General features: G+C 36.2%; 2 protein-coding genes and 1 long non-coding RNA gene across 4 annotated transcripts in view; 1 reads left to right on the plus strand and 2 right to left on the minus strand.

Moving 5' to 3' along the window:
• Nucleotides 1-931, minus strand: part of LOC127795597 (uncharacterized) — a 2726-nt gene extending 1795 nt beyond the window's left edge. Inside the window, exon 1 of the long non-coding RNA XR_008021835.1 lies at nucleotides 379-931. This is a non-coding gene — a long non-coding RNA (uncharacterized LOC127795597). The remainder of the gene's footprint in view (nucleotides 1-378) is intronic.
• A 1348-nt stretch (nucleotides 932-2279) lies between these two features.
• LOC127794702 (uncharacterized) lies at nucleotides 2280-6938 on the minus strand. Its single transcript, XM_052325949.1, has 6 exons — nucleotides 6849-6938; nucleotides 6356-6558; nucleotides 5642-5864; nucleotides 3362-3490; nucleotides 2479-2605; nucleotides 2280-2434 (listed from the first exon to the last, which is right to left on the minus strand). The coding sequence occupies exons 1-6, from the start codon at nucleotides 6936-6938 to the stop codon at nucleotides 2280-2282; spliced, it is 927 nt and encodes a 308-aa protein (XP_052181909.1).
• Nucleotides 6939-52650: 45712 nt separating this feature from the next.
• On the plus strand, nucleotides 52651-118148 carry LOC127795855 (polyphenol oxidase, chloroplastic-like). Of its 2 annotated transcripts, XM_052327785.1 has the most exons (3): nucleotides 52651-52973; nucleotides 115926-116800; nucleotides 117363-118148. In XM_052327785.1, exons 1-3 carry the CDS (start codon nucleotides 52744-52746, stop codon nucleotides 118004-118006), a joined length of 1749 nt encoding a protein of 582 aa, XP_052183745.1. In that variant the 5' UTR covers nucleotides 52651-52743; the 3' UTR covers nucleotides 118007-118148. The 2 variants fall into 2 exon arrangements, with proteins under 2 accessions (XP_052183745.1, XP_052183744.1); XM_052327784.1 differs by lacking the exons at nucleotides 115926-116800; nucleotides 117363-118148 and adding an exon at nucleotides 54414-55227 and having other exon boundaries at nucleotides 52697-53848.
• Nucleotides 118149-144179: the final 26031 nt, after the last annotated feature.

A 144179-nucleotide genomic window follows, 5' to 3' on the forward strand; every position in this document is an offset into this window, starting at 1 on the left:
TTTTATTTAAATTTTCCACATTTTTCTCCTATTTTCTCAAATTTCCATAATTACTTTTCCTTGAGAAAATTTATTTATCATCGATTTAATTCGAATATACTTCAAGAAAAATATCCAAAACTCATAAAATAAATTCCTTATACTTATGGAATTTTTTCAGAATTTTATAAAAATTCCTCCTATTTATTTCTATTTACATTTCCTTTCAAAAATCAAAAATAATTATTTTCTCAAGCAATTTCCAAGATAAAAATTCACCAAATTAAACTATTCATCTTTATTGAATTTATGGATATTTTTCCAGAATTTTAATTCCTTTAATTCTATTTTTTATCGAATTTTCTATATTTTCAGTATTTAAAAAAATATAAAAAATACCTCCGGTCATCTTCTCCGGCGACGGTACACCGGAAAATTGAAGCGACGACACCAGGCTGATCCTCTCCCTTAGTCGATCCCAATGGTACCAATCTTGCTCGGAAAAGACCACCGGAAGCCTTCCGATTTGGCCAAAAACTGTCGGCCGAAGCTATCCCGCCACCGAACTCCGGCCAATCAAATTGACCCTGGATTCGAACTCCGATTGGCACGAAAATTTCCAGATCAGTTACCCATCACCTTTCGAACAAAAGCCCCTTATTAGATCGCTCGATCGATCGCTCTACAACCCGATTTGGTATTTCACGCAAAATATATATATATATATATACGGCCGAATGTATATATATGCGAAAACACCCTCTATACTACCCCAAAAATTCCCAAAATCTCCAGAAATGATCCCCTTCCCTCAAGGATCAAAAGCCCCTTATTGGTTTCCCTCGATTTACTCTCAAAATCGAGCAATTTGATGCTTCATTTTCGGCCGAAACCCTTGGCTATTTATAGCCAAATTCGACCCCCACGTGGCCGATTTCCGGCCAAGACTTCTTCCCCACGCTTCCTAGACCACCCTAGGCCACTCCTTGATGACCCTAGGCTGCCTAAATAGCCGGAAAATCAGGCCAAAATCTCGGCCAAATCTGCCATGCTTTGGCAGATTTTCAAAAATTGCGATTTGGCCCCCTTTGAATTTCCTTTTACATTTTGGCCCTTATTCTCAAGCCTCTTAATTATCCAACTATACCACTAAGACCCACAAGTTTATAACTTCTCATTTCTGCCTTGAAATTTTCAAAAATTTACCGTTTTGACCTCCCTCGGGCATTTTTAGAAAATTACACTTAGGCCCGACTGATTTATTTGACCTCAAATCCACTCAATTCAACCTGAAACCTCTTAAGGGTTGTTCTATACATCGAATAATAGTCCTTGATACCCTCTTTTAACTTTTTGGACATCGTTTATAACAATTCGGTAATACGACCTAATTGGCAGCTGTATTTTTGCTATACCGAAAACTGTTCCCGATCTCATTTCTTTTATCACTAAAAATCATAATTTTAATTGCTCGTCGATACTATACCATTTTCCTTGGCTATCTAGGGTCCGAGGTACTCCCTCTGATTAATTCGATCGTCCAAAGCTGTGTTAGTGTGCCCTATAGTCTTATTTTTTCCAAAAATTCCAATTATGCCCTTTATCAAACATCATTTTTATCCTCAAAATTATTCTCGGGTGTTACACCCTTCCTTTCTCGACTCCTCCGCTTCAGTCTTTGCCTTTGCCATCTCAGACTGAGCAACAGCCACCTCGGCCCTCGCTCTTATCCCTGTCGCCGTCACCTTAGATTTGGCTAACGCTACCTTCGCCTCCAACTTTTTCAACTCCTCCTCGACAGCATCCAGCTGAAATTGAAGAACGCCGACTGCACGACCGGCCTCATCGACCTGCTTCTTCACCCTTACAGTAGCCGTCTCCATAGCCTTCTTAACTTCTCCAGTTATCAACTCTCGAGCCCGGCGCAACTCCTCTTCGTGATCTGTCTTCATCTAGGAAAGACGAGTCACCATATCGACCTGGAGCAAGTGGCAGTCCGTGGCAAGTTGGAGCACCTGGTGTTTAACCTCATGAAATGCGGTCGACAAGCCAACAACTAGTAACCCTCTTCGATTTGATGATGGATCAAGATAAGCGTCAATGAAGAGGTCACTTCGAAACTCTGGGTCCTGAAACGAAACCAAGCGTCCACCATTCTCGATAAGACTCGAACCACAGGGTGATTGAACCTCCCCATCAGGACCCTTCTGATGCTTTTTATGCCGGGCCAGCTCTTCAGAAATTGTAAGCTCCCCAGGGCCAGTGCCCGGAGTCGTGGTCTCAGCAACCATAGTAGCAGGTTACGCGGTAGGAGCAGTAAGTACCAGCGCAACAAAAGCCCTCCCAGCTGCCTTATCTGCCGGAATGGAGCCTAACGCAGCTTTACCTCTCTCCTTGCGAAACATGTCCATCTCTTCCTTGATATCTTTCTTACCATATGCGGAAGCCATTCCTCCTACAAAGCACACAAGCGTGAAGAGCAATCGAATAAGTTGTCACTCGCAAGGTTCACAGAAACCCCTACACCTACCTCATTCTTCCTGTTACTGACAAAGCGAGGAAACCTTGGCCCAAAGGGGATCTTTATAAAGATCGTTGAAGAACACCTACGACACATCCCACATATCTACCATCACCAAATCGCCACTTGTCATGCATCTAAGGGATCACCAGTTACCATCTAAATAGCACCCTCATCTTCCAGGAAAAACGTCTCAAATCCCGAGGCCACGCGTATCGTGGGTCGGCGCATAGAAAATACTACTTTGCTTTCAAGGTCAGGCCGACCTCGAAATGACTCTAAGATTGCCATTCAAGCAATGCCGAAATCAGCTCGACTGACCGCCTCGGTCACACTTAATTCGACCCTCCAAAACTAGCACATGCAGTAAAAACTGCCCAGGCTTCATCTTTTTAGCTCTAATGCTCGTTACTCGAGCATCCGACCTTGAGGGCTGTGGACCGTCCGGGCCCAATCTCGGCCCTCTTCTTAAGGCCAATCTCGGCCATCTTCTTAGGCCCAATCTCTACCCTTTCTTTAGGCCCAATCTCAACCCAATCTTGATCCTCTCTCTGGACCTAGCCTTGGCCCGGCGCCAGCCTGTATCATTGCGACTCCCACTAAGTATCCGCGCGGCTGCCTCAGATCCTGTCCTTATTAATGGCGGATCCCGTCCACATTAATGAGGGTTCTGTCGCCACCATGCTACCATATGGGAACCTCCATCGACGCCGGATAGTCAGTCCCATCACCTGTAAACACACGACGCATGTATGTAGGAGGACATCTCCTCTTCCTATATCAACCAACTCTCTTAAAAGCCAAGGTATGTTCTAACCTTTGACTTACTGATATACTGTTTCTCTTTACTCTTTTACTTACTTGAGTGTCAGAGTGCTTGCAGGTGTCAGCCGCCCTCCGGACGGACTCGTCGCCGAAGCCCGGGCCTTGCCGCTGCGATCCCGCTTCCAATCGCCCTCTTTTGATCAGGAAGGAACATAGTGTATTCTCCTGAAAATTGAAAATAGCACATCTCTAAGTTTTATTAATTAAGAAAATTATTTTATTAATTTAATAATTTTCTTTAATTAACACTTTTGAAGGAGATTGCTGTTAGTTTATGTACTTATGTAAGTTGTGATGATCCACCTTGCTGATTTTCACTTCCCTTCGATGGATTCATCCGAGTCCATGTGCTCGCTTTTAGCCCGAATTGAAAAAATATTTAATGCATCCATGATAGCATGATATATATATATATATATAGTTAATATGGTATTATACTTCAATAATTAGTTCTATTTAGATTTGGAATGTATGACACTTAACAAACTTTAATATGTTTAAAATAGAATCTATCTTTTAAATTAGCATACAAGTTATTTATTATGATCATATTACTTTATGAGTCTTTCTACTTTACCCGAGAGTCTCACAGAGTAGCTTACTAAGAGAGGCTAAAAAGATAAAAATACTCCTCAACCAAATACAAATTTACCCCATTCCTTATTACAACCTCCCCTCTCATTTCTCTCATTCCCATGGAAGTCACCTCTAGCAAGCTCCAGCATCTACTGTTGCCTTGCTGCCTCGCTTTGCGTATCCGATTGTCGACGCGAGGCGGCATGAAGAAGAAAGCGAGGCAGCATTGGGAGCTGAAGCTTGTTGGGAAGGACGACCATGGAAATGGGAGAGAGGAGATGGGAGGTTGTAGCAAGAAATGAGTAAATTTGCATTTGGGTGAGGGATATTTTTGTCTTTTTGACCCCTCTTGATAAACCTAGAGTTAGGCTGTCGAGCAAAATAGCATTACCCTTACTTTATTAACACACTTCAACTCAGAAGTATCAAACTACATTTATATCACATTGTGATTGATCCCCTCTTCAGCGGTCGTAGTTGAATGATCGAACAGATGGTGGGCAGACCCCGACACCTTTTCTTGGAGAGTCCCATCCCCAAGCAGGCTGAGTCGTCGGACTCAAAGTCGTCGATTTTGGCCTTGGAGTAGCAGATGTAGTAGAGCTTAAAGGCTCTGGCAGTGAAGAGAATGAAGGTAGCACTCGTCGCGAAGATGCCCTCCTTTAACCTCTTGCATAGAGGATGCCTTATCTTGGTGTGGTGGTAGTTTAAAATTATGAAAATTATTTAGCAACGGGCATATATATCCATCGCTAAATATTAAAAAAAAATAGCCATAAAAAGACCAGTCGCTAATTCTATCGCTATATTAAAAAAATTTAACTACGAAATATTCATCACTAACCTGTTCGTCGTTAAAAAGTATTTTTCTTGTAATGTTAATATCTTGAAAATCCTCTAAACAACGCAGAGTGGGCCGTTCTTCAACTGAGGCGGAGTATCGTTCTCTTGCTAATTCTTCTGCAAAAATCAGGTGGTTGCATTCTCTTCTCTAGGAACCGGGTATACCTGTACGGCATATCCCAATAATTTTTTGCGACAACTTAAGTGCAACCTATCTCACGCACAATCCTGTCATGCATAGCAAAATGAAGCACATAAACACTGATGTTCACTTTGTGTAGGACCACGTGCAGCAAGGGCGACTTAAAGTTCACCATGTCTCCAAGAAAGATCAATTAGCAGATTGTCTCACCAAGCCTCTACCCAAGCGACGTCATCTTTTGCTTCGTTCCAAGATTGGCGTAGGGTACCCCAATCTTGCGGGGGCGTGTAATGGAGCATATTTGATTCGAACTTAGATGCTCCAATATGTTCCAATCCTCAAGGCCATTATCCCAGCCATTCAAACTTAGCTAAAGATAAGAATGGTCGTATTTTAAATTCAAAACTCCCAAATGTATTTTTGCTGGTGTATATATTTACCTGTATCTTGTACATCATTAGGGGGGTTGAATAGAATCAAAACAAAAACCTGTTGGCAGAATTCTATGATTATACTTCAAAAATTAATTCTATTTAGATTTGGAATGTTTGACACTTTAACAAACTTTAATATGTTTAAAATAGAATTTACCTTTTAAATTAGCATGTATGTTATTTATTAACACACTTCAACTCAAAAGTATCAAACTACATTTATATCACACTGTGGTTGATCCCTTATTACTTCAGCGGCCGCAGTCGGATGATCGAACAGATGGTGGGCAGACCCCGACACCTTTACTTGGAGAGTCCCACCCCCAAGCCGGCGGAGTTGTCGGACTCAAAGCCGTCGATTTTGGCCTTGGAGTAGCAGACGTAGTAGAGCTTAGAGGCTGTGGTGGAGAAGAGAATGAAGGCAGCACCCGCGGCGAAGATGCCCCCCTTCAACCTCTCGCATGGAGGATGCCTTATCTTGGTGTGGTGGTAGTTTCCGGCTGCTCCCGCCAGCAAGCATGCTCCAGCTATCAAAAACGTCACCCTGCACATACGATCCACCATATATATATGCAAATTGATTCAAACGTTATGGCACACCGACAATGTGCTACTTAGGTTTGGATGAGCTCAAGGATTAAGCTGAATCAAAGGTGACTCGGTCACTTTAAATTATTATTATTTTTTTCCTAAGATTTCAAACTCTTAACCTTACGAGCCAGATCCAAATCAATCACTCATATAAAAATTTTTAAAAAATAATTTTTGGGGTAACTATACAAGTCTTCAAATCAATACTAAACTATGATAATTAATGATTTTAATTCGATCTGAGTGATTCAATTTTAATATATGTTAGATATCTGTTTTTGGGTCTAAGGCAATAGACTTGATCATAATTAAGTTGGTTTCGATCGAGTTTATATAAAACTTAAACCAACCCAAACTCGTAAACACCTCTATTAAGAAATAAACTATACATAAAGCAAGATTAATAGTTTAAAGAAATATATTTCGTAAAGTGATCATACATACCAGGAGCTGATGAAAAGCACAATAGCCCAAGTCCTGGAGGCGCCTTGTCTGAGGGCCTTGCCACAGCACAAGCAGCCACTTGCTACCATTATAAGGATTTGAGTAGCCACAAGAGACAGGAAAGATCCCACTCCCAAGCCGGTTGCAATATCTGTATCATAGATGCAATGGGTGCCGGTTTGATCTTCATAATATGTCAGCATCTGTCACAATAAATTAATTAATTATATGGCAATAACATTACATAGACAAATTAATCAAATTGGCAGCATATGTACAATTGATGCTGTCGAAAATATGATGGGTCTTTCTTTTCGAAACGAAATTTTGCGCTTATGCTCGTGTGCTTGCTTCTGAGCCAAATGGATAACATTCAAGTTGTATGAGACGCAAACAACTTTTGATCGCATTGAAAACAAACAACGGAAGAAGAGCAACGCGAGGAGGAAGATTAGCGAGGGAGGAGCAGAAATGATGATGATGATGAGCTCACTTTAGTCCTCTTCTGCTCGGCAGCAACAGCAAGTGCAGAAGCAGCAACATCCAGTACAAAAGCAACCGCAAGGACCCCTTTTGAAGCCATGTTCCACTGCACCCATAAAAGCATCAAACATATATATATATATATATATTTATAGAGAGAGAGAGAGAGAGAGAGAGAGAGAGAGAGAGAGAGAGAGAGAGAGGCCTCAATACCAGATTGAGAAAAACTTCTGGGTTGGTGTGACAGATCAATAACAAGCTTAATTTGACCTCTTCGATCTTGTAACATGCATGGGCATTTATACATATACAGATGTGGATGCCGGATAAACCCAAGCTTATTTAGTTACGTTGAAGCTCTGGCAAATTGATAAGGTTAAATTTCGGAAAGCGATGTGTTCGTCCAGCAGCTACAGTCTTCCAATTAAAACCTTTCCATAATTCATCACAAGAATAATAATGTAATTATTATATTGATAGCATTTTTGTTTGTTTACGAACTGAAAACATGATCATTCAAATCAAACACCAATGAAGTTAAACAAAATTCAAATCCAGCCGCAGCATAAATGCTACCAATGTCTTATGAATTTGAACTTTGGAAATTAATTAATTAACAATGCGTTGTTGCGAGACGGATAGGAGACAGCCGTTGTCCTAAGCATGGATGTGAACGATACGGGCGAGGTTGTCGGAGCATGGAATTTTTTATAAGAAGATAAATAAATATATATAGCACATAGGACATATAACGGCAGAATGAATATTGAGCAGAAAGACAAGTACGTACGCATGCTGTTGTGTGAAATTGATGCTCAATTTGTTTGTCGGACTTTGATGAACGTCCGACTTGAGGTGGAATATCCGGCCGGACGACCGGCCGCCGTCGGCACGTTTCTTAGAGACCTTCGTTGTCTGCTCGTTGGGTTTGATGAGCAACTGGGTCGTGCTGTCTGCCACCATGCATGGCATAATTAACAAAGAAATAATAAATAACCTTAATTTGTATTCATTAATGTATCATTTTCAACATTGATGTTCAGTCAGCAATTAATATTGGTTTGGGATCCTAAATATAATATATAAATACATTACAAGAAATGCGGTATTTAGTGACGGAAAAAACTATCACTTTTTAGCGACAGATTAATGACGAATTTTCATTGTTGAAGTTTTTAAATAATTTTTTATTTAGTGATGGAATTAGCGAATCAATCTAGTGGCTAAAAAAAAGAAAAAAATAAATTAAAAATTAAAAATTTGGTGACGGACATACCCGTCTCTAAAAAGGAAAAGAAAAAATTTTAAATACAAAAGCCGCTAAAAAAAGAAATAAAATAATTAAAAAATAAAAACTTTAGCGATGGAATTCGTTCGTCGCTAAAACATGGGAAAAAAATAATATAAAAATTAAAAATTTAGCCATGGGTGCTGCCCGTCGCTAAAAAATGAGAAAAAAATAATTTTAAAATTAAAAGTTTAGCGACGGTTGGACCGTTACAGAAAAAGGGAAAAATAAATTAAAATACAAAATTTAGTTACGGGACTTGTTAAAAGAAATTAAATTTAAATTCAGCGACAGGCGTGTCAGTCGCTAAAAAATAACAAAAAAACTATATGTAAAATACAACAGCAGCTAAAAAAAAATAAATTATATAAAAATAAAAAACCTTAGCGACGAGGTTTACCTTTCACCAAAACATGGGAAAAAATAATGTAAACATTAAAAATTTAGCGACTAGTGTTTCCCGTAGCTAAAAAATGAGAAAAAAAATTAAAATTAAAAGTTTAACGACGGGTAGACCCCTCGCAAAAAGGGGAAAAAATAAATTAAAATACAAAATTTAGCAACTGTATACACCCGTTGCTAAAAGAAATTAAATTTAAATTCAGCGACGGGTGCATCCGTCACAAAAGAACAAAAAAAATAAATTTAAAATACCAAATCTGATTAAAAAAAGAAATGAAATAAAAAAATAAAAAAAATAATTTTAAAATTAGAAGTTTAGCAATGGGATATACCCGTCAATAAAGAAATTTACATTTAAATGTAGCGACGGGAAAAAACCATTGCTAAAGACAAAAAATTAAATTAAAACTTTAATGTAAAGTTAAAATTATTGTTCATTAATTCACAAAAATTATTAAAATATGACATTAAAAATTAATTTCAAAATAAGAACAAAATTTTTCGTTGCTAATATAATAATTTATAAATTTTTATTTAAATTAGTAATGAAATAAAATTAATAAATATTAATATTAATATTAAAATTAAAATTAAAATTAAAATTTATTTCCATGTACTAACATTAATATTAAAATTAATATTCATTAAATAAGTTTTGAAAATTTTGAAGTGTAAATATAATTTTTGAAAATTTGGAAGAAAATATGATAAATATATATAATTTATGCACTTTAATAATTAAAGAGACTTTTAGATCGGCTGATTTGCGTGCTTGTATAAAGATTCTTAGTGTTTGGAGGTTGGCGGTTCGATTCCAAGATGCAACATTTGAAATTATTGTTGGGATTAATATCCCAGCGCTGCCACTCGACGTGCGCACGAGGGGAGGATGGTGGCTGGTGCGCGTTCAATTTTGGGGAATGCATTGAATTAATTATATATTTTTTAATTGTGATAATTCAAAACTTTCGTTATTTTGATTACATTTATGTACTTGTATTTATCTTTTTCTTTTGCACGTTAAAGTAAAATGGTTAAATTAAATTAAAAATAAAGACATAAAATAAATTTAATTTAAAAATATAAATAAATAAGTGTAATTAAAAAATAAGAATTTCAAATGAATGTACAAAAAAAAAATTGTAATAGTACATAAATAAAAATAGTATATGTGCCCCATATATGTATACATTTATTAAAGATATTGATCTTCTTTATTGAGTAATATGTTATCCTTTAACGAATACTCATCTTTTTAAATTAATAATATGCAAATAAAATAAAAATAATATCCACGATATTCGGATGATACGTTTCACTTATTTTTAATTTCATCATTAACTATATGATATCATGCTATATAATTCATAAACTTAGTAATGTTGCTAAAATTAACCTTTAACAAAACATTAATCAAAATTTAATGTGAAATTCATAAAATATTTAAATTAATTTTAAAATTTGAATTGAACATGAATAAATAAGACATTCAGATCAGCTCATGCACGAATGACTCGCTTGCTAGGAAAAGGCATGAATGACTCGCTTGCTAGGAAAATAATAATTCCCAGAAATAAGTGTATATTTTTATTAATAGTGGAGTAAGAAGTACACATTAACGGATACATAATTTTAATTGTAATATCATATATATTAAAAATTTATGTTTAATTAGGTAACTATATTTTTGAGTATGCTACACTCTAATTAATTGTATAATTGAGATGAATAATAATTTTTGATAATATTTTAAGTATTTTTATTGAAAAATATAAAAGTAAGACTACAAAGTCTTTTTTGCTACTATATTATATCTATATATATTATTTTACTCATTTGAACAATAATATAAATTTTTTTTTTAATCAATGAAATGATATTCAACTTCATTTCAAAGAGAGCACTTTTAAATAGATGATTATTTATTTTGTTTTTCTCTTAAGAGACTTATCTTATCCAGAAAATAGGTTTTCTAGCAATAATGCTAGATGATACAGCCTCCTACAATATTTGTATGGCATATATATATATATATATAACACTTGCTATTGCTAAGTAATACAAAAAAAATTGCTTCATTCAAAAGAGATAATATGAGAATTCAACTTCTCAGTTACAATATTTCTCGATTGATACAAGACTTAGAAAATAAATAATAATAATGAATGCAACAATAACATGAGAAAAATTATATCAATTTAAAGCATGAGAGATAAAATATAAGAACTCGTAATTTATAACACTTGAACACTTGTAATGAATGTTCTCTAACTCTATAATTAATGCTGCACTATCCAAGTATTTATAGTTGACGGTTGAGTTGCATTAAATGCACTTGTTAAAAATAATTTTTAGTTTAAATAATATATATAATTTAAAACTAAAAATTAATTAGTCAAATAATTTATGTAATTATTATTATTTATAAGATAAAACTATTGAACATTTAAAAATAAAAATTAATCTTCACCTCCCATTTTAAAATTAAGAATAAACTTGCATACTATTGAAAAATATTTTAATTAAAAAATAATTTGTTTCCTTCTTCAATCATTGTACTTCAAGTACTCTTTAGTGTTTTATCGCTATTTTTTTTTATTTATCTCTTATACTTATTTTTTTAATTAATGTGAAATCGTAAAATCAAATTAATATCTATAAAAGAATTGTCGACGTTCGGAATTGGTCAACAGAGATTTGTAGGCCCATATCGATATGGTAGATCCGAGAGAGGAACAGTGAGGTATCCGGTCCGATTTGCTGAGCAGCCAGCCCGTCCCTGCAAGGTATTCCGAAGCTCAAGTTAGTGAGCGAGTAAGCAAGTGTATCGGGTGTTTGTAAGTTCGCGGAAAAGAGTACATACCTCAGCCCTCAAGAGGGCTGGTCGATATATATATGAGCAGAAACTTCTTTGCATGCTCCGTACTTGTACAGGCGATGGGATGGAATAGCCGGCGGGGGCGTCCCTACTGCGGCGAGGTGTCGACGAGATCTTCATTAATGAGGATGAGATCTTCCATTAATGGGGATAGGATCTGAGGTGTATGTCCAGAAATCCATACGTGGCTATAATGATGTTAACGCCAGAAGGCCAGGATGGGATTGGCATGGGTCGGCCAAATGGGCGGAGAGAATAGGCCTGAAGGGTCCAGTCAGGGCGGCCCTTGGCCTGCCGATATGCCGCGACACACGCCCTTTCTACAATGCGAGTTGACGGGTGATTAGTGGTTAATTTTGTAAAAATTTTGTTATAATTATACCCTTCTTTTGATCTTAAAAATGGCTTAAATTAGATATTAATATATATTTTATGGTTATATGCAACTTTAAATTGAAAGATGAATGAAATGAAGTTCTAAAGTAAATAATAATAATATATAAAATTATATATAATACATATACATCCTTATATGTATGCATATAATATATATATATATAATATATAATTAATAACATTAAATTATTTTTAGGCATGAAGAATTCAAGCCCATGAAGACTTAAAGTCCATGAAGAATTCAAGTCCATGAAGAAATCAAGCCCATGAAAAAATCAAGCCCATGAAAAATTAAAGTCCATGAAGAATTAAAGCCCAATTTGAGCAACCCATGGAAGATATTATTTGGAGAAAGTCCAAGAATTATTTTTAATCCTAATGAAGATTAAAAAATCAATTTATAGAAATCTATTTTTATTTTTTATGTGAGAGCTTTATTAGATGTGTTTTTTAACTAAAATCCATTTAACTATTAGGTGGATATTATAGCTAAAATCCATTTAACTTTATGAGTGCTTTATTAGGTATGTATTTTAGCTAAAATCCATTTAATATTAGGTGTGTATTATAGCTAAAATCCATTTAACTTTAAGTGTGTGAGTGCCCATTAGATATAATTATGTCTAATTGAATAATTGAAATTGTGTGGTTTGTATTGCAACTTGTGGCCTATAAATAGCTCAATTGATTGCATTTGTAAGTGTGATTATTATTCTTGAATCAAAGTTTAGTTGTTTCCTTATAATTCTCTCTTTGAGAATTGTTCTTGTTCTTTCCCCTTTTCTTTAGTATTCTCTCTTGTGATCTTACTTCATTCCTTTCTTCTTTTAAATTCTTATGTCATTTATTATTACTTTATTATTCACCGCCTAAATGGCCGGTTAATTTGTGCCTTTAAATTTCTGCAATTTTAATTCTTGTTATTTAATTATTCACCGCCTAAATTGACGGTTAGTTTATGCCTTTAAATTTCTGCAATTTTAATTCTTGTTATTTAATTATCCACCGCCTAAATGGCCGGTTAGTTTATGCCTTTAAAATTTCTTGTCATTTAAATTCTGTTATTTAAATTACGTCGTTTAAATTCATGTCAATTAACTTTTAAATGGAAATGAGTAGCTAAATCTAATCTTGGGTTAAGGCAATGACAGTGTCCAACGCCAATGATTCCCAAAGAAAGCTGCGCTTTAAATAAGTAACATTAATTTAAATTTCAGTATGAGTGTATCTTAATTATTGAGAAATCACTAGGTTTGGATTGGAGCGTAAGCCTAACTTAGAGCTTTCATGCCATGTATGAGAGTTACTAGAACTGGAAACGCTATCATACCCAAACCCGGATGATTAATTTAGTTGTTTTGTGTATTAATTGCAATTGAATTTATGGTGGTTGCTTAAATTATATCCCGCATATCATATATGGGGATTGCTTAACCTAGAACTATCATCATCTCTAATTACATTTAATAACAAACCCTCATATCTGAAATTAAATTAATGTTGCTAATCTTTTATGCTAAAATTTGGGAATCAACGGGTTGGCACTGAAATTGTCTTAACTCAAGTACTATCCAATTTTATATTCTCACTTAAAGTATTTATTTCAATTACTGCCTTAATTTATTTCCTAGTATCTGTTGTTTGAAAAACCATAAAAAACCTTGTTGCCAATTTGTCCAAATGCGTGTGTGCTTGTGTGACATTCTTTTTATTTTGCCATAAATAAATCTCTCAGTGGACGACCTGGACTCATTCAGAAAATATAAATTTAAGTTTGGACTACAACTGCACTCGTACACTGACGAGTATAAACCTCTCACCTAAATAAAGAAAAAAATATAAAATTTTTATTGTGTTTTGTTTTGTGTTTTAATTGCAGGGTGGGAGTGCAGCCAAATTTTGGCGCCGTTGCCGGGGAGATTGAGGCAAAAACAAAAAGGAAAAAAAAAAAATATAAGAAGAAGCATCTCCTGATAAATTCGGTAACTCTGTTTCTTTTTACTTTATTTTTGCATAGTGTATGATACTTAGGTCAGGTAAAATTGTAGAAAATCAGTCACTCATGTCTCAACACAATGAGAACATGCCACTTCCACAGAACATGTCTGCACGTGGTAGTGACCACGGTGACCCTGATCCCATTGATCAGGAGATGATCAGACCCCTTAGGGAGTATCTTCATCCTCCTAGGCAGACAACCCCTTCATGCATTATTCTTCCCATCAATCATCATAGGTTTAACTTCAAACCTGGCACAATCCAATTGTTGCCAACTTTTCATAGCATGGATTCTGAAAATCCATATACTCATATGAAAGAATTTGAGGAAGTATGTAGCACTTGCATGGACCATACAGTAAATGAGGATATCATAAGATTAAAACTCTTTCCATTCTCACTGAAAGATAAGGCAAAAATATGGTTAAGCACTCTCCCACCTAGATCTATAGGAACTTGGAGAGAAATGCAAACAACTTTCTTAAAAAAATACTTCCCTGCCAACAGAACTGCTACTCTTCAAAGACAAATCATGAACTTTGCCTGTAAACCAAATGAGAATTTTGCTCAAGCGTGGGAAAGGTTTAAAGACCTTCTTCACACTTGTCCACACCATGCTTTTGAGCAATGGAGAGTGGTTAGTTTCTTTCATGATTCACTCACTCCCCAATTGAAAATGCTAGTTTCTACAATGTGCAATGGAGAATTCTATGAGAAGACTCCAGAAGAAGCTTTCCACTTCTTTGACACATTGGCTGAGAATACAAGGAACTGGGAAGTTGGTCCAACATCTGCTCTTGATTCAAGAGAAAATCCACAACCTAGAGGGAGATACCAACTGAGTGAGAGTGACGATTTAAATGCAAGACTAACTGCTTTAACAAAGAAAGTTGAAAACATGCAACCCAAAAATGTGCAATCTGTTAATCAAGTGGAAGTAAAGTGTGCTGTGTGTGGTGTAACAGATCATCCAACTGAAGAATGTCCTACCCTACCTGCTTTCAAGGAGGTATTGTATGGGCAGACTAATAACAATCATTCACACAACTTTGAGGGGAGACAAAATCAAAATCAGAGTGGAGTCTATTATGGGAATAATCAGAACTACAATTCATACCATCCCAATAATAGAAATCACCCCAATTTTTCTTGGAGAAATGATTCTGGAAATCATTCTCAACCTCCCTTCCCTACACAACAACATACCTTCCAACAAAATCAAGGTTCTTCATCCAATACTTACCAACCTCCTCATAGGAGATCTTTGGAAGATACCTTGCACCAGTTCATCCAAAGTCAAACAGGTATCAACAATCAGGTTGCTCAGCTTGTCAAAAATCAAGACCAAACAAATAGAGCCATAGAAGACATTAGGAGCCAGTTGACCAAGATAACACAAACATTGAGTGTGAGAGAACCTGGAAGGTTTCCATCCCAAACTAATCCTAATCCAATTAGGCAAACCAACCAGGTAGAAGCTTCAAATAGTGAAACCAACACTCATGAACAAGTGCAAGCAGTGACTGCCCTAAGAAGTGGAAGAATAATTGAGAAACCAACTGATGCTAGGATAAACCAACATGTTGATGAAGAAAAAGAACCAAAAGATCATGAATCCACCGTGGAAAAAAATGAGAAAAATGAAAAACAAAAAGAAGATGAGAAAGAAATTCAATACAGGCCCAAACCACATTTTCCACAAAGGTTGAATCATTTGAAAAAAGAGCAACAAAATGCAGATATATATGAAGTGTTTAAGCAACTGAGAATCAACATCCCGCTGTTGGATGCAATCAAACAAACACCTTCATATGCAAAGTTTTTGAAAGATCTGTGCACTGTCAAAAGGAAAACAAATGTGCATGAAAAGGCATTCTTGACTGAACAAGTCAGCGCCATTCTCCAATTGAAAACTCCTCCCAAATACAAAGATCCAGGCTGTCCAACCATTACATGCATCATAGGAAGTCTAAAGGTTGATCGGGCACTCTTGGATTTAGGAGCTAGTGTCAATTTGTTGCCATACAGTGTGTATCAACAGTTGGGATTAGGTGAGCTTAAACCCACTAGAGTGACCCTTCAGCTGGCTGATCGATCAGTCAAAGTTCCACGAGGAATTGTGGAGGATGTTCTGGTACAAATCGATAAGTTTTACTTTCCAGTGGACTTCATCGTTTTGGACACCCAGCTGCATCAGGGGCCTCAACCTCCTGTGCCAGTCATCTTAGGTAGACCATTCCTTGCCACATCAAATGCCATCATCAACTGTAGGAATGGTGTGTTAAAGCTATCTTTTGGGAACATGACTGTAGAAATGAATATCTTCAGGGTAGCCAAACATCAGGACACTGAGAGTGAAATGGAGGAGGTAGACTTGATCCAAACACTGACCAATGACTGTTTTGAAGAGTTCATGAGAAGACCCAAAGAAGGAAATCAAGATCTTGAAGAAATAAAAGAAGTGGAAGTCATAAGTAAAGAAAGTGAGAAGCCTACATGGATGCCTGGTTTAGAGCCATTAAGGAACTTGGACAGTAAGCTCATGGCTCCTGATAGCCATCAGTCCATGCCTGAGAGAAAGCCATTGCCTAGTGATTTGAAGTATGTCTTTCTAGGAGAAGGGGAAGCATTCCCAGTGGTGATCTCTTCAAGTTTGACACCTCAGCAAGAGCAACAACTGATAGAAGTTCTAAAAGCACACAGGAAGTCATTAGGATGGACCATTTCAGATTTGCAAGGTATTAGCCCTTTGATCTGTACTCATAAGATATTTTTGGAAGAATGAGCAAAACTAGTTAGGCAAATGCAAAGGAGATTAAATCCCAACATGAAAGAAGTTGTCAGAAAAGAAGTGCTTAAGCTATTGGATGCTGAAATAATTTACCCAATCTCTGATTCTAAGTGGGTAAGTCCAACACAGGTAGTACCCAAAGAGTCTGGAGTCACTGTTGTAAAAAATAAGAACAATGAACTGATTCCCACGCGCATCCAGACAGGATGGCGTATGTGCATTGATTATAGAAAGCTCAATTCTGTGACAAGGAAATATCATTTTCCTTTGCCTTTCTTGGATCAAGTTCTGGAGAGAATAGCAGGCCAAGCCTACTATTGTTTCTTAGATGGCTACTCAGGGTACAATCAGATAGAAATTGCACTAGAAGATCAAGAGAAGACAACTTTCACATGTCTATTTGGGACATTTGCATACAGGCGCATGCCATTTGGGTTATGCAATGCTCCAGCCACCTTTCAAAGGTGTATGATGAGCATTTTCAGTGAAATGGTTGAGCAGATTGTTGAAGTATTTATGGATGACTTTTCTGTTTATGGAAGTAACTTTGAGGCCTGTTTGGAGAATCTGAAAAAGGTTTTAGCAAGATGTGAGGAAACAAATCTGATACTCAATTGGGAAAAATGTCACTTCATGGTGAAACAGGGCATAGTCTTGGGGCACATCGTTTCATCTAGGGGGATGGAGGTAGACAGGTCAAAAATTGAAACAATTCAAAAACTCCCCATCCCTAGGAATGTGAAAGACATCAGAAGTTTTTTGGGACATGCAGGGTTTTATAGGAGATTCATTGCTTCCTTTAGCACCATAACAAGACCCTTGTGCCATTTGTTGTCTCAAGATGTTCCGTTTGAATGGAGTCCTGCCTGTCAAAATGCTTTTGATAAATTAAAAGATGCACTCATTTCAGCACCTATCATTCAGTCCCCTGATTGGTCCCTCCCGTTTGAACTTATGTGCGATGCTAGTGATTACGCGGTAGGAGCTGTGTTAGGGTAGAGGAAGGATAAGAAACCTCATGTGATATATTATGTTAGCAAAACTCTTAATGAGGCACAAAAGAATTACACCACTACAGAGAAAGAGTTACTAGCAGTTGTCTTTGCCCTGGACAAGTTTCGATCTTACCTCGTAGGGTCACTAGTGATCATTTTTACTGATCACGCTGCTTTGAAGTATTTGTTCACAAAGCAAGATGCAAAACCCCGTCTGCTCCGATGGATCTTACTCCTGCAAGAGTTCAACATTGAAATCAGAGACAAGAAGGGAGTAGAAAATGTGGTGGCTGACCATTTGTCAAGGATTCCAAGTCAAGATCTCACACAATTTGATGAACCAATTCATGACAATTTCCCTGATGAGCAACTGTTTGAAGTGAATGTTATTCGTGCATCATCTGTTGTCCCTTGGTATGCCGACATTGCGAACTACCTGGCAACTGGTCTGATCCCAGACCATTGGAGTAAGCAAGATAGGAATAAATTCTTCAGAAAAGTCAGAACCTTCTTTTGGGATGAGCCCTACCTCTTCAAGTATTGTCTTGACAAAATCATCCGTAGATGCATACCCGATCATGAGCAACAAAGTGTCATCAATTTCAGTCATACTCTTGCATGTGGAGGCCATTTTTCTGTCAAGAAAACAGTTGCAAGAATTTTTCAGAGTGGATTTTATTGGCCGACACTGTTCAAGGATGTGTACAAGTTCTGTTCAAATTGCGATCGATGTCAAAGGTTAGGAAGTCTGTCAAGGAGAAATATGATGCCATTACATCCGATCCAAGTGTTAGAAGTTTTTGACTGTTGGGGTATGGATTTTATGGGTCCATTTGTCAATTCATTTGGTCATGAATATATCTTACTTGTTGTTGACTATGTGTCCAAATGGGTAGAAGCTGTTGAGTTACATAGATCTTATCATATGCGCAGCGGAAATTAAAATTTAATTTGGAGGTATCCCGTTTTTCAGAAATTATGGTTTAATAAAACGAAGGCATAAACGAAAAAATACCTCTTTGATGAAATCTTATTTCACCGTTAGATTTCCCGCCGTATAATCCTCCAAGTGTAGGATGCCGAGTCGGTCCACCCGAAATCACTTCTATTCAAGAATATCAAAGAGAGAAGATAAGTAGAAGAAATTTTTCACAAAAATTTCTAACTTACCTCTTGGATTCAAGAACACTTCTCCAAAATTCTCTCTACATTCAAGTGAATCAAGAAGACACTTATAAGAGAAAATAAGAGTTTGGAGCTATTTATAGTTCCAATTAAAAACTATTCTTCATTAAATGGGTTGGGCTTCTCAAGCCCATTCCATTTAATGCAATTGGACCAAGCCCAATCCAATGGAATTTATTTGAATCCAATAGTGCCATTGGGCCAAGCCTAATGTACTAGCAAAAGGCCTAACCCAATCTATGATTAAATAATTACATTCATAATATAATTATTTAATTATTCTTATTTATCCAATAAATAAATGCACTATAATTAGTAATTATAAAATTACTAATTTATTTATTTTTCTCTTTGAAAGTAATTTCTTTTTGGGTGGGACTTTCTGGGTCCACAAATAAATTGGCAACAAGAATAATCAACAATTAATTCTCGTAAATCATGAGTGACATCTAGCAATATATCATGATTACCCAATTTATTGTGAAGCGGGTATTGTGAACCTTTTACTACGTTACCATACAATACGGTCCTTCTATCATCCTATATCCCGACAAGATATGAGATTATGGTCAGTAGGTCGAATCTCTTAATCTTGTCATATGACCAAATCCAAAATCAATCTTGACAAATTATGACACAACCCGTATGGAACAAATTCCATCATCATATTACCTCGGCCAAGGATTTATCGTCAAGTGATTACTGGATCGCATAGGATATCTTCCTCATAAATCTCGAGGTGATAGATTCCATGTCTAATGCACACATACCTCATGTATCACTGAATCAGGCACATAGATACGTATGATTATCCTTGATTAGAACAACCACATGATATCGTTGATATCCTAATCCACCAATACACAGATATCCATGTCATCTCAGGTCTAAGGACTAGTTGTAAAATCGTAGCTAACATTAAATCATTGACCCGTGAGAAATAACCCATGTGATTTAATGTTAACAGTCCCGTTCAGTGAACTCGTTCTTGTAACGAGCACCCACTTATCTTCCTTCTATAGCTCATACAGAATGGCACGAGACTCACCAACCTTATCTTTCAGTATCTCATACTGAAACAAGGAGGAAGACAATGTGCTGGCCTTTACGAGTTGCTATCATCCATGATAGGAATTCTATGGCTAGGAACATGTTTATAGTATAACAAATTGTGGATTATCCGTAACTTGTATTCTTAACACTTAAGAATGGTATCCACTTCTTATTATACTAATGGATATATGTTTTATAATTTAAACCATATTGCAATTTAAATAAAAACATAAACTTGCCATTTAAATAATATTTAAAGAATTACAAGATCGAGTCCCTTTGTGTCATTGGAACTGGTCTTTAGGGCTCATATCTAACAGAAGCAATCCCGGCCAGAACAAATGACCATAGGACTGTCGTGAAATTTTTGAAAGAAAACATATTCAGTTGATTTGGGATGCCACGAGCAATCATCAGTGATGGGGGTTCTCATTTTTGTAATAAAGTTGTGGCAGGATTAATGAAGAAATATGGTGTACTGCATAAGGTTGCAACACCATACCATCCCCAAACCAATGGTCAAGCCGAGCTAGCCAATAGGGAGATTAAGCGCATATTGGAAAAGACTGTTGCTGCTAATCGTAAGGATTGGTCCTTAAGACTAGTAGACGCTCCTTGGGCGTACAGGACAGCTTACAAAACAATTTTGGGAATGTCTCCCTATAGGCTAGTATACGGTAAATCTTGTCATCTACCGGTGAAAATTGAGCATAAAACATATTGGGCAATTCATAAGGTCAACAAGAGTCTAACTGAAGCAGGCTTATCCAGGAAGCTCCAATTGAATGAACTTGAGGAAGTTCGGAATGAAGCATTTGAAAATGCACGATTGGCCAAGGTTCGCATGAAAGAGTTACATGATCGGCACATCATTCGAAAAAGCTTTCAGGTAGGGCAACGGGTACTCTTGTATGATTCTCGATTGCATCTATTCCCAGGAAAATTGAAGTCTCGATGGGTCGGCCCCTTTGTAATCAAGTCCATCTCAGGATATGGGGCATTTGAGATAGAAAATCCGGAGTCAGGACAACTTCTAACAGTCAATGGTCATAGGTTGAAACCATACCAGGGTAGTGTTGAGTAGAATGAAGGAGTTGTGGATTTGGATGATCCATCATCATCTAATGAGTAGGGAAAGTTTCCTATCGTTTGGGAATCTGACGTTAAAAGACCACCTTTCCATTTAGGTTAAATGGATGTTTATAGATCTGAAAAAAAAAATAATAAAAAAATTAAATAAAAAAAGAAAAAATTAAATAAAATAAAAATAAAATAAAATAATAAAGAAGTATATATATAAGTTGTTCATTTTCTGCATTACTTAATTAACTTTGATTCAAATAGTGTTTCTCTGTGTGCAGTCTAAATAAAATTTTTTTGCATACGAGTTCATGCATTGAAGACCACCAGGTATGCCTATCTTCTATCCTTTTATTGTCGATTGAGGACAATGCACAATTAAAGTTGGGGGGTAAGGTGTACTTGATTTTATTGGTGTTTGAAATTGATCCATTGTGCAAATAATTTTGTTAGACTCGATAATATTGTCTTGTGTGGTATGTATGATTTTATTGGGCCCCTAAAAGATTTTATTGGGCCCCTAAAACAAAACATTTATTAAAAAAAAAAATCAAAAAAAAAATTAATTAATAATAATAATAAGAATAAGAATAAAAAAATTAAAAAAAAACAATAAAATAATAATAAAAAAAAAAATTTGAATTGAGAGAGACAGAATTGACGCTGGTGGTAGCTATCTTTTCTTGGGCAGTGCAATCACACTGCCCTATAAAGGATAAGGTACACTGCCAAATGTTGAAAAATGAGGCACCAAGCATTGAAAAAGAGACGCCAAGCCTGACCCTGTAATTATGGCATGCCTCGAGCCGAGTGTAAAATAGTGATGGTCATTGCTCTATAAGAGACTCCATATCTGTATAAGGCAAGCCACCCTTCTTGAGCTCAGTCTTCTGTCATTTGTGTTATTCTCCAATCAGGTACTCTCATCCCTTTTGTAAAGTTTATAGTTCTTTACTTTCTTCTTAGTATAGTTAAAAAAAAAAAAAAAGGATCTTTATCTCTCAAAAATTCATAAGTACTATCCATCTCTCCCGCAGAATGATTTGAAAAAAATTTATGTTGCTAGGTGTGAAAGACTTAGGTTGTTGATGCTTAATAACATCCCTGAAGATATTCGTTGGCTGATCGAAGCAAAAGTTCGATTAGCTGGTGAAACTTCACCTAGTTTTAAGCATTTTCCAGGCTTAGGGAAGAGTAGTTTTGCGAAGAAAAGAAGAGCGAAAAGAGTGAATGGTTGTTACAAATGTGCTCGATGGACCTGTAACACACGATGCAAATCTGTGGGGTTTACGTCCATAAATCGAGAAGATAAAATTAGTTTCATAAAGGTTGGACTGAGTAAGGAGTCTCTGGATGATATCCGATTGACTCTTGAGACGCATCCATGTGGAATAGTGCAAAGAGAACTTCTTGCTTTATGGACCCAGTTCAGAAGTGACCACCAACGCTATAGTCTTGAGAATCTGACTAAAAACGACCCTGTTTACCAATCTATAAGAAAATTGGATGGGAAGCTTATCCCCGCTTCATAGAAAGTGTTTAAGCCGTTTCTGGACGTAAAACCAGAGTAAGATGTGAGCCACAATCACAACTACTTATACATACGCATGATTTTTGTTTGTATTTATTTCTTGTTGAATTGTTGTATAGCTACTTTTGATCGCTAAACTTTTTTTCAGGACATACAAAAGGAACAAACATGGAAGGCCAGTTAGTTCGTCGAATCAATACCATATGTGTACTTTGTGGCTCTCAACTTGGGAGCGATATTTGTTACGCACTTGCAGCGAGCGAACTTGGTAAAAAATTAGGAGAGAAAAAAATTAATTTGGTATATAGAGGGGGAAGTCGTGGATTGAATGGTTATGTTTCACAAGCTGTACATCTTGAAAATTCATCTGTGGTAGGTATAATGCCAATCCCTTTAGCTGAACCACATATTTTCGGGATTACACGTGGTCAACTTATAGAAACGACTTCTATGTCTGAGCGCATGGCTTGTAAGATTTATCAGTCAGATGCCTTCATTGCTTTACCAGGAGGTTTTGGAACACTTGAAGAAATCTTTTCTATAATCTCCTGGGCCAAGAGTAATCTCCATACCAAACCCATTGGACTTTTAAATGTTAACCATTTTTTCGATGGGTTACTCTCTTTTCTTGATCAGGCTGTGGACCAACAGTTCATTTCTCGTTCAGCAAGAAAGATTCTCATTTCTGCATCCACCATTGATAAGCTGCTAGAGAAATTACATGCTTATATTCCACAGTACGATCCTCATGAGCCTCGGATAGACTGGTCTAAGGCAATTAGTAACAAGCGCCAAAGAGGTCCGATTAATTTAGATTTATCACTGTGAGAAATGCTCTTTATTAAGGTGGCTGAGTTAGGAGTACTTTTTGTACTTTTGAGACGCATCTAGTTATTGTACAACTTGTAGGATTTTTCTTGGTTGTGTTCTTAAAAAAAAAAAAAAAAAAAAAAAACTGTGGAATGTTGTTAGCAAAGTCTTTGATAAGATGGCTGAGTAAGGAGTACTTTTTGTACTCTTGAGACGCATTTTACTTATCTTATGACTTGCATGAAATTTTTATTTTGGTGTGAAAATATAAATATATATATATATATGGTGTGCTCATTTGTTGTTTAAGTTTTAGCAGTTCACAGCAAATCTATGGACTTGTGGAGTTACAGGTATTCCTAACAACCCTGATTTATTACTGCAATTCAAGTTGGGGGGTGTAAGGTCTAGTCATGAATCATCTGGTTTATATTTAACTGTGAGTTTGTAATTACTAGTTTGTAGTCTTGTGGGAATTGATTATCTTTATCTGCTCTTATAAAAAAAAAATTATTATGTGTTTTAAATAATGCTATTCCTAAAGCTTTAAAGTTATGCACTGATAGCCGGTTAAGTTTGCAATACGAAACATGAACGCATTGATTTCTCATTTGAAAATGTTTATGCATGAGAATAAGTAATTTACATTCATCAGGGATTCAAAATTTAGAAATTGGTTATCGGTCATAAAGTCAAAGGTAACAGTAATTAGCTGATTAGTACACTGTATGATCCCTCAACAGAAGTGGAGACTATTACCCAAGTGAGTGTTTGAGCCTAATAACCGTTAATTCTAAGTGAAATAACACTTACTCTAAATATGCTTCATTGTTTATCTTATCTTTTCAATGGCTTCAAAACATCAATTTGCTTTGAATGTCTAGTATGATAGCGGATAAGTTTAACTGGTTTCAAACTCTGAATTAGATGACTGAGTAACATCGTTTTGTAGAAGTATGATAGAGGGATCAATTTCTTTCATTTTGGGCCTACTAACTTTTTTTTTTCTTTCTTTACATTAATCTCATTTGCTATCCCATTTGAGCCATTTGTAGTACAATTTCTTTCATTACCCTCGTTTAACCCATAACCATATGATTTTTATCCAACCTGGTGTGATTTTGGGAATTAGTCTGTTTATCTATTTTCATATTTAAAAAGAAAAAGAAAAAAAAAAGAAGAAAAAAAAAGAGAAAAAAAAAAGAAAAAAAAAGTGAAAAAAAGGGGGCAAATTTTCTTAGTTATTCAGCATAACTGTTTCAAAATGAATGCTAAAAAAAAAAAAAAATCCCAACACACCCTTTGCACACTCTACCTTTTCTTTGACAACCCGTATTAACCTTATAGCCCCATTACAACCCAGTCTGGTCCCTTTTGATGCTATAAATCATGTGATCTCAGAATTCGAGTTTGGAGTAGGGAATCATGTTTAAATTCAGAAGTTACTCATCTAGAGCATTATTTCAATCATGAAGCTATGTCAATTTCCTTGTTCTTTCATGAAAATACGTTCCTTGTATTTGGGATGGCACCGAGTTTTGAACTTGTTCTGCATTTACTCTTATAATGGTGCACCCCCTTGTGTGTACACCTGAGGAATCCTTTTTATTGGAGAGAAAATCCATAGTGAGATTTGAAGTCAAAACTTCGAGGGAGTAAGTCTGTGTGTTGGTTATCCTAATTTCCATTCCTGAGATTGTATGACCTTTAACCAAAAATCTGATTTAGAATGCTAAATTATTTATTCAATTTTATGCATTTCGGTTTCGAATTTGAAATTTTTACATTCATACAGTTATTAAAGCTTGGCATGTATATAGTCTAATTGCTAAGGGACTAGCAATGTTTAAGTTGGGGGTATGATTAGTGGTTAATTTTGTAAAAATTTTGTTATAATTATACCCTTCTTTTGATCTTAAAAATGGCTTAAATTAGATATTAATATATATTTTATGGTTATATGCAACTTTAAATTGAAAGATGAATGAAATGAAGTTCTAAAGTAAATAATAATAATATATAAAATTATATATAATACATATACATCATTATATGCATGCATGTAATATATATATATAATATATAATTAATAACATTAAATTATTTTTAGGCATGAAGAATTCAAGCCCATGAAGACTTAAAGTCCATGAAGAATTCAAGTCCATGAAGAAATCAAACCCATGAAGAAATCAAGCCCATGAAAAATTAAAGTCCATGAAGAATTAAAGCCCAATTTGAGCAACCCATGGAAGATATTATTTGGAGAAAGCCCAAGAATTATTTTTAATCCTAATGAAGATTAAAAAATCAATTTATAGAAATCTATTTTTATTTTTTATGTGAGAGCTTTATTAGATGTGTTTTTTAACTAAAATCCATTTAACTATTAGGTGGATATTATAGTTAAAATCCATTTAACTTTATGAGTGCTTTATTAGGTATGTATTTTAGCTAAAATCCATTTAATATTAGGTGTGTATTATAGCTAAAATCCATTTAACTTTAAGTGTGTGAGTGCCCATTAGATATAATTATGTCTAATTGAATAATTGAAATTGTGTGGTTTGTATTGCAACTTGTGGCCTATAAATAGCTCAATTGATTGCATTTGTAAGTGTGATTATTATTCTTGAATCAAAGTTTAGTTGTTTCCTTATAATTCTCTCTTTGAGAATTGTTCTTGTTCTTTCCCCTTTTCTTTAGTATTCTCTCTTGTGATCTTACTTCATTCCTTTCTTCTTTTAAATTCTTATGTCATTTATTATTACTTTATTATTTACCGCCTAAATGGCCGGTTAATTTGTGCCTTTAAATTTCTGCAATTTTAATTCTTGTTATTTAATTATTCACCGCCTAAATTGACGGTTAGTTTATGCCTTTAAATTTCTGCAATTTTAATTCTTGTTATTTAATTATCCACCGCCTAAATGGCCGGTTAGTTTATGCCTTTAAAATTTCTTGTCATTTAAATTCTGTTATTTAAATTACGTCGTTTAAATTCATGTCAATTAACTTTTAAATGGAAATGAGTAGCTAAATCTAATCTTGGGTTAAGGCAATGACAGTGTCCAACGCTAATGATTCCCAAAGAAAGCTGCGCTTTAAATAAGTAACATTAATTTAAATTTCAGTATGAGTGTATCTTAATTATTGAGAAATCACTAGGTTTGGATTGGAGCGTAAGCCTAACTTAGAGCTTTCATGCCATGTATGAGAGTTACTAGAACTGGAAACGCTATCATACCCAAACCCGGATGATTAATTTAGTTGTTTTGTGTATTAATTGCAATTGGATTTATGGTGGTTGCTTAAATTAGAATCCCGCATATCATGTATGGGGATTGCTTAACCTAGAACTATCATCATCTCTAATTACATTTAATAACAAACCCTCATATCTGAAATTAAATTAATGTTGCTAATCTTTTATGCTAAAATTTGGGAATCAACGGGTTGGCACTAAAATTGTCTTAACTCAAGTACTATCCAATTTTATATTCTCACTTAAAGTATTTATTTCAATTACTGCCTTAATTTATTTCCTAGTATCTGTTGTTTGAAAAACCATAAAAAACCTTGTTGCCAATTTGTCCAAATGCGTGTGTGCTTGTGTGACATTCTTTTTATTTTGCCATAAACAAATCTCTTAGTGGACGACCTGGACTCATTCAGAAAATATAAATTTAAGTTTGGACTACAACTGCACTCGTACACTAACGAGTATAAACCTCTCACCTAAATAAAGAAAAAAATATAAAATTTTTATTGTGTTTTGTTTTATGTTTTAATTGCAGGGTGGGAGTGCAGCCAACGAGGTAAGCCGACGAGCTATGGAGATCATTGGGAACTTGCTCAGAACATAGTTGGGGGCCTACCCGAATACGCCGACGAGTTAGAGGTGCTACCGGGAGCTCGCTTGGTCCCGACATTTGATCCTGGGCTTCAGCATTATCTGAGCTTGCTTTGACGAGCTCAGTTCAATATTTACTAGGGCCTTGAGCAGTTGGGCTGAATCACTACATTAAGTCCAGCCCACACAGAGTAGAGTGAAAAATACCCGTAACAAGAACTATATTAATTTTATTATCATTTTTAGTTTCCTGTCAAAAGACTTATCATTTTTAGTTTACAAAATATATGTAATTTAAAATTATAAATTAATTAGTAAAATATTTTATAAAATTATTATTATTTAAACATAAACATTATTAATCATTTAAAAAATATAAAATATATTTTTATCTCTTCTTCTAGAATTAATAATAAATTTACTAATTATTAAAAAATATTTATTTATTTTTCAATAATTGTTCTTTATATATTTTTAATGATTTATTTTTTTTTAATTTTTCTTCTCTCTTGATTGTAATTTTTTTTCTGATTACTTTAATGTTGTAAAATTAAATATCTATAAATCAATTATATTTTAAAGTAGTTAAAAAAATATATATATTTTAAAAATAATATATTAATTTAAATTAATTAATTCAATTCATTTTAGTTTAATGTTGTAAAATTAATATAATATTTTACTTTAGTATATATTTAAATAATATATTATTATTATTCAGCGATGGGCATGACTCCCGTCGTCGATGACTCCCGTCGTCGATTTCGTCCAAAACTTTTCTTGGCGCTATCCCCGTTGTTAATATTTGGCGACGATAGATTTTTATGTTTTAACGATGAAAATTTTTGTCGCTAAAACTCTGATTTTTTGTAGTATTTATTAAGAGGATCCCATTCTCAAGACTCTTGTAAAGGATCGATGTGATCATATGAGGGGTGATTTGTGTATATTTACCTCTGTACACACATAACACATTCATTGCACACATTCTTCTTTAAAAAGATGATCATTTTGATAACTCACAACTACTTCTAAATAAATGAAATTCTAAATGCATCAGTTCCGCCTAATTAGAATTTTAATTTTTTTTAATGCAACTTACATACCAATTATATAGTGAAAAGATATCGTACCCACAAATCTATAGAAAGTGTTTTTTAATTTGGGATGTAAATTTAATAATTGTACAGTTTGACATATTTGTTTAATGTAGTTCAGTTTGAAATATATGTTACCGGTTAAGTAAGATAAAATAAAAATATTATAATAAAATAAGGTTTACAATAAATAAATTTTCTTAGCCCAAATCCTATCACCGATTTTTATCAAGAAAAAAAAAAAAAAATCCATTCTGTAATTATCACAAAAATCAAAATGATTGCTCACTCTTCACCTATCAAATACTGAGATTAATTTAACATTATTTTTCTTTTTTAAAATAGTATTATTATATACTATTGTTAATAATCATGTCCTATTCTTCCTAAAAATATCAAGACAATTCGATCAAAAATAACAATTATCTAAAAGTGATTGTTTTGTACGTATAATTACCAAAAAAATGCAGTCTTACGAGTCTCGCTCTCCTTATTTATGTTAATTCGTGTCCCATTTAACCCTTTATGGTCTAATTAACATTTATTGAAAAAAAAAATGCCTTGCATCATCTGGCCAGCCACATCTCTTCAAAGATAATTGGATTTCCTCTTTCTTTCTGTTTTTTCAATTTTCCTCGTGAATTGTCTTAGATGGTTTGTTGAAACTATGGGATGATAGAATATAGATCTTAATATGGGTATGTTGAATAGTTTATATTGAATCAATTAATTGCTAGGCTCTACATCTGAGAGCAGGTCTTACTATGCCAAACAATAATGTTGTTGTGGCAAATGGAATTTAATTATTTCATATACATACTGCGCCATTATGCCTTATGAGGTATTAATTTTAATTAGTTGAATTGAAATGGGAATGATATTATAGACTCTTTACCTACCCAAAGTGCACTTAAATGTAAATAAATCACTTCTACAAAGCTTAATTGCACTTTTATCCAATCAAGTGAATAAGTTTTCAAAAAAGGTTATATATGAGTACACCTTAGGCAAAAAAAAAAATAAAATGAAATAAGGTTATTAAAATAAAAAACAAAAAATAACTATGTTAATAAAATTTAAACTTATAACCTCTTTAAATTAGAATATATTTGTAAACAATTTTATCATTATACAAAAACTTATTTTACTTAAAAATTTGCATAAAAATAAAAATTAAATTACAACTATCAAACATTACCTAATAAATTTTCATTTGAAAATTTTATTTTTTTTATTTGCACATAAATAGCACGGACCACACCGTTAGTATATACATATATCTATGTATTTATTATTTTATATTTCACAATTTCAATTTTCGATACTCCAGTTACATAAATGTGTTACTAAATATATATATTTTATTTAATAGAATACTGGGTGGTTTATAATTATAGATATACTACTATTAATGTTAGTAGTATAAGTATTGCGATATAAACATTGTAAAGAGATGAATACAATTAATGTTAGTCAAAATAAAGAATTGTGACAAGAGCATGTCGACAATAATAATAGAATTCTAAATGGCTTAGTTTGGTTCAATTGGAATTTCAAATGCATTGAAAACATTATACAAGCAAACTACTCCTACTTCTCCAATTATCAATACTTTATGTGCACATGGTGTGCTACAATACTCAGCATGGAATGACCTTGGAGGGCCCTTGCCAGTATCGCGATAGGCACGTTGCAAAAAGATCACCACAATTAATGTTGGTCAAAATACAAAGTTACAATGATACTTGACGTAGATGAAATGGTTTTAGTATTTTAAGAAAAATGCGATTTAAATGATTTTAGAGACTAATTTTAATAGAATCAGGTTAAGGATTTAAAGTCACCAGCTTTATTGGTAAGGTCTGTGCTTTTTCGAACAAATTCCTTTATTTAGTCTCAAAATTAGCGTTTTTATTATTTTAAGAAATAATTGATTTGAAAATAACTTCCATTAAGAAGTAAATTTTAATATATGATTTTGGGAGATTTTCTTTATTTCTATCTAATTTTTTGATCTTATAATGAAAACTCAATCTTGCCTTTTTCTAGTAAGATTTGGGTTCTAGAGTTTTGGGGTGTTTTTCAATTTCCTGATCGTATTGTGAGTTGTAGTCTATAAATACTATGTTTTTAGGATATTTTTGACAATTGATTTCAGAATTTCAATCTTCATAATTCTCTTTGATTTTTCGGTATTCTTTAGAATCAATGAATCATTGATTGAGTCCTATAATTCGGCATTTATAAGTGAATCAACGGGTTATTAGAAGGCTTTCACTACATCAATAGTTCTCGACATTAATGGAATTCTAAAGGCTTTAGGCTCATTTAATTGGAATTCCGAATGCATTGAAAACATTACAAAAACAAACTACTCCTCCCGCAGCTGTTATCACTATTTTATAATGTGCACAAGTCGTGTGTCACAATACTCAGCTTGGCATAGCTTTGAAGCCATTAACAGTATCATCATATATATAAATATACATTACAAAGAGATAACCACAATTAATGTTGGTCGGAGTAGAAAATTGTGACGAGGGTATCTCGACATTAAAGGAATTCTAAATGCATCAAGATCGCTCGATTAGCTTTGAAACCCTTGAAGGCATCACAGTATACATTGCAAAGAGGTAGCCACAATTAATCTTAGTCGAAATAGAAAATTGTGACGAGAGTATCTGGACATTAATAGAATTCGAAATGCATCAAGATCGCTCGATTGGAATTTACGAATGCACAGAAAACACATTATAAAAGCAATTTACTCCTATTCTTCCTATTATCAGTACGTATTTTATGTGCACATAGTGTGCTATAATGCTCAACATGGAATGGCTCTGGAGACTTTGATAGTATCACGATATACACATGGCAAAGAGATAGCCACAATTAATGTTGGTCAAAATAGAAAATTGTGACGAGAGCATATCAACAACATTAATTAATGGAATGCCAAATGTTTTAGGTTAGCTCAGTTTGAATTCCAGATACATTAAAAATATTATAAAAGAAAACTACTACTGCTCATCTTATCATCAATGAAAACTAAAGAATAGTGGGAGAAAAGCAAGATGTGAAGCAACGACTCCTTTTGTGACCAAATAATGCCATGGTTTTGGTTCTCTAGCAATTTTGTAGCATTCCTCAACTCCTTCCCACCCCTACCCTCGACAGTTATATTGGTCTTGATGGTTGGTTTTGGTGCTTTTGAGCTCCTACAGTACTACAAAAAAGCAACGCTTAAGGCGACATAAAATTTCGTTACTAAAATATCAAAATTTGTCATTAAAAAGAGTGTCGTTGAAATTTAACGACGGGTCAGTGATGGATTTTTTTTAACGATGGAATCTGCAACAGGCCCGTCGCTGATTAGTGACGAAAAACAATTCCTTCGCTAAATTTAGCGCATACCCACAAAATCAACGTGCACTCACCCTCCTTTCCCCTTGTGCGTGCGTCACGTGGCTATGCTAGGATAATAATCACATCAATAATGTAACACCTCATTTTTCGAGTGCGTTAAAATTCAGGATAATTTTGGAATAATATTTTTTTTTCTAAATCTATTATTAAACCATATCGTTCTTCATATCCATCTCAAAATTTTCATACATCTATCTCGAAAGAGTGAACACTAAATTTTCATACATTTATTACTGCATCAAGGTTCTGCACTAAGTCCATACTTATTTGCCCGAGTAATGGATGAACTCACTAAAGATATTCAGACAGATGTGCCATGGTGTATGCTATTTGCAGACGACATAGTGTTGGTGGATGAAACAAAAGAAGGAGTGAACACTAAGCTTGAGTTGTGGAGAAACAATTTAGAATCTAAGGGATTTAAATTAAGTAGAAAGAAAACAGAATATATGGAATGCAAATTTAGTAAAAATGCAAGAGTGGATGATGTTATAATAAAATTAGAAGACCAAATCTTACAAAGAAAAGACCATTTTCGATATTTGGGATCAGTGATTCAAAAAGATGGAGAAATCTACGAGGATGTCGCACATAGAATTAAGGCAGGTTGGCTAAAATGGAGAAATGCATCGGGGGTGTTATGTGATGGTAAAATCCCATTAAAATTGAAAGAAAAATTTTATAGAACAGCTATAAGACCAGTCTTGCTGTATGGCTTAGAATGTTGGGCAGTCAAATACCAGCATGAGCAAAAGACGAGTGTAGCGGAGATGAGAATGTTAAGATGGATGTGCGGACATACAAGAAATGATAAAATTAGAAATGAAGTTATTTGTAATAAGGTAGGAGTAGTGCATGCCAATCGAGGAGAAGATGAGAGAAACTAGACTAAGATGGTTTGGTCATGTGAGAAGGAGACTAAGAGACGCTCCTGTGAGGAGAGTTGATGAAATGGAACAATTAGTCACAAAAAGAGGTAGAGGTAGACCCAAGAAGACTTTGGGAGAGACATTAAAATTTTATATGAAATATATGGATCTAAATGAGGATATGACAAAAGATAGAAATACATGGAAGTCTAGAATTCGTGTAGCCGACCCCACATAGTGGGATAAAGGCTGGAATGTTGTTGTTGTTGTTATCTCGAAAGAGAATCATCATAGACATTAAATGTGGAAGTTACAATCGAACCTAACATCTTAACATTAATTATAAGTCAATTCTTACATTCTCATTAATCATAATTAATGTTATACATCATCATTAACTATAAATGAAACTGTACATTATCATTCCTCAAAACGTTCAGAATTCAAAGTAGCAGAACTTAAATACATGAGTTACATAACATACATTCAACTCATCATACAATTCATCATGCACTTTGCTAAGTGTCATTTTATGCCTTATTTATCCTCATTTCTACTATAATCTCCATTTGAAACATTTGAATATTCTAGAGGCAAAACTCAAGTTAGATGATGAATTATCTAAGCAAGAGAGCAAAACATTTAATGCTCATGTATGTATGCAATGCACATAACATCATAACTCTCATGTGTGGGTCGACTGCACCATAAGATTTCTTGCCATTTTTACAATCTCCCTGCCAGACCGAGGTATATGGTGGGTACACCATTAGCAAAGTAACAGAGTTAGTACCCAATCCCAAACTCATGCAACGTATGACCGTGAATCTCATCATACTCATATGCATATTTCATAAATCAAGACATGTAAATGCAATCTACATGGCATATTCACATCAAGGCATGACAACATGATAAAATCATTTACATAAAATCTGATTTTGGGGTCGAACAACTTACAAATCAAACATTTTCATAAAACTAAATCCATTTGGGAAGTACCACTTACCTTCTCAAGCTTATCGAGTTACCTCGATATTCGTGTCTTACCTCGAAATACGTGCATCATCTCGATTTGCGTGCCAACATTAAAATTCACAGAAGTCATTTCAACTTAAGATTCAAATCACCCTAATTATTATATTTATTTAAATAAGTATTAAAACTTATTTTTTCATAATTTATTGCATTGTCTTTATTTTTCTCTGTATTTCTTCCTATTTTTTTCTTTAATAAATCTAACTAAATAATTTTGAAATATTTCACTATAAGAATTTATAAAATAACATTCTTGAATTTCTAAAATTTTCAAAGAATTTTTACTCACCTTAACTTAGCCTCTCAAGCTTTCTCGGTATGCATATTTTGACCTCAAAACGCGTGCTCGATCAATTTCCTAACTCTGGGCATACTCCTCAAGTACCAAATTAATTTCTAGAATTATTTTGGCATTTTTTGAGATATTTTTCCATTTTTCTTTTCTTCCTTTTTCTTTTCTTTTCTTTTTTTTTTCTTTTTTTTTTCTTCTTTTTATTCACTTCATCTTCTCCAACACATCTCCCCTGCAACGCAAACCGCCCCTGCGCCATGCCCAATAGCCGTCTTGCGCCATCGCCGAGACTCCGCCGACCGCCATCGACCTCGCCGGTCGTTGTCGCACGCCCCCAGCAGCTCCATGGTTGCTGCTTCTGTCGCTGAGCTTGCTTCCATGACCAAGCTTTGCTCGGCTGCCATGGTAGCGGCTTGCGGCCATGGTCAGTTGCACCAATACCAGCCGCCTTCAGCTTCTGCTTCGCCTTGCCGGCCTCGCGCTCGCCACCACTCTCGGCCCCTTGCTCAGCTGCCATGCTTGATCACGGTTGTAGTTTAGAGGTGTCAAAAGGGCCGGGCGGCCTGTGGGCCGCCCGGCCAGGCCCAGCCCAGCTTGTGATGGGCCGGGCTTTGGCCCGGCTCGTTACTGTTCAAACGGGCTGGGCCAAAGAAATTAGGCCCACGGCCCGGCCCATCTAAAGGCCCGACTCGTGGCCCGTTGGGCTCTTATGGGCCAGTAAGGTCCTTACTCATTTTTTTTTAATTTTGTTATTCTTTAGTAATTATTGATATTGGATACTAAAAAATTTAATTTCGCAATATATATAAATAATAACCATCAATTTATTTAAAATTTTTAAGTTAAATTTTTTATATATTTAAATTATAAATAAATATTATCCTTTTTATATGTACATTATTTTTCATATCAATTCACAAGAAAAATTATAAGGCATATAGAATTTTGAAATATAAAATAATGAAATAATATTTAAAACTTAAGAATTAAGATAGAAAATATTTTAAAAAGAAAAAAATTAATTTTTATATATGTATTATTTTGATATTTATATATGTATATATTATATGTATTATTTTTAAAAAAATTATTTAAAAAAAAGAAAAAAAAAGGGGCCGGGCCCAACCCGCTAGGCCCTGTGGGCTAAGGGCCCGGTCCGGCCCTTTTGTAGGGGGGCTGTGGGCCGGGCCGGGCCCTATCCATGGCAAAGGGCCCGAGCCCGGCCCGGCCCTTTTAGTAAAAGGGCCGGCCCGACCCGTTGAAAAGGCCCGTGGGCCGACTCAGGCTGGACCGGGCCGGGCTGGGCCGGTCCTTTTGACACCTATATTATGGTTGCTGCCTGCGGCCATGGCCGCACTTGGAGCTAGAGGCTATGGCCGTTTGCGGCTACAACCGGCACCATCCCCCGCCCAAAACGGCCTCGCCGCGACCCTATCGATCACCTCTATCTCTCTCAATCTTTCAAGCTGCTCTTGATCTCCCTTTTCTCATTTGGCCACTCACTACGTTAAACCTCTCAGCCATTTGCTTCTTTATACACACACAACATAGATATGTATATATATATATTTATATCACATAATTAGATAATTCTCTTCTCAAATCATGCAACCAATCTCTCATCCCAATGCCTTAATTGGTGGTAATTTGTCTCTCAATCATACATATTTATCCCCCGTGTCCCACACGAAAAGCCACTTTTATATAACAATATATATATACACTAATTGCACATCTATCCTCACTAATTCTCTTTAATTGTATTTAGGAATTTTCATAATTGCACTAAAAATTTGATAATAGCTTTTGGACCCTCGAAGACTTTAAAACAATTACCCTCAAGCCACAAAATATCTTGATTTATCAAAATTAATAATCGACATTTTCTCGATAAAGACCAATTTCATCTCTACGCCCTCACAGAACCTTTGTTTCATCCTAAAGCCACCGTAGGGTTGATCGTTATGGAAAATTGGAGCCCCCTCAGGGTTCTGTTGACTTTCTGGAAGTCTCCTACAATCATTCAATTTTTTAGTCAAAATCGAAACTGTATTTTAGCTGTACCGAAAATCGTCACAATTCTGATTTCTTTTAGCATCATAAGTTCTACTTCAGGACGCTCATTAAAATCATATCATTTTCCTTAGACAATTACATTCTGGGGCATTCTCTTCAGTTGATTCGACACTTATAATTATAAGAAATTACACTTAAATCCTTAATCTTTTGATAATTGCACATATGCCCCACATTAAAATTACTTTTGAGCCCTTTAAAAAATTTGGGATATTACAAATAATCCCAAGCATTGTACCTTGGAATCGAACCCCCAACCTCCAAGGATCAAGCACCTATATGTGCGCACGCGAGCCAGCTAATTTGGAAACCTCCTTAACTATTAATGTGCATAAATTATATTTATAATATTTTCTTCCAAATTTTCTAGAATTATATTTACACTCCAAAAATTTTCAAACTTATTTAATGAATATTAATTTTAATATCAATATTAGTAGAGAAAAATGAATATTAATTTTAATTTTCATATTTATTAATTTTATTTCATTACTAATTCAAATAGAAGTTTATAAATTTTATTTCATTACCAATTTTAATATTTACTAATTTTTTTTCTTTTTTAGCGATAGGAATAACCCTATCGCTAAATTTTGAATTTTTTATTTAATTTTTTTTCTTTTTTAGCGATGGGTATAACCCTCACTAAATTTTGAATTCTTTTATTTAATTTTTTTTCTTTTTTAGCCACGAATATAACCCTTGTGGCTAAAGTTTTATATTATTTATTTATTTTTTTATTTTTTAGCGACAAATTTGTTCTATCGCTAAATTTTTAATTTTGAATTTAATTTTCTTTCTTTTTTAGCGACGGATTTGTTCTGTCACTAAAGTTTTAAATTTTTAATTTATTTTTTTTATTTTTTAGCAACAAATTTGTTCTGTCGCTAAAGTTTAAATTTTTAATTAATTAATTTATTTTTTTTAGTGACAAGATTTCCGTCGCTAAATTTAGTGATGGATCTTTCCATGACTAATTTCATTGTTAAATTAAAAAAATATTTAAAAATATTAAAGAAGGAATATCCGTCCCTAATTAGTGACAGAATAATTCCATCCCTAAAAATTGTTTTTCTTATAGTGTTAAACTTTATCATGCGATTAGAACTATTTCATGTGTGAATTTGAGTTTTTACGTACTAAATAGCAGTCCTCCAATCCCCAAATTTCATCATGTCATATTTAATTATCTTTCCCTTTGGTTGATAATCTCTTATGTTTTGATTTTTGTTTTCAAATCTCTAGCTGTATACTTAACCTTGGCGACAAAGTTATGAATTGCCCTCCAACATTTCCAATGTACCAATTTGGCATAAGTCCTCAAGTTGTACATGCCATCAAGGATATGATAATTTAAGTTTCTTGACCTCATATATACCAGTCATATACTTTTTTTTTATTATTATTTTTCTAGTTTTTCAAACAAGCAATGATTTATGCCAATCACGACAAATCCAAACTACTCATGAAAAAAGAGATCGTAAACTCTTAACCTGAAGTTTCTTATCTCACTTATGTGTAGCTTTTCTTGTTACCTTTTTTGTTCTCCAAAAGAAAAGTCTGCATGCTTCTTGTTATTCTTGTTGCTATCAACCATCACTGATTCCCGGACCACCATCACTAAGGCCACTGGCTATGGAAAAAAGGAAGGCAAATGGTAGTCAAATTTGGAGTTGTGGGAAGAGCAATGCCTCCCACCACTAATTTATGAACAAGCCTAGGTCACAAAAGTTGTAAAGAAATTTGGTCACTTTTGCTATTGTTTGGTCACCATTGATTAGATCTAAGAAGGAAAGAGACCACCATAATTTTAGATCAGGTCACCATCATAAAAAAATGTTTCCATTTGTGATGCACAGAAACGACTCGAAGATGCCATTTCAGCGTTTCTAAAATATTTCATGTTTTTGAAACTCCACAAAATGAAAAAAAATGTTTTGGGTCATTTTCTAATTTTGAAAACATTTTGGGGTCATTTTGTAATAAGTTGAAAATATTAAAAATGTATTTTTGATTTAAAAACGTGTTTCCATTCACAAATAAGGCTAGAGATGGACGAAATTCCATCTCTAAACAACACATATTAATGCTTATTCAAGGTTTGATTGCCTTAGTCTTTGCTTTGAGTTCTCTTTTATCTCTTGTATCATCATTTCCCCTTGTCACCTGATTGCTCGATGCTTGGTGCTTAGTGTTATCATTAATTCATAACTATGATTGCTCAGTGCCATCATCGATTCACAAATATGAATCGACATTTTTGTGCTCTCTTGCTTAGTGTCGTTTTCGTCTAAAGATGAATCGATGCACAAATTAAATTGGGTTGAGTTGCCATTGATTCAAAAATACGAATCGACATTTCCATTGTTGATGCTACCATTTTTGTGAAACAATACTCGGTCATAGCTCCAATAAATCGATGTAGCCATTAAATCCATGCAACATGAATCTTCTTCTGTTTGTTTCTTGGTTTTGTTTTTGGTGTGGTGATTCTCGTTGTTGTTTTTAAACTACAACAATTGAATTTGTATGTAGGGAAAGCTTAGAAAACAATTGATAGGACCAAGTGAGAAGGAAGAGCAAAGAGTCGTTGGAAGAGATCGACAGCTGTGGGGTTTTAACACGTTGTTTGGGGGAGTAAAAGGAAATGGCATTGAAGAGGCAGGGGTACCTTGAATAGGTATTTGGAGAGTGCATGCAAAGTTTACAGACACTACAAGAAAAATGACATTTAACGATGAAAAAATCATTCGCTAAAACATCAAATTTCATTGTAAAAAAATTTAGCGACGGGCATCTTCCCGTCGCTAAATTTTAGCGACGGACTTTGTGACCGGTCAAATTAGCGACGGAATTAGCGTCGAAAATTTTCGTCGCTAAATAAAAAAATAAAAAATAAAAAATTATTTTAGCTACGAAAAATTCTGTAGCTATTCAGCGACAGAACTTTCTGTCGCTAATACATAATAAAAAATTAAATATTAAAATAAATTTGAATCAGCGACGAAAAAATTTTCGTCACTAATCAGCGACAGAAACAGTTCCGTTGCTGACTTTTATTTAAAAAAAAAAATTAATCTATGGACAAACACGTGTACGCGCCTCCACACGCCAAGTGACGCCCTCTTAAGCCACCACGTGTACGCTAGAATTAATTCCCCAGCGCAACCTCATTTTCCCTCTCCTTGGTTTCGATCCCAAGTCCCTCACGTGGGCGTGCGCGTGCGCTACCGTCTGAGCTACAGGGCATCTCATTGTATAAACTATACATATTAATTATATACTAAATTTAACTATAGCCGTTTTAATTTTATTTTAAATCTTTTAAATCCATAAATTAATACTTAAAAAAATAAATACTATAAATTTTTAAGTCAACTAATGTACCACTTAAATGTTGTAATTAATTATTTTCTTAAATATTTAAATTTTATTTGATTAATAATCAGTTTAATACATTTTTGTTCTTATAAATTTTACAATATCATATCAATTTACATATTTTGGTTTGTAAATAAAATACATAAAATATGCATTTAATACTAAAAAATTTTAATTTTTATTTAAAATTTTTAATTATTTAGCAATGAAGTACTCCCGTTGCGAATAAAATTTAATTTTTAATTACCTATTTAATTTTTAATTATATATTTAATTTAATTTTAATTTTTTATAATTAATTTAATTTTTTTTATTATTTAGCAACGAAATTTTGTCACTAAATAATATTAATTTAATTAAATAATAAATTAAAATTTAGCGATGGGGCAATCCCCATTGCTAAAAAGTAAAAAATAAGTTAAATAAAAATTAAAAATTTAGCAATGAGGTCATACCAGTCGCTAAAAAATAAAAAATAAAAAAAATAAAAATACAAAATTTAGTGATCGGGCAACCCTGTCGCTAAAAAAAAAAAATAAAAAAATAAAAAATATAAAATTTAGTGACGGGGTCACACCTGTCCCTAAAAAATAAAAAATAAAAAAATAAAAATGAAAAATTTAGCGATAGGGCAACCCCGTCGCTAAAAAATAAAAATAAATAAATAAAAATATAAAATTTAGCGACGGGGTCACGCCCATCTCTAAAAAATAAAAATATAAAATTTAGCGACGGGGCAACCCCGGTCTCTAAAAAAGAAAAATAAATAAATACAAAATGTAAAATTTAGCCACGGTGTCACAGCAGTCGCTAAAAAATAAAAAATAAAAAAATAAAAATACAGAATTTAGCAATGGGGCAACCCCAGTAGCTAAAAAATAAAAATAAATAAATAAAAAATACAAAAATTGAGCTACAAAAAAAATAAAACTAAAAAATAAAAAATACAAAATTTATAGACGGGGTCACACCTGTCACTAAAAAATGAAAAATAAAAAAAATAAAAATCCAAAACTTAGCGACTGGGCAACCCCTATCGCTAAAAAATAAAAATAAAATAAATAAAAAATACAAAATTTAACGACGGGGTCATACTCGTCGCTAAAAAATCAAAAATAAAAAAATAAAAAACCAAAATTTAGCGATAGGGCAACTCCTGCTGCTAAAAAATAAAAAATAAATTAAATAAAAATTCAAAATTTAGCGACGGGTCACTCCGTCACTTAAAAATAAAAAATAAATTAAAATTTTTTAATTATTTAGCGACGGAATATTCCGTCGCAAATTCAAATTTCCGTCTCTATATAGCAACGAAAATTTTTTTGTCGCTAAATCTATCACTAAATTACGGATTTTTTTGTAGTGAGATGAGTCTTTTGAGAGGTTTACATGATAGAAGACAATTAGAAAGCATACAGGGATTTCTCTTACATGAGCCCTTAGATGTCTAAGTTAATAGATGCCATGGAGATGTAAAGATGCAGTATGCTTGGATGTGTCACGTGGATGGGGTCCGTAGATGTATTGTGAAGAGGTACACGGGTGAGTAATATAAGTGAATTGTGTGGGTAGACCCTTCGGGTGAGTGACACAGAAGGGTAAAGAGAAAAGTTCTATGGTTGGAATAGCTTGTTGGAAGTCGAGGGGTATTTATAGTGGTCGGCTATGACTAGCACACATGATTGGCACATGACATGTGGATGCAAGAACACGTGACTTTCTTGTTGCATCTAGTAGTCTAAGGATTAGGCATGCATAAAGGGACCTAGGTGAGAAACCTTCCCCCATTTCAAGGAAGGTTACCCGGAGGAACGAGAGTTTTCGGAGGCTGGCCTCATCGTCATAAGATGACAAGGGTGAAATCTTGGGGGGTTTTGGGTAACCTAGGAGGTCACCAAAAACTTGATCAGATGCTTGGGTGGATGTCTAAGAGGGCCATCCATCGGTGTTCACAGAGGAAGATCATGTGACACGGTACGTGGCATGGCAAGGCATGCGCCATGGCGTGAAGAGGCATGTGGGTGTGTGGCAAGTGGCATGCATGGGGCTTGCGGAAGGCTAGAAGCTAGGCCTCATAATTGCAAAAGGCATGGCGGTGGATGGCCACATAGGCGCGGGAGAGCGGAATGGCTGGCGTAGCATGGGTCATCTAGGCATGCAGTAAGAGGGCATCGATGGCCGCAACCCCTATTTATAAGGGCAGACGCTGCCTTGTTGCACCTTGCTTTTCTTTTCTTTTTCTTTTTATTTTGACTTTTGTTTTGGCTTTGGCTTTGCCTTTGGCTTCAAAAGGAGATGTCCTAGCGAATGCTTGTTCGGCCATGGACACATTTATTGAGGATCTTCTCGGGGATTTCTCCTAGGGAACTTCTCTAAGGGCTAGCTACAACAATGGCTCTCCACTATTGTCTTTAATTGAAATTCAAAGAGAATAGTATACGGAAATGCGAAGGAATTACCCCAAAGAAGTCGGAACTTGCTTCGGTTGCACACCTCAACTACATAGGCTGAGGGATTTCAAACCAAATTAGGCGTGCAGAATAACGTTCACACATGGATGAAAAGTCATCTAGGTGACCAGGGGAATTGATTTAGTGGGATGGCATGGATTATTAAGGCATCGGGATGATTTGGACTTACCCGTGCTTATTTGATGCTAATAGTGTGGCCAAGTTGTAGGTTGGGGCGAGGCTAATACATTCGAATATGTAGCTGCAAGGCTAGCAAGGACTCATGAGAAGGATTTATGAGAGCACTAATGTTGATGAGTGGTGTCTAATTGAGGTATATTGATGAGCTTTGGTTGTCAGAGTTAGAAGTAAAGATTTTCCTGAGCCTAACCTCTTATTGTTTATGGTTGTAGATCGTTCAACAACAGGCAATCATCAATGCCTATTTCCATGCGAGTCTAGGAAGGGTTGAAGAGGAGTGCTAGAAGAGGCATGATAAAGCCGAATAGTGGTGCAATAAGCGTTGTCATCTTAAGGCTAAGCATAAGGACCTAGAGTGGTGCATGGCGTGAGCCTATTTCCTTGGGAAAGAGGTAGAGGAATTGAAGATTAGGTGTTGCATCTTTGGAAATGGGCACGAGCAAACTAAATGCGAGCTTGAGGAGTCGCGTAGGAAAAAGAAGGAAACACACTGAATTACGGAGGCGGTCTAGAGGTCGAATGTCACATTGGTGTAAGAGAATCACCTTAAGTAATGGGTCTGGAGCGGGCTAGTGATGAGCTTCAATACTTATAAGTGAAGGTAGAGAATATTGAGCCAGAGTTGACAGATGTAAATGCGATATGGAAAAGGGTCATTAAGGAGTATGGAGCCTCTTGGGACTATTTTGAGCAGGAGCGAGAAGGTATTACGTGTTGCCTCAAGCATGGACTCTTCTTGGTCCATAGCTATTTTGAGAGAAAATGTTTCGGGGATCGCTCCCTGAGTTGATATTCTACGATGAGATTTTAATCATAAGTTGTCAAGGAAGATGAGTTGTCCAACCTAGTAGGTCCTAGGGCCTTAGATATGTTGGAGCTAGACATAATGTCGGATTTGGAGTGTCGGATGTGGAGTGGACTCATGCATCCATGGATCACCATATATATTTTTTAATTGTTAAGGGATTACTGTATATATATTAAGTCTATATTTTACGTGAAAAACCATCCTAGTGTGGAAAATAAAAATCACATGCACAAATCAGTCGATCTTTCACTATCAAAATAATAGGTAATGTACAAAAGCTCTTCCGTAGTTCATCTAAAGAAATATCTCAACAATCAAATCACAAGAATCGAATTTTAACATGCACATAGAAGAAAAATTGAGAAATTAAACCTAACAGGATATATAAAAATACTCAAGAAGAATCCAAATGACGAGAAACAATGTTAACCTTGTTGAACATGAAAAGCACGAGAAAATACCAAAATTTCATCAAGATCAGAGCTGAAATCGTTGCTTAATCTTGGCAAAAGATTCGTAAAATCAAAAAACATTTTCTTTGTCTTCCCTTTTGCAGCACCGTCCCAATCGTTCCATCGCTTCTCAATTTCTTCTTCTCTTTCAATTTTTTTAATTATGGTTGCACCATATTATTATTATTTCAAGTAGGCCCCAGTGGGCGGGACCCCCCTTAACAGGTTTGTGGATTAAATTTTGGTCTGAGTTTATTCTTGAGCTTGAGTCTACAAACCCAATCCCTTGTGTTGGTCTATCTTGGTTAGTTGTGACAAATGATAGCATTATTGATGGTTATCAAATAAGTGAAGTATGACCCATTGCTTTTTAATGGGAAGGACAAATATACTTTAATTATGGAATAGTACGATTGAAGACATTTTGGTGCAACAAAATCTTAAAGCTACTTTGAGAGATAAAAAACCCACTAGGATGATAGATAGCAATTGAAAGTCCCTTCAGAGAAAGGTTATAATACAAACAGGTTAACCCTTCCCTCACCAAATAAAGTTTACCTTGTTGAAGGAGAAGACTATGAAGGCGATTTGGGACAGGTTGGCGAGCATATATGCCTTTAAATTGATGACTAATCACCTGTGCTGGAGTATAGATCTCTACTAGCTCAGAATGGAGGAAGGAGGTAACTTGCCTGATCATATCAATGTATTTAACCAATTAGAGTATGCCACTTGCTTAATTTAGATGTGAAGCTTGAGGATGAAGAACAAGCATTGCTGTTATTGGCGTTTTTGCCCCCACCATACAAACTGTTGGTGTTTACAATGCTGGTTGGTAAGAGCACCTTGAAGTTAAATAATGTGATAGTGATTCTATGTGAGAATTAGAGGATGATAAGGTTCAAGCACATATATAATGGAGATCAAACACTAGCTATATATGGAGAGTTTTATTTGAGAGAGGAATTAACAAAGAAAGAAATGTGACCGTTGTGGAAGATCAAAATTTTGATTGAGAGACTTCATTAATGTGGAGTGTTATTATTGTAATGGGTCTCAAGAAGAATTACTGCCCGAAACTGGCGGAGGATTTGCAGCTGCTTTAGCAACTATAAGAGAAAAATGGCAAGATAATGATTGATAGTAATTTTGATGAAAACTGATCAGCAAACTATAACTAGTTAAGTAGATGGGTGGAGATATCCTGATGGGGCTAATGGAGAATAGGTTTCTACCTATGATTCTGTTGAGAACCACTAGCTGTTGGATTTGACCGCTTTGATGTATATTTGTATTTGTGAAGACTAATCTTTGTTTAATACTTTGCAGTTTGATGACGATTTGGGGCACATCAATTTGGGAAATAACCCAAAAATAAGGATTAACGACCTTAAATATGTCTGCCTAAGAATTCATAATAGAGATTATGAAAGAGTTTCGAATTTTAAAAGACACCCAATTTACCCCACTCTCTTGCCGATGTGGTGATTTAAGTATGCTTCAACTTAACATGCATTCCTAGAGGGTGGCTAATGTTTCAGTCGTCTTCTTCTTGGATTTTAATCCTCTTCTTTGACAGTTATCTCATTGTTAGTTGTCTATCGCTTGCAACACTCAATTCTTTAGGTTGTATTTTCTTTATTATTTTCAGGTTATTTTTAATTTTCTGTTTTTCAAAATAATAAAAATATGTTTATTTTGTCATTTTCAAAAATATATTTTTAAAAACAAGAAAAATTTTGGAAAAAAATCCAAAACAATAAAATGTTATTTTGGTTGTTTTCAACCAAAACAATCTTTAAATCCAAAATATAGAAAACACAATCCCTTTTTCATGTTTTGGCTCCAAAAAAGAAAAGAAGAAAAAAAAAGAAAAAATTATTCTTAAATTTTAAAAATAAAATTTTAATTTTATTTAAAATTTAAAAAATATAGTATATCTATATCTATATTATAACTAAAAATATAAGATAATAGTATATTATTAAGTATATTACATATATTATGTTAAATAATATTTAATATAAATTATCACTTAGATGTCAGCAATTTATTAATCAAATTTATTATTTTATTTTCATAGAAAAATTTTATTTAAAAGAATTAATTTTATCATTTAATAATCAAATTCATTGAATAAAATATCATAAAATATTTTTTTTTCAAAATTCTAAAGTTAACATATTTTTTAATTTTTTATTTTAAAAAATAATTTTTTAAAATGACAAAAAGAACATATTTTTGTTTTTTTTTAAAAATAGACTGTCAAAACAGAAAATTGAAAATGAATTTAAAACTCAAAATTAAAAATTAAAAATACAAAAAGAACGCAGCCTAGTTTCTTTCTCTTTCTTCCTCTTTTTTTCTTCAATTGAGATGGCTATTAGTTGCAAACAATGGTGCCTCACCAGATTAGTCTTTCCGATGAGGTGACAGTTCTCTACGAACTTTGAATTCCCCTCAAACCTTCAACAAAATTCATCTCGAAACACCCAATGTAACACCCAATTTCCACGGGCATGTTATAACTTAGGAAATTTTGACTATATATATTTTTTAATATAACTCATCATGATATAATTTCAAAATTTGCCTACTATATGCCTATCATTAGTTTACTTACTCTGTATATGTTAGGCTAGGTAATCATCAATAGTGGAAGCAAGAATCGAACCTCAACATACCTCAAATATTAATAATATTACATGATCGCCTCAACGAAATTAGTACCACAAGATTATTCGACAATAGTACTTAAGTCCTTCAACATAACATGAAACATGACATAAGTTTTTTTCCTAACATAACTTAAAAACATAACATATCATAACTTAAAGTATAAGCTAGCATGATTGATGCATGATCGGATTCTTATACAGGAACTAAATGCAGAAATTAACTTCATAATGCCTTGCGTCTTTACAATTCATCTGCTTTTATAACTTTGCTGCAAACCCCATCTGGAATATTTGAATGTTCTAGGGACAAGCCCCACATTAGATGATGAATAATCTAAGTAAGAGTATATCATAATGCATATGTATGAATGCAGTACACATAACATCATAACTCTCATGTTTGGATCAACTGCACTTTAGAATTACCAGCCATTTTTACAGTTTCCCTGCCAGACCGGGGTATATGGGTGCACCCTTGGCAAAAGCAACGACGCCAACACCTAATCCCAAACTCATGCAACGTATGACTGTGAATCTCATTATACTTATATGCATACTTTGTCATCAATACATGTAAATGCAATCTTCATGATATATTCACATCAAGACATGACAACATGATAAAAACTATTTACATAAAATTAGGTTTTAGGGTCGAACTACTTACAAACCATTTTCATAAACTAAATCAAGTTGAATGATACTTCTTATCTTACAAAAAGATAATTTTGCCCCTAGCGTAATTTTGCCTCAAAATTCTCATCAGACTTCCAATCGTATTCAATTATGAATCTTGACGTATCTTGAGCATCATAATTATTTAAAAAAAATCAAATTTCTAATTTTCTTTAATTTGTCTAATTTATCTAATTTCCTACTATTATTTCTTTCAGATTATGAAATAAATACTTTTTCATAAAATTTTCTCAATTTCTCTTTACAATAATTCCTAAAACAATATTGCTAAGCTCAGAAATTTTCTCATAATTTTCAGAATCCATACTCTATTTATTTCTCATTTTCTCTTTGATTTTCAAATATCTATTGCTTAAAAAATCCATAATAAATACCAATTATGCATTTCTCTTCCAATTTCATCATAAAAAATTCTAAAATATCATTCTCATATTTCTGGAATTTTCGGAGATAACTCACCTTCTCGTGGAGCGATTCGGTATTCTTCTATACTGAGACGAAGCATCGGTTTGCATATCCAACAATGCCTTCTGCCACAAATTTTCACACAAACTATTAAACGCAGCCTATAGGATTTTTTTTTTAGGATTTTTTTGATATTTTTCTCTATATATTTTTTTTCTTTCTATTTTTCAAATCTCTCTCTCTCACTTTCAAATTTTTCTTTCTTACAACATTTCTCTTTATAATCTAAATCCTTCAACCTTTCAAGTTTTTCTTTATTTATAAAAAAATGAATTAAACTCAACATAATTGTAGTGACCCACTATCTTTAATTATTTTTCACTAAATCTCACTCATAATCTTTAATTATTTATCCACACCCTACTTTGTCTTTCATATTTCTCAATTATTTTACTCATTATTTTTGATTATTTGTCTATACCCTATTTTGTCTCTCACATTTCTCAATTATTTTACTCATCATCTTTAATTATTTTATCACATTTCCTAATTATTTTTCACTAAATCTCACTCATAATCTTTAATTATTTATCCACACCCTATTTTGTCTACCATATTTCTCAATTATTTCACTCATTATTTTTGATTATTTGTCCACACCTTACTTTGTCTCCCACATTTCTCAATTATTTCACCCATCATTTTTAATTATTTTGTCACATTTCTTAATTATTTTTCACTAAATCTCACTCATAATCTTTAATTATTTATCCATACCCTACTTTGTCTCTCACATTTCTCAATTATTTCATCCATTATCTTTGATTATTTTATCACCTTAATTATTTTCCACTAAACTTCTTTTGAATAGATTATTCTTTCATTTAGTTCATTAATTTTAATCACATTTTTTTATCCTATTAACTTTAAACCCATTTACTTAGCATTTTTATTTTTTAATTTAACCCACTAACTCTAAGCTTATTTATTTAACCTTTCCTTTTTCAACTTAGTCTACTAACTCTAAGCCCATTTACTTAGCCTTTCATTTTTCAACTTAGCCCACTAACTCTAAACTAATTAGTTTTCTCAATTATAATCTCTAATCGATGTCAAAAAATATTTTAAATATAAGAAAATTAATTATTATTATTCTCAAAATACTAGAATGTTACACCCAATCTCTTCATTTCTTCCTTCTCTATCTCCTACCTCCTACGTATATTCGATTTCCCATTTTGCTCCATTTTTCTAGTTACTTGGATTAAGAATCTAATGAGCTTTTTACAAATCTCATTTTTTTCGATGAACCTTTGCATCTCACTAAAAATATCACCACAACACTCCAATTTTTGTCCTAATCAAACCCTTTCACTCCCTTACAAAGGCCCTCTCACCACAAACCTCAACATCAACCAAACCTTTTGATTTATAGCCAAATCCAACCAATTAAAATTGATGCTCAGTTTACGGTCATCATTGCCCCCATATGCCAACCCTCTTACTTGAAACATTTATGTACATATTTTGTTGATAAATCCAAAGATCAATAAACAATAAATGAAGAGATAAAATGTGAGAAAATCGAATCCATTTCACTTAAATAAATTCACAGAAGAATTACAACCAAAATTCTTATAAAAACTCTCAACACACTCTCTTTCTTTGGATCCTCTCGGATAATCCTCTAAATTGAGATATTCCTCTCACTTGGATATACCCTCTCACTGTGATTCATATTCCTTTTGACTAGGGATTCATAATACATATATCCTCTCACTGAGATTCATATTCCTCTTAACTAAGGATTCATAATACAAGAAGAGAGAATGGCTATATATAGGGAGATGGTAGTGGGCATAGTCAACAAGGTTAGGCAGGTACCTTGCCTAACATGTCAAGGATGTCTAACTCCCTAACAAGTTAAGGTTGCCTAATTCCCTCAAAATTTAAAGGTATTACACTCTGAATAACTTAAAAGTACTAAATAATGATTTCTTTTTGCTTAAACTCATAAAGTAATAATATGAAGAATCTTTGTTAGAAATACGACAAGAATGTATATATGTAATAACAACAAACCGACTAATACAACGAAAGATGGCTGCAGAACTATGAAACTGAATATGTATAACTTGCAATAAACATTGACAACAAACCCAAAAACTTGGTAGAAAGACAACAAACGTTTAGTAGAATGTCTCGAACAATCACAACAACTTAAACAACAATCGAGAACGCCAGCAACACAAGAACTGGTACAAAAGTTGCAAGAACAAAGAACTCGAAACAGAAAGCCAACAGCAAGGAACAACAGCGATCTAGGCACGTTGGACGCATTGTCCTAAAAACAAAATTTGTCGTGCATCGGTTACAAGCAAACTGTGATGACCGTCTTAGTAGGATACAACGATCAATTCCGGTTTAACTATAACCACGAATACATTGATTTCGTTGGACAGTTACTTTTTGTGACACAAAAATTAAGAATGTAAAGAAAAGAGAATTCAGTTGCTGCTGAGGAATGCTCAACATCTGTATCCATTACTAAATTAGTTAGTTAATTACAATATAATCAAAACTTGCGTATGTTTGGGTCCAAGCACAGGGGTCAAATTCGTTATGCAATTAATGCATTCCGCCTTTTCTGACCCATCCACATAACGATCCAATTGTCCCAATAACAGTGGTTGCTGTCAACATTTTCCTCTCTTATTTTCCATCTTTATTCTCATTGCGTTAGGCAATGCCTGCCAGCCAGCCAGCTAGCTATGGCTAGTCCATATTGACTAGGAGACAAATTGCTGAGTCGACGCTAATCATCAACTACACCGTCTTATCTAAACATTGTTTCCTCCCCCAAATTATTAATTAGATCGAAGAAATATTTATTTCTAATTTTAATTTCTTTAGTTTGAATACTTACTTATTAACTTCATTAAATGTTTAATTGAGGCACCTCTCAGCGTTAAATGCTTAATAGAGTGTTTATTTTTATGGCAATTATTATTCTATTCCGGCCCTTTGGGGTTTGAATCATCTTAGACATATTCGTTCTTAAGGCATAACAAAAATATATATTTCTTTTTATTCTCTCGACTTTCGTTCTAACAAATGAAACGAGTACAAATAATAACTCTGAAATTTGATAGTCCAAAAAAAGAGAAAAGGTGAAAGTCCTTGTTTGGGTTTTTTTTAAAAAAAAAAGAATTTATAAGTATTTTTTATTTTTTGCATGTAGCTAGATAAGTCTAAATATCCGAAGGGTTCAAATTGGTCACGATGGTGTCCATTCAAGAAAAAAAAACCTACGATTTCTTGGAGTGATTTACTTTGTAAGTTTCTAACACATGCAGCACGTGGGCTGCCCAGTCAGTCTCACACAATTTCTCTTTATGGCTTATTCGTTTGCTGTTTCTTTTAAAATTTGGATTTTAGATGAAGACTTTTCCGAGTCTAGATCTCTCTTTATCTCCTCCTGTCTTTTTAATTGACTTTGTAATAAAAATAAATTATATTATTATTAAATTAATTCACATCACCAAATAATAAATATCTTAAAGTAACAATAAAAAAACGTAACGTTGTTCTTCCAATATCCATTCTACAATTAACCATTAACCGAAAGATGAAATTTTTTATCGTTAAAGATGAAATTAGTAAAAACCTTAATTATATAATAGATTTTGAAAGAAGAACGTTAATTTAGGATAATCACTGTTTGATAATGTGTATTAATTTGACAACGTACTTTATTTTTATTGAGAAGATAACTAAGAAAATAGCAAATGAGAATAACATATCTACACTCAGTTTTTCTCTCATGTCATGCCTCGTTTTTGTCGTGAAAATATTATATTTATATATAATTTATAATTATTTTATTTAAAATTAACAATAGATCTTGCCACTATCATGAACTATAAATTATTGCTGGCTACAATTTAAAGCCATTATATATCATTTAGATTTAATTAACATATTAACATTATCATTTATGGTTAAAGCTACAACATTGAGGATGACATTTTGTATTATTATTAAAACAAAACAAATCTAAATGCCGTGCTCACTTGGATATATAACTAAAAAGATCAGATGGGGTTGACATTTTGCACCTCGTTCGCCAGCATACGAAGGAAGGAAGCGGTGGAAAATTGATACACTCAGTTGCTGCTTGTCTCCAAGCTGTACCTAATCCTCGTGACATTTTCAAACACAGATATTAATATTTAATTAGTAAGAGCTAGCATTAGGTAAGATCTAACACCGACGCCACCCCCCCAGAAGACAAAAAAAATCTAACTCCGGACGATGATGATTCGTGGGATGATGGGAGACTTGTAAACCCTTTGGAATATATTTGTATTTCTATCATCTTATGTATGTATGCATGCATGTATGATAGGTTTATAGGATCATAAATTTCTATTTTTGATTTAGGTAGAGTAAAATGAGAGACTATTAAGATAAAATTGGAACACTCTTCAAATGAAGATATGAAATAATTAAAATAAATTAAAAAATATTTTAAAATTTTTATTAGCTTGTTTGTTAAATTTTTTAAAATTCATTAAAAATTATATATATATATTTTTTATATATTTGTTAAATGTTTATGATATGCAGGATAAGAATTTTTAATCAAAATATTCTTATTATTAAATTCATTCAAAACTCTACATTAACATCAACAACAAATTTATGATTAAAATAATATTTTATAATTAATATAAATTATTAAAAAATAAAAATAAAAATAAAATTTTATTTTTTAAATTTGTGTTTAAAAATAAATTTTAAAAATACAGAAAGTAGAAATAATTATTGATGGAGTTATACTAATTCATAATTAAAAATTGTCGAAATATATTTTTATATTAGATAATAAAATATAAATTAAATAAAATAATTTAAAAAGAATGTGAAAAGGATCTGCGAGGAGATCGAAGGAAGACCGATGAGCAGGGGAAGATCTGAAGGAAGATCGAAAAAGAAGAATCCCAAATGAGTTTGACCAGAAGATGATGAGGAAAAATAAATCAAAATTCAAACTTCAGAGCGCCATAACACAGGCTGGACGAAGAAGATAGGAACAATTATAAGTTTATAACAGAACAAGAACGGAGAAAATTCAATTACTCAAATTGGAAAATTAAAACCCACTTGCCAAATAGCCTCTGAAGGAAGATCTGAAGCAATATCAGTGGCCAGACGATTTGGTGGCGAGAAAGAAGATGAAAGGTGAGGAAGATCGGTGACCGAACGTACAGTGGCAAGGAAGAAGATGAACAGTAACATGACGAAGAAATGGACGAGGCTTTTGTACCATGGACATATGAATAATTTACGTTTATACATAAATTTATTTATAAAAAGTGAAATAACAAATACTACCTTAATATATAATTAGTTATTTAATTGTGAATTGAATTGAATCAATTAAATGAAATAAAAATTTGTCAACTTGGTTGACTAGTTTTTTTTAAATGTTAAGAAGATAAAAATTTGAGAAGAATTAAACCCAACTCTTTGATGATCATGAATTTGGTGATTCAAATACAACAATAATATATATATAACATGGATACGGTTAGTTAAACGATTTTAAAAACATTTTACAGGAAAATATAACAAAATGAAGTCCCATGCCAACCAGTGCAATCGTTTTTGACATTGCCAACCAGTGGAATAGTCGTAAGGTACATGCACCCTTGCACTATATATTAGGTCTAGGTCTCATCTCTCCATGGTGAATCCCTAATCAAACTAAGCCACCATGGCCTCTCTTCCACCGCCAACCACTGCCGCCGCCCCCTCCCCCTCTACATGTCCATTCTTCGGGAAACCATTGCATATTTCAACAATCGGAACGAACAAGCAATGGTCTAGGGTCTCATGCAGACGCAAAGATGGCGACCTGAGAACATCGCAGGACAAGTTTGACCGGAGGGATGTGCTTATCGGGTTGGGAGGCCTTTACGGCGCCACCACACTCGCCGCCGACCGGTTAGCCACCGCCGCTCCGCTGACGGCTCCGGATTTGTCCAAATGTGGTGCGGCGGACTTGCCCGCCGGGGCAGAACCGGTTAATTGTTGTCCGCCGGTCACCAAAAAGATCGTCGACTTCAAGCCTCCTCCGGCATCCAACACCATGAGAATCAGGCCAGCGGCCCATTTAGTCGACAAGGAATACGTGGCCAAATTCTCCAAAGCCATTAAACTCATGAAGGAGCTTCCTGACGATGATCCACGCAACTTCAAGCAACAAGCCAATATCCATTGCGCTTATTGCGACGGAGCCTACGACCAAATCGGGTTCCCGGATTTGGAGATCCAAGTCCACAACTCCTGGCTCTTCTTTCCCTGGCACAGATACTATCTCTACTTCTTCGAGAAGATTCTGGGAAAATTGATCGACGACCCGAATTTCGCCATGCCGTTTTGGAACTGGGATTCTCCCGCCGGCATGAGAATGCCCGCGTTCTACGCGGACTCCAGCTCGCCACTCTACGACAGCCTCCGCGACGCCTACCACCAGCCGCCGACGGTGGTGGACCTCGACTTCGACGGCACAGATTCGAATACCGCCGATAAGCAGCAGATTTCGAGTAACTTGACTGTCATGTACAGACAGGTGGTTTCCAGTGCCCGGACGGCAAAGCTGTTTCTCGGCAGCCCATACCGCGCCGGCGACGAGCCCAATCCTGGAGCCGGGTCGCTCGAGAATATTCCTCATGGCCCGGTTCATCTTTGGTGCGGCGACCGGACTCAGCCTAATGTAGAGAACATGGGCAACTTCTACTCCGCCGGAAGAGACCCAATATTCTTTGCTCATCACTCCAACGTTGATCGGATGTGGACAATATGGAATGGCTTGGGAGGTAAGGACATACATGATCATACATATATATATATATATATTATTTAGAATAAAAGGACCCACCAAGAGGGCTACATGCACTAAGACCAATTCAGAATCCAAATTTCAGGGAACTAAAATACAATATAACATCCAACATGATGAAATGCCTAAAGAGTGTAATAGACAAAAATAAAACAGAATACAAATTACGGTGCAACCTCGCGTAATAATTTTGTGTTCAATTCCTGATTATATATATATATATATATTGTAAGTTTATTAATTTTTGTTTAGAGTGTGTGCCCTGCCCGCATCCAAGTAAATATCTAAGTAAAAGTGTGACTAGCTAGCTAGGGTTGTTGTGAAAATTGAGATGGATAATGTTGTAGAAAGCCACCCTTGCGTAAACATGTTAAATTCTCCAAAGCCATGTTTTGTGAAGCCAAAACATGTTAAATTTTGTGAGCCCTATTTATCTAGTTTATCACTTGTACTACTACTAATTAACTCTCTGTAAATAGATTTATTGGACAACCATATATATACGATATTCATTGTTTTGAATTCCATATTTCCCGTGACAGGAAAACGCAACAACTTCACCGATTCAGACTGGTTAAACACACAGTTCCTGTTCTACGACGAGAACGCTCAGCTCGTCCGAGTGAAGGTGAAGGACTGTCTCGACTACAAGAAGTTCGGGTACGCATACCAAGACGTTGAAATTCCATGGCTGAAGTCTCGGCCAACACCTAAGGTCTCGAAGCTTTCGAGGAAGACCAAGAAAGCGAGCGTGGCAATGGCCGCCGAAACCTCCATCTCCACCGCCACCGACTTCCCCAAAACTCTCGACAAGCCGCTGAGAGTGATGGTGAAGAGGCCGAAGAAGTCAAGGAGCAAGAAGCAGAAAGACGAAGAAGAGGAGATCCTGGTGATAGAAGGGATCGAGCTGGATCGAGACGGGTTCGTGAAGTTCGACGTCTTCATCAACGACGAAGACGAGCCGGTGATCCGGCCGGAGAACACCGAGTTCGCCGGCAGCTTCGTGAACGTGCCGCATAAGCATGGAAAAGATAGGAAGAGGATCAAGACTCAGCTTGTTCTGGGCATAAGCGAGCTGCTGGAGGAGCTGGGAGCCGACGACGATGACAGCGTGCTGGTTTCGCTGGTTCCGAGAGCAGGTTGCGCCAAAGTCACCATTGGAGGTGTGAAGATCGAGTTCGATTAACAGTGAAGTGATTCGCCCACAGATTCTGAATATATGATATATCCCAAGAATAATGCGGACTTGATCCTACGATTAGGAGAGGAGTCCTTGTCCTTGTTGAAGTGATGGGCTTATTATCATATATAACTTGTGGCATATAAGACTTTAATTAATGCAATTATTATAAGTGAGATCCATGTCACACAAATTAATTAATTTGCTTATTGGAACTGATGATGAGAAGCTGCAATTTTGCCTCTTGTTTGGTGTGGTGGAGTGGGTGTGCTGTTTAAATTATTTATGAGAGTAAAGTATTCATAGAGAGGATGAATTTGTTAATTTTTTTAATTAATTTATAATTTACCTAATTTACAAATTTATGCATTATATAATACTTACTTAGAATCTATTTTCATATTTTCCTAATTTACATATTTTCATATTTTCCTTCAGATTCTTCTTTCAGATAATTTCACATTTTTTAAAATTATTTTATTTAATTTTATATTTTATTATCTAATATGAAAATATATTTTGATAATTTTTAATTATCTAAGTGAAATTATTATAATTTCTTCAATAATTATTTCTATTATGTGACTCTTTTTAGAATCTATTTTTGAATGCAAATTTAGAAAATAAAATATTATTTTTAATTTTTATTTTTTGACAATTCACATTAATCATAAAATACTATTTTAAGAATAGATTTATTGTTGATGTTAATACACAGTTTTAAATGAATTTAGTAATGGTAATATTTTGGTAAAAAAATATCTTATCTCGATACTTATCATATGCATTTAACAAATATATAGAAAAAAAAAAGTACAATTCTCCATAGATTCTAAACAATTTAACAAACAGTCTGATAGAAATTTTAAAATTTTTATCAGTTTTATCTTGATCATTTCATATTTTAATTCGAAAAACATTCTAATTTTATCTTAATACTCTCTTATTTTGTTCATTTTAAAAAATACTACATAAGAAAGTAGTTAGACTTACCCAATCCATAGACTAAGAGACAAATTGTTGGGAGGTGTAATACCCCGAGAGCTCAAGGTCAGGTCTAAGAAGGGACTGTAGAAAAGCTAGTATATATATTGAGGATAGTTAGGAACAAAACAATACTAGCTGGATATTTTTTTGAACTGAATGTGGTTAACTAACTCTCGAGTTAATCGTGCTTCAACTAGGGTGCTCAAGTATGGGTGACTCCTGAGAAGTTTGCGTAGGCCCATCAAGGTAAGTTGAATTGGTTTTTCCTATCGCTCGATACGGGATGTTACAGGTGGTATCAGAGTTGACCATTGGAAAAGGCGGTCCACTAAGAGCGGGGAATGGTGCCGTGGCGCAAGGGCCAGAACAAAGAGCAACTCCTAGCAGGCTTCTAGTATGATAGCCCCCAAATGGGAGAAGATTTGGAACCAGTTATAAGGTCACATGATGATGACGTCATGTGCTCAAGGGGGGAGAATGTAATACCCTGAAAGCCCAATATTAGGTCTAAGAAGGGACTCTAGAAAAGCTAGTATATATATCGAGAATAGTAAGGAAAGAAACAATACTAGGTGAATACTTTTTGGGCTGAACGTGGATAAAGAACTCCTGGGTTAAGTGTTTTGAGATGGGGTAGTTCAAGGATGAGTGACCCCTGAGAAGTAAGCGTAAACGCCCATCAGGATAAGTTGGTTTGGTCATTCCTATCACTTGATGTGGGATGTTACAGGAGGCCACCAATAATTCATTCCCATTGTCTTACCTAAACATTTTATCTTCACTAATTTATAGAAATTCTTATTTCTTAAAATTATTTTTATAAATTTCTTTGTTTCAATAATTAGTGGGGCATGAACGTAATGCTCTCGAGATTGAATTTTGAATTTTGTTTCAATAACATTTTTATAAAAAAAATTTCTAAGCTATACTTAATCCTCCTAAGATGTTCAGCCTCCCCAAAAAGCTAACTAACAAGAGTGTTGAAGCAGAGCTAACATGGATTAATAATAATTGGGATAAGAGAACCAGTTATCCTTTATTGGTTAATAGACAATTGTTGTTGCCTGACTATAACAATAAATATATAGTATCGGATATCGGTCTTGATGAAGTGTACAAGTGACCATCTTGGTAACGGATGACTCCCAAGATGACAAGTAACCTTCCTAGTAACGGGTGACTCCTAGGATGGCAAGAGACCAAATGACAAAAAAATCGTCAGATAGAGGCGCGAGTGAGGTCACTCATAGACTCTTTGATGCTTAAGTCAGTCTCATACTCAAAGTAAAATTAGAGTCTCAACAGCCTAGTAAGCATATTTGAATGAGGGTGGCTTTCCTATTTATAGAGAGGGAGGAGGTGAATAGGTGGAAGGTGATCCAGGTTCTTGGTGGGCATCTTGAATGTAAGCTTTACCGGTTCAACCATCTCTGAGTGTCGCTCGGCTAATCTTACTCGACATGGCAACACTCACCTATACATGGTTGTACTTAACAGCGCGTGGTTACACTAACTTGCAAGCATGCCCACATGGTCGTGTGATTATAGGTATCTCGATCAGGCCGTAGTCACTTGGTGCATGTTGCGCCGCAAGGTCTCTCGGTGCATGCTACACATAGCCAAGCGGCGAGTCCTTCCGATGCATGTGGCACGTAGTTAGGCTATAAGGCCTCTTGGAGTGTGCCGTATGTGATCTGTCAACCTTGCTTGGCTACTATTGAGTGACCCTTACTCGGCCAACCAACTACCAAGCGACCCTCATTTGTCCTGTTATGTGCCAAGCATTCTGTAACACCCGAAAAATTTTAAAGGACTCAAGAGTAATTTATCTCAGGGCAAAAAGAGAATTTTTAGATAAATGAAGGATATAAGGGTAATTTATTACCGTATGGATGACCGAATAGACTGCAGGTAGTCCCCCAGAGCCGAGATACTAAAGAAAAATGATGTGGCATTAGAGAGTATCTCGAGATAGGATTTATGGTATCGAAAGAAATCGGATTGGGAATGATTTTCGATTTTTGGTATAACTAAAATGCAACTGTCATTTAGGCTGCAAAATTGAATTGTCGTAGGTGACTTTTGGGAAATCAACGGAAGCTTGAGGGGGCTTTGATTTTTCATAAGTAACAACCCTTCAGCAGTTTTAAGAAGAAATGAAAGGGTTTAGGGCTAAAACGAAGATTCGGGCCTAAGTATAATTTTCTGAAATTGCCAAAGGGAGCTCAAAACGTTATTTTTTTGGAATTTTCAGGGTCAAATTGATGTTTTAGGACTTGAGGGTCTTAAATGAAATATTGAAAAGTTCAAGGGCTAAGTAAAAAGGGCTAAAAAGGTAAAGGCCAAAAGTTAAGGGGCTAAAGTGTGAAAAGCTAAAAATATTAGCAATGGGAAACCGATCAGCATCTTGTCGATCGTCCACAGTCGATTTTGGCCACAGGGTTCGCATGAGCAATGGTCGGGGATGACTTTTTGTAAAGGAAGATTCGATAACGGCCACTGGGTTGGCCAGAAAAGCAAGAAAAAATGATCAAAAGTTTTTTCGGTTGGTCGCTCACCTGCAAATCACTTTTGTGGTCGAATAAGGCTTGCCCGAGGTCGATCCAGGGGAGGTAGAAGCCCTTAAGGCCTTGGGTTGGCCGAGCAAGGGCATTTGAAGGTTCGGATTCGCTTATAAATAAGCGTCCATGAAGGCTGAAAATTTCAAGAGTTGGAGGTTCAAATCGAGGTTGATTTCGAACAAATTTGGAGACCAAAATAGGGTGTTTTTGTTGCCCATAGCTAGAGAAAGCTATCTGGAGAATTTGAGGCATTTTCATGGCAGTTTGAAGGCTGTTCGAGGGTCGCCGGTGATAGGAGGCGGAAGCTTCGGCCAAGGCTTTAAGCCTCCAGTTGAAGGCCTTCCGGCCATTCTTTGGAGCTTCAAGATGGGCTAAAAGGATCGACTGGATGAGAGCTTTCGAGGGGTGGAAGAAACTAGAAACGCCGGCAAGTCGTCGCCGGAGAAGATGACTGGTGCGTGGCTGGCATGCGCAGGTCTCCACGAGCCGCCAATTGCCCTAGCGCATGTGGGCACGTGGGTGGTCCAAAAAATTTGGAAAAAATCTAAGAAATTCTAGAAAAATATTTTACGGGGGTTTGTGTAAAAAGTTTTGGTGTTTTTCATCCTAGTGTCTTGGTTTTCGCATCAAATAGCCTGGTTTTGCTTGAAAACGCAACATCCAAGTAATTCTAGTAATTTTTCTTTGAAGTTCATTGGATATTATGAATTATGGTGGAAAGAAATTTGAGAAAATAGTCTTGAGGGTATTTATTGGGATTTTTAGAAAGAAAAATGAAAGAAAATGAAAGAAATTAGAATATTGAGATATTTAGTGATTAAATATGCTTTTTATGATTTATGTGCTCAAAGAAAAGTGATTGGTGCAACTTTCGAGAGTTGGCACAGAAATCGAGGTCGAGCACGCATATCGAAGCGATGCGCACTTTTTGAGAAAATTCGAGTTTATCTTAAAAGGTGAGTTGTCCTATCCTAAGTATGGTTTTATAAATGGTTTTATCCCAAAAACTTATATTTATGATATGATTGTTTATATATACATGATATTTATGAATGTTATGATCATTTTGTCATATTGCATGGAAAGTCGTGATATTTACATGGCACGATATTATTGTCATATTGATATTTTGTGCATGGAAATGGGATGTCACCCTAAGAGTGTAGCCGTAATTCTCCAAGGGCAATTGATGAAATAACGTTAGGATTATCTTATCGAATGTGCCAAGATTCTGCCTAGGATTCCGTGCCGGGCTTGTGGGCTAGGGAAGTTACACTAGGGCGAATGTTTGTTCACGTTATTGCATCATACATCTATATATATGTTTTTGGACCCTCATTAGAAGTTTCATCTTCTAATGGGTTATGCCCCTAGAACATTCAACGTTCTAGTTAGGATTTGCAGCTATGGTAAGGGAATGATTGATGAATTGGCCAATGGGTTCGGTGAGTTGTTCGGGTATATGCTCATTCGTGAGGATTTAGGACATGTTCTTAGTCATAGTTAGAAGATTACACTATATTGATGGTCATGTATAATCGTTACGGTTTAATGTATTTCTGAGGAATCGTCAAATTGTATCTAAGGTGCTCAATTGTTATCTCTTGATGTTAAGTCTCCATATATTTAAGTATTTAATGATATGATGGTATAGATTCTTATGATACGATTAAGTGAATTCAGATATATACCATATTAGGTTTCGATTTTAAGTTTCCGCATTTATGATGATTACTTGTCTTAGCTTATTGATTCTTGTTTAGTATGCTGGGAAGGTAGAACAGGATTGTCAAGAAATGATTTATATTAAAAAAAAATATTCCCAAAATTCCTAAGTTATTTAATGATCGAAAAAGCGGGGCGTTACAGTTGGTATCAGAGTTTAACCTTATTTAGAAATTTAGGGAAAAACAACTTGAAGACTTAAGAGAATCCGATATTGTTAGAGCCAATTAGTAGGAACCCTAAGCGAAGGCTTAGGGGAAAAGAGACTAATGGTTTGTAGGATGAAATCCCTACTTAGAGAGTTGGGGATTATCAGTTGAAGTTTTAAAGATTACTTGATTTAATTGTGGTGTAATGGAAGTGCATGTGTAGGAAAGTTCTGACTAAGGAAAGACTTGTTATTTAAGTGTGTCCGTTTGTGACTCACCTCTTTTTTCTGGGAACTTACCTAGTATACTATTCACGTGCATACACTATTCTAGTATATGGTTACTATTTATAGTGAATAGTGAAATCCTGATGGAAGCTAGTACAAGCTGAGTGATCTAGCTATTGAAGTTAGGATTGAATGATATGATTCGGGTGTAAGGTTGACTCGGTAACCATGATTATGGATCCGAAAGATTTAGAGACTATTGATTTAAGGTCGTTAGTCAAAAACCTTATAATGAAAGATAGGATAACTATGGTTACCGAGAATAATCGAATCATGGATAATTAGTCTGATGTGACAGGGCCTAACTGATGAGTTAAGGATCGAATGATAAGGATTTTTGAGGATCATTCAGTATCTCGGAAATAAGATGTGTAGATCAGGGATCCAACGGATTTTGGTCAAACGAGAGGCCAAAGATGGCCAGGTAATAGCGCGTGAGTTACGTAAATTGATGAAACGACAGTGGTGCAACCGACATGAATCGCAAAGACGGGATAAGGAACCCTAGCAGCGTAACGGCACTACTGGTTCGATGTTCGCTATGACAGATCTGGATCTAGGGACCAAGACAGAAGACTTGTAATGAGCTTGTGGCTAACGTGCCTGAGAAGCTTGTAGGCTGTCTCGCGGTATGGGTCTGGGACCCAGGGTCTGAGTTGCTTAGTGAACTGCTAAGGAGATGATTAGATGCTGAAGACTAGGGACAACCCAGTAGGGTTTGTACCTTATAGAGGGTCTAAAGTTCTAATGGTCTCATGTGAGAGGTGTGTCATTTGCTGTGATTGATCAAGGACGGAAGCCTCGGGAATCTAAATGAGATAGATTGAATATGGATTGAGTGTCCTAATTAAAGGATTGCATCGAAGTTCGCGTCATCTAGGGAATGGGTGACATGACGAACAATATGGGGCTCGAGGAATAGAATACCTTGGTGTCTAGTATGGCAATGGGACCATGAGATGGTTGTGGTTGCAATTGCCTCAAAGAATGAATTGGGTTGCAAAGGAAAGCTACCCGACGTATGAAATGGATAGGAAAGATGCATGCTCGAGATTCGTTTAGGCGCTACCTATGAGGTGAGGAAATCATCGACCGTGATGAGGGCCTATAATGAATGTTCTTGCAGAAGGAGTTAAACTCGTGGCAGCGACAATGAATGATAGTTCTCAGAGGACTACGATGAGACTCTGCAGTTTTCACCCGGGACGTACCCATGTGAGGGTCAATGTATGATATTTGGTGCTTAGTATTGTCACCTGATTGCTCGATGCTTGGCGCTTAGTGTTGTCATCAATTCACAACTTTGATTACTCAGTGCCATAATCAATTCACAAACATGAATCGATGTTTTTGTGCTCTCTTGCTCAGTGTCGTTTTTGTCTAACACGAATCAATGCACAAACTGGGCTGAGCTTCCATCAATTTAAAAACACGAATCAATGTTTCCATTGTGATGCTACCATTTATGTGTGACAGTACTCGGTCATAGCTCCAATAAATCGATGCAACCATTAAATCCATGCAACATGAATCTTCTTTTGTTTGTTTCTTGGTTTTATTTTTGGTGTGGTGATTCTTGTTGTTTTCAAACTACAACAATTGAATTTGTACGTAAGGGAAGCTCAACAAACAATCGGTAAGGCCAAATGACAAGGAAGAACAAGGAGTCGGAGGAGGAAATTGATAACCGTGGGGGCTTAACCAGCTAACTGGGGGAGCAGAAGGAAATAGCACTGGAAAGGCAGGGGTACCTTGAATAGGTCTTTGGAAGGTGCATGCAAGGTTCGCATATGAGTCTTCTGAGAGGTTTGTAGGATAAAAGACAGATAGAAAGCACACTGGGATTTCTTCCACGCGAGCCCTTAGATTCCTAAGTCAATAGATGTCATGGAGACATAAAGATGCAGTATGCTTGGATGTGTTAGATGGATAAGGTCTGTAGGTGTACTGTGAGAAGGTGCACGAGTGAGCAATATAAGTAAATTGTGTGGATAGACCCTTTGGAAGAGTGACATGGAAGGGTAAAGAGAAAGCTCTATGGTTGGAATGGCTTGCTAGAAGTCGAGGGTTGATTGGTATTTATAGCAATCGGCCATGACTGGCACACGTGATTTACATGTGACATGTGGATGTAGAGAGCGCATGACTTTTTTTATTGCATCTGATGGTTCCAGGGTTAGGCATGCATGGAGGGACCTAAGTGAGAAACCTTCCCCCTTTTCGAGGAAGGTCACTAGGAGAAATGAGAGTTTTCGGAGGTTGGTCTCATCGCCATAAGATGATAAATATGAAATCTTGGGGGTTTTTGGGTAACCTGGGAGGTTATTGGAAACTTGATTAGATGCTTGGGTGGATCCTTGTGAAGGCCATCTGTGGGTGTTCATAGAGGAAGAGCACGCGACACGGTATGTGGCATGGCAAGGCACACACCATGGCATGAGGAGGCATGTAGGTGTGTGGTAGGTGGCACGCATGTGGCTCGTAGAAGGCTAGAGGCTAGGCCTCATGGTCGCAAAAGGCATGGTCGTGGATGGCCACATGGGCACGAAAGAGTGGAATAGCTAGCGTAGCATGGGTCATCTAGGCATGCAGTAAGAGGGCATATGTGAGAGGGGCTTGTACCCTCTTGAGCAGCCAAACGGCCTTGCAGCAAGGCCATACTCCCTATTTATAAGGGCAGGTGCTACCTTGTTGCACCTTGTCTTTCTTCTCTTTTTCTTTTGTTTTTGCTTTAGCTTTGCTTCTGGTTTTGAAAGGAGGTGTCCTAGTGAATGGTTGTCTAGCCATGGACATATTTATTGAGGATCTTCTCGATGATTTCTCCTAGGGAACTGCCCCGAGGGCTAGGTTACAACAATGGCTCTCCACTCTTGTCTTTAATTGAAATTCAAATGGAAGAGTATATGAAAATGTGAAGGAGTTACCCCAAAGAAGTCGAAACTTTCTCTGGTTGCATACCTCAATTACATAGGTTGAGGGATTTCAAACCAAATTAGGCGTGCAGGATAACGTTCGCATACGAATGAAAAGTCATCTAGGTGACTAGGGCAATTAATTTAGTGGGATGGCATGGATTATCAAGGTATCGGGATGATTTGGATTTGCTCGTGCTTATTTAATGCTAATAATGTGGCCAAGCCGTAGGTTGGGGCGAGGCTAATACATTCGACTATGTCGTTACAGGGCGAGCAAGGACTCATGAGAAGGATTTCTAAGAGCATTAATGTTAATGAGAGATGTTTAATCGGGGTGTGTTGATGGGCTTTGGTTGTCAAGGTTAGAAGTAAAGATTTTCCTGACCTTAACATCTTATTGTTTATGGTTGTAGAGAGTTCAACAACAGGCAATCATCAATGCCTATTTCCATGTGAGGCTGGCAAAGGTTAAAGAGGAGCACTAGAGGAGGCATGATAAAGTCGCACAGTTGTGCAATAGGCATATATTGTCATCTTAAGGCCAAGCAAAAGGACCTAGAGTAGTGCATGGCGTGAGCCTATTTCCTCGAGAAAGAGGTAAAGGAATTGAAGATGAGGTGTCACGCCTTTGGTAACGGGAGCGAGCAAACTAAGCGCAAGCTTGAGGAGCCGCGCAGGAAAAATAAGGAAAAAGGCGAATTACAAAGGCGATCTAGAGGTCAAACCTTGCATTGGTGTAAGAGAATCACCTTAAATAATGGGTGAGCTGGAGCGAGCTAGCGACGAACTTCAATACTTATAAGCGAAGGTAGAGAATACTGAACCAGAGTTGCCTAAGCATGGACTCTTCTTAGTCCATATATAGCTATTTCAAGAGAAAATCTCTCGGAGATCGCTCCTTGAGCTGATATTCTATGATGAGGTTTTAATCATAAGTTGTCAAGGAGGATGAGCTGTCTAACCTAGCGGGTCCTTAGGCCTCAGATATGTTGGAGCCAGACATAATGTCAGATTTAGAGTGTTGGGTGTGGACTGGACTCTGGTATTCATGGATCACTGTATATATTTTTTAATTGTTAAGGGATCATTATATATATTAAGTCTATATTTTTACGTGAAAAACCAACCTAGTGTGGAAAATAAAAATCACATGCACGAGTCAGTCGATCTTCCACTATCAAAATAATAGGTAATGTACAAAAACTCTTCCTTAGTTTCATCTAAAGAAATATCTGGACAATCAAATCTCAAGAATCGAATTTTAACATGCACATAAAAGAAAATTTGAGAAATTAAACCAAACAGGATATAGAAAAATACTCAAAAAGAATCCAAATGACGATAGACAATGTAAACCTTGTTGAACATGGAAAGCACGAGAAAATACCAAAATTTCATCAAGATCAGAGCTGAAATCGCTGCTTGATCTTGGCAAAAGATTCGTAAAATCAAAAAACATTTTCTTTATCTTCCTTTTTGCAGCACCGTCCCAATCGTTCCATCTCTTCTTTAATATTTCTTCTTCTTTTTCAATTTTTTTAATTATGGTTGCATCGTATTATTATTATTTCAAGTAGGCCCCAGTGGGCGGGAGCCCCCCACCCTTAATAGGTTTGTGGATTAAATTTACGTCTGAGTTTATTCTTGAGCTTGAGTCTATAAACCCAATCCCTTGTGTTGGTCTATCTTGGTTAATTGTGACAAATGACAACATTATTGATGGTTATCAAAGAAGTGAAGTATGACCCATTGCTTTTTAATGGGAAGGACAAATATACTTTAATTATGGAATAGTACAATTGAAGACATTTTGGTGAAACAAAGTCTTAAAGCTACTTTGAGAGATAAAAAACCCACTACGATGATAGATAGCAATTGAAAGTCCCTTTAGAGAAAGGTTATAGTACAAACAGGTTAACCCTTGCCCCACCAAATAAAGTTTACCTTGTTGAAGGAGAAGACTATGAAGGCGATTTGGGACAGGTTGGCGAGCATATATGCCTCTTAATTGATGACTAATCACCTGTGCTTGAGGATAGATCTCTACTAGTTCAGAATGGAGGAAGAAGGTAACTTGCCTGATCATATCAATGTATTTAACCAATTAGAGTATGCCACTTGCTTAATTTAGATGTGAAGCTTGAGGATGAAGAACAAGCATTGCTGTTATTAGCGTTTTTGCCCCCACCATACAAATTGTTGGTGTTTACAATGCTGGTTGGCAAGAGCACCTTAAGTTAAATAATGTGATAGTGATTCTATGTGAGAATTAGAGGATGATAAAGTTTGAGCACATATATAATGGAGATCAAACATTAGCTATATATGGAGAGTTTTATTTGAGAGAGGAAATAACAAAGAAAGAAATGTGACTATTGTGGAAGATCAAAATTTTGATTGAGACTTCATTAATGTGGAGTGTTATTATTGTAATGGGTCTCAAGAAGAATTACTGCCTGAAACTGTCTCAAAATTTGCAACTGTTATAGCAACTGTAAGAGAAGAAGAGCAAGATATTGATTGATAGTAATTTTGATGAAAACTCATCAGCAAACTGTAACTAGTTAAGTGGATGGGAGAGATATCCTGATGGGGTTAATGGAGAATATGTTGCTACTTATGATTATGTTGAGAACCACTAGTTGTTGGATTCAACTGCTTCGATGCATATTTGTGAAGACTAATCTTTGTTTAATTCTTTCCAGGTTGATAACGATTTGGGGCACATCAATTTGGGAAATAACCCAAAAATAAGGATTAACGACCTTAAATATGTCTGCCTAAGAATTCATAATAGAGGTTATAAAAGAGTTTCAAATTTTTAAAGACACCCAATTTACCCCCCTCTCTTGGCGCTGTGGTGATTCAAGTATGCTTCAACTTAAGATGCATTCCTAGAGGGTGGCTAATCTTTCAGTCGTCTTCTTCTTGGGTTTTAATCCTCTTCTTTGACAGTTATCTCATTGTCAATTGCCTATTGCTTGTAACACTCCATTCCTTAGTTTTTCTCTCTTTCTTCCTCCTTTCTTCTTCAGTCGAGATGGCATTAGTTGCCACTAATGGTGCCTCACCAAATTGGTTTTTCAGATGTGGTGACAGTTCTCGACAACCTTCGAATCCCTCTCAAACCTTCAACAAAATTCATCTCGAAGCACCCAATCTCTTCATTTCTTCCTTCTCTACCTTCTACATACCTTCGATTTCCCATTTTGCTCCATTTTTCTGGCTACTTGGACTAAGAATCTAATGAGCTTTTTACAAATCTCATTTTTTCGATCAACCCTTGTACCTCGCCAAAAACATCACCACAACACTCCATTTTTGTCCTAATCAAACCCTTCACTCTCCCTTACAAAGGCCCTCTCACCATAAACCTCAACATCAACCAAACCCACTTATTTATAGCCAAATTTAAGCCAAATCCAACCAATTAAAACCGATGCATGGTCTTGGGCCATCATTGGCCCCATATGCCAACCCTCCTACTTGGAAAATTTATGTACATATTTATATACATATTTCTCTTGATTTTCTTTTTTAAAAAATCCCTCAAAATTTAAAAGTATTACATGGAAAATAGCTTAAAAGTACTAAATAATGATTTCTTCTTGCTTAAACTTATAAAGTAGTAATATGTAGAATCTGTTGTTAGAAATATAGCAAGAATGTGTATATGTAATAGCAACAAATCGACTAATTACTATAACAAAAATTATTTGTTAAGGCATTTTTTTAGGATATTTTTTAAAAAATGTCCTCTAAAATATTATTTTAAGGTACAATCTAAAGAAATGCCCTGATACAATAACTCTAATGAGTCATAATAATCAAGTGTCCTAATAGATAAATTTAAGTACCCTATAAAATATCATTTTAAGACACAAGTTAAAAAAGTGTCCCAATAAAATAATTCTAATAAGGCATGACGGTAAAGTGTCCCAATAAACAAATGTAATATGATCGAATTTTTGAAATGCTCCATTAAAATAATTCTAACGAAACGTTTTGATAAAGTACCCTAATAGATAAATCTTAAGTGCCCCAATAGAATAATTCTAATAAAAGTTAGATATACTATAAAATTAATATAGACACATATATTAATAAAATGATGTGTAAATTAGGTGGTTATGCATGTGCAAGAAGAAGGAAACGTTTAGGGTTTGAGTTGAGGGGAGAGGTAAGTTGGAGTTAAGAGATTAATGTCTTGTGGTGGATGTGAAAAATAAATTTATAGTGATTTTTGAGGTATTTTTAAGTGTCGTAATAAAATTAAATTTATAGTTATTTTGTAGGCATTTGTAAGTGCCTCATTTTTGGGATACAATTATATGCGACTATTGGGAAGAGACAAACCTCTACCCTAACTCAACCCTTTCTAAAGTAAACAAACCAATTTCATACACAAATCATTCGATAGAAACAATCAAAAAACATACACAGAAATGTAAAGCAAATCAAAGCAACGAACACAAGCAATTTTACCATGGTTCACCCGTTAATGAGGGCTACGTCCACGTTGAGCTCTAAAGAAAAGAGCTCACTGCACTAATCGGAAATGATTACGGCCTCCACAAAACATCACAGTCTCGATACTTTGTACAAGAACAAAAAAACCCTCTAACAACAAAACCCCATAATCACAGACAAAGATTAGAGGTAAAGAAACCCTAAACGCAAGAGAGAAAAATGAACAAACCCTATATAGAGCTTATTATAACAAAGTATCGAAAAGAAAACAAAGCACAATCTGATAAGGCATAGGAGGTTGCAATCTCCGAATCTTGAGGAGCCAGTAGAAATAAATAGGCGATTCAATGGCTGGGATGATATCGATAGAAGACAAAATGACAACAGGGCACTAGCAGCATGAAACGGCAAAGAGGGTTGCCGTTTTAGCCCTCCAGCCCATGGATTCTCGAAGGCCCATAGGCAGTTGCCAAAAGGTCATCCACCCCTTGGCCCAATTAGGAATTGGATTGGATTTTCACAATAATCTCAACAATCTCCGCCTTGAAGCTCCAACATCTTAAGGCATCCTAACCAAAAATTAGTGTAGCATGCTACAATCCCCTCCATCATTGTTCTTGTTTGTTTCTCCTTCAACCAACTTTGACATGCAACAAGTCCAAACAATGTTTGAACTTAGCTGCAGTCACTATCTTGGTTCCCGTATCGGCTGGGTTATCTTCTGCTGGAACCTTCTTGATTATCATAGTGCCATTTGCCACTTGATCCCTTACATAGTGATATTTAACATTTACATGTTTGGTTCTTTCATGGTACACCGAATTTTTACACAAATGAATGGCGCTCTGACTATTAGAAAACACTACAACTTTACATTATAACATATGAATTTCTTTCAGCAAACCCTGAAGCCAAATGGCTTCTTTGAAAGTATCAGTGATAGCCACATATTTTGCCTCAGTAGAAGATAGTGCAACCAAAGGCTGTAGCTGTGACCTCCAGCTGATGCAATTACCTCTCTAGATAAAAAAGAAAACAGTTGTAGATTTTCTCGAGTCCTTATCACCAGCAAAGTCAGAATCTACATATCCAACAAGATCAAAAACATCACATTTCTTCTTATAAATTAACCCAATATTAGTGGAACCATTGATGTATCTTAACAAGTATTTTAAAGCTTCCCAATGAATTTTACTAAGATTAGACATGAATCTACTGAGGAAAGATATTAAAAATGCTAGATCAGGTCTGGTACGAATCATTGAGTATATAACTGTTCCAATGACATTAGCATATGGGAATTTTTTCATTTTAAGCATTTCAGAATTAGATATAGGGCACTGTTTATTGGATAAAATAAAATGTCCAGCTAAGGGAACATTTACCGGTTTACACATAGACATGCCAATCTTTTGTACAGATTTTAACAAATAATCATGTTGATGAATTTTCAGACAATAGTTACTCTTATCTCTTTCAATAATCATTCCCATAATTGGTATTTAACAATGACTTTAACTCGCATATTTTAGACTTAGACTTGCTAATTAATAAAATGTCATCAACATACAGCAACAAGTAAACAGGAGTATCAGATAACATAAAATAGAAGCAGTTGTCATATTTACTTCTAACAAAGCCAATCCCAGTTATAAAATTGTCAAATTTCTTGTGCCATTGTCTTGGGGATTGCTTTAGACTATACAACTATTTTTTTAATAAACAAACATACTCAGGATGATGTTTATTAACATAAACAACAGGTTGTTCCATATAAATAAGTTCATCTAAATCACCATGTAAGAAGGCAGTCTTAACATTAAGTTGTTCTAGTTCTAAGTCATACCGAACAACTATGACAAACATCATATGAATGGTTTTAAATTTAACAGCATGAGAAAATATTTCAGTATAATCAATGCCCTCCCTCTGAGTAAACCCTTAAGCTACTAATCTAGCTTTAAATCTTAAGGGATCAGTGGGTAACATATCTTCTTTGATTTTGAACAGCCACTTACATTTCACCAGCTTTTGTTTCTGAGATCATGGGACCAATTCCCAAGTGTTGTTGGTCATCAAAGAGTTCATCTCTTCATCCATTGCTTGTTGCCATTTTGAACAGTCATGGGAGCTGACAGCCTCCTCATAGAAGGTAGGCTCACTGCTCCTTATCTCCATACCTGCCATTAAGGCACAGTAAACTAAATCTGAGTAAGCATATATTGCAATAGGTCTTATAGTCCTCCTGCTTATGTCCCTCTGATGAGGAGTTAATTTTTCTAAATCTTAATGAATTATATCCCTATTTTTTTTATCTTATATTAATGTTTAATTTGAATAATTATGCACATTATGTACTATTGTCAGGATGATATGAATAAATTGACACTTACTAAGTAATTGAAGATGTTAAAGAGTCAATCGGATGGCCAACGTTACTACTCAAAATCTAGTACAATTGGGTCAACTATTCAATGGAGTCCAACCAAAGAAGGCCCAAGCATTTTAATTCCAATGAAGGCCCAAATCCAACATAAAGAAGACCCAAAACCCAACTTGTAAAAATCTATTTTTTTATTTTTATTTTTAAATATTTGTTTTATGAGTGCTTCTTTTAGGTGTGTCTTTTAGCTAAAATCCATTTAACTTTAGGTGTGTGAGTGTCCATTAGATATAATTATGTCTAGTTGAATAATTGAAATTGTGTGGTTTGTATTGCATCTTGTGGGCTATAAATAACTCACTTGGTTGCACTTGTAAGGGTGATTATTATTCTTGAATCAAAACTTAGTTGCTTTCTTAGATTTTCTCTTTGAGAATTGCTCTGTTCCCTATTCTTTTCTCTATTGTCTTCTCTTATGATCTTACTTTCTTTATTTCTTCTCTTGAATTTTTATGTCATTTATTGTTACTTTATTATCTACCGCCTAAATGGCCGGTTAATTTTTACCTTTAAATTTCTGCAATTTTAATTCACGTCTTTTTATTATCCATCGCCTAAATGGCCGGTTAATTTTTTCCTTTTTAATTCCTATCATTTAAATTCTGTTATTTAAATTATGCCATTTAAATTCTTGTCAATTAACTTTCTGTTGTTGCCAAAATACAACAATTAAAATTTGTGAGGTGGGGTCCACTCAAGCTCGGGGTCGGATGAAGTTGGGTTACCGTAAGAGATGTCGCCTCAAGGGAGATCGCTGCTAGGATGCTCGCCGCAAGGATTCGCCACAAACCTTCGCCACAAGCTCTCGCCACTAGCTTTTGCCATAAGCTCTCGCTACTAGCTTTTGCGACAAGCTTTCGCCATTAGCTCTTGCCACTAGCTTTCGCCACTAACTTTCACCACTAGCTTTCGCCATTAGCTTTTCGCTCTCCCTGCTAGGTCTCTCCGCAAGGATTTGGGCCTCGCCGCTAGGTTTCGTCGCAAGCTTTACTCCTCGTCGCTAGGTCTCGCTGCACGAATTTGGCCCTCGCCACAAGGATTTGGCCTTGTTGATGCTCAAAAAATGGGTTAGAAGGCTAGCGGGAATCTTTTCCCACGACGACCCTCCGATGCCAAAGTCAGTTTCGGATCCCAATGAGTATTCACTAAAATAGTAAAAGTGTATTCAAAGTGATAAGATTTTATTGAAGTTGGATGTCCACATTAATGTCATGTAGCTGGGTATTTATAGGGCATGATTCTCAAGGGTGGCTGGTGTCGACATGTGGCGGTTGCTGAATGGGTCAAAGCCAAGCCAAAAAAGAATGGGGGGAGGTGGCCACGAGGTTGGCCCTCGCGGCTAGCCTTGGCTCGCGGCAGGCTGTCGCGAGCCTGCCCTTGCAGCCAAGCTGGCTGCAAGGGCTGGCCGCGGTAGGTTGCTGCGAGCCTGCCGGCTGACCGCGGCCTTAGCTCGCAGCTGCCGTGAGCGCCCACTGGCCGCAAGGCTGGCTCTCGCAGCTAGTTTGCCGCGTGCACCTCGCAGCAGGGTGCCGCGAGCTAGCCCTTGCGGCTAGCTTGCAGCGTGCACTTACTGGCTGCGACCGCCTCGCGGCAAGGTGTTGTGAGGCTGACCGCGCGGTAAGCTTACCGCGAGCGCCTGCCTACTGCGAGGCTGGCTGTCGCGGCTGGCTTGTTGCATGCACCTCGCGGTAGAGTGCCGCGAGGCTAGCCCTTGCGGCTAGCTTGGTGGGGCTGGCCCTTACGGCCAGCCTTCATTTTCAGAAAAAAGGATTTTTCTTTTTCTTTTTTTTATTTTTATTTTTGTGGCACAACAATTGCCCCCCACTCTTCTATTTTGTCTTTAGACGAAATGGAAGAGTAAAGTATCAACCAAAGAGCCGGGACTAGCACCTGAATTCAATCAAAGGCTTTAGGATTCCCAAAGATCTTATGTCAGCCAGGGGCTTTAGGTACCAGATTATCTCTTGGGAAACCATGTCCTCGAGAGATGGGTTCCACTTGTGAGATTTTTACCGGGTGCCCGAGCTTGCAGGGAGGCCTAGGCGCCGGATCGGCCAAAGAGTCAGGTCTAGCTTGGGGGCATAGCACCGGACTCAGTCAAGGGATCCCGACGGGCCTATGGGCACAGTCTCCGAAGCGTCCGGTGATCCCATGATGGAGCATAGTGCACTGGCCATTGTGTTCTCCATGTTAGTCTTTCAGGGTTAGCCTTCTTCAGGGAATTTGGGTTTGGCTAGTGGTCTGGCGCGGGATTCCTATCAGGCATCCGAATTTGCTGGAAGACTTAGGTGCCAGATCAACCAAGGAGTCAGGTCCAGCCAAAAAGGCATAGCACCGAACTCAAACGAGGGACCTGGGTGAGTCTACGGGCATAGACGTCGGATCCTCTGGTGATCCTGGGCCAACTTGTGGTCATCGGCACCAGATTGGAACTGGGAGACTCAACTCTGATAAGTGGGATCATGGCAGAACTTGTCATAGGGTTGTTGTCTTTTCATGCCTTCCTTGGGCCAGTCTACCTTAGGGGATCTGGGTTTGGCCAGTAGCCCGGCGCGGGATTCCTACCAGGCATTCAAGTTTGTCGGGAGACCTAGGCGCCAGATCAACCAAGGAGTTGGGTCTAGCCAAAAAGGCATAGCATCGAACTCAAACGAGGGGTCCGGGTGAGTCTGCGGGCATAGGCATCGGATCCTTTGGTGATCCCGGGCCAGCTCGTGGTCATCGACACCAGATCGCCACTAGGCGACTTAACCTTCGGGAACGGTCTTATGCTAGAGCTATCAGGTGATCACTTCACTTCTTTTCCGCCTTCCTAGGGCCAGTTTACCTTAGGGAATCTGAGCTTGGCCAATAGTCCATCACGGGATTTCTAGCAGACATCCGAGTTTGCCGGGAGACCTAGGCACCAGATCAAACAAGGAATCGGGTCTAGCCAAAAAGGCATAGCACCGAACTCAAACGAGGGATCCGGGTGAGTCTGTGGGCATAGGCATCGGACGTTCTGGTAATCTTGGGCCAACCTGTGGTCATCGGCACCATATTACCGCTAGGCGACTTGACCTATTGGAAGCGAGTGTGCTTGAGCCGCCATACCTGCATGACACATACAAATAATCTGGGCTCATGCAGATTTTACGTGGTTCGGCTTATAGTTTTTCCTACTCCACCGGAATACATGGGATATATTCTTTTATTTATCGGGGGATGTTATTACAATAGAAAATTAAAGACAATTCTGGCCTCTAACCGAGTCGAGTAAAGCTTCTGATGACAGGCTTGACTCTACGTCTCGTGCTTCGTCCCTTCCCCTGGGTTAAAGCTGGGAAGTACCTCTCGAGATGCATGGTGTTCCAAGCTTTTCCTATCGCCTCGCTTTGTGGTGTCGGTAGTGTGCACCTGTTGGGGTCTATCATCTTCTGAATTTTGTAAGGTCCTTCGCACTTCGGGCTGGGTTTCCCTTCCTCTTCTATTACCTTCCCCTGTGTCCAAAATTTCCATTTGAGTGACAAATTGTTCTGCTCGGTCGAACAACTCAGTCACCGAATTTGGTTCGGAAAAGGCTAAGGATCTTCTAAGCGGGGCGTAGGTAGTTCCGTTTAGTAGGGTTGACACTGCAATTCCGACTGGGAGATCCCTTACTTCTTGGGTCGAAGCTCTAAATTGCTCGATGTATTGCTTTAGGGATTCACCTGACTTCTGCTGTAAACTCATTAGATATATTGCGCTCCTCTTTTTTGGGAGATAGATGGAGAATGCATCTAGAAATTCTTTTTCAACTGTTCGAATGATCGTATATGTTCTACCGGTAATTCAGTGAACCACTGTTGAGCTTGTCATGCCAAGGAGAGTGGGAAAGCCCTGCACCTAGTGACCTCATTCCATCCATGTAACACGGCCACTGTGACAAAATGCTGTAAGTGTTTCTCGGGGTCCTCCCTTCCTGAGTATACCGAAAGTTGTGGCAGTTCAAACATTGGTTGCACGGGTTGCCTCTGGAGTTCCTCCGATAGAAGGAACCCTTTTGGGGGAGTTATCTTTGGCACCATCATTACCTGCTTTTGTTCTAAAACCTCTTCTATGAGGCATTTGATGTTAGACACGTTGAGTGTTTCTTGTTTCGCTTCATTTCGACAAAGAGACGGGTCATAAAGGACTCTTGAGTGGGTGCTTACTGTTGCCTCTTTGTACATGGGAGGTCTCCTTGCCCTTCTGCCATATTTCCTTCTCGAGTCCATTACTTCTGGGACTTGTCTATTTCGCCCTGGAGTTCTGATTCTTATCCCCTACCGAGGGGCCCTTTGAGGGTTATCTTGGGATCTTCGATGTTCTGTTATCGTATCGATTGGTCCCATATGAGGAATGTGAATGCCTGACATTAGTTCACGTAACAAAGCAGTGACTTCCTGTAGTCTTCTCATATTCTCCTCATTAGAAATTTTGAGTTCGTCATTCTATTTCTTCAACTCCTCAAAATTCTTCTACAATAGTTCATAATCTGAGAGTAAGACCGTGGATGGAACTGTTAGATATGAGCCCTAAAGACCAGTTCCAGTGACACAAAGGGACTCGATCTTGTAATTCTTTAAATATTATTTAAATGGCAAGTTTATGTTTTTATTTAAATTGCAATATGGTTTAAATTATAAAACATATATCCATTAGTATAATAAGAAGTGGATACCATTCTTAAGTGTTAAGAATACGAGTTACGGATAATCCATAATTTGTTATACTATAAACATGTTCCTGGCCATAGAATTCCTATCATGGATGATAGCAACTCGTAAAGGCCAGCACATTGTCTTCCTCCTTGTTTCAGCATGAGATACTGAAAGATAAGGTTGGTGAGTCTCGTGCCATTCTGTATGAGCTATAGAAGGAAGATAAGTGGGTGCTCGTTACAAGAACGAGTTCACTGAACGGGACTGTTAACATTAAATCACATGGGTTATTTCTCACGGGTCAATGATTTAATGTTAGCTGCGATTTTACAACTAGTCCTTAGACCTGAGATGACATGGATATCTGTGTATTGGTGGATTAGGATATTAACGATATCATGTGGTTGTTCTAATAAAGGATAATCATACGTATCTATGTGCCTGATTCAGTGATACATGAGGTATGTGTGCATTAGACATGGAATCTATCACCTCGAGATTTATGAGGAAGATATCCTATGCGATCCAGTAATCACTTGACGATAAATCCTTGGCCGAGGTAATATGATGATGGAATTTGTTCCATACGGGTTGTGTCATAATTTGTCAAGATTGATTTTGGATTTGGTCATATGACAAGATTAAGAGATTCGACCTCATATCTTGTCGGGATATAGGATGATAGAAGGACCGTATTGTATGGTAACGTAGTAAAAGGTTCACAATACCCGCTTCACAATAAATTGGGTAATCATGATATATTGCTAGATGTCACTCATGATTTACGAGAATTAATTGTTGATTATTCTTGTTGCCAATTTATTTGTGGACCCAGAAAGTCCCACCCAAAAAGAAATTACTTTCAAAGAGAAAATAAATAAATTAGTAATTTTATAATTACTAATTATAGTGCATTTATTTATTGGATAAATAAGAATAATTAAATAATTATATTATGAATGTAATTATTTAATCATAGATTGGGTTGGGCCTTTTGCTAGTACATTAGGCTTGGCCCAATGGCACTATTGGATTCAAATAAATTCCATAGGATTGGGCTTGGTCCAATTGCATTAAATGGAATGGGCTTGAGAAGCCCAACCCATTTAATGAAGAATAGTTTTTAATTGGAACTATAAATAGCTCCAAACTCTTATTTTCTCTTATAAGTGTCTTCTTGATTCACTTGAATGTAGAGAGAATTTTGGAGAAGTGTTCTTGAATCCAAGAGGTAAGTTAGATATTTTTGTGAAAAATTTCTTCTACTTATCTTCTCTCTTTGATATTCTTGAATAGAAGTGATTTCGGGTGGACCGACTCGGCATCCTACACTTGGAGGATTATACGGCGGGAAATCTAACGGTGAAATAAGATTTCATCAAAGAGGTATTTTTCGTTTATGCCTTCGTTTTATTAAACCATAATTTCTGAAAAACGGGATACCTCCAAATTAAATTTTAATTTCCGCTGCGCATATGATAAGATCTATGTAACCCAACAGTGGTATCAGAGCAATCGTTTTTCAATTTTATGGTTTTATTCATGTGATTATTGGACATTGAATTGGTATTTTGAAAAATAAAACAATTTTGGATGAGATCCGAAGAAGAGTTGCATGCCGGCAGCGTTTTAAAAACTGATTTAACACTGTTAGACAGTGCTGGAATCAGTTTTGGCGTAGCTGGAAGTATCGGAATTTGTTTCGGGACGGACGGGCAGTACCGGGTGCATCCCGGGAGGCAACCAGCACGCTGGGTGCGTGCTGGGCGCGCTGGGTGATTAGTGGTTAATTTTGTAAAAATTTTGTTATAATTATACCCTTCTTTTGATCTTAAAAATGGTTTAAATTAGATATTAATATATATTTTATGGTTATATGCAAGTTTAAATTGAAAAATGAATGAAATGAAATTTTAAAGTAAAATTTAATAATAATAATAATAATATATAAAATTATATATAATACATATACATCATTATATGCATGCATGTAATATATATATATAATATAATCTAATATATATATATGTGTGCCATGTGTAATACATATATATAATATATAATTTATTAATAACATTAAATTATTTTTTTTTAGGCATGAAGAATTCAAGCCCATGAAGATTTAAAGTCCATGAAGACATCAAATCCATGAAAAATTCAAATCCATGAAGAATTCAAGCCCATGAAGATTTAAAGCCCATGAAGATTTAAAGTCCATGAAGACATCAAATCCATGAAGAAATCAAGCCCATGAAAAATTCAAATCCATGAAGAATTCAAGCCCATGAAGAATTAAGGCCCAATTTGAGCAACCCATGGAAGATATTATTTGGAGAAGGCCCAAGGATTATTTTTAATCCTAATAAAGATTAAAAAACCAATTTATAGAAATCTATTTTTATTTTTTATGTGAGAGCTTTATTAGGTATGTTTTTTAGCTAAAATCCATTTAACTATTAGGTGGATATTATAGCTAAAATCCATTTAACTTTATGAGTGCTTTATTAGGTATGTATTTTAGCTAAAATCCATTTAATATTAGGTGTGTATTATAGCTAAAATCCATTTAACTTTAAGTGTGTGAGTGCCCATTAGATATAATTATGTCTAATTGAATAATTGAAATTGTGTGGTTTGTATTGCATCTTGTGGCCTATAAATAGCTCACTTGATTGCATTTGTAAGTGTGATTATTATTCTTGAATAAAAGTTTAGTTATTTCCTTAGAATTCTCTCTTTGAGAATTGCTTTTGTTCTCTCTCATTTTCTTTAGTATTTTCTCTTGTGATCTTACTACCTTCATTTCTTTCTTCTTTTAAATTCTTATGTCATTTATTATTACTTTATTATTCACCGCCTAAATGGACGGTTAGTTTATGCCTTTAAATTCTTGCAATTTTAATTCTTGTATTTTAATTGTTCACCGCCTAAATGGACGATTAGTTTATGCCTTTAAATTCTTGCAATTTTAATTCTTGTATTTTAATTATCTACCGCCTAAATGGCCGGTTAGTTTCTTCTATTTTAATTCCTGTCATTTAAATTCTGTTATTTAAATTATGTCATTTAAATTGTTATCAATTAATTTAATAGAGATGAGTAGCTAAATCTAATCTTGGGTTAAGGCAAGGACAGTGTCTAACGCCAATGATTCCCAAAGAAAGCTACGCTTTAAATGAGTAACATTGGTTTAAACTTCAATATGAGTTTGTTTTGATTATTGAAAAATCACTAGGTTTGGATTGGAGCGTAAACCTAACTTAGAGCTTTCATGTCACGCATGAGAGTTACTAGAACTGGAAACGCTATCATACCCAAACCCGGATGATTAATTTAGTTGTTTTGTGTATTAATTGTAATTAAATTTATGGTAGTTTTTTAAATTAGAATCCCGCATATCATGTATGGGGATTGCTTAAACTAAAGCTATCATTATCTTTAATTGCATTTAATAACAAATCCTCATATATGAAATTAAATTAATGTTGCTAATCTTTTATGCTAATATTTGGGAATCAACGGGTTGGCACTGAAATTGTCTTAACTCAAGTACTTTCCAATTTCATATTCTCACGTTTAGTATTTATTTCAACTTCTGTCTTGCTTTATTTTCTAGTATTTGTTATCTAAAAAATTATAAAAAATCATGTTATCAATCCATCTAAATGCGTGTGCGTGTGTGTGACATTCTTTTTTTTTCTTTTGCCATAAATAAATCTCTCAGTGGACGACCTGGACTTATCCAGAAAGTATAAATTTAAATTTGAACTACAACTGCACTCGTACACTGACGAGTATAAACCTCTCGCCTAAATAAATAAAAAAATATAAAATTTTTATTGTGTTTTGTTTTGTGTTTTAATTGCAGGGTGAGAGTGCAGTCAAATTTTGGCGCCGTTGCCGGGGAGATTGAGGCAAAAACAAAAAGAAAAAAAAAAAAAAGAGAAAGAAGAAGCATCTCCTGATAAATTCGGTAACTCTGTTTCTTTTTACTTTATTTTTGTTTGTCCATTGTGTATGATACTTAGGTCTGGTAGAACTGTAGAAAATCAATCGCTCATGTCTCAACACAATGAGAACATACCACTTGCACACAACATGTCTGCACGTGGTAGTGACCACGGTGACCCTGATCCCATTGATCAGGAGATGATCAGACCCCTCAGAGAGTATCTTCATCCTCCTAGGCAGACAACCCCCTCTTGTATTATTCTTCCCATCAACCACCATAGGTTTAACTTCAAACCTGGCACAATCCAATTGTTGCCAACTTTTCATGGCATGGATTCTGAAAATCCATATACTCATATGAAAGAATTTGAGGAAGTATGTAGCACTTGCATGGACCATACAGTAAATGAGGATGTCATCAGATTAAAACTCTTTCCATTCTCACTGAAAGATAAGGCAAAAATATGGTTAAGCACTCTCTCACCTAGATCTATAGGAACTTGGAGAGAAATGCAAACAACTTTCTTAAAAAAATACTTCCCTGCCAACAGAACTGCTACTCTTCAAAGACAAATCATGAACTTTGCCTGTAAACCAAATGAGAATTTTGCTCAAGCGTGGGAAAGGTTTAAAGACCTTCTTCACACTTGTCCGCACCATGCTTTTGAGCAATGGAGAGTGGTCAGTTTCTTTCATGATTCACTCACTCCACAATTGAAAATGCTAGTTTCTACAATGTGCAATGGAGAATTCTATGAGAAGACTCCAGAAGAAGCTTTCCACTTCTTTGACACATTGGCTGAGAATACAAGAAACTGGGAAGTTGGTCCAACATCTGCTCTTGATTCAAGAGAAAATCCACAACCTAGAGGGAGATACCAACTAAGTGAGAGTGATGATTTAAATGCAAGACTAACTGCTTTAACAAAGAAAGTTGAAAACATGCAACCCAAAAAGGTGCAATCTGTTAATCAAGTGGAAGTAAAGTGTGTTGTGTGTGATGCAATAGATCATTCAACTGAAGAATGTCCTACCCTACCTGCTTTCAAGGAGGTATTGTATGGGCAGACTAATAACAATCATTCACACAACTTTGAGGGGAGACAAAATCAAAATCAGAGTGGAGCCTATTATGGGAATAATTAGAACTACAATTCATACCATCCCAATAATAGAAATCACCCCAATTTTTCTTGGAGAAATGATTTTGGAAATCATTCTCAACCTCCCTTCCCTGCACAACAGCACACTTTCCAACAAAATCAAGGTTCTTCATCCAATACTTACCAACCTCCTCATAGGAGATCTTTGGAAGATACCTTGCACCAGTTCATCCAAAGTCAAACAGGTATCAATAATCAGGTTGCTCAGCTTGTCAAAAATCAAGACCAAACAAATAGAGCTGTAGAAGACATTAGGAGCCAGTTGACCAAGATAACACAAACATTGAGTGTGAGAGAACCCGGAAGGTTTCCATCCCAAACTAATCCTAACCCAATTAGACAAACCAACCAGGTAGAAGCTTCAAATAGTGAAACCAACACTCATGAACAAGTGCAAGCAGTGACTGCCCTAAGAAGTGGAAGAATAATTGAGAAACCAACTGATCCTAGGATAAACCAACATGTTGATGAAGAAAAAGAACCAAAAGATTATGAATCCACCGTGGAAAAAAATGAAAAAAATGAAAAAAATGAAAAAAATGAAAAACAAAAAGAAAATGAGAAAGAAATTCAATACAGGCCCAAACCACCTTTTCCACAAAGGTTGAATCATTTGAAAAAAGAGCAACAAAATACAGATATATATGAAGTGTTTAAGCAAGTGAGAATCAACATCCCGCTGTTGGATGCAATCAAACAAACACCTTCATATGCAAAGTTTTTGAAAGATCTGTGCACTGTCAAAAGGAAAACAAATGTGCATGAAAAGGCATTCTTGACTGAACAAGTCAGCGCCATTCTCCAATTGAAAACTCCTCCCAAATACAAAGACCCAGGCTGTCCAACCATTACATGCATCATAGGAAGTCAAAAGGTTGATCGGGCACTCTTGGATTTAGGAGCTAGTGTCAATTTGTTGCCATACAGCGTGTATCAACAGTTGGGATTAGGTGAGCTTAAACCCACTAGAGTGACCCTTCAGCTGGCTGATCGATCAGTCAAAGTTCCACGAGGAATTGTGGAGGATGTTCTGGTACAAATCGATAAGTTCTACTTTCCAGTAGACTTCATCGTTTTGGACACCCAGCCGCATCAGGGGCCTCAACCTCCTGTGCCAGTCATCTTAGGTCGACCATTCCTTGCCACATCAAATGCCATCATCAACTGTAGGAATGGTGTGTTAAAGCTATCTTTTGGGAACATGACTGTAGAAATGAATATCTTCAGGGTAGCCAAACATCAGGACACTGAGAGTGAAGTGGAGGAGGTAGACTTGATCCAAACACTGACCAATGACTATTTTGAAGAGTTCATGAGAAGACCCAAAGAAGGAAGTCAAGATTTTGAAGAAATAAAAGAAATGGAAGTCATAAGCAAAGAAAGTGAAAAGCCTACATGGATGCCTGATTTAGAGCCATTAAGGAACTTGGACAGTAAGCTCATGGCTCCTGATAGCCATCAGTCCACGCCTGAGAGAAAGCCATTGCCCAGTGATTTGAAGTATGTCTTTCTAGGAGAAGGGGAAGCATTCCCAGTAGTGATCTCTTCAAGTTTGACACCTCAGCAAGAGCAACAATTGATAGAAGTTCTAAAAGCACACAGGAAGTCATTAGGATGGACCATTTCAGATTTGCAAGGTATTAGCCCTTTGATCTGTACTCATAAGATATTCTTGGAAGAAGGAGCAAAACCAGTTAGGCAAATGCAAAGGAGATTAAATCCCAACATGAAAGAAGTTGTCAGAAAAGAAGTGCTGAAGCTATTGGATGCTGGAATAATTTACCCAATCTCTGATTCTAAGTGGGTAAGTCCAACACAAGTAGTACCCAAAAAGTCTGGAGTCACTGTTGTAAAAAATGAGAACAATGAACTGATTCCCACACGCATCCAGACAGGATGGCGTATGTGCATTGATTATAGAAAGCTCAATTCTGTGACAAGGAAAGATCATTTTCCTTTGCCTTTCTTGGATCAAGTTCTGGAGAGAATAGCAGGCCAAGCCTACTATTGTTTCTTAGATGGGTACTCAGGGTACAATCAGATAGAAATTGCACTAGAAGATCAAGAGAAGACAACTTTCACATGTCCATTTGGGACATTTGCATACAGGCGCATGCCATTTGGGTTATGCAATGCTCCAGCCACCTTTCAAAGGTGTATGATGAGCATTTTCAGTGAAATGGTTGAGCAGATTGTTGAAGTATTTATGGATGACTTTTCTGTTTATGGAAGTAACTTTGAGGCCTGTTTGGAGAATTTGAAAAAGGTTTTAGCAAGATGTGAGGAAACAAATCTGATACTTAATTGGGAAAAATGTCACTTCATGGTGAAACAGGGCATAGTCTTGGGACACATCGTTTCATCTAGGGGGATGGAGGTAGACAGATCAAAAATTGAAACAATTCAAAAACTCCCCATCCCTAGGAATGTGAAAGACATCAGAAGTTTTTTGGGACATGCAGGGTTTTATAGGAGATTCATTGCTTCCTTTAGCACCATAACAAGACCCTTGTGCCATTTGTTGTCTCAAGATGTTCCGTTTGAATGGAGTCCTGCCTGTCAAAATGCTTTTGATAAATTGAAAGATGCACTCATTTCAGCACCTATCATTCAGTCCCCTGATTGGTCCCTCCCGTTTGAACTTATGTGCGATGCTAGTGATTACGCGGTAGGAGCTGTGTTAGGGCAGAGGAAGGATAAGAAACCTCATGTGATATACTATGCTAGCAAAACTCTTAATGAGGCACAAAAGAATTACACCACTACAGAGAAAGAGTTACTAGCAGTTGTCTTTGCCCTGGACAAGTTCCGATCTTACCTCGTAGGGTCACTAGTGATCATTTTTACTGATCACGCTGCTCTGAAGTATTTGTTCACAAAGCAAGATGCAAAACCCCGTCTGCTCCGATGGATCTTACTCCTGCAAGAGTTCAACATTGAAATCAGAGACAAGAAGGGAGTAGAAAATGTGGTGGCTGACCATTTGTCAAGGATTCCAAGTCAAGATCTCACACAATTTGATGAACCAATTCATGACAATTTCCCTGATGAGCAACTGTTTGAAGTGAATGTTATTCGTGCATCATCTGTTGTCCCTTGGTATGCTGACATTGCGAACTACCTGGCAACTGGTCTGATCCCAGACCATTGGAGTAAGCAAGATAGGCATAAATTTTTCAGAAAAGTCAGAACCTTCTTTTGGGATGAGCCCTACCTCTTCAAGTATTGTCCTGATCAAATCATCCGTAGATGCATACCCGATCATGAGCAACAAAGTGTCATCAATTTCTGTCATACTCTTGCATGTGGAGGCCATTTTTCTGTCAAGAAAACAGTTGCAAAAATTTTTCAGAGTGGATTTTATTGGCCGACATTGTTCAAGGATGTGTACAAGTTCTGTTCAAATTGTGATCGATGTCAAAGGTTAGGAAGTCTGTCAAGGAGAAACATGATGCCATTACATCCGATCCAAGTGTTAGAAGTTTTTGACTGTTGGGGTATGGATTTTATGGGCCCATTTGTCAATTCATTTGGTCATGAATATATCTTACTTGCTGTTGACTATGTGTCCAAATGGGTAGAAGCAATCCCGGCCAGAACAAATGACCATAGGACTGTCGTGAAATTTTTGAAAGAAAACATATTCAGTCGATTTGGGATGCCACGAGCAATCATCAGTGATGGGGGTTCCCATTTTTGTAATAAAGTTGTGGCAGGATTAATGAAGAAATATGGTGTACTGCATAAGGTTGCAACACCATACCATCCCCAAACCAATGGTCAAGCCGAGCTAGCCAATAGGGAGATTAAGCGCATATTGGAAAAGACTGTTGCTGCTAATCGTAAGGATTGGTCCTTAAGACTAGTAGACGCTCTTTGGGCATACAGGACAGCTTACAAAACAATTTTGGGAATGTCTCCCTATAGGCTAGTATACGGTAAATCTTGTCATCTGCCGGTGGAAATTGAGCATAAAGCATATTGGGCAATTCATAAGATCAACAAGAGTCTAACTGAAGCAGGCTTATCCAGGAAGCTCCAATTGAATGAACTTGAGGAAATTCGGAATGAAGCATTTGAAAATGCACGATTGGCCAAGGTTCGCATGAAAGAGTTACATGATCGGCACATCATTCGAAAAAGCTTTCAGGTAGGGCAACAGGTACTCTTGTACGATTCTCGATTGCATCTATTCCCAGGAAAATTGAAGTCTCGATGGGTCGGCCCTTTTGTAATCAAGTTCATCTCAGGATATGGGTCATTTGAGATAGAAAATCCGGAGTCAGGACAGCTTCTAACAGTCAATGGTCATAGGTTGAAACCATACCAGGGTAGTGTTGAGGAGAATGAAGGAGTTGTGGATTTGGATGATCCACCATCATCTGATGAATAAGGGAAGTTTCATGTCGTCTGGGAATCTGACGTTAAAAGACCACCTTTCCATTTAGGTTAAATGGATGTTTATAGATCTGAAAAAAAAAAAAATAAAAAAATAAAAAATAAAAAAAAAAATAATAATAATAATAATAAAGAAGTATATATATAAGTTGTTCATTTTCTGCATTACTTAATTAACTTTGATTCAAATAGTGTTTCTCTGTATGCAGTCTAAATAAAAATTTTTCCATACGAGTTCATGTATTGAAGACCGTCAGGTATGCCTATCTTCTATCCTTTTATTGCCGATTGAGGACAATGCGCAATTTAAGTTGGGGGGTAAGGTGTACTTATTGATTTATTAGTGAAATAATTTTGATTGACTTGATAATATTGTCTTGTGTGATATATATGATTTTATTGGGCCCCTACTAAAAAAAAAATAAATAAAAAAAAAAATAAAAATTTACCACAAAAAAAAAAAAAAAAATTAAAAAAAAAAAATTTTGAATTGAGAGAGACAGAATTGACGCTGGTGGTAGCTATCTTTTCTTGGGCAGTGCAATCACACTGCCCTATAAAGGATAAGGCACACTGCCAAATGTTGAAAAATGAGGCACCAAGCGTTGAAAAAGAGACGCCAAGCCTGACCCTGTAATTGTGACATGTCTCGACTCGAGTGTAGAATAGTGATGACCGTTGCTCTATAAGAGACTCCATATCTGTATGAGGCAAGTCACCCTTCTTGAGCTCAATCTTCTCTCCTTTGTGTTATCCTCCGATCAGGTACTCTCATCCCTTTTGCAAAGTTTATAGTTCTTTACTTTCTTTTCAGTATAGTTATTTAAAAAAAAAAAAAAATGGATTTTTATCTCTCAAAAATTCACAAATACTATCCATCTCTCCCACAGAATGATTTGAAAAAGATTTATGCTGCTAGGTGTGAAAGACTTAGGCTGTTGATGCATAATAACATTCCTGAAGATATTCGTTGGCTGATCGAAGCAAAAGTTCGATTAGCTGGTGAAACTTCACCGAGTTTTAAGCACTTTCCAGGTTTAGGGAAGAGTAGTTTTTCGAAGAAAAGAAGAGCGAAAAGAGTGAATGGTTGTTACAAATGTGCTCGATGGACCTGTAACACACGATGCAAATCTGTGGGGTTTACGTCCATAAATCGAGAAGATAAAATTAGTTTCATAAAGGATGGACTGAGTAAGGAGTCTTTGGATGATATCCGATTGACTCTTGAGACGCATCCGTGTGGAATAGTGCAAAGAGAACTTCTTGCTTTATGGACCCAGTTCAGAAGTGACCACCAACGCTATAGTCTTGGGAATCTGACTAAAAACGACCCTGTTTGCCAATCTATAAGAAAATTGGATGGGAAGCTTATCCCCGCTTCATAGAAAGTGTTTAAGCCGTTTCTGGACGTAAAACCAGAGGAAGATGTGAGCCACAATCACAACTACTTATACATACGCATGATTTTTGTTTGTATTTATTTCTTGTTGAATTGTTGTATAGCTACTTTTGATCGCTAAATCTCTTTCCAGGGCATACAAAAGGAACAAACATGGAAGGTCAGTTAGTTCATCGAATCAAAACCATATGTGTACTTTGTGGCTCTCAACTTGGGAGTGATATTTGTTACGCACTTGCAGCAAGCGAACTAGGCAAAAAATTAGGAGAGAAAAAAATTAATTTGGTATATGGAGGGGGAAGTCGTGGATTGAATGGTTATGTTTCACAAGCTGTACATCTTGGAAATTCATCTGTGGTAGGTGTAATGCCATTCCCTTTAGCTGAACCACATATTTCTGGGATTACACGCGGTCAACTTATAGAAACGACTTCTATGTCTGAGCGTATGGCTTGTAAGATTTATCAGTCAGACGCCTTCATTGCTTTACCAGGAGGTTTTGGAACACTTGAAGAAATGTTTTGTATAATCTCCTGGGCCAAGAGTAATCTCCATACCAAACCAATTGGACTTTTAAATGTTAACCATTTTTTTGATGGGTTGCTCTCTTTTCTTGATCAGGCTGTGGATCAAAAGTTCATTTCTCTTTCAACAAGAAAGATTCTCATTTCCGCATCCACCATTGATGAGCTGCTAGAAAAATTACACACTTATGTTCCACAGCACGATCCTTATGAGCCTTGGATAGACTGGTCTAAGGCAATTAGTAACAAGCGCCAAAGGGGTCCGATTAATTTAGATTTATCACTGTGAGAAATGCTCTTTATTAAGATGGCTGAGTAAGGAGTACTTTTTGTACTCTTGAGACGCATTTTAAGTATTGAACAACTTGCAGGATTTTTCTTGGTTGTGTTCTTAAAAAAAAAAAAAAAAAAAAAAAAAACTGTGGAATGTTGTTAGGCAAAGTCTTTGATAAGATGGCTGAGTAAGGAGTACTTTTTGTACTCTTGAGACGCATTTTTTTTATCTTATGACTTGCATGGAATTTTTATTTTGGTGTGAAAATATAAATATATATATATATGGTATGCTCATTTGTTGTTTAAGTTTTAGCAGTTCACAGCAAATCTATGGACTTGTGGAGTTACAGGTATTCCTAACAACCCTAGTTTATTACTGCAATTCAAGTTGGGGGGTGTAAGGTCTAATTATGAATTATCTGGTTCATATTTAACTGTGAGTTTGCTATTGCTAGTTTGTAGTATTGTGTGATTTTGATTATCTTTATCTGCTCTTATTAAAAAAAATAAAAAATAATAATAATAAAAAAAAAAATTATGTGTTTTAAATAATGCTATTCCTAAAGCTTGAAGTTATGCACTGATAGCCGGTTAAGTTTGCAATACAAAACATGAATGCATTGATTTCTTATTTGAAAACGTATATGCATTAGAATAAGTAATTTGCATTCATCGGGGATTCAAAATTTAAAAATTAGTTATCGGTCATAAAGTCAAAGGTAACAGTAATTAGCTGATTAGTACACTGTATGATCTCTCAACAAAAGTGGAGACTATTACCCAAGTGAGTGTTTGAGCCTAATAACCGTTAATTCTGAGTGAAATAACACTTACTCTAAATATGCTTTATTGTTTATCTTATCTTTTCAATGGCTTCAAAACATCAATTCGCATTGAATGTCTAGTATGATAACGGATAAGTTTGACTGGTTTCAAACTCTGAATTAGATGACTGAGTATCATCGTTTTGTAGAAGCATGATAAGGGGATCAATTTCTTTCATTTTGAGCTTATTAAACATTTTTCTTTCTTTAAATTAACCTCCTTTGGTAGCCCTTTTGAGCCATTTGTAGTACAACTTTCTTCGCTACCTTCGTTTTACCCAAAACAATATGAATTTTGACCAACCTGGTGTGTTTTTGGGAATTAATCTGTCTATCTATTTTCATATTTAAAGAGAAAGAAAAAGAGAAAAAGAGAAAAAAAAAAAAAAAAAAAGAGAGAAAAAAAAAAGAAAGAAAAAAAAAAAAAGTGAAAAAAAATGGGGCAACTTCTCTTAGCTATTCAGCATAACTGCTTAAAAAAAAAAAAAATCCCGACACACACACTTTCCATAATCTACCTTTTCTTTGACAACCCGTATTAACCTCATAGCCCCATTACAACCCAGTCTGGTCCCATTTTATGCTATAAATCATGTGATCTCAGAATTCGAGTTTGGAGTAGGGAATCATGTTTAAATTCAGAAGTTACTCATCTAGAGCATTATTCCAATCATGAAGCTATATCAATTTCCTTGTTCTTTCATGAAAATACGTTCCTTGTATTTGGGATGACACTGAGTTTTGAACTTGTTCTGCATTTACTCTTATAACGGTGCACCCCCTTGTGTGTACACCTGAGAAATCATTTTTATTGGAGGGAAAATCCATAGTGAGATTTGAGTCAAAACTTCAAGAGAGTAAGTCTGTGTGTTGGTCATCCTAATTGCTATTCCTGAGATTGTATGATCTTTAACCAAAAATCTGATTTAGAATGCTAAATTATTTATTCAATTTTATGCATTTCGATTTCAAATTTGAAATTTTTACATTCATACAGTTATTAAAACTTGGCATGTGTATAGTCTGATTGCTAAGGGACTAGCAATGTTTAAGTTGGGGGGTATGATTAGTGGTTAATTTTGTAAAAATTTTGTTATAATTATACCCTTCTTTTGATCTTAAAAATGGTTTAAATTAGATATTAATATATATTTTATGGTTATATGCAAGTTTAAATTGAAAAATGAATGAAATGAAATTTTAAAGTAAAATTTAATAATAATAATAATAATATATAAAATTATATATAATACATATACATCATTATATGCATGCATGTAATATATATATATAATATAATCTAATATATATATATGTGTGCCATGTGTAATACATATATATAATATATAATTTATTAATAACATTAAATTATTTTTTTTTAGGCATGAAGAATTCAAGCCCATGAAGATTTAAAGTCCATGAAGACATCAAATCCATGAAAAATTCAAATCCATGAAGAATTCAAGCCCATGAAGATTTAAAGTCCATGAAGACATCAAATCCATGAAGAAATCAAGCCCATGAAAAATTCAAATCCATGAAGAATTCAAGCCCATGAAGAATTAAGGCCCAATTTGAGCAACCCATGGAAGATATTATTTGGAGAAGGCCCAAGGATTATTTTTAATCCTAATAAAGATTAAAAAACCAATTTATAGAAATCTATTTTTATTTTTTATGTGAGAGCTTTATTAGGTATGTTTTTTAGCTAAAATCCATTTAACTATTAGGTGGATATTATAGCTAAAATCCATTTAACTTTATGAGTGCTTTATTAGGTATGTATTTTAGCTAAAATCCATTTAATATTAGGTGTGTATTATAGCTAAAATCCATTTAACTTTAAGTGTGTGAGTGCCCATTAGATATAATTATGTCTAATTGAATAATTGAAATTGTGTGGTTTGTATTGCATCTTGTGGCCTATAAATAGCTCACTTGATTGCATTTGTAAGTGTGATTATTATTCTTGAATAAAAGTTTAGTTATTTCCTTAGAATTCTCTCTTTGAGAATTGCTTTTGTTCTCTCTCATTTTCTTTAGTATTTTCTCTTGTGATCTTACTACCTTCATTTCTTTCTTCTTTTAAATTCTTATGTCATTTATTATTACTTTATTATTCACCGCCTAAATGGACGGTTAGTTTATGCCTTTAAATTCTTGCAATTTTAATTCTTGTATTTTAATTGTTCACCGCCTAAATGGACGATTAGTTTATGCCTTTAAATTCTTGCAATTTTAATTCTTGTATTTTAATTATCTACCGCCTAAATAGCCGGTTAGTTTCTTCTATTTTAATTCCTGTCATTTAAATTCTGTTATTTAAATTATGTCATTTAAATTGTTGTCAATTAATTTAATAGAGATGAGTAGCTAAATCTAATCTTGGGTTAAGGCAAGGACAGTGTCTAACGCCAATGATTCCCAAAGAAAGCTACGCTTTAAATGAGTAACATTGGTTTAAACTTCAATATGAGTTTGTTTTGATTATTGAAAAATCACTAGGTTTGGATTGGAGCGTAAACCTAACTTAGAGCTTTCATGTCACGCATGAGAGTTACTAGAACTGGAAACGCTATCATACCCAAACCCGGATGATTAATTTAGTTGTTTTGTGTATTAATTGTAATTAAATTTATGGTAGTTTTTTAAATTAGAATCCCGCATATCATGTATGGGGATTGCTTAAACTAAAGCTATCATTATCTTTAATTGCATTTAATAACAAATCCTCATATATGAAATTAAATTAATGTTGCTAATCTTTTATGCTAATATTTGGGAATCAACGGGTTGGCACTGAAATTGTCTTAACTCAAGTACTTTCCAATTTCATATTCTCACGTTTAGTATTTATTTCAACTTCTGTCTTGCTTTATTTTCTAGTATTTGTTATCTAAAAAATTATAAAAAATCATGTTATCAATCCATCTAAATGCGTGTGCGTGTGTGTGACATTCTTTTTTTTTCTTTTGCCATAAATAAATCTCTCAGTGGACGACCTGGACTTATCCAGAAAGTATAAATTTAAATTTGAACTACAACTGCACTCGTACACTGACGAGTATAAACCTCTCGCCTAAATAAATAAAAAAATATAAAATTTTTATTGTGTTTTGTTTTGTGTTTTAATTGCAGGGTGAGAGTGCAGTCACTGGGGCGCGCCCAGACGCGAGCGTTGGGCGCGCATGGGCGCGCCAGATGCGCGCCCACGCGCGCATGGGCGCGGGGCTAGCCCGCGCCGGGCGGGCAGGTGCGCGGGCAGGGCCCGCGCACCAGCGCCGCGCGCTGGTGGGTGAGCGGGCCCCGCCCGCGCACCACCGCGCGCAATGCGCGCACTATGCGCGCGCACTGTGCGCGCAGTAGGGGGCTGGCCCCCTATCTGCCATTGGCAGATTTTTTTTTATTTTAATTTTTTTTTGTTTTAAATAAAAATAATAATAAAATAAATAATAATAATTGTTATTATTATTTGTTTTTATTTATTTGTTTTATTTAAAATAATAATGATAATGAATAAAATAAATAAAAATAATTGTTATTATTATTTGTTTTATTTCTTTGTTTTATTTAAAATAATAATAATAATGAATAAAATAAATAATAATAATTGTTATTATTATTTTATTTATTTATTTTATTATTTAAAAAAAAAAATACCAATGTATAATTAGTTATACAATTGTCCAATAATCATATGATTGCTTATAATATGCTCTTAATTGTTAATAGCATGTTGTGGATGCCTTGTTGCATATCGGTATTGATCATGGACTTAGGACACTACATGGATGATGTATGTGTGATGTGGATGTATGGATTATTTTATTTAACGGCCTGCGTGCCGAAGGTAGCCGTCTTTTTCATGACGGTTGTAAAATAATTATTTATTGTTTTTAATTTTATTGTAAAAGTAGTTTATAGTAAATTGTAAAAGCAATGGATTCACACCAATCGAGGCACGGCTTGGAGTGAAGTCATTGATGGTAAAATAATCAAGGAAATGAAGACCCTATGTGAAAGGGTTATGCTTGTAATAGTTATAGGCGTTTCTTTATTTATTCACCCACGAATGCACCGCACAATTCCAATGGCTGGAATTGGGCTTAGAATGCATGATTGAGTCCATGACCATATCGACTAATTTTATACAACGTTTTAACATAGGGGCCCGCGCACCACCGCGCGCAATGCGCGCACTGTGTGCGCAGTAGAGGGCTGGCCCCCCTGTCTGCCATTGGCAGATTTTTTTTTATTTTAATTTTTTTTTGTTTTAAATAAAAATAATAATAAAATAAATAATAATAATTGTTATTATTATTTGTTTTTATTTATTTGTTTTATTTAAAATAATAATGATAATGAATAAAATAAATAATAATAATTGTTATTATTATTTGTTTTATTTCTTTGTTTTATTTAAAATAATAATAATAATGAATAAAATAAATAATAATAATTGTTATTATTATTTTATTTATTTATTTTATTATTTAAAAAAAAAAATACCAATGTATAATTAGTTATACAATTGTCCAATAATCATATGATTGCTTATAATATGCTCTTAATTGTTAATAGCATGTTGTGGATGCCTTGTTGCATATCGGTATTGGTCATGGACTTAGGACACTACATGGATGATGTATGTGTGATGTGGATGTATGGATTATTTTATTTAACGGCCTGCGTGCCGAAGGTAGCCGTCTTTTTCATGACGGTTGTAAAATAATTATTTATTGTTTTTAATTTTATTGTAAAAGTAGTTTATAGTAAATTGTAAAAGCAATGGATTCACACCAATCGAGGCACGGCTTGGAGTGAAGTCATTGATGGCAAAATAATCAAGGAAATGAAGACCCTATGTGAAAGGGTTATGTTTGTAATAGTTATAGGCGTTTCCTTATTTATTCACCCACGAATGCACCGCACAATTCCAATGGCTGGAATTGCGCTTAGAATGCATGATTGAGTCCATGACCATATCGACTAATTTTATGCAATGTTTATTTACATAGTTGATGTATGTTAAAACGTTGCATGTGAAAAGTGAGACCAATTAATTAAAAATCTCCCATATTTATAAACTTAAATTGTAACCGGTTGGACCTTAAGAGTTAAGACAATCTAATCGGGGCTCTCCATCACGGTAGAAATTGGGGCTTTTTAATTCGTGTGTTGATCGGCTATGGATACATAGGGGTTGCACATTGATTAAAATACTTTAATTTCTATTTAAAACATTTGATGAGATGGGGATGCACAAATATCGTGACCCAAGAATCTATTATGTGAGGCAATCGATATTCAACTGTGCAGACTTGTCATCGTGATGGTATGATTTAACTATGTTCAATTGCCAAGAAACTATTATGTGAGGTATATTGGACTGGGAGCCGAAACAAAATATTTGGGCCGTACATAAGATGTACTGGACAAGCGTTGTCCACTTATTGAATTTATTATTCCAAGAATCTATTATGTGAGGAGTAATAAAATTAATAAGAATCCAAATACCCACTAGAATTCATGCCAATGTGAATTTGCTTTTTCCTTTAAATGGGAGTAAGGAATTTGAAAAACTCAGTGGGAGGTACTGTTTGATTTAAAGACCAAAATCAGATAGTTAAGAAAACAAGATATCTAATAATCTACTTATTTTCTGCAGATATATCAAATGGCTTCACTAAATGCACTTTCTAAATTTGTTGACGCAAACCGGCTAACTGGACCAAATTTCAACGACTGGCTTCTAAATTTGAAATTGATTACAAACTTGGAAAAAATCACATATATCTTGGAAACGCCTATCCCTGAGCCAACTGTTGAACATATTACTCAGGAGGAACAAGATACACTCAATAAGTGGCAAGATGATGATCTTGTTGCTAAGAGTTACATCTTGCTTACTATGAGTCAAGAGTTACAGCGGCAGCATAATAAGATGCCAAATGCGTATTCGATTATTGCTCGTTTACAAGAGTTGTATGGTGAGCGAAGTCGAAGTGCTAGATATGAGATATCTAAATCAATCTTTCGAGCAAAGATGTCTGCTGGAGGATCAGTTGGAGACCATGTTCTCAAAATGATCTCTTGGATGGATAAACTGAATGAATTAGATGCTCCAATGCATCAATATCTTCAAATAGATGCAATTCTTCAGTCTTTGCCAGATTCGTATGGGGGTTTTATTTCAAACTTCTATATGAACAAGATTGAGTGTACCCCGGCGGAACTTATGAATATGCTAATAACGGCCCAGGGTACCATGAAAACAGGCACTGTGATGGCTGTGTCCTCTACTAGAAAGACTAGAAAGGGGAAAGGTAAAAAGAAGGCCACCCAAGCAACTAAAGTGATTGAAAAGAAGAAGGGAAAAACTGTTGCCAAAGGAAAATGTTTCCATTGTGGCAAAGAGGGACATTGGAAAAGGAACTGTAAAGATTACCTTAGTTCCTTGAAGAAGGAAGCGACAGGTATGATGATAGTTCATGAGTATTTTTCCATTGCTTACTCTTCTACTTTATGGATTCTAGATTCTGGAGCAACAACTCATGTTTGTGCATCTATACAGGATCTGGAACAAAGTAGAAGGCTTGCAGATAATGAGATTGTGCTAAAGGTAGCAAATGGGGCAAGAGTTGCAGCCACAGCTATCGGCACTGTATCTTTAATTTTATCACATGAACATAGTTTAATTTTAAACAATTGTTTATGTGTACCTGAAGCTTTTAAGAACATTATTTCTATTCCTGTATTGGTGAAAGAAAATTATGAATTTTCTTTTAAGAATAATGTTTGTGAAATTTATTTTAGAAATAAATTGATTGCTACTGGTAATTTTGTCAATAGTCTTTACATTTTGAATGTGACTGTTGATAATAGTGAGCATCTGCATGTATCAAATAATAATAAGAGACCACGTGATAACCCAAATTCTAAAATTCTGTGGCATTACAGATTGGGTCATATAGGGGATAACAGAATCACTAAGTTGGAGAAAGATGGGCTTTTGGGTCCATTAGGTTCTGAACCATATCCAACTTGTGAATCTTGTATCCTTGGAAAGATAACCAAATTGCCTTTTACTGGGCAAGGTATAAGGGTCACAGAATTGTTAGGACTTATACATTCGGATGTGTGTGGGCCTATTAATGTAATAGCCCGAGGAGGTTATCAATACTTTATAACTTTTACAGATGATATGTCTAGATATGGATATGTTTATCTCATGAGACATAAATCTGAATCTTTTGAAATGTTCAAAGATTTTAAAGCTGAAGTAGAAAATCAAACTGGTAAAAAGATAAAGGCCTTACGATCAGATCGTGGAGGCGAGTATCTTAGTAACGAGTTTGAAGATTTTCTTAAAGTCTCAGGTATTATTTCACAACGGACCCCACCAGGAACGCCTCAACTGAATGGAGTTTCAGAAAGGAGGAATCGGACTTTATTAGATATGGTCCGAAGTATGTTAAGTTGTACAGACTTACCTTTGTTTCTATGGGGACACGCTCTTCTTACTGCAATATATATCTTAAACAGAGTTTCTTCCAAGTCAGTTCCTACAACACCACATGAGATATGGTTTGATAGGAAGCCCAGTCTTAAACATGTTAAGATTTGGGGATGTACAGCTTTTATGAAAAAGCTTAAATCAGAGAAACTTGAGACACGATCTTTAAAGGGTAGTTTCGTGGGTTATCCTAAAGATACCTTAGGATATGAGTTCTATATTCCTGAACTGCAACAAGTAGTTGTAAGCAGGAATGCCATTTTTCTTGAAAAAGAGTTTATTCAAGAAAGAGGCAATGAAAGGAAAATAGAACTTGGTGAAGGGTTCATCGAGCCTGAAACTATGCCACGAGATGTCCAAGTACCAATTGAGGAGCCAGGGTCGAGTGTTGCACGTCCCATTAGAAGAAGTGAGAGGATACCCCATCAACCTGAGAGATATGGTTTTCTAAATGAACAAGAGTTGTTCCTTGTAGGAGACAATGATCACTCAGATGATCCTACCACTTACCAAGAGGCGATATCAGATATCGACTCGAAAAGATGGCTAGAAGCCATGAAATCTGAAATGGATTCCATGTATGAGAACCAAGTCTGGACTCTTGTAGATCCACCAGAAGGTATAGTACCTATTGGATGTAAATGGGTCTTCAAGAAGAAGATAGGTTCAGATGGAAAGGTAGAGACCTATAAAGCAAGACTTGTGGCAAAAGGTTATCGACAAAGATAAGGGATTGACTATGAAGAAACCTTTTCTCCAGTCGTCATGCTTAAATCCATTAGAATTTTACTAGCCATTGCTGCTCATTATGACTATGAGATTTGGCAAATGGATGTGAAAACAGCCTTCTTAAATGGTTATATAGATCAGGAAATCTATATGGAACAACCTAAAGGCTTCACACCTAAAGTTAACGCAGGGAAGGTATGCAAGCTTAAGAGATCCATTTATGGTCTTAAGCAAGCATCCAAAAGTTGGAACATTCGTTTTGATGATGAAGTCAAATCGTTTGGTTTCATACAAAACATTGATGAACCCTGTGTTTATAAAAAGGCTAGTGGGAGTGCAATAGCATTTTTGGTCTTATATGTAGATGATATCTTACTCATTGGGAATGATGTAGGGTTGTTGTCAAAAATAAAGGTCTGGTTGTCAAATAAGTTCTCCATGAAAGATTTGGGAGAAGCAGCTTATATTCTCGGTATACGAATCTATAGAGATAGAACCAAGAGATTGATAGGACTCTCCCAAAATAAGTACATAGAAAGAGTGTTGAAGAGGTTCAACATGGAAGATTCCAAAAGAGGACTGTTGCCCTTTAGACATGGAATCCACCTCTCTCGTGATATGTGCCCCAAGACACAAGAAGAGAGAGAACGCATGTCTAGGATTCCTTATGCTTCAGCAATAGGAAGCCTAATGTATGCAATGCTATGTACTAGGCCTGATATTGCTCATGCTGTAAGTGTTACAAGCAGATATCAGTCTAATCCAGGTGAGCAACACTGGATTGCCGTTAAGAATATCCTTAAATATTTGAAAAGAACTAAGGATTTGATCCTTACTTATGGTGAAGGAGAACTGAAAGTGGAGGGTTACACAGATTCTGATTTTCAATCAGATGTTGATGATAGAAAGTCTATCTCTGGATATGTGTTTACCTGCAACAGAGGAGTATTCAGTTGGAAGAGTTCCAAACAGGATACGACTGCCAATTCTACAACAGAAGTTGAGTATATTGCAGCATCGGATGCTGCAAAGGAAGCAGTCTGGGTCAAAAAGTTTGTGACAGAACTTGGAGTGGTTCCTTCTATAAAGTCTGCCGTCCCCTTGTTTTGCGACAACAATGGAGCCATAGCGCAAGCTAAGGAACCGAGGTCTCACCAGAAGTCCAAACATATTGAAAGACGCTTCCATCTCATTAGAGAGATCATTGGTAGAGGAGATGTCAATGTGCAGAGAATAGATACATCAGAGAATGTAGCAGATCCACTGACTAAGGCCATGAACCAGAAGCAACTAGATTTTCATCTAGATAGGTGGGGTATGAGATACCACACTGAATGGTCTTAGTGCTAGTGGGAGATTGTTAGATATGAGCCCTAAAGACCAGTTCCAGTGACACAAAGGGACTCGATCTTGTAATTCTTTAAATATTATTTAAATGGCAAGTTTATGTTTTTATTTAAATTGCAATATGGTTTAAATTATAAAACATATATCCATTAGTATAATAAGAAGTGGATACCATTCTTAAGTGTTAAGAATACGAGTTACGGATAATCCACAATTTGTTATACTATAAACATGTTCCTGGCCATAGAATTCCTATCATGGATGATAGCAACTCGTAAAGGCCAGCACATTGTCTTCCTCCTTGTTTCAGTATGAGATACTGAAAGATAAGGTTGGTGAGTCTCGTGCCATTCTGTATGAGCTATAGAAGGAAGATAAGTGGGTGCTCGTTACAAGAACGAGTTCACTGAACGGGACTGTTAACATTAAATCACATGGGTTATTTCTCACGGGTCAATGATTTAATGTTAGCTGCGATTTTACAACTAGTCCTTAGACCTGAGATGACATGGATATCTGTGTATTGGTGGATTAGGATATCAACGATATCATGTGGTTGTTCTAATCAAGGATAATCATACGTATCTATGTGCCTGATTCAGTGATACATGAGGTATGTGTGCATTAGACATGGAATCTATCACCTCGAGATTTATGAGGAAGATATCCTATGCGATCCAGTAATCACTTGACGATAAATCCTTGGCCGAGGTAATATGACGATGGAATTTGTTCCATACAGGTTGTGTCATAATTTGTCAAGATTGATTTTGGATTTGGTCATATGACAAGATTAAGAGATTCGACCTACTGACCATGATCTCATATCTTGTCGGGATATAGGATGATAGAAGGACCGTATTGTATGGTAACGTAGTAAAAGGTTCACAATACCCGCTTCACAATAAATTGGGTAATCATGATATATTGCTAGATGTCACTCATGATTTACGAGAATTAATTGTTGATTATTCTTGTTGCCAATTTATTTGTGGACCCAGAAAGTCCCACCCAAAAAGAAATTACTTTCAAAGAGAAAATAAATAAATTAGTAATTTTATAATTACTAATTATAGTGCATTTATTTATTGGATAAATAAGAATAATTAAATAATTATATTATGAATGTAATTATTTAATCATAGATTGGGTTGGGCCTTTTGCTAGTACATTAGGCTTGGCCCAATGGCACTATTGGATTCAAATAAATTCCATAGGATTGGGCTTGGTCCAATTGCATTAAATGGAATGGGCTTGAGAAGCCCAACCCATTTAATGAAGAATAGTTTTTAATTGGAACTATAAATAGCTCCAAACTCTTATTTTCTCTTATAAGTGTCTTCTTGATTCACTTGAATGTAGAGAGAATTTTGGAGAAGTGTTCTTGAATCCAAGAGGTAAGTTAGAAATTTTTGTGAAAAATTTCTTCTACTTATCTTCTCTCTTTGATATTCTTGAATAGAAGTGATTTCGGGTGGACCGACTCGGCATCCTACACTTGGAGGATTATACGGCGGGAAATCTAACGGTGAAATAAGATTTCATCAAAGAGGTATTTTTCGTTTATGCCTTCGTTTTATTAAACCATAATTTCTGAAAAACGGGATACCTCCAAATTAAATTTTAATTTCCGCTGCGCATATGATAAGATCTATGTAACTCAACAGGAACTATTCTTGAAGTCCCCACGAGGTTTCAATTTGGAATTGAAGATTGCCCATAGGAGTGTTGTTCCCGACTAGCGGGCGCTGCATGGGGGACTTCTTCTTCTCGTCCTGTCGCGTATCTCCTCAATCCAGCTATGTGTGCTTCTCCTTGCTCTGAATGCTCAATGCCCCCCAATGCGATGGTATGGTTGCATTTGAGCATCAGGAAGTTCTCAGAACACATTTCGTTGCTAGGGTGATCTATCAAAAATTCTGGTATTGTAGAGTGCACTGGGTGTGGACATTTCGTGACTCATGCCCTGGTATGAGCGCTCCTTCAGGTGGGGTCAGGTAGGCTCACCCAACCGGCTGATCTTGTTCTTCTCGGCATCTTATGCTAAAATTGGCTTTTTGTTGAGTTTCCCACAAACGGCGCCAAATTGTTGTTGCCAAAATACAACAATTAAAATTTGTGAGGTGGGGTTCATTTGAGCTAAGGGTCGGATGAAGTTGGGTTGCCATAAGAGATGTCGCCTCAAGGGAGATGGCCATTAGGATGTTCGCCGCAAGGATTCGCCACAAACCTTCGCCACAAGCTCTTGCCACTAGCTTTTGCCATAAGCTTTCACCACTAGCTTTCGCCACAAGCTTTCACCACTAGCTTTCGCCACTAACTCTTGCCATAAGCTCTTGCCACTAGCTCTCGCCACTAGGTCTTGCCACTAGCTTTCATCACTAGTTTTCGCCACTAGTTTTTCGCTCTCGCCGCAAGGATTTGGCCCTCGCTGCTAGGTTTCGCCGCAAGCTTTACTCCTCGCCGCTAGGTCTCGCTGCACTAATTTAACGCTCGCCGCTAAGTCTCACTGCAAAGATTTGGCCCTGTTGATGCTCAGAAAATGGGTTAGAAGACTCACGGAAATCTTTTCCCGCGAAGACCCTTCGATGCCAAAGTCAATCTCAAATCCCAATGAGTATTCACCAAAATAGTAAAAGTGTTTTCAAAGTGATAAGATTTTATCGAAGTTGGAAGTCCCCATTAATGTCTTGTAGCTGGGTATTTATAGGGCACAATTCTCAATGGTGGCTGGTGTCGACATGTGACGGTTTCTAAATGGGTCAAAGCCAAGCCAGAAAAGAATGGCAGGAGGTGGCCACGAGGCTGGCCCTCGTGGCCAGCCTTGGCTCGTGGCAGGCTGCCGCGAGCCTGCCCTTGCGGCCAAGCTGGCCGCAAGGCTGGCCGCGGCCGTGGCTTGTGGTAGGCTGCCGCGAGCCTGCCCTTGCGACCATCTTGGCTGTAAGGTTGATCGCGGCCTTAGCTTGCGGCTGCCGTGAGCGCCCGCTGGCCGCAAGGCTGGCTCTCGCGGCCAGCTTGCCACATGCACCTCACGGTAGGGTGCTAGCCCTTGCGGCTAGCTTGCCGCAGGCACTTGCTGGCCACGACCACCTTGCGGTAAGGTGTCGCAAGGCTAGCCCTTGCAGCGAGCTTGCCGCGAGCGCTTGCTGGCCGCGAGGCTGGCTCTCGCGGCCAACTTGTTGCGTGCACCTCGCGGCAGAGTGCCGCAAGGCTAACCCTTGCAGCTAGCTTGCTGCAGGCATTTTCCTGGTAGGGCTGGCCCTTGCGGCAAGCCTTCATTTTCAGAAAAAAAGGATTTTTTTTTTCTTTTTCTTTTTTTTTTTCATTTTTGTGGCACAACACTTTCAAATGGAGATAAGTAGCTAAATCCAATCTTGGGTTAAGGTAAGGATAGTGTCCAACGCCAATGATTTTCAAAGAAAGCTGCGCTTTAAATGATTGACATTAATTTAAATTTCAGTATAAATGTGTATTAATTATTGAGAAATCACTAGGTTTTGATTGGAGCGTAAGCCTAACTTAGAGCTTTCATGCCACGCATAGGAGTTACTAGAATTGGAAACGCTATCATACTCAAACCCGGATGATTAATTTAGTTATTTTGTGTATTAATTACAATTGAATTTATGGTAGTTGGCTGCACTCTCACCCTACAATTAAAATACAATAAAAAAACACAGTAAAATTTTTATATATTTTTCTTTGTTTTGGTGAGAGGTTTATACTTATCAATGTACGAGTGTAGTTGTAGTCCAAATTTAAATTTTTTTTTTCTGGATGAGTTCAGGTCATCAACTGAGAGATTTATTTATAGCAAAAGAAAAAAAATGTCACACACACGCACACGCATTTGGACGAATTGGCAACAAGATTTTTTATGAATTTTTAGATAAAAGATACTAGGAAATAAAGCAAGGCAGAAGTTGAAATAAACGCTGAATGTGAGAATATAAAATTGGATAGCACTTGAGTTAAGACAATTTCAGTATCAACCCGTTGATTCTCAAATTTTAGCAGAAAAGATTAGCAACATTAATTTAATTTCAATATGAGGGTTTGTTATTAAATGTAATTAGAGATGATGATAGTTCTACTTTAAGCAATCCCCATACATGATATGCGGGATTCTAATTTAAGCAACTACCATAAATCCAATTGCAATTAATACACAAAACAACTAAATTAATCATCTGGGTTTGGGTATGATAGCGTTTCCAGTTCTAGTAACTCTTATGCGTGGCATGAAATCTCTAAGTTAGACTTACGCTCAAATCCAAACCTAGTGATTTCTCAATAATTAATGCACACTCATACTGAAATTTAAATTAATGTTATTCATTTAAAGCATAACTTTCTTTGGGAATCATAGGCGTTGGACACCGTCCTTACCTTAACCCAATATTGGATTTACCTACTCATCTCTATTTAAAAGTTACTTGACAAGAATTTAAATGGCGTAATTTAAATAATAGAATTTAAATGACAGGAATTAAAATAGCAGAAATTAACTGGCCATTTATGCAGTGGAAAATAAAATTACAGGAATTAAAATTACAAAAATTTAAAGGCATAAATTAATCAGCCATTTAGGCGGTGGATAATAAAGTAACAATAAATGACATAAGAATTCAAGAGAAGAAAGAAAGAAAGCAAGATCACAAGAGAAAACAATAGAGAAAATAAGAGATAACAAAATCAATTCTTAAAGAGAGAATTATAAAAAAAACAACTAATATTTGATTCAAGAATAATAATCATATTTACAAGTGCAACCAAGTGAGCTATTTATAGCCCACAAGATGCAATATAAACCACACAATTTTAATTATTCAACTAGATATAATTATATCTAATGGGCACTCACACACTTAAAGTTAAATGGATTTTAATTATAATAGACACCTGAAGTTAAATGGATTTTAGCTAAAATATACACCTAAAATTAAATGAATTTTAGCTAAAAAAACACACCTAATAAAGCACTCATAAAAAAAATAAAGAAATAAAAATAGATTTCTACAATTGGGTTTTTGGTCTTCATTAAGATAAAAAAAAAAAATGCTGGGGTTTTCTCCAAATGATATTTTCCATTGGATTACTCAAGTTGGGCCTTAAACATGTGCTGGGTTTTAGGCCTTCAATTTAATGGGCATATGCTGGGCCATTTCTTCATTCCAACTTGCAATTAAATGTGGGCCTTCCTTGAACTTTAATGATTTGGGCATCCAATTTAATGGTTCACGCATGCTTGTAATTCAAATGTTATTATATATTATATATATATGTTATATGTTATATATATATATATGCTTCACGCATGGCATTCAATTTATATATTATATATTATATATTATAGATATATATTATATATTTTTATATATATTGTAAATAACTATTCAATTAAACCAATTTAAAATCAAAATAAAGGTTATAATTATAACAAAATTTTACAAAATTAACCACTAATTAGTAGTTACTTAAATTAGAATCTCGCATATTATGTATGGGGATTGTTTAAATTAGAATTGTCATCATCTCTAATTGCATTTAATAACAAATCTTCATATCTGAAATTAAATTAATGTTGCTAATCTTTTCTGCTAAAAATTTGGGATCAACGAGTTGGTGCTGAAATTGTCTTAACTCAAGTGCTATACAATTTCATATTATTACATTTAACGTTTATTTCAACTTCTGCCTTGCTTTATTTCTTAGTATCTGTTATCTAAAAAATCCATAAAAAATTCTTATTGCCAATTTGTCCAAATGCGTGTGCGTGTGTGTGACATTCTTTTTCTTTTGCCATAAATAAATCTCTCAGTGAACGACCTAAACTCATCCAAAAAATACAAATTTAAATTTGAACTACAACTACACTCGTACATTGATGAGTATAAACCTCTCACCAAAATAAAGAAAAAAAATAAAAAAGTTTTATTGTGTTTTAATTGTAGGGTGAGAGTGCAGCCACCATTGCCAGTTGATAGTCCCTTAGATTTTGTCGAGGAGAGTCATATTACTCTTCCTCAACTTTAGGGACTACAGATGGCTCCTTATGATCACTTTCATGATCAAAGGGGTAGGTCAATTTCAGGGTTAGAAACATTAGAGGAGGAAGTGGCTAGTAGATCAAGAATCACTACTGGTTGCTCCACCTTATTTTGGGTATTACCAATTATAAGAAAATCATCTGAGGTACTAGGTGTGGGATAGTCTTCCAAATTTTCTAATTTACAGGGAAAATTGGATTCATTGAATATAACATCTATACTTATAATTATTTTAACTCCACCTAAACTCTTATCCCTCAACCTATATCCTTTGGTGCCATATTGGTACCCCACAAAACACATTTGATGGATTTAGGATCCAACTTTCCCACTGATTGGTGGGCATAGGCCTTACAACCAAAAACTTTGAGGTAATTAAAATTTAGTTTTCTACATATCCATTTCTCTTCAGGGCACTTTAAATTTAACACAGTGGAAGGGCTACGGTTAATCAAGTGAGCAGCAGTGGAGAGGGCTTCTCCCTAAAAGGTTTTAGGTAGACTAGCTATAAATAAAAGACTCCTAACCTTTTCTAACAAAGTCATGTTCATCCTTTCAGCCACCCCATTCTGTTAGGGTGTGTTTCTCACGGTTTTATGCGTAACAATGCCATGAGAGTCACAAAACTCATCAAAATCTCTATTACAGAATTCTAACCCATTGTCAGTTCTTAGTGTTTTAATCCTTTTGTCAGATTGGTTTTCTACTAAGGTTTTCTATGTTTTAAAATTTTCTAAAGTCTGATCCTTAGTTCTAAGAGGAAACACCCAAACCTTCCTTGTAAAGTCATCCACAATGGATAGAAAATACCTGTTCTTACCAAGAGTAGGCTTTTGAGAGGGACCCCATAAATCAACATGCACATACTCTATAAGCATACCTTCGCCAGGTGAGTTCCTTTGTGGAAACTCATCTTGTGTTGCTTGCTTAGAATGCATGACTCACAAAAGTTCAAGGGGTTTGTAGGCACTAGACCAAGGTAACCTTGGTTTGACAGAGCCTTCAGACCTTTTTGGCTCATGTGACCAAGTCTCAAATGCCAGACATCTATCTTATCAGCTTTAGCCATCCATGCAGTAGAAACATTAACAGAGGACAATGAATAACCATTTAAAATATATAGACCATGCTTTTTAGTATCAATGAGAATTAGATGTTTGTTCTTAAAGATATACATAAACCCATTTTCAGCTTTATATGAATAACCTAATTCATCTAAGGTACCAAGAGATATCAGATTTCTTTTTAATCCAAGCACGTATCTAACATTAGTGAGTATTTTAATTTTATTATCATGCATTTTAAAAGATATGTCACATATGCCTTGAACATAACAAGATTGATTGTTACCCATATAGACAGTTCCTGTTTCTTTGTTACTAAAATTTTGAAACCACTTAATGTTTGGGCACATATGAAATGAATATCCAGAGTCCATTATCCATTCATTATCAATAGTTGAGATAGAAACAGTAACTTCAGCTAGGTTATTAGAGTTACTGGCAGTTAAAGATGCATCCCCCCCTTGTTTTTGTTTCTTTAACAAGTCATAACAATATTTCTTTATGTGACCTTCTTTCCCACAATGATAGCATTTCCATTTAGGCTTTTGTTTACCTTTACCCTTAACTCCAGAACCCATAGTTTGGTTACTATTCCTTGAGTTGTTTTTCTTATAAGAGTTACCTTTAACAAACAAGTTGTTAGAAGATTTCTTAGAAGAGTTCAATTCTAACTCTCTTGCCTTAATTCTAGAAATAACAAGATCTAGACTAGGCACAATACCAGTATATTGCAAAACATGTTTAACCATATTATATTCATCAGACAATGAGTTTAAAAGGATCATAGCCTCATTGGTATCACCAAGGGCTTGATATGTTCCTCTTAACAATAAAGCAAGCTTGGTGAACTCATCTATGTCTTCATCCATAGATTTAGAAACATTCATTTTAAAGTTAAATAACATACCCTTTAAATAAACTAAGTTAGAAGTAGACAAAATAGAGTATAACGATTCAAGCTTGTTCCATAGTTCAATAGGGGTATTCATTCCATCTTCCTTGCGTATAACACTATCAGCAAGATGCAGAAAAATAAGATTGAATGCTTTTTCCCTTACCTCATTAGCTCTTGCGAGCTGTTCTGCTGTCCATTTTCATTCATCGGTTTCAAGTGCAATAAGCACTTTGTGATGAGAGAGTAGGACTCTCATTTTCTTTTTCCAACTACCAAAATTGCTTTTGTCGTCGAATGTACCGATTTCAAATAGAGTTGATGTCATCTTCGCTTTACACGAAGGTACCCTAGGAAACCCTAGACATTAACCACGACTCACTCAACAAAAACAATAGATTGACGATAGACTTTCAGTAAACCCTAGGAACCTAGAAAAACGACACCACAACAGTAAACCCTAATTGAGATAAAACATAAACTCAACGATGGATACTGCAAGTATAAGGGCTCTGATTAGTGGTTAATTTTGTAAAAATTTTGTTATAATTATACCCTTCTTTCGATCTTAAATATGGTTTAAATTAGATATTAATATATATTTTATGGTTATATGTAAATTTAAATTGAAAGATGAATGAAATGAAGTTCTAAAGTAAATAATAATAATATATAAAATTATATATAATACATATATATCATTATATGCATGCATGTAATATATATATAATATAATCTAATATATATATGTGCCATGTGTAATACATATATATAATATATAATTTATTAATAACATTAAATTATTTTTATTTTTTTTTAGGCATGAAGAATTCAAGCCCATGAAGACTTAAAGTCCATGAAGAATTCAAGTCTATGAAGAAATCAAACCCATGGAGAAATCAAGTCCATGAAGAATTCAAATCCATGAAGAAATCAAAAATTAAAGTCCATGAAGAATTCAAGCCCATGAAGAATTAAGGCCCAATTTGAGCAACCCATGGAAAATATTATTTGGAGAAGGCCCAAGGATTATTTTTAATCCTAATGAAGATTAAAAACCAATTTATAGAAATCTATTTTTATTTTTTATGTGAGAGCTTTATTAGGTGTGTTTTTTAGCTAAAATCCATTTAACTATTAGGTGGATATTATAGCTAAAATTCATTTAACTTTATGAGTGCTTTATTAGGTATGTATTTTAGCTAAAATCCATTTAATATTAGGTGTGTATTATAGCTAAAATCCATTTAACTTTAAGTGTGTGAGTGCCCATTAGATATAATTATGTCTAATTGAATAATTGAAATTGTGTGGTTTGTATTGCATCTTGTGGCCTATAAATAGCTCACTTGATTGCATTTGTAAGTGTGATTATTATTCTTAAATAAAAGTTTAGTTGTTTCCTTATAATTCTCTCTTTGAGAATTGTTCTTGTTCTTTCTCATTTTCTTTAGTACTTTCTCTTATAATCTTACTTTTTTCTTTATTCTTTTAAATTCTTATGTCATTTATTATTACTTTATTATTCACCGCCTAAATGGCCGGTTAATTTGTGCCTTTAAATTTCTGCAATTTTAATTCTTGTCATTTAATTATTCACCGCCTAAATGGCCGGTTAGTTTATGCCTTTAAATTTCTGCAATTTTAATTCTTGTCATTTAATTATCCACCGCCTAAATGGCTGGTTAGTTTATGCCTTTAAATTTCTTGTCATTTAAATTCTGTTATTTAAATTACGTCATTTAAATTTATGTCAATTAACTTTCAAATAAAAATGAGTAGTTAAATCTAATCTTGGGTTAAGGCAAGGACAGTGTCCAACGTCAATGATTCCCAAAGAAAGCTGCGCTTTAAATAAGTAACATTAATTTAAATTTCAGTATGAGTGTGTATTAATTATTAAAAAACACTAGGTTTGGATTGGAGCGTAAGCCTAACTTAGAGCTTTCATGCCATGTATGAGAGTTACTAGAACTGGAAACGCTATCATACCCAAATCCGGATGATTAATTTAGTTGTTTTGTATATTAATTGTAATTGAATTTATGGTAGTTGCTTAAATTAGAATCCCGCATATCATGTATGGGGATTGCTTAACCTAGAACTATCATCATCTCTAATTGCATTTAATAACAAATCCTCATATCTGAAATTAAATTAATGTTGCTAATCTTTTATGCTAAAATTTGGGAATCAACGGGTTGGTACTGAAATTGTCTTAACTCAAGCACTATCCAAATTCATATTTTTACGTTTAATGTTTATTTCAATTTTTGCCTTACTTTATTTTCTAGTATCTGTTGTCTAAAAACAAAACCATAAAAAATCTTGTTGTCAATTTGTCCAAATGCGTGTGCGTGTGTGTGACATTCTTTTTCTTTTGCCATAAATAAATCTCTCAGTGGACGACCTGGATTCATCCAGAAAATATAAATATAAATTTGGACTACAACTGCACTCGTACACTGGCGAATATAAACCTCTCACTAAAATAAAAAAAATATAAAAGTTTTATTATGATTTGTTTTTATTGTGTTTTAATTGCAGGGTGAGAGTGCAGTCAGGCTCTGATACCACTGTTGGGAAGAGACAAGGCTATACCGTAACTCAACCCTTTCTAAAGTAAACAAACCGATTTCATACACAAATCATTCGACAGAAACAATCAAAAAACATACACAAAAATGTAAAGCAAATCAAAGCAAAGAACATAAGCAATTTTACCGTGGTTCACCAGTTAATGAGGGCTACGTCCACGTTGAGCTCCAAAGAGAATAGCTCACTGCACTAATTGAAAATGATTACAGCCTCCACAAAACATCATAGTCTCGATACTCTATACAAGAACAAAAAAACCATCCAAAGATTAGAGGTAAAGAAACCCTAGACGCAAGAGAGAAAAATGAACAAACCCTATGCAGAGCTAATTACAATAGAGTATCGAGAAGAAAACAAAACACAATCTGATAACACTATAAGAAAAATCAGTTTTAGTGACGGGTTTTGTGACGGGGATGCTCCCGTCACTAATTTGTGACGGATTTAGTGATGGAAAGCCGTCACTAAAGTGGTTTAGTGACAGTTTGAGTCTCAAATCAGTGACGGGATGGCGTATCTCGTCACAAATCAGCGACGGGATACATTGTCCCGTCACAAAATAGCGACGGGACTGACATGTCCAGTAGCAGAACTGCGACGGGACTGACGACCCGTCGCAGTTCTGCGACGGGACTGACGCCCCATCCCAGAACTGCGACAGGGACTGACTCCCTGTTGCATAACTGCGACGGGACATGTTAGTCCCATCGCAATTCTGCGACGAGACTCACGCCCCATCGCAATCTGCGACGGGACTGTCAGTCCCGTCACAAAATTGTGACAGGGCTGACATGTCCCATCGCAAAACTGCGACGGGACATGTCAGCCCCGTCACAGATTTTACTTTAAAATGCCCCCCTTCTTCCCCACTTCGAACGAGCCCTCTTTACCATTTCACCCCCTCTCTCTCACTCTCTCAGTTCTCTCTTTGCGGTGCTCATCAGTGAAGGTAAGTAATTATTTTGTATTTTTTAGTTTGTTTTAGTTTTAATTATTTTATGTTAGTTTAGTTGTAGTTATTTGTGTTAGTTTAGTTTAATAGTATAATTTGGTTGTGTTAGTTTAGTTGTAGTTATTTTATTTTTGTGTTAGTTTAGTAGTTTATTTTATATTAGTTGTTGAGTTTAATGATTATTTTATATTAATTAGTTTAGTTTTAGTTTAATTGTTTATATTATTTGTAATGTTTAGAAATTAAAATGTGAACTTTATTAATTGTTTATAAATTATTTCTTTAGTTATTTTGTTTTGTAATTGTATTAATAACATTTATTTTTTTATTTTTAATTTAAAACAGATTTTTAATTTAAAATACTGTAATTTTAAATAAAATACGTAAAAAATAAAATACTAAAAGTAAATACAATATTTATGAAAACATATATTTTGTTGCCATAAGATTAAATATAGATATTAAAAATTAAAAAATTCCTATTTAAAACATTAAAAATAGTAAATTTGTAAAATTAGAATATTTAAAATAATGTACGAAATAAATTAGATAAATATTTAAATTCAAATATATAAGAAATACAATATTAAAAATAAAATACTATTAATGAGTAATATAATTTATTGTTATAAAATAAAATAAGTACACTAATGGATTTTAATATTTTTATTTAAAATTTCACATAATTACACTAATGAGTAATATGTTTTATGTAAACGTGGGTAATATTAATATTAATTTTCTTTTTAATGTTAAATTTATTTTATTTTTAATGTGAATGTGGGTAATATTAATTTTTTTTAATATTTTATTTAAAATTTAAAAAAAATTCTTGTTATTTTAATTTTTTTTATTCTTATAATAGAAAATATTAATTTTAATTTTAATTTTAATTTTAATAAATATTAATTTTTTAAAAATATTTTAATTTTAATTTTAATTTTATAAATTTAAAAATTAAAAATATATTTTTTGAAATTAAAAATATATTAATTTCGTAAAAATAAATTATTGATTTAAAATATTAATATTAATTTTAATTTTTTTTTTCAAAATTATTTTTTTTATTTAAAAATATCTGCGAAGGGTTGTTCCGTCACAAATTGGCCGTATTAATTTTATTTTTTTAAATAAAATTATTTATTTAATATTTTTTTTTATTTAATAATATTTGTGACGGGGTACTGCCATCATAGATCTGTGACGAGATACTGTCCATCACAGTGCTCGTCGCAGATTGTTCGTTTTAGTTTTATTATTTTAAATAAAATTATTTATTTAATATTATATTTTTTATTTAAGAATATTTGTGACGGGATAGTACTGTCCGTCACAGATCTGTGACGGATAGTACTACCCCGTCATAGATTTGTGACGGGTGTCCCGTCACAAATCTGTGACGGAATTGCTCTCCCGTCACGTATCCCCTCACCCCGTCACTAAAATTCTATCACGCCCTCTTTTGTGACGGTTCGTTACCCTGTTACTATACCCGTCACAGAAAAATTTTATGACGGATTTTATATTTTTAGTGACGGATTTTTCCGTCACTAAAATTAATTTTTCTTGTACTGTAAGGCATAGGAGGCTGCGATCTCCAAATCTCGAGAAGCCAGCAGAAATAAATGGGCGATTCAACGGCTTGGATGATATTGGTAGAAGATAAAAAGACAACAGGGCGCCAGCACCATGAAACGACAAGGAGGGTTGCCATTTTGGCCCTCCAGCCCATGGATTCTTGAAAGCCCATGGGCGGTTGCCAAAAGGCCATCCACCCCTTGGTCCAATTAGGAACTGTATTGGAGCTTCGCAATAATGCAAACAACGACATTATTATTAGTGTCTTAATAATTAAAATGTCTTAATAAATTATCTATAAAGTCATTTTTAAATGTTTTTTAATCTAAAATTTGTTATAGTGAATACAACGAAAGATGGCTATAGAACTACGAAACTAAATATGTATAACTTGCAATAAACGTTGATAGCAAGCCCAAAAACAACTTGAACAATAGCCAAGAACACTAGCAACACTAGTAAGGAATAGTAGCGATCGAGGCACGTTGGACGTGTTGTCTTGTAGACAGAATTTGCCTTGCATTGATGAATACAACAATCAATTTCGGTCGAACTATAATCATGAACAAATTGGATATGACAGATCTTGTCACACTTACCCTCCGTGACACAAGAACAAGGAAGAGAGAATTCCATTGCTGGATGATCAACAGATGAAGAATGCTCAACATCTGTGTCCATTGCTAAATTAATTAGTTAAATTACAATATAATCAAAACTTGCGTATGTTTGGATCCAAGCACAGGGGTCAAATTCGTCGGTTATTAGACGCAATTAATGCACTCAGCCTTTTCGGAACCATCCACACAACGACCCATCCAATTGTCCCATTAACAGTGGTTGCTGTCAACATCTTCCTCTCTTAATTTTCCATCTTTATTCTCAGTGCGTTTGGGAAAGACTAAGAGACAAATTGCTGAGTCGACACTAATCAACTACACCATCTTATCTAAACATTGTTTCCTCCCCAAATTATTAATTAGATCGAAGAAATATTTATTTTTAATTTTAATTTCTTTAGTTTGAATACTTACTTATTAAATTGAATAATGCTATTGATATACTTTTGTGTACACCTTAAACTATATAAAAGTATACTAATGATAAAAATATCACTCATGAGGCGCATAGAGACGCGTAAGGCGTATGGAGAGACGTAATGTATTTTGACCATAATATCCTTTGTGTAGCCCAAAATATACAAAAATAATATACATATAGCATGATTCATTAAATTTAACTTCATTAAATGTTTAATTGAGGCACCTCTCAATGTTAAATGATTAATAGAGTGTTTATTTTTATGGCAATTATTATTATTCTATTCCGGCCCTTTGTGGTTTGTATCATTTTATACATATTTTTTGTGATTTTTTTTTTAATATTTTGGGTATTTGCAGTTTATTCTTTTAATAAATGTTAATACCTATTGTTTTGTCTAAGGGTATTCTTGTAATTTTCAAAAAAATATCTAGATTAAACATCCATAGGGTTTGCATGTTATCAAATTGGTGATGATGTGGGCCCATTCGAGAAAAAAAAACCTACGATTTCTTGGAGTGATTTACTTTGTAAGTTCCCAACACATGCAGCACGTGGGCTGCCCAGTCTCACACAATTTCTCTTTATGGCTCATTGGTCTGCGGTTTATCTTTTAAAATTTGGATTTTAGATGAAGACTTTTCCGAGTCCAGATCTCTTTTATCTCCTCCTGTCTCTTTAATTGTCTCTCTACTAAAAATAAATCATATTATTAAATTAACTTACATTACCAAATAATGATTATCTTCAAATAACAACCAAAAAAAAAAAAAAGACTTAACCTTCTTCTTTCAATAATCATTCTACAATTAATAATTAACGAGAAGAAGAAATTTTCTACCATTAAGACAAAATTAGTAAAGAACTTAATTACGTAATAGATTTTGAAAGAAGAACGTTAATTTTTTTTATCATTAATTTGGGATAATAATTATTTGATGATGTGTATTAATTTAATAACGTGTCTTATTTTTATTGAGAAGATAACTAAAAAAATAATACAATAAGAACAACAGGACTCAATTTTTTCTTCCATATCATGCCTCGTCTTTGTAAGGAAAATATTATATTTATATATAATTTATATTTATTTTATTTAAAATTACCAGTAGATCTTGTTTATTAATTTTGATCATTGCTGGCTACAATTTAAAACCATTATATATCATTTAGATTTAATTAACATAGGAACATTATCATTTATGATTAAAGCGACAACATTGAGGATGACATTTTGTATTATTATTAAAACAAATCAAATCTAAATGCCGTGCTCACTTGGATATATAACTAAAAAGATCAGATGGGGTTGACATTTTGCACCTCGTTCGCCCGCATACGAAGGAAGGAAGCAAGCGGTGGAACCGCACGGTTCACCGTGTAGGTTTGTATTAATATAAATTTTTAAAAACTAATTATGTATAATTTATCAATATTTAATAATAAATATTTATCATTTAGACATCAACATATATATTTATATTGTATTAATATAAAATTTTAATAAATAAAAATATATAATTTATTAACGGATAAAATTTTATTAGACATCAATATATTTGCATTGTATTAATAATAAAATAATAATTTATAATTTATTAATATATATTATATTAATATTAAATTTAATATTAAATATATGCGCGTCCGACATACGTGCAATCCAAAGGTGATTTTAAATTTTAAAATGTTTAATAGATCTTGAATGGAAAGTTGAAGGGGTTGATAGGCAATCAGGAGACAAAATGGTTAAATTGAGAAAACTGGAGAGGCTAAATATGGTTTTAGCGGGAATATATTTGTATTTCTATCATCCTATGTATGTATATGTCGACGTTTGGAATTGGTCGACGGATATTTGTTAGCGCGCACTTGTATGGTGGATCCGAGAGATGGATAATGAAGTATCCGGTCTATTTTGCCGAGCGGACAGCCCGTCCTTGCAAGATACTCTGAAGCTCAAGTTAATGAGCGAGTCAGCAAAAATATTTGGTGTTCTTCAGTTAGTTATCCAGAGTGCATATCCCTGGCCCTTAAGAGGGCTGGTTGATATATATATTTCAGCCCAAAAACTTTCTTGCCTACTCCGTATGTGTAGAGGCGATGGGATGGAGTAGCCAGCGGGGGTGTCTCTGCAGCGACGAGGTGCTGATAAGACCCTCATTAATGAAGGTGAGATCTTCCATTAATGCGGATGGGATCTGTCATTAACGAGAATGGGATCTGAGAGGGATGTTTGAAAATCCGGATGCGGTTGTAATGATATTGTTGCTAGAAAGCTAGGATGGGACTGGCATGGGCCGAGAGAATAGGCCTAAGGGGTCCAGTCAGGGCACCCCCTAGCTGGCTGGTATGCCACAACACGAGCTTCTTCTGTGATACGAGCTAACAAGCTAAGCTGACAAACTATGAAGGTTGCTAGGAACTTGTCCAGAGTGTAGCTGGGGGCCATTTGAATATGTCGAAGAGTTAGAGGCGTTATCGAGAGCTCGCTTAGCCTCGACGCTTGACCCTGAGCTTTAGTACTATCCGAACTCGCTTTAACGAGCTCAGTTTGATTTATTGGGTCTTGAACGTTTGGGCTGAATCATCATGTTGGGTCCAGCCTACGCAGAGCAGAACGAGAAATACCCGTAACAATATGTATGTATGTATGTATGATAGGTTTATTGGATCATAAATTTCTATTTCTAATTTAAATAGAGTAAAATAAGAGAGTATTAAAATAAAGTTGGAATACTTTTCAAGTTAAGATATAAAATAATTAAAATAAAATTAAAAATATTTTAAAATTTTTATTAAGTTGTTTGTTAAATTTTTTAAAATTCATTAAAATTATATTTTTTTCTTTTTATATGTTTATTAAATATTTATGGTAACTGGGAAAAGGGTATTTAATCAAAATATTTTTATTACTACATTCATTCAAAAATCTATGTTGACAGCAAGAATAAATTTATGATTAAAATAATATTTTATGATTAATATAAATTATTAAAAAACAAAAATAATGTTTTATTTTTTTAAATTTATATTTAAAAATAGATTCTAAAAATACAGAAAGTAGAAATAATTATTGATGGAATTATACTAATTTATAATTAAGAATTGTCAAAATATATTTTTATATTAGATAATAAAATATAAATTAAATAAAATAATTTAAAAAGAATGTGAAAAGGATCTGCGGGGAGATCGCAGGAAGACCGATGAGCAGGGGAAGATCGGAGAAGAAGAAGAAAAAGAAGAATCCCAAATGAGTTTGACCAGAAGATGATGAAGAAAAATAAATCAAAATTCAAACTTCAGAGCGCCATAACACAGGCTGGACGAAGAAGAGGGGAGCAGAAGCTTCAAATGCAATTTGCCACTGTTTAATTGCCAAGCTTTTTGGCAGAGAAAAACATTGAACTTTACAATTATAAGTTTATAACAGAACAAGAACCGAGAAAATTCAATTACTCAAACTGGAAAATTAAAACCCACTTACCAAATAGCCTCTGAAGGAAGATCTAAAGGAAGATCGGTGGCCGGACAGTTTGGTGGCGAGGAAGAAGATGAAAGGCGTGGAAAATCGGTGGCCGGAAGAAGATGAACAGTAACGTGAGGAAGAAGATGAACAGTAACTTTAGAAATAAATGAGTAAAGGCATATGTGTAATTTATAATTATATGTATAAATTTATTAGGGGTGAGATTAGATAAATTTATTTATATAAAATTAAATAATAAATATTATTTTAATATATAATTAGTAGTTTACCTTATGAATTGAATTGAATGGAATCTGTTGATTGAAACAAAAATGTCAACTTGGCTGACTAGTTTTTTTTTTTTTTTTTAAATGTTAAGAAGATAAAAATTTGAGAAGAATTAAACCCAACTCTTTGATGATCATGAGTTTGATGATTCAAATACAACAATAATATATATAATAATATATAACTTGGGTACGGTTAGTTAAAAGATTTAAAAAAAAATTACAAGAAAATATATATAACAAAATGAAGTCCCAAGCAGCGTAGCTTAATCGATTTTCACGTTTCCAACCACTGGAATAGTCGTAGGGTATATGTACCCTAGCACTATATATTAGGTCTAGGTCTCATCTCTCCATGGTGAATCCCTAATCAAACTAAGCCACCATGGCCTCTCTTCCACCGCCAACAACTGCCGCCGCCCGCTCCCCCTCTACGTGTCCATTCTTCAGGAAACCATTGCATATTTCATCAATCGGAACAAACAAGCAATGGTCTAGGGTCTCATGCAGAGGCAAAGATGGCGACCTGAGAACATCGCAGGACAAGTTTGACCGGAGGGATGTGCTTATCGGGTTGGGAGGCCTTTACGGCGCCACCACACTCGCCGCCGACAGGTTAGCCACGGCCGCTCCGCTGACGGCTCCGGATTTGTCCAAATGTGGTGCGGCGGACTTGCCCGCCGGGGCAGAACCGATTAATTGTTGTCCTCCGGTCACCAAAAAGATCGTCGACTTCAAGCCTCCTCCGGCATCCAACACCATGAGAATCAGGCCAGCGGCCCATTTAGTCGACAAGGAATACCTGGCCAAATTCTCCAAAGCTATTAAACTCATGAAGGAGCTTCCTGACGATGATCCACGCAACTTCAAGCAACAAGCCAATATCCATTGCGCTTACTGCGACGGAGCCTACGACCAAATCGGGTTCCCGGATTTGGAGATCCAAGTCCACAACTCCTGGTTCTTCTTTCCCTGGCACAGATACTATCTCCACTTCTTCGAGAAGATTCTGGGAAAATTGATCGACGACCCGAATTTCGCCATGCCGTTTTGGAACTGGGATTCTCCCGCCGGCATGAGAATGCCAGCGATCTACGCGGACTCCAGCTCGCCACTCTACGACAGCCTCCGCGACGCCAACCACCAGCCGCCGACGGTGGTGGACCTCGACTTCGACGGCACCGATTCGAATACCGCCGATAAGCAGCAGATTTCGAGTAACCTGACTATCATGTACAGACAGGTGGTTTCCAGTGCCCGGACAGCGAAGCTGTTTCTCGGCAGCCCATACCGCGCTGGCGACGAGCCCAATCCTGGAGCCGGGTCGTTCGAAAATATTCCTCATGGCCCGGTTCATCTTTGGTGCGGCGACCGAACCCAGCCTAATGTAGAGGACATGGGCAACTTCTACTCCGCCGGAAGAGACCCAATATTCTTTGCTCATCACTCCAATATTGATCGGATGTGGACAATATGGAATGGCTTGGGAGGTAAGGACATACATTCATACATGCATACATACATACATATATATATATATATTATTTAGAATAAAAGGACCCACCAAGAGGGCTACATGCACTAAGACCAATTCAGAATCCAAATTTCAGGGAACTAAAATACAATATATATAACATCCAACATGATGAAATGCCTAAAGAGTACTGTAATAGAGAAAAAAAAAAACAAAATACAAATTACGGTGCAACCTCGCATAATAATCTTGAGTTCAATTCTTGATTATATATATATATATATTGTATGTTTATTTTGTTTAGAGTGTGTGCCCTGCCCGCATCCAAGTAAATATCTAAGTAAGAGTGTGACCTAGCTAGCTAGGGTTGTGAAAATTGAGATGCTTAATGTTGTAGAAAGCCAATGATCCTTGCGTTGAGATGGACATAGACAGTGAAGCCAAAACAAGTTAAATTTGGTGTGCCTTATTTATCTAGTTTATCACTTGTACTACTACATATCTCTGTAAATAGATTTATTGGGCAACCATATATACGATATTCATTGTTTTGATCAATTCCATATTTCCTGTGACAGGAAAACGCAACAACTTCACCGATTCAGACTGGTTAAACACACAGTTCCTGTTCTACGACGAGAACGCTCAGCTCGTCCGAGTGGCGGTGAAGGACTGTCTCGACTACAAGAAGCTCGGGTACGCATACCAAGACGTTGAAATTCCATGGCTGAAGTCTCAGCCAACCCCTAAGGTCTCGAAGCTTTCGAGGAAGACCAAGAAAGCGAGCGTGGCAATGGCCGCCGAAACCTCCATCTCCACCGCCGCCGACTTCCCCAAAACGCTCGACAAGCCGCTGAGAGTGATGGTGAAGAGGCCGAAGAAGTCAAGGAGCAAGAAGCAGAAAGACGAAGAAGAGGAGATCCTGGTGATAGAAGGGATAGAGCTGGATCGAGACGGGTTCGTGAAGTTCGACGTCTTCATCAACGACGAAGACGAGCCGGTGATCCGGCCCGAGAACACCGAGTTTGCCGGCAGCTTCGTGAACGTGCCGCATAAGCATGGAAAAGATAGGAAGAAGATAAAGACTCAGCTTGTTCTGGGCATAAGCGAGCTGCTGGAGGATCTGGGAGCCGATGACGATGACAGCGTGCTGGTTTCGCTGGTTCCGAGAGCAGGGTGCTCCAACGTCACCATTGGAGGTGTGAAGATCGAGTTCGATTAGCTGCTAGGTAGATTAATTGGTAAAGGAAGAATGCATTGTGGTGTTACTCTTTGAGTTTGAAATTTCGTATTTGAGTGATGACCAAAAGGTAGTTCAGCAAATAAATAAAGAATGATCTTGAAAAATGAAAAAAAATTTGTCACCCTCGTATTTATGATTATGTTAAAAATTAAAATTTATCTGCTAAATTTTTTAATTTACCTCTCATATTAAAGTCAAGGAGCCAAATAACAGGGGCCGATGATGCGTTAACCCAAAAAGATCGAGTTCGATTAACAGTGAAGTAATTCGCCCACAGATTTTGAATATATGATATATCCCAAAAATAACGGGGACTTGTCCCTACCATTAGGAGACTCGTCCTTGTCCTTGTTGAAGTGATGGGCTTATTATTATAACTTGTGGCATATAAGACTTTAATGCAATTATTATAAGTGAGATCCATGTCACACCAATAATTAATTTGCTTATTGGGACTGGTGATGAGAAGTTGGAATTTTGCCTCTTGTTTGGTGTGGTGGAGTGGGTATGCTGTTTCAATTATTTATGAGAGTTAAATGTTCATATAGAGGATGAATTTGTTAATTTTTTAACTTAATTTATAATTTACCTAATTTACAAATTTATGCATTATATAATACGTCGAATCTATTTTCATATTTTCCTTCAGATTCTTCTTTCAGATAATTTCACATTTTTTTAAAATTATTTTATTTAATTTTATATTTTATTATTTAATATAAAAATATATTTTGACAATTTTTAATTATCTAAGTAGAATTATTGTAATTTCATCAATAATTATTTCTATTATTTGAGTCTTTTTAGAATCTATTTTTGAATATAAATTTAGAAAATAAAATATTATTTTTAATTTTTATTTTTTGACAATTCACATTAATCATAAAATACTATTTAAATCATAAATTTGTTATTGATGTTAACATACAGTTTTGAATGAATTTGGTAATAGGGATATTGTTACGGGTATTTTTTGAATTGACTTGGACTACTGCCTGGACTGCCTTGGGCTGAGAATAAGTTTAAAGATTGAGCCCAACCTCTCAAAGCCTAATAGGCCTAAGGTCGAAGACATCTCAGCGAGGTCGCATAATTGTTAATACACGAGCTCCAACCGTGATAGTAAGTGAACTCCCAACGACGTCTGTAGCTTGCTGGCCGTGCCGATAAGCTCGCAAAAAAGAACTATAAAGTAGGATAACCGGAGATGATGTCCGTCTATCTTGTCCGTGGTAAACAAGGTCCCAAATGGTACGAAAAATTTTCTCCCGATTTTTTGGAGATAATAAGGAGACAATGTCTCTCACGACGTGGATCCACTGCTTTGAATTTTGTGTAAATTGTAAATATCCCACATTATAAATAGGGGGTCAAAAATCATTGTACAAACATAGAAAAAATACATACTGTTACTTTGCCAAAATTATCAAAGGACAGTCGTGGACTAAGTATCATTATAGTCGAACCAAGTAAAAACTCTCACGCGTATTGTTTGTTGATTGTGCTATTATTTTCTTACCCTCATGTTTGTGATTATTCTATCAGTACGGGTTAGGGGTGTACACGGTCCGGTTTGACCGATTTTTGACATTTTTAACACGTCAAACCGCTTATGCGATTTTTCTATCCAACCAGACCGCGTGGTCTGGTTTGGTGAGCAGAAACCGCATCAAACTGCACCGCATTTTGTGGTGCGATTTTCGCGGTTTGTTTAAAACATTTAAAATATTAATTCACTTATTTTTGTAGTGCGATTTTCATGGTTTAATAAATTGTTTCATCAACTATTTAATTCATAAATTAAAATAAATAAAATAATCATTTATTTATACAATCTGTAAATAGATTGTTAACAACAAATAGTTAAAAATAATATGTTTGATTGTATAAACAATCTGTAATCTGTTTATACAAACTGTTTGTAAAAACAATCTGTTTGATTGTTTATATATAAACGGACCAGATCTATTTTTCTGGTTTGAAAATAAATTGTTTTATAAATTATTTTATAATTTTTTTATTATTACATTATACTCGGGCAGTTTGGTTTTAAACCAAACCGAGAAATCCTCAAACCGTGTCGGATCGCTCATCTCAAAAAATCGCGCGGTGCGGTTTGGTTCGGTCAGTTTCCACGGTTTGTCGATTTTTTTGAACACCCCTAGTACGGGCCAACAAATTTCAATCGCCAAATTTTGAACGTCGACATTTTGGCGCTAGAAAGAAGGCCCATTCTAATTGATGTCAATGGCAAGAGGGAGAAACATGAGAAGTTCTAAAGTGGTGATCAATCAATCCGAAAACCATGTTAGTCGACCGCCTAAAATTCCACTTGTAAGGGGCACAGTCATGACTGCTGCAATTGTTTCTATTCCCTCATTGGCAGGAACCACCTCAGGAATCCCTTCATGGGTTCCCTGTCAGTCTGTGGCCCCTATTCCATGGGTAGAGGCAGTTCAGGCCTGGCAGCAACGTTAAGAGGCGTTGGAGAATATAGTCAGGTAGCTTGCGGATGCAGTTAGGACGTTGGCCTAAACGTAAGTTCAGGTTATCCAAAATCGGGTGGAGGTCGCACCACCCGGAGATGTCCAACATCCTCGGGATGAAAGACTCGTTCCAGATGAAAGGGAGGGTAGAGGAATATCCCGACGGGCTAGATCTGCGTATTTCTCGAACTCACAATCCAGGAGATCAAAGGAACGTCAATCTTGGGGAAAGGGACTGGAGGCACACCCTACAAATCTGAGAATGGAGGCGAATCGTAATAAAGATTGCCATTGCCATGGTGACATTCATGAAGAGAGTCAACAGCGTGGAGATCCACGCACAGGGAAGAGTTTGGCCAGGATTAGCCCAAGTCACGCCACTTATTGCAACTCATCAGATCCTGGGAATAAGAGACGACGTCAACCACGAGGTCGCTATTGGCCAGAACGAGGTAGTAGATGGGAAAGGCGATTTTCGCCCGGACGATCTTTGGACCAAAATCCAACTATGGAGGAATTACTTCAAAGGGTCTGACAATTAGAGGCGTGACATGGAGCTCGTGATCGGAAGGGAGACCGCAATGAAAGGACACCATTCTCAAGGGAAGTCGACTTGGAACCTCTCCCTAGCAGATTCAAGGTCAGTATAATGGAGACGGTGACTCGTATGATCACCTGGATGTCTTCAATGTCCAAATGGACCTGCAGACCTCTAGCTTGCTAGCTAAATGCTGAGTATTCCTTGCGACCTTGGGGGACATACCTCGGACATGGTTAAGAAGTCTCCGCCTTTGTAGTATCTGTAGCTGGGAGGAGTGCTAGAGGAGGTTCATCAACCAATACAGATCGTTCCGGAGGTAGCTCACTCCAACATGTCACCTCGCTACAGTTTTCCAATGGTCTAGTGAATCTTTGAAGGAATACATAGAGAGGTTCAGGCGTGAGTTCAATAATGTTGAGAGCCCCTCAAACGAGAGTATTCTGACTGCGATATCTGTGAGACTTCGAAAAGATGAAAAGCGATATGAGAGCATTTATAAGTCCCCCGTAAGAGACCTGGGTGAGTTCTATGAGCGAGCTGCGAAAGAGATGAACAGCCCCAACATCCAATTCAACTAGAGCCTCGTTAAGCTCCCAAGCAGGATCAGACACATGCAATAAGAACTATCTTCACTATTCATAGTGGGCCTTATATCGCTGGAACCTCTAATAGGTCGCACGAGCGTTATGTAAAAGAGCCCAGTCACCTTCTACTTGCTGGGTATGGAGAACAGGGAATACCGTCAAAGAAAGCCAGAACAACCCCCGATGACATCGTTTTTACAAGAGAAGATGCAAGAGATCGAGGTGCACTAGCCCCATAACGATGCTCTTGTGGTACGAGCTCGGATTGGAAACGTTGAAGTGTGAAGTATATTGTAATACCCAGGAATAATTTAAGGCTATAAATAATATTTGATGAAGGGTACAAGTGGAATTATCGCAAGAATAAGGCTATAGGACACACTGTCGCAGTCTTAAGTGACCGAATCAACTGGAGGGAGTATCCCAAACCCTAGATAGCCAAGGAAAATGGTATAGTATTGATAAGTGATACGAATTATGATTTTTAGTGATGAAAGAAATTGGATCGGGAACAGTTTTCGGTACAGCTGTCGACCGGGCTGAGAAAATTGAATTGACGTAGGAGACATCCGAAAAGTCAACAGAGTGTGTCAAGGACCTATATTTTATGTGTAGAACAACCCTTAAGTGATTTCGGATTGAAACGAATGGATTTAAGGTCAAAACGATCAAACGGGCCTAAGTGCAATTTTTTAAATTTGCCAGAGGGAGGTCAAAACGGTAAATTTTTAGAAATTTCAAAGGTCAAATGAGATATACGACACTTGTGGGACTTAGTGGTGTATTTGGACAGTTCGGGGACTGAAGGAAAAAGGCATAAATGTCATTAGAAGAATCTAGGGGGTGAAAGTGTAATAAAGGAAAGTTACAATGTGAACACAGTTGAGGGAAAATCGGCCGCTGCAAATCTTCGCACGTGGAGGCCAATCTCAATGATGGGACGACTAGGGAGGAGCTGGGGAAGGCTGTATACGGCGTGAGGGTGCTTGGTGGCCAAGCCATGGTCGTTGATTGGTCGAAATTCGATCGATTTTTGGGTATAAAAGGGGCCAAGGGTTTTCGGATTTTGGGGCATCAAATCGATCGCGTTTTCGAATGTTTTAGAGAGAGTGATTAAGGGGTTTTTAATCCTTGCATCAAGGGGAAGAGATTGGGAGTGTTTTGAAGCATTTTGGTATGCATTTGGGGGCTGTTTGAAGCTCAATCGAAAAAGCAAGGCGGTTCGCCTAGCCAGACCTGCAATTGGCCTTCCAATGGCCTTTCGGTTGGAAATTGGTATGGTTAGGATAGACTCTTCATGGGCTTCAAGGGGGTATGCTTGGTTTTGCCATCAGAGGAGTCACGGCGGCTGGAAAATCGGAGAAGATGGTGGCGCGTGAGTTGCACGCGCCACACATCACTTACACCCATGCACCAGGCGCGTGCGAAGGGGAATTTTGGTAATTCTTTTTCCAATATTTTTATTTAATTATTTTAGGAATTATTATGTTGGAATATTTGGAAAAATGGTTGAAGAGATAATTTTTTTTGAATTATCGAGGAGAAAAATAGAGAAAATTATGAAAAAATTGAGGAAAATAGATGTTAACGCTTTCTTAATTAAATATGGTGTTTAGGAAGTGTTCTGGCTTGAGGTTGAGTGTAAGTTTAAGCGATTGCAATTTGGCACGTAAATCGAGGTAGTGCACGAGGATCTAGGCAATCCGAAGATGTTCAAGGTGGGTGGTTTGACTCTAGTTTTACCCTTGTTTTGGATGTCTTGGTGTGTGTGTAGTGAGTTTAGGTGAACGAGTGACACGGTAGGGCACTCAAGACTAGAACTCGGGATGCTATGCTTATGCGTTGTATTTATGTATTTAAAGTATCATTTGCATATTGATCATGTGATATATTGCATCAACTGTTTTTATTTGCAAAAGAGTCGGTGCATGGCGTGTGATTTTCATATCATCAGGGTATTAGTTTTGTGTCGTTTTTAGCTCCGTATGGGATGGGATGGGGTCTACTTGAGAATGGGACAAGTTTAATCCAGGTGAACGAGTGACACGGTAGGGCACTCGAGAGATTAAGTATGTCGCAGCAAGGTCAACCCCAACGGTGTGTGGAATGGATTTTCCACGGGAGGTTGAGTATGTCAGAGAGATTTCTCAAGTTAGGCATGTTTGCATGATGTCGTTTTGTCTATGTATGCCATGCTCGTATGTCTTTCATGCATTTTGTAACTGTTTCATGTCGTCACTTAGATGTTTTTTCATCTAACCTGGGTTATGCCCCTAGAACATTCAACGTTCCATCCAGGGACTGCTGCGAGGGCAAGGACATGGCCGGTTGAAGGTCAATGGTGCTTAGATTGATAGTCGTTGTAACCTTTTAGGGTTTTAGTATGTATTTCAACTTGTGTATGAATAGTTATACGATAACGTTGTTATCATTTGGTTTATCTGTAATACGTATTTTGTTATGAAAATACTATGTAAGAATCAAGAAGTTTGATGTTAATGTATCCGCTGCATTGTGATATGTCTCGTTTAGTTGTTAAGATTATTGATCTTATTAAGTTAAACGGGCAAGACTGGGGTTTTCAGGATCCTGTGTGTGCATGTGAAGGTTGTTCATGAAGCACCGCGCGTGATGATGAACTTGAAAAAAAAAGATTCCCAAAAATACCCTTATAGTGACACGCCCGACGAGGCGGGGTGTTACAAATATGGTAGACATAGGAAGCTCTGTGAATGAAATTTATAGAGGATGCTTTGACCAAATAAGCCTGGGATCGGATCAGCTAATGTCTTCCCCAGAGCCGCTTTATGGTTTCACTAGAGATGCGGTGACCCCGACGGGACGCATTAGGCTCCCACTAACGATTGGGGACTCAGACTGCCAAGCTATTGTAATGACAGACTTCTTGATCATCGACTGCCCTTCAGCGTATAACATTGTCATGGGGAGGCCCTTCAAACGGGATTGGGTGCAAGAGAGACGAGTAGTATTGTAACGCCCCACTTTTCCTAAGCATGCATTAACTCGAGATTTTGGGAATATTTTTTTTTTCTAACATCATACACACAACATAAGTCTCTCGATATACATACCCCCAACATAATCATTTCTCGACAATCCCGATTATACCTTCTCAGCATATCAAATTTAATAATTAATAGACTAAAATAGGTAATATCAATCACATTAGCGAAAATAAGATCGAAACCTCAATAGTATGTAACCGAAAAATTCCTTTTACAATCAAATAACCAAATCGATGTTTCACATGAAAATATCAAAATATTACATAATCTCTGAACATCGAAATCATAGACAAAGACCTACGAAAACTAAATATAATGGCTACATCTCGACGACATCTTTTCCCTTGGACATAGTCCAAATTAGATGTTGAATCATCTAAATGAGAGTTCAAAAATATTTTCATGATATATGTAAGACTATGAAAAAATCGACATATCTCGACACACCCCAGCCCAAGAGAATCTCATACAACGCTTAACCCATACCATTGGGGAAAGAGCAAATCTCTCTAGAGGCAACCAGACCACACCGACATATTAGCATACACACAACCCTATCTTAAGAGGGGCAACATCAATGCATGAATATGGGAATCACCCCGTCATCATTACGTTTCCACTCAAAGGCATTCCAAGTCTCATCAACACAAACCCTGGCCACCAGATGATCAACACTATCCCTGGGAATCCACATTCACCTTGGAAACAATGCTGTCGCTCAAAGGAACCTGGGGTGGTATCCACTCTCAGCCTTCGTCATAGGTGGGCATTGATCCTTGGCACATTTCCCTAGTGCTATCACTCAAGTACCATAACACAGGTTGAAATCTCGATATCCTACATAAATATAACAAAAGATATGCCAATGCCATAAACTCGACTTCCGGTAGCCTTTCCGGTGGTGTTTCGGCCTGAAACCAGTGGCATCGTGATCGACTTTGAGTGGGCTTCAAGGGGATACCCTTTTCGTGGCCATTGGAGCATCCATCGGTGGCCGAAAAATCGAAGAAGATAGTGGCGCGTGGTTGCACGCGCCAGCTTTCACGCATAGCCACACACAGGGCGCGTGAGGGCGCATGGATATCGGTATTTTGGTAATTTTTCTTTCAATATTTTTATTGATTTATTTTAGGATTCATCAAGTGGAAAAATTGAGAAAAATGGTTGAGGAGATAATTATTTTAGAATTATCGAGGTTTTTTTCATGCAAATGGTAACCGGTGATGATTTGTTTTATGAAAAGGGGGTTCGTCCCTAAACGTTTTGTACTTATGCATTATATTTTATAAATTGTTGTATATATGATGCATTGAATTGTGAAATGTGGCATGGTCTTGCATTTTGTGTGTTCGTATAGAATGTCAGCCTAAGATATTGTCTGGATAGTGTAGCCAAATTCTCCAAGGGCATAACAGAATAATAGAGGTATCTTGTGCTGGTGAGTATACCGGGATAGCCACCTTGGTTTTTGTGTCAGGCCGTTTGGTTAAGGAAGTTGCACTAGGATAACTAGGTGGTCCATATGAAATTTTGGAGTTGGGATTGTGTGGTGGTTTCTGGATGCTTAGAGTAGGAACGTAATCTCCGAAGCAAATGTGGTAAGCTGGGTTCACTACAAAAAAATGGGCATTTAACGACGATTTTTTTTTGCATTTAGCGGCGGTTTGCCGTCGCGGAACATTTACCGGCGATTTTCAGCAACCGCTAGAATAACTGCTCATAATTATATTTTTTGCGGCAGTTTTAAAAGCCGTCACAAAATAAGTGATTTAGCGGCGGTTTCTATAATATTTAACAGTTTTGAAACTGCCACAAAAAATTTAAAAAAAATTACATTCTTAATTTTTGCGGCGGTTTCAAAACCGCCGCAAAAATTAAGAATTTAATTTTTTAATTGCACGCGCGAGCCAGCCCGGCCCACCTAGCCCTTGCTCGCCACGTGGCGATGCTGGAAATTAAATCCCAGCGCCTTCCCCTCCCCAAGTTTCGAACCCAGAACCTTATCTGCTCGCACGCGCAAGCACGTGAATCGCCTGATCTGCGAAGCACCCCTTGACATATATGCACACATATATATTATATACTAATCTAACAACTAATTTTCAGAAGTATATTTTATATTTTTAATATATATTAAAAATATTTATTAATTGATTATTTTTTAAAAGAATAATAGAATAAATTAAAAATAAATTAATTGAGTTAAATTAAATAAATTAATTGATTAAAAATAAAAAAGAAGATTTTATATATTTTTTAAAATTTATTTTTAAGATTTTATATTTAATTTTATTAATTTAATTTTTAATTATTTTCTTAAGTAAAATTTAATTTTTTAATGAATTTTGTGACGGTTTATAAAAATCGCCGTAAATGTTAATTTAATTTTAATTTTAAATTATTTAATTTTTTGAATTTAGCAGTGATTTTAAAAAAATCACCGCTAAATTTAATTTTTTAATGAATTTTGCGGCGATTTTCAAAAACCGCCACAAATGTTCATTTAATTTTAATTTTGAATTGTTTATTTTTTTTGAATTTAGCGATGATTTTTCAAAAATCACCGCTAAATTTAATTTTTTAATGATTTTTGCAACGGTTTTCAAAAATCGCCATAAATGTTAATTTAATTTCAATTTTGAATTTTACGACGATTTTTGAAAATCGCTGCAAATGTTAATTAATTTTAATTTTAAATTATTTATTTTTTATGAATTTAGCGGCTATTTTCGAGAATCGCTACTAAATTTAATTTTTTAATGCATTTTGCTATGATTTTTGAAAACCGCTGCAAATATTATTTTATTTGTAATTTTGAATTACTTAATTTTTTGAATTTTGAAGCGGTTTCTCAAAAACTGTCGCGAAATTGAATTTAATTTTTTTATTATTTAATTATTTTTTAAATTTAGCAATAGTGTTTTGGAAACCACCGCAAAATTAAATGTTTTACTGAATTTTGCGGTGATTTTATAAAACTGCCGCAAAATTTTAAAAAAATCGTCGCAAAAATCATAATTTGCGGTGGTTTTGAAACCGTCGCATAATATCATATTTTGCGGGGGGTTTTTAAAACCACTGCAAAAAAACTGCCGCTAAAAATCAATTTTTTGTAGTGGTTCCTGCGTTGATGTGACTCTCTTAGGCCGGGAGTTGGTAACAATTGTTCTCGAGATGTTGGAGAGATGCGTTGGCTTGCCTCTCTTAAGCTAGAATCGCGTCGTGTCGATGTGTTGGTATGGTGGCATAGCTTTTAGAAAGATTACTCTTTTTCCATGGCAGGGTTAAGCACTTGGGATTCTCTTGAGTTAGGGCTTACCGGGTGTATTGGTATTTCATGTCTTCCATTCATTCATGAAAAATGTGTTTTTGAATTCTCACTTAGATGATTCATCATCTAATTTGGACTATGTCCCTGGAATATTCAAACGTTCCAGGTGAAGGTAGCGGTGCGAAGGGAAAGAGAATTGCCGAGGAGTGACAGCGATTAGAGGATGTTTTGAGGACGACATGTAAAACGTTGGTTTGACTTTATATTATGAATAAAGTGGTTTCGGTTATGACCTGTTAAGGTTTCGATCTAGCTTCCGCATTTTAGATGATGAACTTGTCTTAGTTTATTGATGGTTCATAGTTGATATATTGAGAAGGTGTAACGAGATATTCGAGGAACGATTTTGTGTTGAGTTTCTGTTGATTGGAAAAAAAATATCCCCAGAATCTTACATTACCTAACGCCCTGGGAGAGCAGGGTGTTACACTGGGAATCTCTTACCATCATTCGGTTTCTCAGCCTGAATTCTAGCTGTACCAAAAATCATTTAAGATCCAATATTTTTCTATGCCATAAATCTTATCTCAGGACACTCGTTACTGATGTACCATTTTCTTTAGGCATTTAAGCCCTGGGGTACTCCCTGTAGTTGATTCGGCAATTTATTTTTACTATCAAGTCGTTTTTTGGTGTTTTAAACTCATCTAAATTATATAGCAACTTTATGAAGATATGGGGTATTAAAAGTATTCCGTGAGACGTTGCTATGAGGAGGCGTTGAAAATGGGGTTCAAAGGAAAGAAAGTCAATATTGTTTCATGAGGCAGCCCATGGGGTGTAAGTGAGAAAGGAATCAATCACGACCTAGATCCATGCGAGGTGGACTGTGATCGAGCTGCTGGCCCAATAGGCGAGCTGGAAGGCGTTATGGTTAGTGACATGGATACCGAGAGATGCCTCAAGCTAGGCATGGACCTTGCCCCAGAAGTAAAGGTCCAATTGACTGAGTTTCTAAGAGCAAATCTCGATGTGTTCGCCTGGAATCATGAAGGCATTGTGGGAATAGATCCAAATGTGATGCTGCATTGACTCAATATAGACTCGAGTCATAGGCCAGTTCACTAGAAGATGAGACCCATGATAGTAGAGCGTTATGCAGCCTTAAAAGAAGAGGTGGACAAGTTATTAGCAAACAAGTTTGTTAGAGAAGCTCACTACCCGGTTTGGGTAGCCAATCCGGTCCTAGTGAAGAAAAAGAACGAGAAGTGAAAGACTTGTGTTGACTTCATAGATTTGAATAAGGCGTGCCCAAAAGATAGCTTCCCTCTACCAAGGATAGACTAGCTCGTGGACGCAACAGCTGGTCACCAGCTCCTCAATTTCATGGATGCTTATTCGGGGTATAACCAGATTCCTATGAAACTCGAAGACGAGAAGCACACCTCATTTGTCACAGATCAAGGGTTATACTGTTACAAAGTGATGCCTTTGGGGCTGAAGAATGCTGGAGCAACCTACCAGCATTTGGTTAATATGACGTTTGAAGATTTGTTTGGGAAAACCATGGAAGTATATGCGGATGATATGTTAGTGAACTCTAAGCAAAATGACGACCATGTTTGAGACCTGGACGAAATGTTCCAGATCTTGAGGAAATATTAGATGAGATTGAATCCACTCAAATGCATATTCGGCGTAGCTTTTGGGAAATTTTTAGGCTTCATAGTGAACTAAAGGGGGATTGAAGCCAACTCAGAAAAGATCCGAGCTCTACTTGATATGAGGTCGTTATATAAGATAAAAGAGATGCAGAGCCTTAACAGCTCATGGATGAAGCCCATTATTGACTATCTGCAAGAAGGAAAGTTATTAGGTGACAGAGTAGAGGCGCATCGTGTGCGAGCTCGAGCGGCCAGGTACTGCCTTCATGATAATATACTCTACAAAAGAGGGTTCACTTCCCCACTATTAAGATGTCTCGATGACCTTGATTGTCAAATGATGCTCAATGAAATCCATGCAGGTCACTGTGGAAACCATGCTTGGGGGGCTGTCCTGGGCTCAAAAAGTACTTCGCCAGGGTTTCTATTAACTTACAATGAAATAAGAGGCTATGAATCTAGTGAAGAGATGCGACACATGCCAAAGGTTCGCAAAGATATCGCAAGCTTCACTAGCCTATTTGCAGTAGATGAGCAGCCCGTGGCCCTTCGCCATATGGGGCATGGTCCTAATTGGGCCACTCCCAACAGCACGTGGAGGATGCAAGCACACTATAGTAACAGTTGATTACTTCACTAAATGGGCGAAAGCGAAAGAGCTCGCACAGATATCCACAACAAAAGTAGAGAAGTTCGTTTGGAGTAATATCATTTGCAGAATCGAGGTTCCTAACAGATAGTCATAGACAACAGAACCCAGTTCACCAGCGAGCAATTCATCTAGTTTTGCGAATCATTGGGGATCCAGAAGAGCTTCTAGGTTGTGGATCATCCCTAAGCTAATGGTCATGTCGAGGTTGTTAACAAGATAATTAAGAAAATTTTGAAGACAAAGCTGGAAGACGCAAATGGGGCCTGGGTGGATGAACTGCAAACAGTACTTTGGGCCTATCGAACAACAGCTCGGACCACCATAGGAGAAACTCCTTTTTCTATGGTCTATGGGTTTGAGGCGATGATCCCTGCAGAGAATGAAGTGATCAGTCAACGAAGAGTCACCTTCAATCCCTAGGATAACGATCAGTTACTAGCCACAAACCTTGATTTACTCGACGAGGCAAGGGAGTCAGCTCGTATAAGGGTGGCTATTTATCAACAGCTGATCGCGAGGTATTACAATCGAAAAGTTCGAGTTCGGTGCTATAATGTCGGTCATCTCGTGCTGTGCCTTATTCTTCCTGGAGCTCGCAAGGCCAGCGACAGGGCAGTAGGCCCGAACTGAGAAGGCCCTTATCTTATCAACGAAAATCTCGACAATGGAGCATATCCCTTAGCAGAAATGGATGGAGCTATTCTCCCACGAGCTTGGAACGCGGAGCATCTCAGACCATATTTTCGATAAGGAACATCTTTTCTTTGCATGATGTTTGATTGATATTCTTTTTATGCTGACATTACTCCATTAAGGAATTAAATTTATGATTATGGTTGTCAAATCTTTTTATTTCCACTGAATGTTAAATTTAAGAGATAGCAACTAATCCTAACTCAAGGTTAGAAGGTTATGGATTGCGAGCTAGGGCCCATTCAACTTGGCCTGCGTGCCATGGTTTGTGGCTTATCTGAGCATTCATCTTAGTCTTTACCCTAAGCTGTGGTCGGCGAACTAGAGCTCATTCATCTTGACCTTAGTGTTATGGTTTGACGTTTGTTAAGCCACCACCTCTGCTAAAAACTTATGAGTCATGGTTCACTAGCTAGGGTCCTCTCATCTTAACAGAAGTCATGGACTGCGACCTACCTAGGTGTTCATCTTGACCTCACTAAAAGTTATGGTACGTTAGCTGGGATCAAATTACGATCTACCTAGACGTATAACTTGACGACGAAATATGATTTAATTTAATGTTCACCAAGTTACCATATGCTAACTTAAATTTGGTCTCATTTACTTAAATGATTCATGACCAACTGAGCATACGACCCAAGCTAACGAAATCTTACTTAACATATTATCCGAAGTTGCTTGGTTTTGAGATTTATCAATTGCGAGCTAAAGGTGTCCTTGAGTTAATTAAATCTAAACTCATGCATGATCTTTGTGTTCAACTTTTAGCTTGCAGCAAATGAAAAAGAAACAATGTTTCATTGAATTAGAAAGATGTATTGCTTCAAAAATCAAAATACAAGGAAAAGAAAGGAAAAGAAAAAATCCTAGTGGCCTGGAGAATGTGAGCTCTGAGCAGCCACATCTTGGGGAGCTGGATTACCGACATCTTCGGCAGGGAGATCGACCACGGTCTGATCGAGCTCGGGCAAGGTTGCTGCAACTTTCGTGCTCGCGACATCAGTAACATACTTCCTCACCACCTCCACCATTTCCTCGCCGAAGTAGGAAAAGTCGAGGTCTGGATGCGCTCTCCACAAAGTGAAAACAAACGCACCGGCCGCGACCTCAAATGCACTCGGCCCGACAGAAACAATTGCCTTCCTCCTCTTGTCCGCCTGGGCTTGTTGAGCAGCCTGCGAGGTCGGTGGTGCTTTTCTTTTGTACCAGCCGCAGGGGCCTCCTCGCGAACCACGGACTTACCACGACTTGCTATAGCCACGGCCGCCTTGCGCTGCGAAGAGGTGCCCGCATGAGCGGGGTCTGAAAAAGTCATGGTAATTGCCATGGGGTCGGGACCAAGTACAGTGACAAGGTTGTGACTCTCACCAGCCACCTAGACGTAAGGTTTTGCCATTTGGATTTTGGAAGGAGAAGAAGATACGCGGACGACCTCGGGCAAGCTTGAGATCGCTGCCTTGCCAGGTCTTTCGAGTTGAAGCTTCATTGCCTTTGATGACGTAGGTAAGGCCTTGATTGTGACTTCTCTGTGAGCTCTACTCTCCCTGACTAGATTCCCGCTGAAGTCGGTTGCGTCCAAAGCTGACCCTATCTCATTCTGGCCCCGAACTCCTATGTCCTCCTTCCTGATGTCTTTGATGCTAAGAGGAGGAGCGACTTGGTAGTCGCGGAGCAAACAATTAGAGAGCTCGTAGTCGTCCTCATCTGTTTTGGCTTCTGAGGCAGTTCGAAGTCCTTGTGTCTCGCAGATAGTCAGCTTAGGTTTCCCACCAAGGACGTCTATAAAATCAGAAAGAGACTCGTAAATAAGGAATCATAATAAATAAACTGTTGCTACAAACGCGAGATGAACAACTACTTACTCAGTATAAGGACAAAGATGAAATTATTAAGGTCATGGGGTGATGAGCAGGAAATGTAGAACCACTGGGACTTGTAATCCCCTACGTTGGATTTTTCCTTAGCCTTCCTCTGAGGCAGGAGCTTCTTACAATCAAAAGAGCGAGTTTCCATATAATACAGCCCGTCCTTGGTACCTTTGAAAGAATAAAGATACCTAAGGGTTTTGGGGGTAGAAGGGGAAGTTTATTCTTTTCGAAGAGTATGGCTAGGGAGGTTATCTGGGCATAAGAGTTGGGAGTCAGCTGGAAAGGTGCGAGCTTAAGGTCTTTTAGAATGGTTATGAGATAGGGATGGAGTGGAAATCTAAGTCCGAACTCTAGGTGTTGGGGATTGACAACAACGAACTTGGTGAGAGGAAAGGCTGCGTGGTCACCCGGAGAAGGTACCATTATACGTGTGCCATAGTGTAATACCCCATATCTATGTAAGGTCACCGCATAATTTAGATGAATCTAAAATACCGAAAATTGGGTTTAAAAGTAAAATAAATCATCGAATCAACTGGAGGGAGTAACCCGAGACTTAGATGTCTAAATAAAATGGTACATCAGTAACGAGCGTCCCGAGAAAAGAATTATGGCATCGAAAGAAATGAGATCGAGAACAGTTTTCAGTACAACAAAAATACAGCTACCGATTAGGTCATAATACCGAATTGTTATAGACAATATCCAAAAAGTTAACAGAATGTGTCTAGGACTAATATTTTATGTATAGAACAACCCTTAAATGATTTCGGGTTGAATCGAGTGGATTTAAGGTCAAACTGATCAGTCGGGCCTAAGTGTAATTTTTTGAATTTGCCCGAGGGAGGTCAAAACGGTAATTTTTTAGAAGTTTCAAGGGAGAAATGAGAAATACTAATCTTGAGGGTCTTAGTGATGGTGCTGAAAAGATCAGGGGCTGCAGGATAAGAACCAAAATGCAAAATAAAATTTCAAGTGGGCTAAACTGCAATTTTTGAAAAATTTGCTCAAAAATGGCAGATCTGGCCGCGATTTATGGCCGAAAAATCTGGAGATTTGCAGCTGTTCTTCAACAGGGCATGGCCAAGGTCACGTAAGGGCTAAGCAAGGGCCTCTGATTGGTCGAAAAAATGGACGAATTTGGCTATAAATAGCCGAGTTTTGGTGAGGGTTTGTATAAAAAATTTTACTTTAGATTTCTCACTTTTGGGAGCGAATCAGAGGTCGGGGATAAGAGGCTTTTATTCTCCATGTTGTGAGGAGCAATTCTGGGAATTTTGAGGATTTTTGGAGTAGTGTAGGGAGTGTTTTCGCATATATATACATTCGGTCGTATATATATATATATACATATTGCGTGAGTATTAAATCGGGTTGTAGAGTGATCGATCGAAGGATCTATTAAGGGATTTTGGTAAAAAAATTTCAGAAATTCAAGGAAAATGAATAGTTTATTTTGATGAATTTTTATCTTGGAAATTTTTTGAGGAAATAATTATTTTTTATTTTTGAAAGAAAATGTAAATGGAAAAAAAATATGAGGGATTTTTAGAAAATTCTGAGAAAATTCCAGAAGGATAAATAATTTATTTTATGAGTTTTGGTGATTTTTATTGGGGGATATTCGAAGGAAATCAAGGAAAAATAATTTTTTCTCAAGGAAAAGTAATTATGAAAATTTGAGAAAATAGGAGAAAATCTGGAAAAATTTTAGAAAATTCTAGAGGCTTATAAATATTTTTTTTATTAATTCTTGTGGAGAAAAATTTGTAAAAAAAATACTTGAGAGGTATTTATTTGGAATTATCGAGAGAAAATTAGGAAAAAATTAGAGAAAATTTATGAGAAAATTGGGAGAATAGATATTGATTTTCTTTTGAATACATATGATGTCTAGGGTATCGTTGAGGCTCGAATTTAAACTATAGAGCGCCTGGCATGAGAATCGAGGTTGGGCACGCATTTTGAGGAATCTTGAACTTAGCCCCAAAGATGAGTGGTTCTATCGAAAAACTTGTTTGTGGCATATGAATGGTTTACTGTGAGTGTTCATCCCCATGACTAGGTTTATTGTGATGGTTGTCGAAACGCTTATTTATACATGTATTAAATTTCGTACGGTAAATTGCATACATTGAGATGTTGATTTTATGTCATGCATGTTATGATTTTCGGCATTGACATGTTATGTGTTTTCCATGTGGAACGTGGGCTGTTAACCTGTGATGCAGCCCTCGAGTGACAGCACTCGGGATGCGTGCCGAGGGTTAATGCTATATGACCCACTTGGGACGGGGTTGAGACGGACTTCACCCTACGGTACTCAAGTGGCGAGGCTGAGAGTGGACACCACCCCGGTTGTTAGCTCAAGTGGCGGGGCTTAGAGTGGACGCCACCCTAGGTTCTTTGACCAATAGCGTTAATATCGAGGTGACGTAGATTTCGGGGATAGTGCTGATGTGACACTCTTGGGGCTAGGGTTGCGTTGGGTTTTGGAATGCTTTTGAGTGGGAGCGTAAAGCCTAACAATGACAATGGGGTGATTCCCGGGTTCATATGTCAAGGTTGTCCTTCTTAAAGCAGGATTGGTTTGCCAATGGGTCTATGTGGTCGTGTCGCTTTTAGAGAGATTGCATTTTTCCCGGTTAGGGCTAAGTGCTATGTGGGATTCTCTTAGGCTGGGGCATGTCGGGATTTATTGATTTTATATATGATTTTGCATATCTGCATGAAAATATTTTTGAACTCTCACTTAGATGATTCAGCATCTAATTTGGACTATGTCCCTAGAATATTCAAACGTTCCAGGTGAAAGCAGTGGCGTTAAGGGAAAGAATGTCATCGAGATGTAGTTGCTATGTTTAGTTTTCGTAGGTTTTGTCTATGATTACGATGTTCAGAGGTTATGTAATATTTTGATATTTTCATGTGAAACATCGATCCAGATATTTAATTGTAAGAGGAATTGGTCGGTTATATATCATTGAGGTTTCGATCTTGCTTCCGCTAATGTGAAGGTATGTGTATCGAGAGACTTATGTTGTGTGTTTGATGTTGAAAAAAAAAATATATATTCCCAAAATCTCGAGGTAACGCGCGTTCTGGGAAAACGGGGCGTTACACGTAGGGAATGCTACTCTGAAGTGCACGACTTCAGCTCGCTGATCATCAACTTTAAAGGGTAACGTTTAAATACCTCGTGAGTTGTGTGTTCCTCGGCAGCTCGTTGGGCGACTACAGGATCGGTACGCTGAGGAACTCTCTCAATGACCTAAGAGTCAGACGAGATCACGTCCTACACAGTCTGGGCAAACATCCCTCCGTTGTGCTCTGAAGAGCTAAAGGTGTCATCGTCTTCTACCCTGTGGTTGCAGCGCTTTTGACCTGATGTGGACATCTACGATATAAAAAATAAAACAAAAAGAAAAAAGAAGAGTCAGGTCGCTGAGAACGGATTGGTCTTCATTAACCAAAGTTCCTAAGGATACTTCCTACCTATCAAGTCGCGCGCTTCACAACAGGGTATGACTTAAAACCGGGAGGGGGGTAAATCTATAAACCTATTAAGCCTCTTAAAATAGATGAAAGCTAGCCCTACAAGACACGCAACCATCGCCAGGAGGCGAGGCACGGAAAGGGAATCGATAGAAAAGACAAGAGTAGTAATAAAATAAACTAAAGAACTACAAGAGACTTACTATTCTTGGTCAATTGTTGTAGAAGTCGAGAAGAAGAACCATCGAGAAAGCGACGGTGAAAGGCGGGAAAGCTTCAGAACAATCAACAATGGAGTCTTGGAGTCGGGAGGAAGCGGAAGGTTGCAGAAGCAAAGAATGTTTTTAAAATGACAGGGTAAATGGGGGAAAAGAATTTCCTCACGCTTTTATAGTTTAAGGTATTCCACCGATAGATGAAGAGACCGACGATCTGCCTTAGATCCAATGGTGATGCACGGGAGCATGGGGCCCATAGACATAATGATTAAATGGTTATAAGGAACGTGTGCATTCAAGGCGCCTCAGACAAGATGTGCGGCATGAAACGACACAATTTGAAATGATTGGACAGAAATCCAAAAGGTGGATTGACAACTTGCATAGACCAATCCGGTCTGCATGCATCAGCTCGCGCTCCGAAGGTCGCACCACGAGCTGGGGGCTAGTGTCATTGGTATTTTATGAACTGCGTTGGGCTACTGTTTGGACTGCCTTGGGCTGGGAATAAGTCCAAAGATTGAGCCCAACCTTTCGAAGCCCAATAGGCCTAAGGCCGAAGACATCTCAGCGAGGTCGCATAATTGTTAATACACGAGCTCCAACCATGATAGTGAGCGAGCTCCTAGCGATGTCTCTAGCTTGCTCGCCAAAAAGAACCATAAAGCAGGATAGCCGGAAATGATGTCTGCCTGTCTTGTCCGTGGTAAACCAGGTCCTAGATGGTGCGAAACCTTTTCTCCCGATTTTATGGAGATAATAAGGACACATTGTCCCTCACGATGTGGCCCCACTGCTTTGAACTTTGTGTAAATTGTAAATACCCCACACTATAAATAGGGGGTCAAAAATTATTGTACAGACATGGAAAAAATACATACTGTTACTCTGCCAAAATTATTAGAGGAAAGTTGTGGACTAGGTATCATTTTGGCCGAACCACGTAAAAACTCTCACTCGTATTGTTTGTTGATCATGCTGTTATTTTTTTCCCCTCGTGTTTGTGATTATTCTATCAGTATGAGCCGACGAATCTCAGTCGACCAATTCTGAACGTCGACAGATATTTTGAAGAAAAAAATCCTTATCTCGGTATTTATCACATGCATTTAATAAACATATAAAAAGAAAAAGTACAATTCTCAATGGATTCTAAAAAAATTAACAAACTGTCTGATAGAAATTTTAAAATACTTATCAGTTTTATCTTACTCATTTCATATCTTGGTTCAGAAAGCATTCTAACTTTATTTTGATACTCCTTTATTTTGTTCATTGTAACAAATGCTACGTAAAAAGGTAGTTAGCCCTACCCAGTCCATAAATTAAGAGACAAATTGTTGGGAGTCCACCAATAATTCATTCCCATTGTCTTATCAAAACATTTTATCTTCACCAATTTATAGAAATTCTTATTTCTCGAAATTATTTTTATAAATTTCTTTGTTTCAATAATTAGTGTGGCATGAAGATAATGCTTTGGAGATTGAATTTTGTATTTTGTTTCAATAACTTTTTCATAATCTTTTTTCTAAGCTATACTTAATCCTCTTAAGATGTTTAGCCTCCCAAAAAAGCTAATTAGCAAAAAGTGTTGGAGCAAAGCTAACATGGATTAATAATAACTGGGATAAGAAAACCATTTATCCTTTATTGGTTAATAGATAATTTTTGTTGTCTGACTATAACAATAAATATATAGTGTTAGAAACCGTCTTGATGAAGTGTATGAGTGACCATCTTGGTGACGGATGACTCCCAAGATGACAAGTGACCCTCCTAGTAATGGGTGATTGTTAGGATGACGAGAGACCAAATGACAAAAAAAAACCGCCAGATAGAGGCGTGGGTGAGGTCACTCGTAGACTCTTTGATGCTTAAGTCAATCTCATACCCGGAGTAGAATTGGAGTCTCAATAGTCTAGTAAGCATATCTGATTGAGGTTGGCTTTCCTATTTATAGAGAGGGGGAGATGAATAGGTAGCGGGTCACTACAAAACAATTGATTTTTTGCGGTGGTGTTTTTGCAGCAATTTTAAAAACCGCCGTAAAATATGATTTTTGTGGCGATTTTTTAAAATTTTGCGGGGGTTTCATAAAATAGCCACAAAATTTAGTATAACATTTAATTTTGCGGCGGTTTTCAAAAACCCGTTGCTAAATTTAAAAAATAATTAAAAAATTAAATTCAATTTTGCGACGATTTTTGAGAAACCATCGCTAAATTCAAAAAATAAAATAATATTTGCGGCGATTTTCAAAAATTGCCGCAAAATTCATTAAAAAATTAAATTTAGCAATGGTTTTCGAAAACCGTCGCTAAATTCAAAAAAAATTAAATTTAGCAACGGTTTTTGAAAAATCGCCGCTAAATTCAAAAAATTAAATAATTTAATATTAAAAATAAAATAAGATTTGTGGTAGTTTTCAAAAACTGCCGCAAAATTCAAAAAAAATTAAATTTAGCGGCAGTTTTTGAAAAATCGCCGTTAAATTCAAAAAATTAAATAATTCAAAATTAAAATTAAATAAAAATCTTAAATATTAAAATTCATTATTTTCATTAAAAAAATTAAATTTTTCTTAAGTAAATAATTAAAAATTAAATTAATAAAAAAATATAAAATCTTAAAAATAAATTTAAAATTGCATTTAAATTAATAGCAAAATTCATTCAAAATCTAATTTAAAAAAAATAAAAATAAATTTAACAAAATTTTAATAATTTTTAAAAAAATATATAAAATCTTCTTTTTTATTTTTAATCAATTAATTTATTTAATTTAACTCAATTAATTTATTTTTAATTTATTCTATTATTCTTTTAAAAAATATTCAATTAATAAATGTTTTTAATATATATTAAAAAATATAAAATATAATTCTGAAAATTAGTTGTTAGATTAGTATATAATATATATATGTCCATATATGTCAAGGGGTGTTTCGCAAATCAAGTGGTTCGCGTGCTCTGCTAAAATTAAAAAATTAATTTTTTTTTATTAATTTTCGTGGCGGTTTTGAAACTGCAGCTAAAATTAATTTTTTTTTTTAATTTTTTGCGGCGGTTTCGAAACCGCCGCTAAATCACTTATTTTGCGGCGATTTTTATAACCGCCGCAAAAAATATAATTAGCGGCGGTTATTCCAGCGGTTACTGAAAACTGCCACTAAATGCTCCGCGACGGCTGACTTAGCGGTGGTTAAAAACTGCCACTAAATGCAAAAAAAATCGCCTCTAAATGTCGATTTTTTATAGTGGGTGATCTGAGTTCTCGACGGGCATCTCGAATGTAAGCTTGACCGGTTCAACCATCTCCAAGTGTCACTCGACTAATCTCACTCGGCATGATAACACTGACCTACACATGGATGTACTTAACAATGCATGGTTGCACTCAGTTGCAAGCATGGCCACATGGTCGTGTGACTATAGGTCTCTCGGTTGGGCCACAGTCTCTTGGTGCATGTTGCACTGCAAGGTCTCTCAGTGCATGCGACACATGGCCAAGCGGCGAGGCCTCCCGATGCATGTGGCACGTAGTTAGGCTATAAGGCCTGTTAGAATGTGTCGTATGCAATCTTTCAGCTTTGGTTTGCTACTATTGAGTGACCTTTACTCGGCTAACCAACTACCAAGTGACCCTCATTTTGGCTCGTTGAGGGCCAAGCATGCTGCCTGCTTCAGCCACTAGTTCCGCACGCCTATTATAGTTATTTTCCTCTCGTCAAGCCTAGCTTCCTTCCTTAACCATTTAACCCATCCCAATCTGTTTCATAAGGGATTCATCCAGTGGGTTGTTGGCCCATTTTATCATACTTGGGTATATTATCGAGCATAACAATTGCTCCATTTCTTTCCTCTAGGTTTCCTAGTGAGAAAAGTAACTATTGATCTGTCTTCTCTTAGAGACTTTTCCCAAGGGTTCTTCCTTAGTGCCATCTTTTTATATCGCATGGACTTTCTATTCCTCTTCACCTTAAGCGGCTGAAGGAACCTTGAGGTGACTTATTTGTGGAATTATTGTCTAGTTGAATAAGTCGTTGGGTATTTGGCCATCGTTAATTAGTTTTTTAGTTTTTTAATCAAATTTTCCACAGACGATGCCAATTGTTGTTGTTTCATTACAATAATGAATTTATAGTATAGGAGACCATCTTAGTGAAGTGTGCAAGTGACCTTCTTGGTGATTGGTGACTTTTAGGATGACGAGAGACTAATAACTAGAGACATACAAAAGAGAAAACCGGTTAAGGGCTCGGGTGAGGTCACCCATAGACCCTCCGATGCTTAAGTCTATCTAATGCCTAAAGTAGAATTAGAATCTCAACGGTCTAGTGAGCATACATAAACAAGAAGGGTGACTCTCCCATTTATAAAGAAGGAGGAGATTGATAAGTGGAGGGAGATTTACAATCCTTAGGGGGTATCGTGGGCTCTCAACAGGCATCTCAGAAGTAAGCTTGACAAGTTTAACCATCTTTTAGTGTCACTCGACAAGCTTGCCCATGCATGGCAGCGTGCCTTTCGGTCAAGTCGCATGGCTGGGTGGCTATAGGTCTCTCCATATGTTTGTAAGTCTCTCGGTGGGGACAACATGTGGCTGTAAGGCAAGGAAAGACATGGCATCTCGGTGTACATGGCACGCAACCTAGCAGCAAGGCCTCACAATGTATGCGTCTTGCGGCCCGGTAGCCCTACCTGGCTACTATTGAGTGACCCTTACTCGGCCAGCTAGCTATCAAGTGACCCTCACTCGACCTACTTCATAATAGATTTTATTGTGTATTTTGTATTTTTGTTGTATTGGTTGTTTACTTTATATTTTCCATATTTTTGTTGCATTTTCGGTGTTGCCTTCAGTGGCAATTCTGTAATTCATTCAACATTGTTTTAGTTTTAGGTATTTAAGCCGAGATAAAAAATGACAAGGATCGATGAGGCATTTTACAAAATTATGATCTCCTTTCTCTCTCTCTCTATCTATCTCTCTCGTGAAATGGTATCAGAGCCAAAAATGAAACCTTAGGTTCGATCCATTCAGTTCTTCTTCTTCTCCTCCTCCGACACGGTGCTATTGATCTTCTACATCGACGTGAGTCTTGTGGTTCTTTATTTTTTCAAAGACCTCCAATCACTTCTTTTAGCCCGCAATCTCTTTTGTTTAGAGATTTGAGTTTGATTTGTTTCGTTTTCGTAATTTTGAACCTCGCGATTTCCATATTTGTGTTTTTGTTTTCTTCGATCGCGAACCTTGTGACTTTCATATATGTGTCTTTGCCTTTGTTCGTTGACTTCTTCTCCATATGACAATGTCGTCTCCAAATCTCTTGTCCTTATCAATGAATAATCCTGCTATTAACAATGGAACGAGTTCGTTCTTTCTACATCATTTAGACAGCCCCGATTTGGTCTTAGTGTCTTAGCCACTAACAGGGGATAACTACGCATCCTGGAGTAAATCGATGTGGATTGCATTATCGATAAAGAATAAACTTGTATTTGTTAATGGTTCAATTACTCGACCATCAGGTGATTAAAAGATTCAGTTTAATGAGGTGATTAAAATTCAGTGGTGAAAAGGAAACACCAACACCTTCTTAATGTAGCTAGGGCACTGTTTTTCCAATCCAGAATTCTTATTAAGTTTTGGGAGGATTGTATTCTCACTACCACCTTTTTAATAAATAGGACACCTTCTCCTATTTTATAAAATAATATTCCATACCAGCTATTGTATCAAACTACAGTTGATTACTCATTTTTCGGAGTTTTTGGAAGTCTTTGCTTTGCTTCCACACTGTCCTCTCAGGGAAACAAATTTTCTCCTAGAGCCACAACTTGTATTTTCTTGGGATATCCTCCAAGTGTTAAGGGATACAAGCTATATGATCTCACCAACAAATCTATGTTTGTTTCCAAAGATGTGGTGTTTCATGAGAATATTTTTCCTTTCCATGCTATTACCACCTCTAATGAGCTTGTTAATCCCTTTCCTGATGTGGTGCTACTTGTCTCTTTCACCGAGCCACCATCTTCATCTACTTTTGCATCTTGACCTAGTGTGTTCTCTAATCCGAATGAAAGACAACCTATCACGTCTAATTCTTCTCCTGATATTTTGGTTCGTGCTCATATTCACAAATCTTCTCATGTTATTATTCCTCCTTTTTATCTTTAAGATTACCATTGCAACTTGTTGATTCATCATCCCCTTCCCACAGTCCATTCCTCATATCCTTTGCAGCATTATCTTACCTATTCAAAATTTTCTCCTACTCACAGGTCATTCCTTCTTACTATATCTTTCGATTTTGAGCCTCAATTCTATCATCAAACTGTCCAATTTGCGTATTAGAGAGATGCCATGGAAGCTGAGTTGGATGCCATGCATTTGAACAACATTTGGATTGTTACCTCCTTTCCACCTGATAAGCATACCATTGGATATAAGTGGGTTTACAAAATTAAGTATAAAGCTGATAGTTTCATAAACAGACATAAGACTTGTTTAGTGGAAAAGGCATATACTCAACAAGAGGGGTTGGATTTCTTCGACACATATTCTCAGGTTGCAAAGCTTGTTACAGTAAAAATCTTGCTTGCTCTAACTACTATGAAGCAATGGGCCTTTGTTCAGTTAGATGTCAATAATGCTTTTCTAAATGGAAATTTAATTGAGGTTGTATATATGGATTTACCTCTTGGGTATAAGCCTTCAATTTATGTTATTCAAGGGGAGAAGTTAGTGTGTCATTTGCATAAATCCATTTACGGTTTGAAACAAGCTTCACGGCAATGGTTTGCCAAATTTTCTCATGCCCTTCTTATGTTTGGTTTTCAACAGTCTAAATTTGATTATTCCTTGTTTACCAAAGGTAATGGTCCTTCCTTTGTGGCTCTTCTCGTTTATGTGGATGATATCATCATTACTGGTTCGGATTTGAAAGTAATAGACTCTCTCAAGTCTTTTCTCCATAGTCAATTTAAGCTGAAGATCTTAGTCGATTGAGGTATTTTCTTGGGATTGAAATTGCTCAATCTAAGAGTGAGATATTTCTCTCTCAAAGACATTACACCTATAGCTCTTAGAAGATACTAGTTTTCTAGGTTATAAACATATTAATCTTCCTATGGTTCACAATCTTAAACTGAATATGCATGAGGGTGAGCTACTTGAGGATTCATCAATCTATCGACGCCTTATTGGCCGGTTACTCTATCTTACCATTTGTTATACATATTTCACGCACCACTTCTGATGGGCTAAATTTAGTCCAATAGGCCGGCCCAATCGCCTAAAGCTCAGTAGGCCCAGACGAGCTCATCAGGGCAAGCTCATACATCGCTGAAATCCGAGCTTAGATCACGAAACCAAGCGAGCTCTCAGCAAGCTCCTAGTAAGTCTTCTAGCGAGCTCTCAACGATATACCTAACAAGCTTCCAATAATACTTCTAACTCCCTGGCCTAACCGTTCAGCTTACAGGTCAAACTATTCAACTCGCATAACAACACCGCTGCTGAATAACCGGAGGCAAAAACCCACCTACTTTTCTGGTGCAAACCAGATCCCTGGTAATACAGAGCCCACTCCCGATTTTATGGAATTGATAAAGACATCTTATCTCTATGATGTCATTATTCCATT

Source organism: Diospyros lotus, chromosome 2, assembly GCF_014633365.1.
Source record: "Diospyros lotus cultivar Yz01 chromosome 2, ASM1463336v1, whole genome shotgun sequence".
Classification (NCBI taxonomy): Eukaryota; Viridiplantae; Streptophyta; class Magnoliopsida; order Ericales; family Ebenaceae; genus Diospyros; species Diospyros lotus.

Coding starts and splice junctions, on each gene's coding strand:
- LOC127795855 (XM_052327785.1), top strand. CDS start 52,744: ATGGCCTCTCTTCCACCGCCAACCACTGCCGCCGCCCCCTCCCCCTCT. Junction 52,974..115,925: donor ACCACACTCGCCGCCGACCG/GTTAGCCACCGC, acceptor CGCCGCCGACAG/GTTAGCCACGGCCGCTCCGC. Junction 116,801..117,362: donor AATATGGAATGGCTTGGGAG/GTAAGGACATAC, acceptor TTCCTGTGACAG/GAAAACGCAACAACTTCACC.
- LOC127794702 (XM_052325949.1), bottom strand. CDS start 6,938: ATGGCTTCAAAAGGGGTCCTTGCGGTTGCTTTTGTACTGGATGTTGCT. Junction 5,865..6,355: donor GTGCTTTTCATCAGCTCCTG/GTATGTATGATC, acceptor TCGTATGTGCAG/GGTGACGTTTTTGATAGCTG. Junction 3,491..5,641: donor ACAACTCCGCCGGCTTGGGG/GTGGGACTCTCC, acceptor TTCAATTTTCAG/GAGAATACACTATGTTCCTT.